The sequence below is a fragment of the Marmota monax genome, unplaced genomic scaffold, assembly GCF_021218885.2.
Source record: "Marmota monax isolate L192 unplaced genomic scaffold, Marmota_monax_Labrador192_F-V1.1 WCK01_AAM20220418_F8-fsc00008, whole genome shotgun sequence".
Lineage (NCBI taxonomy): Eukaryota > Metazoa > Chordata > Mammalia > Rodentia > Sciuridae > Marmota > Marmota monax.
Genome location: NW_026694432.1, coordinates 24,266,256 through 24,388,151, shown reverse-complemented (window position 1 = coordinate 24,388,151; position 121,896 = coordinate 24,266,256). Strand labels below are relative to the sequence as shown.

The window sequence follows — 121,896 nt, the reverse complement described above, 5'->3', positions numbered from 1 at the left end:
CAGGTGCCAAGAGCTGGGCTTCCAGGTGAGCTGCCACCTTCCTGGGCGTCCTGCAGCCTCCCCTAGTGTTTCTGGGGTACATGCAGGATTCCTCATTCCTCACCCCTCATTCTTCCAGTGCCCCCTAGAGGGCATTTTTCTCTAGCACCAAAGATGCCAGTCAAGTTCCCCTGAGGACCGATATAGTTAGATAACACCCCCTTCTCTCCTGTGTTCAGTCCCGTTCTGGTTTAGATATCAGGTGTCCCCTGAAGACTCGTGTTAGACAGTGGAGGAAAGTGCAGAGGTGAAGTAACTGAGCTTTGAGAGCCCTAACCCAATCAGTGTTTGAATCTACTTGAATGGATTAGCTGGCTGGCAACTGTAGGCAGGTAGGGTGTGGCTGAGGAGGTGGGGCCCTGGGGACCTGCTTTTGTCCCTGGTGAGTGAGAGCTCTAGCTACTCCCTGTCATGTCCTGAGCTGCTGTCCTCCACCACACTTTCCCACCATGACGTCTGCCGTGTCACCTCGGGCCAGAGCCATGGAGTTGGTCCTCTAGGGACTGAGACCTCGGGAACCGTGAGCGCCAAATAGACTTCTCCTCCTCTAAAGTCGCTCTTGTCAGGCCTTTTGGTCCCAGTGGCGAGAGAGCTGACTGGAACATCTCTGGGGTTGTGGCTCGGGATAGAGGCCCCGTCACCACAGGACAACACCCACCAATGATGATGGTTCCAGAGAGTGCGGACCCGGTGCCATTTCAGGGAGCTGGGATTGAGGGACCTGAGGGAACACTATTGACAAGAGGCCAGGAAAGAGTGGTCTGGGGCGGTGACATGTGAGCCGTGACACAATGACCTGCAGACACCAGCCATGGACACCAGTGGAGAAGAACACTTGGGGCAGAGGGGACCTGCTCCGTGTGGCAGGAGCGCAGCCCGTCAAGGAGCAGCCGCCTGGTCCCCTGCTGCTTCTGCACTTGCCGCTTCTCTGGACCCTCAGAGAGACTCCTGGGCATCTTCAGCCTCCCCCCAGCTGGGTCTGAAGGCCAAGGCCACAGCTCTCCTGGCCTGGGGCCCTCTCTAGAGGCCCGTGGCTGGGCCAGATCTGAGTTCCTGGTTCCTGTCTGGCACGGGTGAGCCAAGTCCTCCCAACCTCCTCTCCCAGGGCTCCATTCTGGCCCCAAATCTCCATGGCAACCCTCGACACAATCCCGTCCCACAGGAGATGGGTCTAGAAGGGGGAGCCCAGAGACCACAGTGCAGAAGCCACAGTCACTGGTGGACGTGCCTCCCTGTCCTTGTGTCCTGCCAGCTGCCCCACTAGTGGGCTAGGCCCGTCCCTGTGGCCCCAAGGATCTTCAGGTCGCCCGCTGCTGGGCCCACCATTGCTGGATGGCCGCCTGTGGGCTGCTCCTGCCCCGGAGGCTGCTCCTGCTGGGGATGGCCGCCCTGGCTGCCTCCGCTCCGGAGACAGGTGAGTGTGGGCCCAGCCAAAGCACCCAGGAGGCTCAGCCCCGTCACTCTGGAGACTGTGTCCCCCGAGTCCACACTCAGCCCGAGGGACTGGGCCCCCTGGAGTGGAGGGGGCTGGGAAGCCCTGTGCCCGGTCTTGCTTGGTATCCCCATGTCCACCCCAAACCCTTCCAGAGGCCAGAGCTCCAAGTCACCCAGAAGCAGGGGCCTGGGGGCAGGCAGGACAGTTGCTTGAAATGCAAAGTATTGGGCTGGGGATGTGGCTCAAGCGGTAGCACGCTCGCCTGGCATGCGTGCGGCCCGGGTTCGATCCTCAGCACCACATACAAAGATGTTGTGTCCGCCGATAACTAAAAAATAAATATTAAAAAAATTCTCTCTCCCCCTCTCTTTAAAAAAAAAAAAAAAAGAAATGCAAACTATCGTGGCTTGGGAATCAGGTGCCCGTGCACCCTGCCTGTGACACGTCTCTGCCCCTCCTCATCCTTCAACCCTCCAGGTCTCGGGTCCTGCAGCAAAGGGCTGGGTAGGCCTGGTGGTGAGGCAAGGCCTGGGGTGAGCCGTCCCTGGTTCCTACCCAGACCTAAAAAGGACAAGAGGACAAGCGTCAGGGACCACCACTGTGCCTACACGACAAGGTCCCCCACACCAGGCCCTCTGCCTGGCACAGGGAGTGGCCCAATCGACTCACTCTTTCCTTTTTCTTCCTCTATTTTTTCTTTTCCCTTCCTGATACTAAAGAAGGACCAGGGCCTCACCCAGCTAGGCGAGTACAGTTCCCCTGAGCTCTGCCCGCCCGACCTTTACAAGGTTATTCTACTTTTATTTATATAAAAAATTTATTTCTGGGGACTGAACCCAGGGGTGCCCTACCAGTGAGCTATATCTCCAGCCCTTTTTTGTTTTTTTCTTTTTTTTTTAAGAGAGAGTGAGAGAGAGAGAGAGAGAATTTTAATATTTATTTATTTATTTACTTTTTTGCGGACACAACATCTTTGTTTGTATGTGGTGCTGAGGATCGAACCCGGGACACATGCATGCCAGGCGAGTGCGCTACCACTTGAGCCACATCCCCAGCCCTTGTTTTTTATCTTGAGACAGGGTCTCACTGAGTTGCCTGGTTGGCCTGGCACTTGTGTCCCCTGCCTCAACCTCCCAAGTCGCTGGGTTTATGGGCTTGTCCGCCACCCCAGCTCCAATTTCCTCACGTTTTAAATTTGATTTTACTTATTTATATGCGGTGCTGAGAATCGAACTCAGTGCCTCCCCCACGCTAGGCAAGAGTCCTAGCACTAAGCCACGACCCCGACCCAATTTCTTCCCTTTCTGAACTCCCTCCTTCCAAGGCAGGCTCTGACAACAGCGGGTCTACACAGACACACCCTGAGCCAGGGAAAGACCTCCTCCGTGAAGCCCAACATCCAGGCTGGTCCTGGAGCTCCCGCCTTGCAGGGGCGACCCACCTCCTCTTCCATCCCTGCGCTTAGAAAAATCTTCGTAGTGTGGACACTTACACATTTTCTCATCTAATCCTCGCAATTAGAGGGGGATGTTTTGCTCTCTAAGTAACATACTAGATGGAGCTTAAACGTAAAGACACTGTTTCCCTTACGAGAGGCTGAAGCTAGACGCAGAGGCGCACACCTGTAATCTTGGTAATTAGGGAGGGCTCAGGCAGGAAGATCAAAAGTTCAAGACCAACCTCAGCCACTTAGTGAAACCCTGCTCAACACAAAACATAAAAAAGACTGGGGCTGTAACTTGGTGGTAAAGCAAGGCTGGGTTCAATCCCCAGTATTGGGGGAAAAAAAAAAGGTGGCTGTAGGTGATTCCAGAGCTAAGTCAGCAGCTCAACTGTGTCAGCATTTCCCTCTGATTCTCACCACCTCACCTTGTAAGATGACCTTTGCAGCTCCAGACATCACACCCTCAATCAACTGTTTCAGAAGCCTGAAGAAAAAGGGACTCCTCACCACACAGCACTCCCTCTTTTTTATGGGGAGGAAAACCTAGGAAACTTAGGGTCTCCCAGCAGATCTTCCTTCAGTCTCATTGTTCAGAACCAGGTTACGAGCCCGTTCCTAAGCCTGGCAAAGAAGATTAGGAGTATAAAACTTAGTCCCTTTAGCACCCAAATGTGTCCACTCCATCCTTGAATAAGGTAATAGTAGTAGCTGACACTTAAGTATCTCTTGTTAACTGCCAGGTGCTGCCCGACCCCTGACCAGTCCGCATCCACAATCCTTTGGTTGAGATTCCAACATTCACAGTGCAGCACTAGGCTGGGACTGGCCGGCGGCTGTGGACCGCCCCTGTCTGCCCCACTTGGGGTGACTGTCCGTGGGGGGCGCTGGAGATGGTATTTGCTCTCGGAGAGCTGCTGCGGATGTCATTTGACTGCAGCTTAATAGAACATACATAAATCGCGTTAATTTCATTTTTTCTGTGCTGTGGACAATTCTGAAACACACCCAGGGCTGTGGGATAAGGGGCTGTGGAGTTGAATTAAACTAAATCGCTCAGTCCTCACCAAAATTCTGGGATTGCTTAATCATCCTCATTTTCCCTGATGAAACTGAGGCTCGGAGAGGGTGAGACACTTGCTTGGGGTCACAGAGGGCTCAGGTTTGGAATTGACCCGGGGTTTGCCTTTCCCCGCAGCCGACCTGGTGGACCTGTGCGGGCAGGCGTGGCGCGGGGACGCGCTGCTGCTGCGCTCGCACTCCGCGTCCCGCAAGTTCTACTTCGTGGCTCCGCACACGGACTGCGGGTTTTGGATGCACGCAGCAGCCGCAGGCGACAGAATCCGCTTCCAATTCCACTTCTTCCTGGTCTACAGCCTGACCTCGGGGGCCGGGGGGCCCAACTCCTCCCTGGCGCCCGCAGACCCGTGCGCCCCCGGCTCCTACCTGCAGTTCTACGAGGGGCCGCCGGGGGCGCCCCGGCCCCTGGGGCCTCCCCTCTGCGGCCTGACCATCCCGGCCCCCGTGGCATCCTCGGGACGCTCCCTAGGGCTGCGCCTGGTCACTAGAGGCCGCCAGCCCCGCGTGGACTTTGTGGGCGAAGTCACCTCTTTCCGGCTGGGTGAGTTGGGGCTGAAGGGCAGGAGAGGGCCCAGCACACGGGCTGCAGAGAGCAGGGCAAGGTGGGGGCACAGAAGGTGGAGGGCCGTGGGTCCTGACAGAGGGTAGGAGGTGGTGACCAGGGGGCAGGGTGGGGTGTCCCAGCGAGGGACATTCCAGACCCAAAGAACCCCGTGAATCTGGCTTCCACCAGATGGCCGCCCTACAGCTGCGGGCACAGCCATGCACACTCACACAGCTCACCAAGTGCACACCCGACCCTCCACCACGCAACACACCACTCACGTCCTACACACCTATGCACAGGAAGTGCCACTTTACACACTTAAACGAGTCACACACTGGTCCTCTCTCCTGCTCAGCCCTTCAGAGGTTTGCAGCGGGCATGGTCAGGCCTCTGGTGATTGCAAGTAATGGACACACACTCAAGCAACAGGGGCCCCTGGGAGGGGAAGTTAAAGGTCCTGATTCATTAAGCACTGCATGGTCCCCTGGGCTCCGGCAGGCCCCACAGCAACTATACTGGCCAGTGATATTATTATTTTTTAAATTTTTGAGATGTTCTCACTACCTTGTGGAAGCTGGCCTCAAACTTGAGATCCTCGTGCCACAGCCTCCCCAGGCCCAGGGATCACAGGCACGTGCTACTGCACCTGGCTTCTGGCCAGAACTGTTACCCTCATATCATGGGTGGGAATTGGCCCAGAAGGTTGGGTGCCTGAGACCCCCCCACCCACAAGTCAAGCTGCTGGCCTTTCATGCTAGAGGATGTTCTTCAGTTTAAACTGAGTTTGAGGTTTTAGCCCTGGTGGGTTCTCCTAGGACGGCAGCCATGTGCTGATGTCCCCATCAACTGCAGTGATGGTGAGCAGATCAGCTCCCAAAGCCTGGAAGCTTTATGGCCATTCCCAGGAAATCCCCAGTTAGAGGACTAACAGGACGGTGAGCACTTTCGCGCCAGCACAGGGTCAGGAAGAACCAGGCTTTGACAGCGGGCCCTGGGCAGCCCTGTCACAGCGAGCTGGTGGGAACACGCCCACCCATGCCAGTCTCATTTGTCCCCTTAGTCAAATGTCTCCTTTCTTCCTCCCTGGAATTGCACATGCTCTGAATTTCGGATTTTAGACCCCCTTTGCTACCACAGTTGCTGGCTCTGGGATAAACTATATGAGAAACATATATTTGTACCATGGATTGAACCCAGGGGCGCTCAACCAATGAGCCGCATCCTCAGCCCTTTATATTTTTTATTTAGAGGCAGGTTCTCACTGAGTTGCTGAGGGCCTCGTTAAGTTGCTGAGGCTGTCCCTAAACTTGTGATCCTTCTGTCTCAGCTTCCAGAGCTGCTGGAATTACAGGCATGTACCCCCTCGCCCAGCAACTTCATGAAGTACCCTAGAGCCCTGGGGCCATGACTAATAGCATCTAGAGGGCCCCTCTCTGGGTCCTGTAGGCTCTAGATGCCAAAACTCCTGTTACAACTCTCCTGCAGTGGGGAGGACATCAGCTGCCCCCTCCTCTCTCACTTCTGTGGCCTCGAGCCACGAAAGTCACAGCTCTTTAGCGTTTTGGAGGGGCTCCAAAAAGTAGGATATTAAGGAATTGGTTCAGGTCTAGCTGGATCCAGGAGTTCAGGCGCTGTCTCTGCGTTCCCTTTCTCCATCCGTGGGTGCACAGTGTGAGTCTGTGTGGTTTCCATCTCAGGCAGCTCCTCTTTGACTTGGCAACAAAGTGACCCTGTAGCTTCAAGTCCACAGTCACCCTTACGGCTCCACCCTCGGGAAATAGAGAGCGAGTGTGTTTTCTTACAGTTCTAGCAAAAGTCCTGAGGCCAAATCTGATCATGGGGCATGTGTCCATTGATGCAGCCAGAAAAGGGAATGCTCTGATTGGCCAGGCCCAGGTCCCATGTGCACAGCTGAGTGTGGTGTTGGTCAGTCCCAGGTGAGCTAGCTTCGTCCACTGCACGGGTTGCCAGGTGTGCCAACCTGGCTGCCTGACCCTGCGCAGGGAGTCACACCATTCTCTCCCCTGTGCATGTTTGTTCATTAATGAGTATTAGCTGAGCACCTGCTATGTGCTGCGGGCTGCCCTCGGCTTTAGGGATAGAGCAGTGAACAAAACAGTAGCTTCCTGCCCCAGCAACTGACCTGGGTGGGGAGAGACCATAAGCAAATCAGCCAGTGAATCTCTCTGCAGATGCAGCGAGTGCTGCAGGGGACCCAAATCAGGAGGGAGGGAGGACTATGGGTGAGGGTGGTGGGCTTCCTCAGGATGGGGAAGGTCACACTTGAGTGATGGGAGGAGCATGGGTCAGGGGCTGCCAGGAGACAGAATTCCAGGAGGAGCTGAGGGCAAGTGCAAGGCAAGGTAAAACCCAAGGGTTTGCTGGGGGTGTGAGGCTCACTGAGAAACTCAACAGTGTGTGCACACGTGTGCAGACCCACCCGCACCACCATGTGCCGGTGTTAATTTATGAGCACAGGATTTAGAACCAGCTTGCCTCAGACTGACATACAAGCTGTGTGACCTTGGTCAGGGGACTTAACCTCTCTGTGCTTCAGTCTTCTTAAATGGGGCCAACAGCAGTATGTACTCCATGGGTTTGCTGGGAGGACTAAGTAAGCTGGGGTGAGACGCTTAGAACCCTGCCTGGCACAGAACAGAAACTCAGTGTTAGCTGCCACCACCAGCAGGCTCATCCTCATCCATCTGACCCCTCCTGCCCTTGAGACCGTCCTCATGCTCCTGTCTGGGTGCTCCTGACAGCCCTCTGCTCACACCCCCATCTCCCTACAGGGCCACACACCCTATGGATCCAGGATCCTCATCCAGCCATCCCCTCTCTCCCCAGGACCCTGTGGAGCCTATTTCCGCTGTCGGAATGGTAGGTGCATCCCACCGAGCCTGGTGTGTGACCCCTGGGGCATGGACAACTGTGGTGACGGCAGTGACCAGGGCTCCTGGCCACCAGCCAGCTGTAGAGGTCAGTGACGGGTGTGGCCTGGGCCCTGCAGAACGGCTGCCAGGGAGGCTCTGGGGCAGGAGGTGGGGAGGCAGGAGGTAGGAGGCAGGGGAGCCCCAGGGAGGGCTGAGGAGTCTGGCAGCAGCAGAGCTGGAGGCCGGAGCAGGCAGAGTGGGAGCAGCACCGAGAGGAGCCAGTTCAGTGCTTGTACGTGATGGCTAGTGGCAAACGTCTCAGATGGGCCCTGGCACCGGGTGACATCAAAAGGAGAGATGTTCTGCGTAATCGGAACCGGGGGGCCTCACCCGGCTGCCTGACGTCTGTCCAAGGGTCCTGGGTTCATCACCCTCAAGACACTTTCAAAACCTTCATCGTGGAGACACTGAGGTCTTGGAGAGAGTCCGCGTCTTGCTCAAGGTCACAAAGCAGAGACAACACTCGGGGCTCTTCTTCAGAGCTCTCAGGATCTCCCCTCGCCTCAGGCCAGGTCTCGGCTTAACTCTTCTGTTTTTGGCACCAGGGATTGAACCCGGAGGCTCTGAACCACTGAGCCGGGTCCCCAGCTCCCCTCCCCCTGCTTTTTAAATATTTTATTTAGAGACAAGGGCTCACTGAGATGCTTAGGGCCTCGCTAAGTTGCCGGGCTGGCTCTCAACTCCTGATCCTCCTGCCGCAGCCCAAGGACTTTCTGTCTGTCTGTCCTCGTCCCTCCCCTAAAACCTGGAGCAGCTGGGGCTGCCTGGAAACACTGTTCAGATGAGGGGAGAATGAAACGCTCCACGCCTCCGGGTCCTTCTCTGTGAGATGGGGGATACGCCCATTCAGAGTCGGCAGGAGCTGGGGGGAGGCACTGCAGGAACAGGGCCCTGCAGAGCGCGGTGCTTAGGGCACAGAAGGTGCTTGGTTCGCCTGTGCACTGTCCCCTCCTGAGAAGGAGCTCGGGAGCCAGGCTGGGGGCGTCAGGGTCACTGCAGGGGAACTGGGCTGCACGAAATGACCTCACAAGAGACAGAGGTACCTTTTTCTTTGGGTCCTGTGACTGCTCCTCTGACCTTAAGGGTCCGCAGAAAGAGAGAGTGTGCAGGCACGTGTGCGCTGACCCCTTTTATTGAGGAGAAACCATTCAAATGCAGCAAGGGGTCGGGTTTCAGAGGGCTGAGTCTAGCAGGTTGCCTGACATCTAGGAAGGCCATACCCAAGGGCACAGTAAGAGAAGGGGACACACAAAGGGCGTTTCAACATTCTATCCCAAACAGGTCAAAGGGGTAGGATTACAAAGGAACAGATGAGTGTAGCTCGACCCCACGGGTGACCCGCCCACACCTGAAGACACGCCCTCAACTTCCTGGACTGGGACAACGTCCAGGTCACTGCAAAATGTACTGATAGAAATGTAGTGACCAGGGCTAGGGCTGCAGCTCAGTGGAAGAGCGCTCGCCTGGTATGTGACGGTCAGAGCCTCTCCAGGATGGAAGATGTGAGTCACTCAGAGTGGCTCCCACATGGGGGCATCCAAGTCCCCTCCTCCCCTCCCACTGTGTGACCTTGGCAAGAGACTTCAGCCTGTAAAATGGAAGCACTCAGAGAGGCCAACTCAGAGGCTGCAGAAGGAGGTGCCCAGGAGGGGCGGTCCCTTGTATGCTAGCGGTCACTGCCCACTGCAGGTCCCTCTGCAGTACCCAGATGGACCAGGAGCACACATGACAACGCCTCTGAGCCCCTGGCTCTCAGCTCTGCAGACCCCCTCCAGATCACGGCCCAGACAAGCCCCCCAGGAAGCGGGAACCCTGCCCAGCAGGATGCAGCTTTGGAAGGTAGACAGACAGACGGCTGTTGGTGACGTGCATTCCTGCTCTTCCCACACTCGTCCCTGTTCAGGTGAGGGGAACGGGGCTGTGGGCCCAGGCTGTGGCTAACTGGACTCCCTTTTTCTTGGCAGGCCCTGGGTTACAGGGGATGGCGCTGGCCTCCTCTCTGCTGCTGGCCTCTGCTGGCCTCCTCATGGGCCTCCTGTGGTGCTGCTGCTCCCTGGGCTGCCTGGCCTGGGAACCTGGGGTCCATGGCCTCTGCCTCCGACGCAGTGCACCCTGCAACATCTGCCACATGTGTCCTGACCGGGTTGCCCCTGGGGGACTACGGCAGAGTGGGCTGGCCTTCCAGGATCGGGAGACCGTCCCTAGAGAGGCTGTGGGGGTCTGGGGACGAGAGTGGGCTCTGGGGCCAGACATGCCCTGAGCTCCAAGTCCTGGCTGGCTGGTGGGCCTTGGACAGGTCACTTGTCCCTCTGAGACTCTGTCTACCCCTCTGGAGAACTGTGCAAGTCCCGCTGCCCAGTCGTGAGGAGCTAAAGCACACACAGTAACTGGTCCCGTGGCGTGGGGAAGGGGGACAGCTGTGCCGTGGCTCCTATCTGTGGGATCACGGAAGGGTGCGACTCCATGAGCAGGGCAGGGAGGGGTTTGCTCACCGAGGTCACCCTGCTTCACTCCAGGGTCTCTGTGGCCCAGCTCGGCCCACCCTGGCCCACCCTCAGGTGCAGCCCGGCAGGACTGGTCAAAGACACAGGAGACCCCTGGCGGGGATAGCACCGTTTATTAAGAAAAATCAAGACAAAGACCACAGCAGGGTCCCTTGTAGGACCCTGAGGCCAGGGGTCCAATGCCACAGTCCAGGGCCCGCTGACCCCGCTGGGTCCTGAGGCTCTCAGGCGGGCAGCGCGGTCACTTCCCCTCCTCTCCCTCCAGTCAGGAGTCTCGCTTCCCCCGCCCAAGGCACTGCTCCTCCTGACCAAAGGCTCCCCCACATCCCTGGGCCTTCACCTCCAGATGAGTGGGGGTTGTGGCCTGGTGTGGCAGGAGGCCTCTCAGGGTGGCCTCTGCCTGTGGCAGCTGCCAGTGAGAGTTGGAAGGGGTTTCCCTTGCAGCCCCTGAGGGCAGGGCCCTGGGCTGGGTGTTGGGGTCGGGTGCAGGCCGGAGGGCTTGGGGGGAGGCTGCCGGGGCAGGTGGCCCTGCTATCTAGGAGGAGGCAGGTTCCACAGCGGGCACTGAAGAGCTCTGGAGAGAGGTGGGCAAGGCCACTGCGGCGCCTGCTCTTAGGCCCCAGGTGGTGAGCTAAGGTTTGCTCTCTGTGGAAGAAGGGGTGCCCAAGGGCGGCCCAGATGGCACCCCAACTCTATGATGGGAAGCCCCCTGTGGGCAGGAGAGCAGGGGCAGTTCCACCCAGCCCCCGTGCCGGCCCCGAGTCCTGGTGGCCTTCAGAGGCAACCTACTCCCCTCCTGCCTGCCCGCCCACCTGCCTGCGGCCCTGTCCACGTGTGGGCGGGTGGCGTGCCCACTCCAGTCCAGCCCAGGGCGTAGCAGCAAAGCGTGGCATTGCCTCGGTTTCTTACAAAAAATTCACCATAATAATATTAATAATAATATACTCGATGTGGTTGGCGGGGGCCCTGCCCGGAGTCCGTGTGGGGCAGCAGGTGCCTAGGAGGCGCATGGGCGTGTGTTGGCCCCCGCCTGGGCGCGGTGCTGCAGGTCCAGGGGCTGCGGGGGTGGCGCTCCAGGCCCGGCCGAGTGCAGGACCAGATTCTTGATACAGCCCGTGATGCCCGAGGAGAACCTGCCCCCGGTCAGCGCGGCCACGTTCGGGGCTCCGCCTGTGGGGAGTGGAGTAAGAGGACCTGTTGGCTGCAGAAGCCCAGGAGCCCAGCAGGCCAGGGGACTCCAGGGGACACCAGCATTGCAGGGGGCAGCTCCCTCCCCTGCCAGCAGAAGGCCCAGCACGGGACTTACCGACGTAGACGCTGCCTTTGGTGTTGACTGCCACATTAGGGCCTGGGGACCGCCCGCTGACCAGCTCCTCGCCATCGACCTGGATGGAGCCTCGCCGGCCCTCTCTGCGGTGGAACTGGGTTAGGCCCTCGCCCCGAATTCCCAACCACAGTAACCCCCCCCTCTGGCAGGCTCCAGACAAGCCCCCGCCTGCTCCCAGCGCCTCCCTCTGGAGAGCAGGCCGCGAACCCCACCCGAGCCTGCTCCAGGGTCTTCCCTCTCGCGGCCTCTGCCTCCAGGGCCTTCCCTGAGCCTGCCGGGAGCTGCCCCTGCTCCACACTCGGCCTCCCAAGCTCAGCGCTACCTCTCTGGGCATCATGGGCATCCTGTCCCCTTGAAGCACCGTGGGCCCTTATCTCTGGTGCCCACTGGGCACATCCTTACCGCAGTGCTGTCACACGATGCCACTCGCCGTCATTGATGGGGTCCTCAGAGACCAGGCGGGCCTCCCCGCTGCCTAGCTGGTAGCTGTGGGGACCCAGGCCGTGAAGACGTGAGCTGGGGCAGGACTGGAGGTGCGGCTAGCAAGGCTGGGCACAGTGTTGGGGGGGGCTCTGGGAGTGGCAGCTGCCTGTGGGAGGGGCCAGGACTCACCTGAAGACCAGGTGCCCATTCTGCAGTCCGAGGCTGATGAAGTCCTTGCCGTGGCCGGCCTCTCCCACCTCCTGCCAAGGAAGCACAGGGTGTCTAGGGTCCCCAGCCTAGAAAGCCGAGGTCCTCTAAGGCGGGGGCCTTCACCTTCCTCTCTCCCCTCTGCCCCAGCCTCCAGGAGGCCAGCCTCTGCCCAGGAGTCCCGAGACTCAGGGCCAGTGCCCACTCACCACGCCCTGCCAGAGCAGGAGGCCGCTGGCCGTGCTGGTCCGAACCTCCAGCTCCACAGTCTCGGGTGCTTCAGGCAGGCTGTGGTGGAGGAGAGGGGGAGAGGACAGAAACCTGAGACTCCTGTCCTCCCCCTGGGTCTGCAGGCTGTCCCAACCAACACCTTCTTACCTCCTGGAGAAGACGCGGCTGGGCAGGGAGAGGAAGCCGTTGTCGTGGAAGTAGGCTCCGTACTGCCCGGGGGCATCTGCGAGGTGGGGTGGGAGTGGGGACACACCTGCTCCCATCAGGTCCCCGGGGGTTCCCTGACCCCCCCCCACCCCACTGCCGGGGGCTCAGACCCTGCGGTCCCTGATACCCAGACACCTGGGCAGGCAGAGGGGCCATCAACACCGTTAGGGGTCTGTGAACTGGGAGGGGAAACTCTGCCTCTCTGTGCATCTTCCTGGTACTTCTTCAACCAGGGATGGAGGTAACCAACCAGAGCAGTAGTAGCGGGGCCTGTGACTGTCACTAATATTTGCTTATCACCTTAGAGTAGCCATTTTGTTTAGCTGCAAATGTTTTAAAATATTGTTTCTGTTCCTGCTGTTTTGAAAACAGCAGTAGCTCTTCAGACCACCACAAGACCCTGCTGTTGAATGTGCTAATAAAGAAGCACGTTGTTGCACATCTAAAAAGTGGTTTGATAACTTCATTTCAGTCTAGCCAGTTTCCTTTGAAATCCTGTGTTTCTTATGTCCTGCAGCTGACAGGGTCCATGGCGGGTGGGCCCGATCCCTGTTGACCAGGGTCTGTCTGACTTGAGCCCTCAAAGCCCCACAGCTTCTGAAACCCTTAGTCCTCAGCAAACAGGGACAGCTGGCTGCCCCAGTCCCTGGCCCCGGGCTGTTCCGAGCCCAGGTGATCCTTGGCTTACAGGTGGGAAGCCTGCAACCTGGGCCCGCCCACTCAGACCCACCGGCAAGCCAGCGGGCAGCACAGGCCTGGCAGGTGCAAGGGCAGGACACTCTGCTGCTCTCCACCAAGCACCCAGGAAAACTGCTCAACTTGTGATCCTCCTGCCTCGGCCTCCAGAGCCACTGGGATTACAGGCGCACAGCACTGCGCCTGGCAAGTCCCTCCAAGGCTTGTTTTGTTTAGAGGTGGAATTGAGGGTGTGGGTAACTGATGGGACAATGGCTGCTCTGGCTGGCCATAGCAAGTACATACCGTTACCCCCACTGCCTTCAAGATGCCACTCGGACTCTGCCACGTCATGTCCAGAGCCTGTGGGGAAGGGCAGGTTCTAACTGGTGGGTACAGACACCTGGGGTGTCCAGCCCCTGGGCCCCAGAGGGAGGTGGACAGAAGCCAGGCCTGGTACCTTGTTGGCAGCGTGGGCCAGAGAAGCCAGGGAGACAGAGGCAGCGGGTGCCCTGGCAGGTGCCCCCATGCAGACAGGGCTCCTGGAGCTGGCAGGGGTTCTCCTCGTGCTCACAGAGGTCTCCTGCAGGCCAGGGCAGAGGTGGGTAGGTGGGCAGGAGCTAGAGGTGCCGCTGACCACCTGTGTCCCCAACGCCCCGGGGCAGCTCTTGCACCTTTGAAGCCGTCTTGACACAGGCACTGGAACTCGTACTCGCCAGCGGGCATGCACGTGGCGCCGTGCTGGCAGGGCTGGCGCTCACAGGGGGAGCTGTCGTAGCACTGCCCGATGCCCCGGCTGCCCAGGAAGCTGTAGGTGAGGTCCAGCCGCTTGCCATTCACAGACACCTGCGGGCACAGAGACACGGAGGGACTAAAGGGATGCAGATGGATGAGGCAGCAGAGAGAAGGGCACAGTGGAGGGCAGCTGGGAACCAGGCGCCAAGAACACCTGTCCACCCTGCCGATGCCCAGCACGGTCCTTCCAAGTGAGGGTTAGCATTCCTATATATATCATTTTTTTGGGGGGGGTACCAGGGATTGAACTCAGAGGCACTCGACCACTGAGCCCCACGCCAGCCTTAATTTATATTTTAGAGACAGGGTCTCACTGAGTTGCTTAGCGCCTCCTCATTGCTAAGGTTGGCTTTGAACCTATGATCCTCGTGCCTCAGCCTCCAGAGCCGCTGGGGTCACAGGCTGTGCCACCGTGCTGTCTATTATCCCCATTTTATGGAGGGGAAAACCAAGGTGCAGGGGGGAGCGGGGGGGGGGAGAGTGGCCCCAGACCAGGGCTAGCTGCAGGTTGGCCCAGTCTGTCCCCTCCCCTCCTTCTCGTCCTCACAGGCGGTTCCTCACCTCGCCCACGCAGCCGCGGAAGTGGGCGCTCACGTTGGCAGCCGGGGAGAGCGGCACTGAGGGCTCCACGCCGCCCAGGTAGAGGAGGGTGTGCAGGTTGAGGCCCTGGCTCTTGCCGGGGGAGGAGCGCAGCACGGGGCGCCCGCCGTCCACCCGCAGGCCGCCGTCCTTGTTGAGACGCTCTGCGGACGCGCGGTGCCAGCGGCCCAGGGCCAGCGGCTCCGGGCTTCGCAGGACAGCCAGACCTGGGGAGAGCGCCAGGTGGAGCTGGGCACCAGGGTTCTGGTCCCCCCACATACAGGGGAGCTTCTGACCTCCTCAGGGGCTGCCCATGGAGGAACCAGGGGCTGCTGAGGGCCACACACGGGAAACGTGCAGGGATAGGGGCAGCGGGCACGTTGGTTCCTGAATATGCTCCTTAGCGCCTCCTTGGGGCACGAGAGCCAAAGAGGACACAGGGCTTGGCGCCCAGAGCCTCACCTGCATTTGGTACCAGGTACTTACCTGACCCCAACTCATAGCGAAACTCCAGGTGGCCGCCGACCATGGCCAGGGACACAAAGTCCTCCACAGGCCCGGCCTTCCCCCCACTGAACAGCAAGATGCCTTCAGGTGCCAGCGGCTTGAACTCGACATCCAGGCGCAGCTCGTGGTGTGTGTTGGTGAGGGCGGGCAGCGCCAGGTAGGAGCCAGCGCCCGACATGGACGGTGTGGTCACTGTCACACCTGCAGTAGTCACAGGTCAGCCAGGGGCAGTGGGGACAGTGGAGTCCCAGGTCACATCCAGGACAGCTACTCAGTCTTACCCTGGGACCCCAGTACCCCTAAGTCCTCAACCCAGAGGCTCAGGAACATGTGGCTGCAGTGCCCAGCAGCCCTGGCCCTAGGGCAGCAGATCAGACTGTAGGGACTGCCAATAAGTTAGCCATTCTGGGTAGGGGCGCAGGTAAGGGGTTCAGGCTGCAAGTATGAGACAGCATGGCCAAGGGATCTGAGATTTTTTTCTTTTGGGTACTGGGGAATTGAACCCTGGGGTGCTTAACCACTGAGCCACATCCCCAGTCCTTTTTTATATTATTTTTTAGAGACAAGGTCTCACTAAACTGCTGAGGCTGGCTTTACACTGCGATCCTCCTGCCTCGGCCTCCTGAGCTGCTGGGATCATAGGCGTGTGCCACCCTGGGCAGCCGATCTGAGGTCTTCCGGGGAATAACTATCCCCTGCAGGGCTCAGTCTGGCCTCTGAGTGCCTGGCCAGCTTCCACAGCCATCACTGAGACCCTGTGGGTGTCACACCTGATTCCACTCACCTTCCTCACACCTCACCCCCGAGCGACCCAGGTGGCAGCGGCAGGTGTAGCCTCGGCCATCGGGCCGGTTCACACAGGTGGCGTCGGGCCCACAGGCCTCTGGGGAGCACAGGGGCCGTGAGGACACTGAGGTCTGAGCCCTGTCCTTTGCACCCTGGGGCTTGGCTTCCTAGGGCCAGGCCAGCTGAGAGGGCCGCCCAGGGCGTGAGGGAGGAGGGATGGGGCCAGAAGAGGCTGCACGGCGGGGACAGCCAGGGCGTGAAGAAGTGACTGTGCTTGGGGCTCTCTGAGACTGTACTTGGCCACCGCCCCCGCAAAAAAAGACCACGTTTGGGTAACCGTGTAGGGTGACAGGCTCCTGGGTAATAAGATGGGGAGGTGGCAGGGACCCAGGAGCAGTGACCGGCCGGGGAGAGAACCTGGGGGGCTGCGAAGGGAAGAGTTCAGTTCCTGGGCAGGAATGGTGAGAGGTGGAAGCTCCCCAGAGGTTGGGGAGGGGGTGGGTACAAAGGGGCAGCAGGGGCGGAGGCCAGCACCCAGGGTGACGGGCAGGGCGGGGCACGCACCGGGGTGGCAGTGCAGGGCCTGGGAATGCTCGCAGCGGCTCCCTGTGAAGCCAGACAGACAGACGCACACGTAGCTGCTGCTCTCCGAGTCCTGGCACTGGCCCCCGTTCTGAAAATCAGCCCCCAGAGGTCAGGCCAAGGACGCCCCCGTTCTTCCCCCCTCCCTGCAGGACTCAGGGCAGCCGGGGGGGGGGTGGGCATGGCAGGACCTGGCAGGGCCGGTCCCGGCACGTGGGGCAGTGGGAGATGCCGTGCGCAGTGAGGTTGAGGTCCTGGAAGATGGTCTCCTCACCCTGGATGCGCAGCTCCCGGACACAGCCTGGGGGCAGAGGGCAGCATGAGCCAGGGGGCCACAGCCACCGTGCCCCGCAGGCTCCTGGGGGTCCTGCCTTACCTACGAAGCCGCTGCTCAGCCCTGCGTGGGGGATGGCACCGTAGTCGGGGTACCCGCCCAGGTACAGCTCCTCGTTCAGGTCCAGACCCTGGAACTTGCCCTGGGAAGGTGGGGGCGTCAGGGGCGGCCGACGGCCTGGGCAGGGGCGGGCAGGGGGCCAGGAGTGGGGGGCCTGAGTGGGGGGCTGTCGTCTCACCTGGGAGGTCCCATTAACTGGGGCCAAGTTGCCCACAATCAGTGAGCCCTGGGTGAGGCTGCGCAGCAGGGTCACCGTGTGGAACTGGCCCAGGGCCAGCGGGGTGGGGTGGCGGATGGTGGCCATGCCAGAGCCTGCATCAAACCTGCTCGGTGGGCAGCACCAGGGTGGGAGAGAGGAGGCACAGGGCTTGTAAGGAGGGCTGCTCCCGTTCGTGCCTTGTCCTCCTGGCACTGCCCCAGCCAGCCTGTCCCTGACCTTCCCCAGGTCTTCCTCCCTCCGCCCTTTCCCCAGAGCTGTACCCAGCAGCCCAGAGCTCAGGCTGTTTCCCGGCTCCAGGACCCACAGCCTGGCCTGGCTTCACTGCTCTGGGTCTTTCCGAGACGACCTTGCCTTTCTGCTCATGGCTGATGGGAATGGGTCTGCAGGACCAAGGTCCTGTATCTAGTCCCCGGGGAAGAGGGGGAGGGTCTCACCGGAACTCGGGTCTTCCGCCCACGAGGCCGAAGGAGATGAAGTCGGGCTGCCTGCTAGCCAGGCTGGTGGGGCTCCCTGGGGTCCGCTTCTGCCCGTTGTACAGCAACATCCCTGGGCAGGGACAGCGTGTCACCACAGGCTCCCGTCACACCCGCCTTCCAATGACCCAAGCTCCAGCGCCTTTCTAAGGGACTCCTGCCCCTCCTCTTGGCACACCTCATGTGGCCAGAGACCTCTCACGGGATGGGGGCCCTACACTGAAGGCCCTGCTGCGAGCCGCTAGACAGACAGAAACTGGCGTCATGCACCCGGGAGCTTCCACCTGCAGGAGGCGAGGGACCAGAGACTCACCCGAGTAGAGAAGGAGGCCTGGCCAGGGAGAGTCAGAGACCCGGGAGAGACGAGAGAGAGAGGAGGAATGGGTGAGACACGGCAGAGGGAGAGGAGCAGATGGGACAGGAGGGCTGGGCACTGAGGTGCCAATGGCAGAGAGGCTCTGGGAGGCGGGGATAGCGCAGAGGAGGAGCGGTGAGGAGAAGAGGCAGGAGAAGGTCCCCAGAGCAGGGGCCTGTGGCCTGGGGGCTCTGCAGGTGTCCCCTCCCAGAGGGCAGGACTGGGGGCTGCCACAGGTCCCCTCCCAGGCCAGCCCCAGACCCACTCTCTGCTGCTCACCATCAGCTGAGTCTGGCCGGAAGGTGACCTTGACCTCAAACTTCCTGTAGGCATCCTTGATGGTGGGCAGCGGCAGGAAGGAGTGGGGGGTCTGGGTGAAGTAGGGCACCACCCGCTCTGTGGGCACAGAGTACGTTAGGATGCCCTCCAGGGAGTGGGTGGGGCACTGCCCACTCTGGGGGCTTTGTCTCACCTGGGACCTGCAGATGGGCAAAGGCTTTGACCTTGCCCTGGCGGTTGGTGGCGGTGCAGACGTAGGTGCCTGCGTCCTGGGGCCGCACGGAGGGCAGCACGAGCATGTGGTTCTCCAGACGGCTGTCGGGGGGCAGGTGGCCGTCCACCTGCAAACGTGGCCCTGAGCACCTGGCCTTGGCCATGTCTGCCGTGGGTGCCTCCCGTCCTGCCCCAGGCCCACTTCACTCGCCAGGTATGTGCCAGGTCCTGGGGGTGCTGAGATGGCCAGTGAGGCAGGCCCCGCCCAGGTCCCTGCCCAGCATTTACCTTGCTCCAGGTGATGTCAGGAGTCGGGTAGCCGGAGGCCATGCAGGGGAAGACAGCCGAAGAGCCGGCGGGCACACGCACCTCTGGTGGTGTGGAGATCTGGGGCAAGGCTGGGGGGAAAGACACGGCCATTGGCATGATGACAGCCACTGTGTGTGTGCCCAGCCTGGGCCCTGCCCCATCTAATCCTCACACCATCCCTTGAGGGAGGAGCCATGTCTGTTTTACAGATGAGGGGACTGTTTAGGACTGTTTGTGTAGACGGGGCTCACTGAGTTGTTAGCACCTCGCCATTGCTGAGGCTGGCTTTGAACCCAGATCCTCCCTTCACAGCCTCCCGAGAAGCTGGGATTGCAGGCGTGTTCTACCATGCCCGGCTCCTCCTTTTTCCTCTTGATGCCCATGGCATAGCTCTCTCCAGGGGCCACTCCCTTTCACCCCCTCCTGCCACCATTTGTGATGAAATCTGCCCCTTAAATATGGCCACAGGAAAATTCGCAGGACAGCGGGAAGGAGGAGCAAAGCAGGCCGGGGGGTGGGGGGCGGGCGGGTGGACGGCAGCGTCAGGAGCTGGCTCCGCTCGAGCCCCACCAAGGACCCTGCTGGCCCTCACCTTGCACAAGCAGCAGCACATGGGACTGGGTGGTGCCGGCCGCGTTGGTGGCAGTGCAGCGGTACTGTCCTGCGTCGGCCAGCTCCACGTGGGCGATCCTGATGACATTTCCGCTCTGCACGATGCCAGGTCGCAGGTGTCCTCCAACTTTGCTCCACGTCACCTGAGGCTTGGGGTCACCCAGTGCCAGGCACTCAAACTCAACGGCATGGCCGACCACCACGGTCTGCACAGTGGTGCGGATGTTGATGAGCACCGAGGGCAGCGCTGGGGAGCAGGAGGTAGAGGTCAGCTGGCCGGGGAGGCCACAGACCGCCTGGAACAGGAGAGCTGGACCCTGGCCATTCCTCCCTCTCAGCATGTGCTTTCCCCCATTCCATGATGCTGCTCTTTGTGTGTGTGTGTTACTATCCTGTGGCCACTAGGCCCACCCCGCCCTCCTTCCTCCCTTGCAATCTGAACAAGGCCCCCTACGCCATGCTGGCCTCCAGCAAGCAGGTCCCATGATTTACTTCATCCTTTCACATGAAGGTCGGGACCTCCCTACCTTGGACAACCAGCTGGGCACTGGCCTGGGCCTGTCCCCAAGGCCCATGGGCCTGGCAAACATATGTCCCTTGGCAGCTCTGGTCTAGGTTGTGGATTCTGTAAGGAAAAAGGATTGAGGGAGTCACACCCATTGAGGATGCTCCGAGATCACAGAGAGTTCAGGGCTCACCCTGATAGGAAGCCAGGGCCATCTGCCAGCCCCCCTGTGAGCACTAGAGGTGAGCAGGTGGGGCACCACCCCACTGCAGACAAAGGCCTTCTGCCCTCGATCATGGGTCCATGTCTGGCCCCACAGCTATTCTCCTTCGTCCACTAATACCAGTGCAGCTGGGCACGGTGGCACACGCCTGTAATCCCAGTGGCTCGGGAGCTGAAGCAGGAGGATCACTGAGTTCAAGGCCAGCCTCAGCAAAAAAGAAGGCACTAAGCAACTCAGTGAGACCCTGTCTCTAAATAAAATACAATATAGGGCTGGGGATGAGGCTCAGGGGTCTTGAGTGCCCCTGAGATCAATCCTCGGTACCCACCCTCCTAAAAAAAAAAAAAACAAACCACCAGTGCAGACATGGGCCACCTTTTGGGAGACTGGGGGTCTCCCAAACGTCAAGCGAGGGCTAGGTGCTAGAGAGGACGTGTTTCCGTCTTCTACAACTCACTCTTGGGCTGAGAACACTGAGGCTCAGAAAGGTAAAGTGACTTGCGCAAGGACATTGCTTTGGGTTGAGGGCCCAGCTGAGTCGTGGGCTGGGGGGTCTGAGCCCTACCCTGACCCACCAGCACTCACCGGAGCACCCCATCCTGCACGCTGTGGCCAGGAGGCAGCTGGCCCCCTTCCTTGAACCAACGAAGCTGGGTGCCCGCGTCGCTGGGCACGGCACAGTGGAACTCAACACTGGCCCCAATGCTCTTGGTCTCCAGCTGAGGGGTGACCTGAACGGTGGGCGTGGATCCTGCCAGGACATGGGTGGCAAGCTGAGAGCCTGAGGGACCTGAAGAGACAGGTGCAAGGTTCTGTGGGTCTCGCTCTGTGTGGGAGGCAGGTGCTTGGCCCTAGGGTGCGGAGGGCAGCCCCAGGCAAGGGCGAAAGGAGTCTGACATCTTTTTTTTTTTGTACAAGGGATTGAACCCAGAGGCACTTAACCACTGAGCCACACCCCAGACCTTTTAACTTTTTATTATTTATTTTTTTGTGGTGTTGGGGATCAAACCCAAGGCCTTGGGCAGCGAGGCAAGCACTTTACCAACTGAGCTATATCCCCAGCCCTCATTTTTTATTTTGATAGAGTGTCTCACTGAGTTGCTTAGGGCCTTGCTAAATTGCTGAGGCAGGCCTTGAACTCCCAAACCTCCTGCCTCAGGATCCCAAGCCATAGCGCCCGGCTAGGAGTCAGACATCTTATGGAAGGATGACAAAGACTGTTCCGGCTGTAGCTCAAAATAAGTGATCAGGGACGTGCCATGGTGAAGACTCTGGTGTGTGCAATGGGCGGGTGTGGAAGCATCGCCTCCATTTCCTAAGGGCCCCATGAGCTGTGGGCAGCTGGTGCCTCTCTAACTGCCTACGTGGAGGCATTTCCTGTCCACCTTACCATCTGTCTCTTACCAACTGACCAAAGAGAGGGCCTGTCTGAGACCACAGTCCAGGCCCTTGGCTAGTGGGCTTCATGCCCTGCTGTTTCTAGAAGTCCCGGCCCAGAAGCCCTCGCCTGGCTTTGCAGGACTGGGCCTAACACTGTTGTCCCTCTCAAGCATGTTCCCAGTCTGCCTGGGCCCTGTGGTGGACAAACCCAGGGCAGCTGGGATGAGTGGGTCCAGGTCCTGCCCTGAGCGCCTGGCATCTGGCAGGTGATTGGCTGGGGTATTTGCGGCTGGGGTATTTGCGCACACGGTAGCTTCCCCTGCCAGGGCAAGTCAGTGCCAGGGGAGGGAGGTGGTGACGGAGGCGGGCGGGGCTGAGAACACAGGGCACTTTCTGGAGCAGGCAAGCCCAGGTGCGCCCCGGAGAACCGGGGAGAGCAGGGTGCTGTGGTGGGGGAAAGGAGGGAGGCCTTGGTACCCCATGGGCCCAGAGGCAAGCTGGCTCCTTTCCGTCCACCCGGAGCCCTGCTGCTTACCTTGGACAAGCACCTGGGCAAAGGCCTCTGCTGAGCCCACCCTGTTAGCGACCTGGCAGCGGTAGCGGCCAGAGTCCTCAGGGCCTGTGGCCTCAAACTGCAGCAGCTCGTTCCTGGCGGCTGCACTCTGGGGGAGGGTGCCGTCCGCGCGGCTCCACTGGAAGCTGAGTGGGGGCGTGCCGTGGGCCAGGCACTGGAGCCGCACGGTCTCCCCTGCCCGCACGGACGCGTGCTCCGGGACGACGGTGGCATACGGTGGGCCTGAAGTCAGGGGACACAGAGGTGGGGGGGGGACAGGTCAGGATGGCAGCAGGGAATTGGGCCTGGGTGACAAAAGACCAGGGAAGCCCAGAGGACAGGATGGAGAGTACCGGGGCCAGGTGGGGACATGGATGGCAGCAAGGGCAGTCTCTGAGGTCCTCCGGATGGGAGGGGGTCCTGGGGCTCTGTGGGGGACTTTGTCCCCACACCATGCACAGGGGAGCCCAAGGGGAGGGGATGAGCGTCTTACTCTCCACGTGCAGCATGATGGTGGCCTCGGCATGCCCTGCAGGGCTGGTGGCATTACAGATGTACTGGCCCGAGTCCTGCTGGGCCACCCTGGGGATGACCAGCGTGTCGCCTTCCAGCCGGTGCTGCCAGGGCAGGGGGGAGCGCAGCTTGGACCAGTGGATGGTGGGCGTGGGGCTGCCTGTGGGGTAGAGCAGAAGATGGCCTTGGTTGGACTGGTGGAGGGTGACCTGCCCTCCATGGGGCCACTAAATGGGTGCTTCCTGGCCACAACGTCATCTTCAGATCCCACGTGTCTACAACCCAGGCCCTAGGGCACCTCTGCTGTGCCAGCCCCGTGGGCCACCCCTGGCCGCACCTGTGGCTGAGCAGCGCAGTGTGGCCGTGTGCCCAGCTTCCAAGGTCAGCTCAGCTGCTTCAACTTGGACCTGGGGGGCCCCTGGGGCCGCAGTGCCCGAGTCCACGATCACCTCCACACGCTTCTGTGCTGTGCCCAGGGCGTTCTGGGCGAGGCACACGTAGGTGCCCGCGTCGGAGGGTTTTACCGATGCAATCTAGAGGAAAGCAAGGAGGTGGCACGGGGGCTTTGAGCTGCCCCCCCCCGCCCCGCTTTTAGCTCCTCCGCCTGGCTACTGAGGGCCACGAGTCCATCCGTCCACCCACGCGGCCATCATCCACCCCTTCATCAGCCTGCCACCCTCCATCCCTCTTTTCCTCTTTCCCCGCCCCTCTCCTCCCTCATCGCCTGTCTACCCACCACCCACCCATGGCCTCCCTGCTGGCCTCTCCACCTGCTCCACCCTCCTGCCTCTCCCCCAGGCAGCTGCTCTGGACCAGGTCCTGGACGGGGCTCAGGCCAAGACGGATCATCCCTGACCTCACCTTCAGCACCGTGTGGCTGTCCACCAGCCCATAGGTCCGAGGCTCCAACTTGGCAGGAGTGCCCACCCGGGTCCAGCGGGCAGAGGAGCGGGGCTCCCCGGTGCTGATGCACTCCAGGATGACGTCCTTCCCCACCTTCACCCGCACGGGTCCCTCGGGGAGCACGGACACCGTGGGCGGCCCTGCCCAGAGGAAAGACCGTCGCTGACCCACAGCAGGACTGGGCCAATGTGCAAGTCCCAGTCCCCGCTGGGAAACGCTGGGTGAGCACCCGTCTCCCCTCCACTCTGGTGCTCAGAGAGGGAGGAGGGCCAACAGGGAGCCAGAGCGCGGGGCCGCGCCCCCTCACCGTGCACGCTGAGGTTCACCACACTCTGGGCCACGCCGTAGGCGTTGGAGGCCACGCAGCGGTAGGCCCCGTGGTTGCTGGGCCGGCTGCCCACGATGGTGACGGTAGAGCCGTCGGCGCTGATGTGGACATTGTCTGTGGGTTGTGTTGACGGAGGAGGCCAGTGAGGTTCGACATGGTCCTCCTCCTGCCTTGGCATTGCCAGCTGCTGTCCCTCTGCCCCATGTCCCCAACCTCTCAGGCCTGGGTATGTGACACAGACTCCCAGATGGCAGAAGATAAAAGTCCTTGGAGACTCACCACAGGCCACACGTGGACATGGTGTGGGCGTGGTCTTCTGCCCCTGCCCTCTCACCCGGGCCCTCAAGCCTGCCCGCAGCCCCGCTGCCCCTTCACTCACCCTCCAGCGGCTGGTTCCGGGTCTTCCACTCCAGGCTGATGGGGGCCGCCCCCTCGTGGATGAGGCACTTAAAGCTGGCATCCTGGCCCTGCTGCACAGTGCTGCTGGGTGGGTCGATGGAGATGACGGGGCTCCGGAGACCTGAGCCCCGGGGGGCAAAGGGCCGGGCTCAGTGGGCAGGGCTGACGCGACAGGGAGGCCCCACCTCAGCTCCAGGGTCTTCCCCCCCTTGCCTGCAGCATCCCCCACACTCACGGTAGGAAGACCCCGCACTGGGGACGACTGTGACCATGAAGGAGGCTTCCTGCTCAGGACCTGCGCTGCCGGCCACTCGGCACACGTACTCACCCGAGTCAGCCGGGGAGACGTGGTGGATCCGCAGCTGGGAGCCATGGGTCTGTCAGCGGGAGGAGAGGGGACCCATCAGGCCAGGTGGCTTGAGACAGGGGTCATTGCCAGCACAGGTCTTCCTGAGGACCTCAGGAGCTCGGGTGCCAGCTGAGCTCAGGGCTGAGCAAAGCTTCACTCCCAGAACCCCAGGGGCCAAGGGGCTCACTCCACAGAGGGGACAACTGAGGCTCAAGGGACGAGCAGCTGCAGGGCTGGGAGAAAAGTCCAGGTCCCTCAGGAATTCGTCCCCCTGGTCCCCTAGCAGGGGGTTTGCATGAGGTCTAGGAGCAGAAGGAAAATACAGGGTGGATCTTCCTGCATTAGGGTCCCCCCCAGCCGGGCCCCATACCTGGTGCCGGGCGGGCAGGCTGCCCCCTCGCTTGTGCCACGTGACCTGGGCATGGGCCTGTCCGGGCACCACGCAGTTCAGATCCAGGGTCTGCCCCTCGGCCACGTGTGAGGAAGAGGCCTCGATGTACATGGGCTGGGCCAGTCCCGGGGCTGTGGGGACAGGGGCCGGTGAGAGGCAGGCTCCTGGGGTAAAGCCGGGACCTTTGGTGTTGACACAAGGCCACTGGTCTCCTGGAGGTGCTGAGGCTTGCGAGTGAGTGACAGAGCTGAGCCACGTTGACCTAAGAAGGTCCCCCTTCCCTGGGGACTTATGAGCCGGGCCAGGGCTCACTCCCGCTGGTTAAGGGGAGGGGCTGGAGGACGGCCAGGGCCCAGGGACACAGAAGCAGCTGTGGAACTTCACCAGTCACATCTGGGAACACCTGGCTAGGCTTGGTCTTCAGCCATAGAAAACCCCATGATCCAGGTGACAGTAAGAGCCCTGAGGGGACTGGGGTGTAGCTCCCTGGTAGAGCGCTCTCCTCATGGGTGAAGCCCTGGTTTGATCCCCAGTAACAATGACCAAAAAAGAGTCCTGAGGTGAGATCAGGAGCAAAACCAGGAGGGGCCCCGAGCCCGGGCCTCGCCATCACCCACTGCTCCTTGTCACTCACCAGGAATAGGGCCTGGGCTGGAAGCCTCAATCGTGACCAGGACAGAAGCCTCCAGGGTCCCCGAGCTGCCCGTCACTTGGCATGAGTACTCCCCAGAGTCGGCAGGAGACACGTGGTTCAGCCTCAGTAGGCGGCCGTGGACCTGGCCGACGTGGGGTGAAAGTGCACGGAAGAGCTGGGAATGGTGGCCCAGGCCTCCCACTGCCACACCCTCTGTCCCTGCGTCCCCTGGCTGCCATGCAGGCTGCCTCCGACTGAAGGTGACTCCCTTTGACTTTAGTGTGGCATTTAGGTTTCTGAGGACACTCTTTCTGGCAGGAGGAAGTAAGAATCAAGAGTAGGTAGTGTCTTTTTGTAATGTGCACCAAGGTGCAGGGTGGAGGTGGTGGTCGGGTCACTCCCAGCCTCTTCTCAACCCCCCGACTCCAGCCATCTGTTACCCCAGCCCTGAAACCCCCATGGCTGGGGCCACCTTTCCTTCAGGGTCGGGTTTGGGAAGGACCGCTGGGGAGGGTGGCGCGTCCTGTTTTTCCCAGATTTCATACCTGGTGCCGGGCGGGCAGGCTGCCCCCTCGCTTGTGCCATGTGACCTGGGCATGGGCCTGCCCGGGCACCACGCAGTTCAGATCCAGGGTCTGCCCCTCGGCCACTTGAGAGGAAGAGGTCTCTATGCGAATGGGTGGGGTGCCTCCTGGGAGAGGGGTATAGCAAGGGGTCAGTGAGCAGGGGCTCCCACACCTGTGTCCTTAACCCCTCTCCTGGGTCCCCTGATGTGTAGATCAGAGGCCACCTGCAGAGTGACTTTTCTACCTTCCCACTACATTTGGGTCTTGAGTAGGTGGCCTAGCCACCCTGGGGATGGGCGAGCCTGGAGATAAAGGTACCACTTTCTGGCCCCATTCCCATCTCCCAGGACCACTAGGGTCAGGGCTAAAGCCAGGAGCCCCCACATAGATCACTAACAGTTCCCAAACTCCAACAGTGTGTCCCTAAAAACATAGACTAGACCCCGGGGCCAGCCTGCCTGGGTCAAGCTCCTGTTCAGACACAAGGATCTTTAGAAAGCTGCTTCCCCTCGGTCTCAGCTTCCCATCTATATGTGGAGAAAGCACTCGTGCCCACCTCAGAGGGCTGCGGGGAGGATGGGATAGTTACTGTGTGTCAGTCCACCAGGGCCAGCAGACAGTGAGCCACCCACTCAGCCATGCACGCCCGGTCACGATTTCTGCTACTCTGTGGGCCCCTGGGCTATTAATTACTGTATACTTTCCTTTCAATGGACTCACTCTAAAAACCTTCATTACTTAGCCCCGTTATAGGCTCTGATTTCCATGAAGTCATGACAGGTTTGATGTGTCACATTTTTTCCTAATGTAGGGCTCCCGTAAGATGTCTATTGGATCACCCACAAAGTCACCCAGGGTTACCCCAGAGGCACAGGTCCAGGTGTTAGGGGACTCCCTGGATGATTAACAGTTAGACAGTAGAAGGCAAGAGCTCTACCACCCCCTTCACAATTGGGAACAGTGACATGTGAAAAGGCAAAGTCCCTTGGGTGACATCTCCAAGTAGGGACAGAGGAGCTGGGACTCAGGCCAACTGATGCCAGCTCCAAAGCCTGTGCTCTCAGGTCCTTGACATGGATGGGACCTCCCCCAGCCTCAGCCTGGCCCCTTGTCCTGGACTGCGGGAGTGGACAGGAGGCAGGAGTCTGGAAGCGGAGGGCCGCTGGTCTTCAGATGCCCCCCTTTGCTGTTCCCCTCTCCACCCGCCTCCCTCTTCCGGGCTCCCAGGCCCCTCAGGCACCCTCACCAGGGACATGGCCGGCACTAGATCCAGAGGCCTGGATGGTGACCAGGACTGAGGCCTCTTGGGTGCCAGAGCTGCCCAGCACACGGCACACATACTCGCCCGAGTCAGCAGGGGACACCTGGTGCAGCCGGAGCCTGGAGCCGTAGGCCTGGGCAGGGCAGGTCAGAGAGAAGGACCACCGGCGTAAGAGGCCAATCTGGAATCCTTGAAGGCCTCTAGCCCAGGTGGACGTGGCACCCCCCTGGGGCTCCCAGGCCTCTCTCTCGGGCAGAGTTAGCCAGGGCCCAGCCTGTGGTCAGCCAACAGTCCTCCCACCGTTTCCTGCCGACCCATACCTGATGGTGAGTGGGCAGGCTGCCCCCACGCTTATGCCACGTGACCTGGGCATGGGCCTGCCCAGGGACCACACAGTTCAGCTCCAGGGACTGCCCTTCGGCCACATGTGAAGAAGACGACTCAATCCTGATGGGCACAGCACTGCCAGAGACTGGGGACACAGGAGCAGCAAGTCAGGGCTTGGCCAAGGTCAGATTTGAGAAGAGGTTGTGGGATCTGTGGCCCCGGGATGGTCTCAGTTAACACTTACTAAGGACTCCCAGTGTGCCAGCCCTGTCCCCAGCCCTTATCCGTATTAACTCATTTAACCCTCACAAAGTCACATGCTAAGAGTGGCACTAGTCACATGTGGCTATTGAACACTTGAAAGGTTAGAAAAAAAAATTTTTTTTGTAATGCTGGGGATTAAACCTAGAGCCTTATGCCTGCTAGGCAAGCACTCTACCACTGCCCTATGTCCCCGGCCCCTTTTCAAGTTTTATTTAAGTTCTCGTTAAGTTGCCCAGACTGGCCTTGAATTTGCAATCCTCCTGCCTCAGCCTCCCAAGTAGCTCGGATCACAGGTGTGCATCAGTGAGGTTGGAATGATCCATGTCCCCAGTTACCTGGCCTGGAGACTGAGGCAGAGAGGGAAGAGTAACTCCCTCCATTCAGCAGTAATGCACCTGGTGATCTGATTCAGGCACCTTTGTGCAGAGCCCTACACTGACCACTACCCAGGTCTGAGGACTCTTATCACAGGGGACGCTGTCACTGGGTCCCACCATCTCTCTCCTGGGACGAGGGTTTTCATCAGACTCACCAGAAGGGATGCTGGGGCCAGGGGTGACCGAGACCATGATGGAGGCCTCCTGGGCTTCGATGTTGTTGTTGGCTCGGCACACGTACTCGCCTGAGTCGGCCACGGTCATTTGGTGCAACCGCAGGCGGGAGCCGTGGGCCTGGGGAGGAGAGAGGGGAGAGCTGAGGAGCCCGTGGTCACAGCTGGCTCGGGCTTCCCTCATGAGGCACGTGGAGGCTGCCTTCGGTCTACCCCAGGCCCAGGACGCGAGAGTGTTTAGGGCCTAGAAGAAGAAGCCCCTGAGAGGTCCCTGTGGTGCCCACCGCAGAGGACCAGGGCTCCACTTCCACCTCCGGGGCCTCGTCTACCTGGTGTCTGGAGGGCAGGCTGCCCCCACGCTTGTACCACGTGATGGTGGCCTGGGTCTGTCCAGCCACCACGCAGTTCAGATCCAAGGTGTCTCCTTCCACCACCGAGGGGGACGAGGACTCAATCCTGATTGGCGGGGAGACACTGGGCACTGGGGACAGAATGGGGAGGACGACACCAAGTCAGACAAGGCCGACGGGGCTGGGGACCTCTGCGCCACGTGCCAGGCCCCTGCCCTCCATGCTCTCACCGTGGGAGGAGCCGCTGCCCTGGATGGTGACGATGAGCGAGGTCTCCCGGGAACCAGCCCCGTTACTGACGTGGCACACGTACTCGCCAGAGTCGGCGGGAGTCACCTGAGGGATCCGCAGCCGGGAGCCCACGATCTGGAGGGAGCAGGTGACAGTGGGTGGGGATTCTAATCACGGGGGATGCTGTCACCTGGGTCCCAGGTGTCTCAGGCCCCTCGCCTGGCCTGCCTCTGGGCCTGGGGGGATGGCAGCTCTAGTGTCTGTACTGTTCTCCTCGTCACCTCTCCAGAAGGCCTCCGGAGGCCCTGGCAGGGGTGCCCGAGCTGTCATATGTGCCATCATTCAGCATGTCTGCCTCCCTTTATTTATTTTATTTTTAATTTTTTTTGTTGTTGTTGTTGGTACCAGAGATTGAACTCAGGGTCCCTAACCACTGAGCAACATCCCCACCATTTGTATTTATTTTTAAAAATTTTAAGACTGGCCTCTAACTTGTGGTCCTCCTGCCTCAGCCTCCTGAGTCACTGGAATTATAGGCATGTGGGCCTGGCCTGTTCCCTTTAGACAATGAGCAGAGAGTTGTTTTATTTTACTGGGATTTGTGGTGCCAGGTCAGGGCTTGGCCTGCAGTGGCCTCTCGGGGAGGCTCAGTGGGTGAGCAGACCCACTGAGTTGGCAGGATGCACTTCTGTGTCTCAGAGGACTACGCCATCACAGACGCTCCATGTTTGTTGAATGACTAGATGAGCACAGAGGGGTACCGAGAGCCTGCCTCCCTGGCCCTCCCACCAGGGCAGTGTCCTCCCTGCCGCTGGCTCCGAACCTGGTGCCGGCTGGGTAGGCTGCCTCCACGTTTGTACCAGGTGATGGTGTGGGGAGCTTGGCTGGCGACCAGGCAGTTGAGGTCCAGCATGTGACCATTGGCCAGCGAGGCCGAGGAGGACTCGATTCGCACGGGGTACACCACGCCCTGGGCTGGGAGGACAGGTGCAGGGCAGGGTGTGGGAGCTGCTGAGGAGGCGATGGGCCCCTAGCAAGCCCCCACCATTTGCCATGATCTCTAAGACACTTACGGTGGGAGGGGCTGGGGCGCTGCTGGATGGTGACAAGGACTGAGGCTTCCTGGGTGCCCGAGCCACTGACCACACGGCACACATACTCCCCAGAGTCGGCTGGGGTCATCTGGGGCAGCCGCAGCCTTGAGCCATGCACCTGGGAGGAGGGGCAGGTCAGAGGCGGCGGGCTCAGAGCCGGGTCCTGGGCTTGTGGCCAGGCTCCCGTTTCCTTCCCTCACTCCCTCATGGCCCAGCCAGGGAGACGCACTACTGAGGATGGGCACTGGGGACAGAGGGGCGAGGACGACACAATTCCTGCCCCAGAGGTGGCACAGGGTCTAACCACGTCAGCGACTGCAGACACTTGGCACCAGGGGGACGTGGGGAACAGCATTTGCTGACACGCTCAGGGTAGGTGAAGCACAGCATGAGCTCATTTGGCCGATGAGGACATTAAAGATCAGAGAAGTCAAGAGACTGGCCTGAGTCACTCGGCAGACAAGCAGCCGAGCAGTAATGAACCTGAACATGCCTGAATTCAAAAACCATGATCCAGGGCTGGGGCTGGGGCTCAGTGGTAGGGTGCTGGCCTAGCACGTGTGAGGCACTGGGTACGATCCTCAGCACCACATAAAAATAAAAAATAAGAATACTGTGTCCACTTAAAACAAACAAACAAACAAACAAACAAACAAACAAACAAACAAACAAACTAAGATCCTGTGTTTTTTGCTATAGTGCTGGGGGTGGAACCCAGGGCCTCACCCACGCTAGGCAAGTGCTCTGCCCTGAGCCGCAGCCCGGTCCTGAGCCTATGCTCTTTATTCTGCAGTTAGGAGCACCTTCCAGAACCCTCCTCCACCCCCCACTTCCTACCTGGTGTCGTGAGGGCAGGCTGCCCCCGCGCTTGTGCCACGTGACCTGGGCGTTGGCCTGCCCAGTAACCAGGCAGTTCAGATCCAGGGTCTGCCCTTCAGCCACGTGGGAAGACGATGACTCGATTCGTACCGGCGGGGTGACCCCGAGTGCTGGTGATAGAGGACAGAGGGTCAGCCCCCCGCAGGACGTGAGAAGAGACAGCGTGAGTGGGGACAGGGGCCACTAGTTTCTTGGGAGGTGTGGACTGAGGCTTTTGGCCTGATCTTGCACAGCTAGGACAGGGAGTCCCTGAGTGGGCCCCCAGCCCTGTCCCCTCTATTGCCACTCACCAGGCATGGAGCTCTCAGGCTCAATGGTGACCAGGACGGAGGTTTCCAGGGGCACGGAGCCGCCCACCACTCTGCACACGTACTCGCCGGAGTCAGCAGGTGACACCTGGTGCAGCCTCAGCAGTGAGCCGTGGGCCTGTTGGGAGTGTGGGGTGAGGTCAGGGGGCGCCCCGGCAGCACCCCCAGAGCCCTGGAGAACTGGGGGTAGGTGAGCACCCCGCCAAGCCCATGCCCAGGTGGAGCGGCTCTCAGGTTGAGATGCACCTGCAGCGGCCACGCCGAGAATCCTGAGCGGACACCTCCTTCCCCCTTAGAGGCCTCCTGTTCTCGGGGGACCCCAAATTCTAAAATACAGTGTGGTCACAGGCCATGGCACTGAGGTGGGAGCAGTCCCTCGGGGCACTTCTACGCACTGGGCCCTGAGAGCTCTGCGATTGAACTTGATCGTTGGGGTAAGTGTCACCGTCACCATGTTACAAATGCTAGAACTACGGCACCGAGAAACGAGCACCGGCCTAAGGTCACAAGTGGTGGACCGGGACTCACGCCTGGGCTGGCGGGGCCTCGACTCTGGGTTCTAACCCTGCACAAGGTTAGAGGGGGCCAGGGCCTCAGTCCTCCTCAGCACCCGGTGCTACCCTCTTCTCAGCCCCTCTAGCCTCCTGGCTCTTTACCTGGTGCCGAGCGGGCAGGCTGCCCCCGCGCCTGTGCCATGTGACCTGGGCGTGGGCCTGCCCCGGCACCACGCAGTTCAGATCCAGGGTCTGCCCCTCGGCCACTTGGGAGGAGGACGACTCAATGCGGATGGGCGGGGTGCTGCCGGGGGCTGGGGAAGAGATCCCTGGTCACTCTAGTCCTCTTTAACGCTGCCCGGGCCTCTCCTCTTTCTGCATCCCAGCCCGGCCTGGGGGCCCCACTCACGATAAGCAAAGTTGGCCCCCGGGGTCCCGGTTACTGTGACTGTGATAGAGGCCTCCACGCCATTGCTGGCCCGGCAGACATATTCTCCTGCATCCCCTGGAGAGGCGTGGAAGATGTAGAGGCGGGAGCCACGGACCTGGGCGGCCATGGGAGGGAGCATAAGATGGGGCTTCCAGAGCCCAGGAGATCCCCAGCCCTGGGCTAGGAACTGCTGGCCCCCCAGTCCAGGAGCCAGGACCCCACCCCCCACCACCCAAGGCCCCTTCCCATGTGCCAGGAGCTGAGTACCTGGTGGCGGGCCGGGAGGCTCCCCCCACGCTTGTACCACGTGACCTGGGCATGGGCCTGCCCTGCCACCACGCAGTTGAGGTCCAGGGTCTGCCCCTCGGCCACTGAGGGGGATGAGGACTCAATCCTGACGGGCGGGCTGGGTCCTGGGGCTGTGGGGACAGGGTGAGGGTAGCAGATGCTCCCCTGGAGGGAGGACCTGTGCCACCCAGAGCTGCCTCTGCCTTGGGCCTTGGGGGGTTTGTTGGCCTGGATTGGAAATGCTCGAGCAGGCCTTGGGCTGAGCCTGGCGGAGCAGAGAGGAGGCGCGATGAGGAGGGAGTCGAGCTAGGAAAGGAGGAGGCAGGAGCAGAGGCCGGCACAGAAAGCCGGTCAAGGAGACGGCAGGTCACTCAGGCCAGCGGCCTTCCTGGGCAGGCCCCGAGGCCAGCTCCAGGTGGGCTCCCTCCCCAGCTGGCAGCAGGAGTCACTTGGACCCCACACCCCTGGGTGGCCCTCAGCCCCGTCCAGCACTCACTGTCATCAGTCACTCACCAGGGATGGAGCCAGCGGGCTCGATGGAGACCAGGACCGAGGCCTCCGAGCGCTCCGAGCCGAGGGCCACGCGGCACACGTACTCTCCCGAGTCCACAGGGGACACTTGGTGCAGCCGTAAAAGCGAGCCGTGGCTCTGCGTGCAGAGGAGGGTGGGTTGGGGGGAGACCAGTGCAGCCCCGTCCACCCCCTCTTGCAGGCTGGACCTGGGGGCTGTCGTACCTGGTGCCGGGCAGGGAGGCTGCCCCCACGCTTGTGCCACGTCACCTGGGCCTGCCCCGGCACCACGCAGTTCAGATCCAGGGTCTGCCCCTCGGCCACTTGGGAGGAGGAGGACTCGATGCGGATGGGCAGGGTGCTTCCTGGGGCTGGACACGGGGTGGATCAGAGGCCTGGCGCCTGAGCCTCAGCCTGCAGCCCTGGGCAGAGGGCCCTGGCGGAAGACCAGGCCCCAGCTTGGGAGGGCTGACTCGGGGCTTCTCTGCAGACGGAACCACATCTTCTAGCTCCTTCCCTCCCTGTCTCCAGCTTGGGGCTCCAGGTCCATCTACCACTGTGACCTCTTATGACGAGGTGGTAGGAAGCCACCCAGAGATGTGGAGAAGTCACATGACTGTCTTCTCCAGAGCGTTCACCACGTGATCTAAGCGCTTTCCACTGACACCGTCTCATCTAAACCACACCACAAACTAGTAGGTAATCTAGGAATGGTACCGTCTCCATTTCACAGATGAGGAAACTGAGGTCCCCAAAAGGAAAAGAACTGGTTCAAGGCTGATAAAGAGAGGAGTCAGGACTAGAAGCCAGGTCAGCCCAACTCCCAGCTCAGAGTTCTGCCCTGAGGCGCTGCTGGCTGCCAACCTTCTGCAATGGTACCGTCACTTGTGGTCCAGCCAAGCTGGATCAGCCCTCTGGCCCTGGCCCCTGCTCCCTGAGCAGGCAGCAGAGGGTCAGAGCCTGCCTGAGATGTCCCCTGTCCCAATGCCACTGAAGATCACATCTTCCCCGGAGTATCAGGGAGCCCAGGGCTCAGCCGTCCTGGCTGGCGGTCCCCAGCTTCTCACCTAGGGTGTGGTTGGGGCCCGAGTGGGTGCTGTGGGGGACGGAGACCATGATGGAGGCCTCCTTGGGGCCCGACTCCATCTCCACTCTGCAGACATATTCTCCAGAGTCCGCTGGTGAAACCTGGGGGATCCTCAGCCGGGAGCCGTGCACCTGGGTCAGGTGGGGACAGAAGGGAAGATGGACAAGCATATGGCCGCTGCTCCCTGTGGCCTTGGTGGTTCCGCCATCAAACTCTCGTGGGCTCTGCTCTGAGACACCCACCCAGGAGCGAGGAGGGAGGAGGGTAGCATCCACCCGTGCACAGGCCGGCCCCTGCACCCTGGGAACCCCGCCAGAGCGTGGGGCCTCCTACCTGGGCGTGGGGAGGCAGGCTGCCCCCTCGCTTGTACCACGTGACCTGTGTGTGGGCCACCCCCGCCACCACACAGGTGAGGTCCAGTGGCTGCCCTTCCGTCACAGTGGGCGATGAGGACTCGATCCTGACGGGCAGGGAGCTGGCGCCCGAGGCTGGAACCAGAGGCGGGTAAGCGGACCTCAGGGAGCCACCCGCCCTCCCCTCCCTCGGCCCCCAGGCCCCGCACCTGAGAGGACGACCACCTGAATGCGGGCCTGGGCGCTGCCCGCGGGGCTGGTGGCCACACAGAGGTAGAAGCCAGCGTCGGCAGCCGTGATGGCCGGGATGAGCAGCGTGGCGATGTCCGTGCGCTCGGACCTGGCCTGCCACACAGCCAGGGGCTCAGCCACCCGAGGGCCTGCCTGGCCCGGGCAAGCAGGGAGGACAGGCGGAGGGGCGCCCAGGCTGTGGCAGACCCGGGGCCAGTATCAAGGCCCAGCCGGGCACCAAGGGCAACGGAACCAGGCCGGGGTGACGGCCCGGGCCCAGGGTCCCAGGAGGGAGTGCAGGGAGCCAGAGGGGAAGAGGTGGGCATGGGGGCTCTCGTGGAGGTGGCGGCCTGGGAGATCTCACCTGCGGGGGGAGGCTGCCGCCTTCCTTCCTCCAGGTGATGGTGGCACTGGGCACACCCGCGGCCCTGCAGTACAGCCTGACCGTCCGGCCTTCGTGCACCTGGGTCCTCTCCGGGCTCACCTGGACCCTGGGCCCACTGCCCCCTGCAGACAGTGCCCTGTGAGAACAGTGCTCGGGCCGCCCACAGCTCCCGGCCGCCCTCAGCCCGGCCCGCTCACCGTGCACCTGAAGCATGGCCCTGGCCACGTGCTGCCCGGCGCTGCTGAGGCCCCGGCACAGGTACTGGGCCTGATCCGAGGCCTCGACCGCTGGCAGGCGCAGGATGCCACCGTGAATTTGTGCCTTCTGAGGGAGCTGGCCACCAGGGCCCCCTAGCGTGGAGGTGTGGAGTCAGTGCTGACTGGCACTGGCCTTGCTCAGGCTCCCAGGGGCCAGTCCTGGCCCTGCCCTCCCACCTGCAGGACGGTCAGGCCCCGAATGTCGCTGCGGCCCAGCCTCACCTATCCACTCGAGGGTGGGTGTGGGGCTGCCCGTGGCGCTGCAGCGGAACTCGGCCGTCTGCCCGGGCTGCACCGTGAGCTGTGGCGGGTGGATGGAGACCACGGGAGCAGACGAGGAGCCCGGGGCTGGGGGAGAAAGACGACGTGGCAGGTTGGGGAACAGAGCTGACCGCAGTCAGAGCCCTGCCACTCTCTGCTGCGGCCCTAGCCCCGCGGGGCCGATGGTTCACCCAGTGGCCAGAGGGAGGAAAACACCAATGGGAGCCAGGCACAGTGGTGGCACACGCCTGTGACCCCAGTGACTCAGGAAGTTGAGGCAGAAGGGTCACCAGTGCAAGGCCAGGCTGGGCATGTTAGTGGGACTCTGTCTTAAAATAAAAAAAGGACTGGGGATGTAGCTCTGTGGTAGAGAGCCCTTGGGTTCAATCCCCAGAACAAAACTGAAACAAAACAACACACACAGACATCTGTATGTACACATCTGTCTCAATGGGACCTTGTTACCTCGCTTTGTGAGATCTGCTCATGGGTTCCCTATTGCTTTATAATAAAACCCAATCTTCCTCTGCTCCTCCACATACGGCACACTTTCACCTGCTTGGACCTGAGGGTTACCCACTCTCCCTCCTGCAGCCCCAGCCAGGTGGGTCTTGCTATTCCTTGGCCACAAGCTCCTGCCTCAGGGCCTTTGCACATGCTCCTCCCTCTGCTCTCTAATTGGCTCTGCGCCTTTCCCTTCAGGCCTGGGCTTAGGCATCACCTGTACAGCAGCCCAGCTGCAGCAGCCCCCTCCCCGTCCCCTGAGCTCCTTCCCAGTAACCACATGCGATTTGTCTGTCCATTTATTCCCTGGCTATGTGTGAGCTCTCAGCGTGGATCTGCATCTCAGGAGCATTGAAATCCTGTTTGTCCTTCTGGTCCCTGCTTCTTTGGAGGCCCAAGACCAGAACCGGCATACTCTAGGCACTCAGAAATGAGAAATGCAGTGCAGTCCCGGGGCTGGAGGGGTGCGGGGGCGGTGGCTCGGGCGTGGTGACATGGGGCTACCTTGCACGTGCAGCGTGGCCGTGCCCTTGTCCATGGCGAACATGTTGGAGCCCGTGCAGACGTAGGTGCCCGCGTCGCTCAGGTGCACGTCGCGGATGGTGAGGATGCCGTTGAAGTCCATGGCGCGGGAGGGCAGCTTCCCGTTGTGCAGCCGCGTCCACACCAGGGTGTAGGCGGGAGACTTGAGGGTGAGGCCGAGTGAGGATCACGTGGAAGGTTCAGAGACCCCATGACAGACCCCGCCCTCTCCTGCCAGCCCACCTTGCTCTTGGCTGTGCAGATGAAGGTGACGTCCGCCCCGGGGCGCACGCTCTGGCTCCGCTGCTCCTCCACTGTCACCGTGATGGGCTTGCTGGGCGCCTCTGTGGGGACAGGGAGCCCTCAGTGAGCTGGGGTCTGTCCTGTGACCACATTTTCTTTCTCTGTCCCCTTCTCTGGGGGTCACTTCTTTCCTGGTCCAGCTTAGATGCCACTCACGGCCCTGGTGCCTGCCGCCCCCGCCCAGGCTGAAGCCAGGCAGCTGCACCACCCCCTTGGTACCCAGAGCCTCGCCCAGGAAGGAGCCCCTGGCTCCAGCTCAGGATTCCAGGCCACAAAGGAGCTCTTAACACTTGACACCTCACTAGAGCGAGTTTCCCCATCTGGTTCCAGTTTCCATCCTCCCCAACAGCATTCCACACCCTCGGGCTCCCTCTGCCTCCCAGCCACCCTCTGTGCTCACAGCTCAGGGCTGCTCACACACACTTGTTGACAAAACAGAAACTGCCGTCAGGAATGTTCCCATCTTCCCAAATCCCCAAATCTACCCGCTCCCTCCTCCCTGGTCCCTGAGGGATGGACCCTCCTCCTGCCCACCCCCACCCCACCCCGCACCTTCTAAGACCTGTCCCAAACACGTCCCGCCTCTTGTGCCACACCATCCTCTCCTCTCCGTCCCTGCAGGGTTGGTCTACTCTACAGGTCAGTGTGTTCTGGAATTTTCCAGTTCTGGACCCCATGTTTCTCCGTAGAGCTGCTACCCCACTTCCCAGCCTCCCTTCAGAGCCGAGCCCCTTGAAGAGCCTTCCAGACCTGCCACTTTCCCACCCACCTCCGCCTCGCTCCGCCCGGTCTCCGCCTTTCTCCCCACTGACAACCCCTCTTGTCTGACCCCCGAGGTTATCTGGGTCTTTATCTCACATCCCGGGGCAGCTGGCCAGCGCCTGCCCCCTGCCTCCCCGCTTCCCGATGCCACCCTCCTCAGCTGCCTCCCACCCCACTGGCTGCCCCCTGTAGCTTTTCCTGTCCTTCCTCTTTGACTTGACATGTGCCACCTGGAGCTCCCTGCAGCTCTGTCCTGGGCCCTGTCTTGCAGTCACTGTCCCTGGGCGATCACATTCTGCATTGACTGTTGACACCATTCTGGGGCCAAAAGCCCCCAAACTCACCTCTCTGGCAAGGACCCCTTTCCTCAGTTCAGACTCACACATAAAAACACCTGGTTGACAAACCCACTTAGGTGTCTCCCCAGCACCTCAAGCTTGGGGTTCCCTCCGGCCTGCTGCTGGCCAGGCTGCTGTGCCCCAGCCCTGACTCCAGTGCCCTCCTGCCTCCCTTACACCAGAGGCTGCCTTCCTTGGTACAGGGCTTTCCTGGGGCCACTGGAGCCCACGGCACATGCTCTGTGGTAGGACAGAGGCGCAGGGGAACTGAAGCTCTGGGAATAGGCGCAGACCCCAGCTCCTGGGGGCAGGGGCAGGGAGATGCTGAGATGCGTGCTGTACCCTGGCTCCGGTGTACTCGGCCACACGGAGCCCAGACTGTGTGCAGGGGGAGGAGCTGCTGGTGACAACACACCTCCTCCCCCTGCACACATTCCTGTTTCGGCTCTGTTTGCAGGAGCCCAGATGAAGACACCTTCCAGCGGGGGCCTTCTCCGCTCAGTAATGGCACCATGTTTATGCAATTCTGGGATCTAGACCCCGGGGAGCAGCCTCCTCTCCTGCCCTCCTGATCACAGTCAAGTGCTGCTGATTCTGTGTCTTAAACAGACCCTGAATCCACCGCCCCTTCCTGCCTCCACAGTCATGGCCTTGTTTGGGTGGCCACCGTCCCTTCCTGGTACATGGAAGCCCTGCAGCCCCGCCCAGGACAGGCCACCGTGAGTCAGGGAAGAAGGGACTCACCAGTGACCAGCAGCTCTGCCCGGCTGGTATTGGCGTGGTGGAGGTTCCGACAGGTGCAAACGTAGACCCCGGCATCAGAGGGCTGCACGCTGGGGAAGTGCAGTTCGGAGCCTGGATGGGGGGTGGGGGGAGGAGCTTGTGAGCGCAGATGTCCCTCCCGGCCCCCCCTGCATGCAGGGATAGGACCTGAGCAGGGCAGGGACAGGCCCACATCTCCCCTCTCCCTGGGGTGACTCCGGGGTGAAGATCCCAGCCAAGGCTACCTTGATGTCGCTGCTGGGTGCTGCTGGGCACAGGCCGCCCATCCTCACGGGTCCAGTAGAAGTAATGGGGTGGGCTCCCGCTGACCTGGCACCGCAGGGAGTGAGCGCCACCCTGGGGCACGATGCTCCGAACAGGGTGGACCTGGACCACCAGCGGGGCTCGATCTGCTGGGTTGGGGCACAGCAAGGAGAGGCCGTTCCAGCAGGACACCCCCTCATCTCTCCCGAAAGCCCGTGTCCCCCAGGCCCCCAGGTTTCCTGCCTTGCCCATTACCCCCACCTGGGCTGTGGTCCCACTTACCCTGTGGCAGGCACCGGCCCCCTGGCACGTTGGGGTTACCTGTGTAACCCGGGGCACACCTGTCAGGAGGAACAAGCACTGGCTTTGTCAGGCCGTAAGGGACCCCGTGGCTCATGGTGGACTCGGGGAGCCAGAAACTCAGCCAGCTGCCTAGTGTGGGGTGAGGTGGCTCAGGGCTTTGGAAGGAATTTGGGGACCAAACAGTCCCCAGCACAGGGCCTGAGCTGAGAAAGGGGAGTGTAAGGGAGCATAATGAGGAAGGAGGGAACAGCCATTCCACAACCGTTTATTAGGCAACTACTATGTGCCAGGCTCTAGGTGCGTAGTGAATGTGATGGAGTCCTTGGCTTTGCAGAACCAACTAACTGGGACCCCGACCTGGAAACACCATGTACAGAGTTGGGCTAAGGGCCAAGCAGGTGTTAGCTCAGGAGGCTTCCCGAGGATGGGACTCTGAGCTGTATCCCCCTAGAGCGGGCTGTACTCTTCCTTCAGAGGACCGACCACAGTTTGTAAATCGTACACTCGTGTGATTATTTTTTCCCTCCCTTCCTATTCCAGGTGGCAGACTCTGAAAGGGCCGAGATGGACTCCCCTTGGCTTACTACTTTATCTCCAACAGCTCTGTGTATACATGGCCCACAGGAGATGCTCAATAAAAACGTGTTGAATGAGGGAATGAAGCTAAGAGGAAGTTAACCAGGAAGGGGAGGGTTTAGGGGCAACAACCATTCCGTGCAGAAGGAACAGCGTATGCAAGAGCCGAACAGCAAGAATTCAGAAAAACTCTGTCCAGCTAGCGTGGGAAGTTGGGTGTCAGAAAAAAAGCATGTGGGTCCTAAGAGGTGTGGGCCTGTCCCAAGGGCAATGTAAGTCCTAGAAGGGTTTGGGGCAGGGAAGGCACAGGACTCTGTCTAGGGCTCTCACCCAGGAATCTACCATTTGCTCCTTCCCTGTATCTCTCGTTGCAAACTTACTGCTCGCAGTACTGTCCGGTGTAGCCGGGCTCACAGGCTGTGCAGCGGTAGCCACCGGCTCCCAGGCTCTCACAGGTGCGGGAGAACCTGGGGATGAGAAGCAGAGGTCAGGCCGTTGGAAGGAAGTCCAGTCCCCATGCTGCTCCCTCCACTCCTGTCCCGAAAGCCAAGGCAGCGCCCTCCGCTCCACAGAGGGACTGGTCCTGGGCCTCGAGTAGGGGCACCCACATGTTCTCCGGGTTGGTCAGCGGGCAGGCACAGGGATGGCAGTCCTCGGGCGTTCCGGCCGTGGCGTCTCCGTAGTAGCCAGGTGCACACAGCTCGCAGAACTCCCCGGCAGCGTTGTGTTGGCATTGCTGCAGGGACAAGGGTGTCAGACACCAGCCGCCAGGTGGCATTTACCCTGAGCCTCGCACTTCTGCAATCCCTCTGTCCAGAAAGTCCAAGTTTGTGAACTTATCTTACGAAAATCACGGAAGGGCACAGTTTCATTACAGGGACAGTCATTCAACTCCGAGGTGTTACAACACCCTAAACATCCCAAAGCGGGGAACTGGATCCATTAAACACTAAATCCTCACAGACAGCTATCAAAAAGGACGGTGTAGATTTTATTTCATATATTCTTCTCCCTAAAGACCTACGATCTCAAAAGAAAGCAAAGGTGTACACCTGGGTATCTGGGGGATAGAACTTTGAAAACACATGCTTCAACGTGACAACGTGCGGGCTACGTATGCTCCTCCAAAGAGACGCATGTGTGTTGGATTAACATAGTATGTTCTTTGATCTGTGTTTTTAGCTCATGGCTCTATCAACCAGCTGGCCCCTGGTCAGGTACCCAGGAGAGCCATACACACACACTGCCCTGAAAAGCCAAGTATTACAAAAAGTTACATTATGGAAAGATATTCAGGAATTACTACAAGAAAACATTCAATTATTAAACACGATCCCATGTGTATTTGCAGAATGAAGAATATTAAAAAGCATGAATATTGCTGGGTGTGGTGGTGCACACCTATAATCCCAGCTGATTGGGAGGCTGAGGTGGGAGGAAGGCAAGTTCAAGGCCAGCCTCAGCACCTTAGCAAGGCCCTAAGCAACTTAGGGAGACCCTGCCTCGAAATAAAAACTGGGATATAAAGGGCTGGGGTGTGGCTCAGCGACCCTGGGTTCAATCCCTGGTACCAAAAAAAAAAAAAGAAAAAAGTGTGAATATTCAGGGCCGGGGAAGCAGCTTGGTGGTAGAGCACTTACCTAGTATGTGTGAGGCTCTGGCTTCAATCCCAGAACCACACACACACATACACAAACGCACACACACGCACACACGCACACACACATGCACACATGCACACACACGCACACACACACACAAATGTTAATATTTGCCCAGGAAAGGAGCAAGACAGCATCTCACTCCAGTGCTGACAGCGATTCCCCCAGGTGGTGGGTGGAGGGGCTCTTAACTATCCTTTTGCTTTCTCTCTATGGGCTGGGCTGGGGGGGTGGCTCCGTGGTGGGCGCTTGCCCAGCAGACCAGAGGCCCTGAGTCCATCCCCAGCACTGCCAAAAACAAAACAAAAAAACCTGCATTTAAGGAAAAAAAAAAAAAAGCCTTTGTAGTCTGACTTCTACGGAGAACACGTCACTCGGTGATAAGGAATAAGATAAAATAAGAGCCCAAGATCTCTTTATAAAGGAGCATGTTACCCCATAGCTCTATCCTGCCCGCCACATCCACAGCCCCTCGGTGACCTTGCCGGCTGACCCACGTGCTTGGCCACAGGCCATACCCTGTGACCGTGTCCCTGGATCCAGGCCTACCTTTCCAAATTCCCCCTCCCACCCACACGCACCCTAGGACGGCCCCAGGCCCAGCCAGCGGCCCCCGCCACCCCTGGCCTTGCTAGCATCTCACCGAGCAGGCCCCGGTCTCTGGGTGGCACAGGTCTGAGTGGCCGTTGCATTCACACAGCTCACAGTGGCCGAGGTAGAGGCCGCTCCCTGTGCGCGTGTAGCCAGGGGCGCAGTCCTGGGGACAGAGCAAGTTGGGTCTCTGTTACCAACAGGATCCCACCTGGAGCCAACAGACCCACACCTCCCTCCCATCTGCCCCCTCCAGGGTCGAGACCCTGCTGGCTCTTGGAGCCCAGCCTCCTCCCACGTCCCCTCTCAGCAGCCCTCTGCCCCCATCTCCTCTTGACTCTCCTGCCGCTCCAAAGCAGGGACAGTGTCTGCCCACCCTGCCTGGTACCCCTGCCCATCTGAGCACTGTGGGACCGTGTTTGTCCCTAATGGGACGCCTTCTCCACCCCAGGACTCTGTTCCTGGATTTTCTTCTGGTGGGAAAGGTTTTTACTGAAGAACTTCACCCCAAAGTGGGAAAAGCAGGTTGGAGAGCCCTAGATGGGAACAGACCCTTGAAGGTCCACACGATGACGTTACACTCATTAAACAATGTGAGGGACGCCACGCACAGCGCTGGGGACGTTGGTATACAGCGGAAACTGGTCGGCACAGGTGTGGAAAGACCCTCTTCCCTGTCCCTCCCACAAAGCCCCCAGGCCCGCCCTCCCTGTACTCCAGAGGGATTCGCGGGGCAGCTCCCCCCACTGGGGTGCAGAAGCCGCCCCCAGGACATTCATTCCCAGGCTCCTCCTGCAAAGCGCCTTAGACTTGAAAACTGAGAAACAGGAAGCACAGCTGCTGGCTGGGGGGGGCCTGCTCCTTCCCCTCTTGTCCACCGGCCTCCGCGCCAGTGTTAGGACAGACTGGTCTCTGGAGTCCCTAGACCTGGGCTCAGACTGGCTTCTGCCACATGCTGGCTCCGTGTCCCAGGGTGGACCACGGACGTCACCGTCCTCTCTTACCTGTGAAGGGGGTGACCGCCTGGACCTCGGCACCGAGAGGATGCGGTGCAGGGGACCCCTAGCTACGGCAGCAGTCACGGCTACGGCAAGGCCACGGACAGCTTGCTGATGCCGTCAGGTGCAGGGCGGCTGGTCATCCACACACTCACCTGGCAGGACAGGCCCACGTAGCCTGGGGGACAGCGGCACTCCTCCACCTCCAGGGCCCGGGGTCCGGCGGAGGGCCCCGGCTGGGTGACCTCCATGCTGACGGCACTGATGCTGGCCGCCAGCGGCACCGAGGAGAACGTGGCCCGGACCAGGAGCTCGTCCAGGTCGGCCAGCGCCATCAGCAGGTGCTCACGGGTGGCCGGCTGCCCGTCGGGCCGGCGCCAGAATTCCTAGGTGGGGGCAGCAAGAGTGGGTGAGGACACCGGGCTCTGCCCGTCCCCCCTTCTAGGCACTGACCCAGGGCTGTGAGGGAGGGCGGGGGTGAGGGGCAGGGGCAGCGATGTCAATGCCAGTCTCCAAATCAGAGCGGAGGGTGGGGTAGGGTCAGGTCCAGTGCCAAGGCCAAGGGCCCCTCACCTCTCGGAAGACGATCTCATAGCTCTTCCCCTCTGGTCCCTGCAGAGCCGGCTGGGTGGCCACCAGCATGATGTTGTTGCCCTGGAGAGACGCGGGGGGGTCAGGAGGGGAGTTGAGTGGCTCTCAAGGGACCGCCACCCGTCTCACACCCTCCACGCCACTCGGCCTCTTGTGCTCTGCTCTCTGAAGCTCCAGCGCCCACCCCCGTCTGCTGTCCCCCATGCCCAGCGGGTGCTGTCCACCCAGGCAGTGGGGGCCCTGAGCCTAACCCCCAGGGCTGAAGAACGGACACCTGGAAGGTGGGTGGCTTCCACCTGCCCACCGAGGAGTCCAGCGCTCACCGTGATCTGGACGTCGGGGTCAGAGAGCGGGCTGCCCTGTGGGCCTGCCCTGTAGGAGAGGGTGTACCGCAGCCGCCCGCCGTAGGCCGCCACCTGCAGAGAGGCAAGTTCCCGTCACAGGCTGCCCTGCCCTCCCGGGAGTGGGCTTTGACCACACAGGGAAGGTCGGGCCCCAGGAGGCCTGCCCACCGTGCTGCACCTCCCCTCCCTAGGAGGCCAGTGCGTGGCCTGCAGCTGCTTGGGGAACAGGCCATCTCTCTGTCCCTCCCAGCCTCACACACGGAAGGACGCAGAGTGGCTTCCCTCCAAGTTCCCCGCTGCCTGAAGGTCCCGTCAACGAGCTTCACGCCCCTTTTCATTTACAGGAATTTCCCCCAAAGGGGACAAGGTAACGGCAGTGACCACCACGGGAAGTCTCAAAGCTTCAAAAGTTCTCAGTCGAGGGTGGGCAGAGGCTAAGGGTGCCCTCAGAGGCCTCGCCTCCTGCGTCGGTGAAGTTTCCTCTGCCCAGAATCCACCCTCCTCTGGCTGCAAGCCACATGGGGCTCTTTAAGGAACGATGCTTCCTCTACACGCAAGAGCCCTCCTCTATTCCAGGGGCCTGGCCCTACTCCTCCAGTCCTGGCCAATCTGCACAGCCCACCACTCCCCACTCCCACCCTGGATGGACAAGGGAACCTGGCACTGCTCCTTCTTCTGGACAGACAGAGACTCCCTTCTCTAGTCAGACAAGAAGCTGGAAAATGGCACCAACTGAGCCAAAGCTCTGCTGAGCCCCTGGATCCAGCCACGCCTGATGCTAGATGCCCTGGGATTCTGCAGTTTAATGAGCCAATAGATGGTTTGTTGCAGACAAGCCTGATGGACTTGGGTTTTCTACTGGCAGGAGGGGAAGAGTTTTGGGTTTGCATGAGAGTAGCCGAGGCTCCAGCTCGCCCCACTAGACTTTCCTCTCTCTCTTCAGCCACCGAGTATTGAGCTGACAGCTCAATACCACCCCGTGATGCCCACCCCACCGGCTGACCTGCGTGTTCATTCAGTGGTGAGCACTACCCAATCACCTGCTGACTACCTGCCAGGCCCTGGGCTCCACAGGCCCTGGGGCTGCTCTCTGCAAGCCCGGGGTGTGGTTAGGGAGGCAGGGACAGACCCAAACAACAACAGAAGCCCCTAGTCTCCTATTGACTTTGGATGCCAGCAAGATCACAGCCACACCTAGGACCAACTTTCTAGCAAGTAGTGGGTGCACATGGCGGCACAGTGACTGAGGGGGAGGCCTCTGCAGCCTGCAAGACCTAGGCTCTAACTGCAGCTCTGCTGGCTGTACGTTCTTGGGCAAGTCACTTAACTTCTCTGAGCCCCACTTTCCTCAAATGGAAACAGGAGTAAAACTAATACTGAGAGGCATCATGGGGACTAAGCAATTCTGGACACGTAAAATGACGTGCTTGGCACGGTGCGGAGGACGCACACCACGCTCAACCACTTGCCCTCACCTCCACCCTGGCTCCAGGAGATGCCCCTACACCTGCACCCCTTGCCCTGGTGGTCTTGGGGTGTCTCTGAATGTTAACTCATCCCATCTTATGTAGACGCTGAAGAGGCCCCTACATAGCTTTGGGAACCAGGCAGAAGCAATAGCAACGCCAGCACTCAAGTGAAACCCAGGCTGATGATGACAATAACAACAGGGACAATGACAGGAATGACCATCAGACCAGGGGCGAGCTTTGGGAGGACAGGCCCCTTCTGCTGGTACATGACACAGCACGCAGTAAGCACTTTTTGTGTCTGTGTACCAGGGATTTAACCCAGGGGCACTTAGCCACGGGGCCACATCCCCAGCCCTTTTCACTTTTGTTTAGAGACATCGGGTCTGAGTTGCTTTGGGCCTCTCTAAGTTGCTGAGGCTGGCTTTGAACTCATGATCTCCTGCCTCAGTCTCTGGAGAGTGGCTGGGACACAGGGGTGCGTGCCTGGCGGCAGTAAGTACTTAATGCTTTTGGAATGAAGGAATGCCCTATCAAGAGGCACTACCAAGAACAGCAGCTGGACACAGGGTCAAGGGAGCTCAGCAGGGCTTGAGAAGCCCTTGCAGGTGAGACAGCCGGAGGGGCCAGGGCCAAGCCCCAGGGAAGTCCCCTTCCCGCTGAAGGCCTCAGTCCCCCGATCCGAGCCACAGAGGGCTCTAACAAAGGACCCTCTGACATTTTAGGATTCTCTGCCCCCCTGTGACCCTCCCGATTCCTCGTTACCTTGTCCCCCAGGAAGGCTCGGGGCAGCTGCCAATACCAGAGACTTCCAGGAAACAGAGAGAAGCCTTCGTGGGAGAGAGAGAACTAGGACAGAAGGGCGGGCGGTGAGGGCGCGGGCAGGGGCCGGGGCCTGCGGGCCACAGCGGGGCAGGGGGCAGGACCAGCCCGCCCCAAGCTCGGGTGCTGACCCCTTTCTCCGAGGAACTTGCCTCCCGCTCTGGACCCGGGCACCCCAGCTGCTCTAAGTGTGGCCGGGGTCAGCATCTCCCCAAGCCTGACCCCAAGATTTAAGCAGCCTGTAGGGAAACACTGAAGAATGAAGTGCCCTTTCACGCACATTTAAAGATGTACCACAGCATCACTAAGGGGCGTGTGATCAACCTAAAGGGAAACTGGACAGAAATGTCGGCCCAGGCAGCGGAGAGATTATGAAGCTGGTTCAAAGCAGCCGGAGTCAGGGTGGGGTCCCCTGGGGGTCGCCTTGCACATACCTGAGAGCTCACTGGGGAAGACAGGGCAGTAAAGGAGGAGGAGGAGGAGGAGGAGGGCGAGGAGGAGGAGGGCGAGGAGGAGTGGGACCCGGGAGCTGCTCGCAGGGCAGGCTGGGGGCGAGGGGGCAGCCCCCGGTGAGGGGAGTGGTCAAGGGCGGCAAAGTTGGCAAGGAGCTGCCAGATCTCAGCGTCCATCCGCCTCTGGGCCTCGTCCACCTGGGGCACCGGGAGAGGAGGGACGGAGGAAAGGAGCAGAGACAGAGACGATGCCCGTGAGGGAGGCTCTGCCAGCCCCCCCCCACTTCCGTGCACAAAGGCCAATGCCCGCTGCTCCGACAGAACCCTCTGGTCCTCAGGAGCCAGGTGGGCACATCCTGGGATGGGCCAACTGACTACAGGCTGCCCCTGTTGGGGATAAGCCCTCCAGAGGGTGCCCATCAAGAGGCGGGCAGACAGCTCTCTGCCACCAAGACCAGAAGTGCTGGAGGCCACCCGGGCATCTGGGCAGGGGATGCTGCCCCTCAGGCCTGACCCTCCACGGGGGCTCACGGCACCAACCCACACCATGTTGTGGCTCTGGAATGTTTCTAGAACTCAGGAATGGACTGGGCACCAGGAGGGGCCCAGATGGGTATGGGGAAAAATGACCCGGGAAGACCAGGGTCTCAGTCAAAGGCTATTCCCTGGGGCCCGACAAGCCTGGCCCAGCCAGGCCTGGGTTACCTGTGGTGCCCGCTGGACCTGGCCCCTGCCCTCTGGGGGTCCCGGGATCCTCCCAGATGTCATGGCTGCCCGCCACTGCTCCTCTGAGAGGGACGTGCGGTTCTGACGGGGTGGAGGTCACAGGCCAGCTCAGTCCCTCAGGCTCCCAGAGCTGGAGCCCTGGGAAGGATGTGCTCCCAGGACCCGGTGGCCAGAGGGGCCACAATGACTGGGAAGAAAGGTGCATGCTCCCCTGTTTGGGTTGGCACACGGGTTACCCCAGGTGCTAGATGGGCATGTGCACCTGGGGGTGTTAGTGGTTGCCTGGGGGCAATGCCAGGGAAAGCTGGGGGACCAGGTATGGTCACAAGGATTAGCGTCAAGTTAGTTTCCCTGCCACCTCGATCACTGTCCTGACCTCAGGTGGTTGGCACCAGGATCAGATGACACAGCCAGGGAGGCAGCCAGAGGCACATGCCCCTGGGCAGCAGCGAGGGGCCGGACACAGCAGTGCCCTGACCCCGGGGCCGTGGGAACGGCCTGAGCTCATGCAGACCCACACTGTCTTGGGCACGGGGCATCTCCACACGCAGGGCGAGGGCACCCAGGAACACGCCATGCCTGTCACACCGGCCTCACACCTCCCACAGCGAGGGCCTACCTGGTGAGCCCAGCGCATCCGCGCCAAGTATGCCTCCCTCTGTGGGGCATGAGAACCGCAGGAAGGAGACAGAGAGCGGTCAGAGCAGCAGGACAGGGCACAGGGAGGCCAGGAGAGAAGGGACCGAGGAAGGAGAGGGACTGAAGGTAGCCAGCTGTGCATGGGCAGGGGACTTGGCTCTGCTCATGGAACAGGACAGAGCTTCCCCTCCTAAGTGACCCTGGGGGCAGCTGCTGGAGCACAGGTCAGCAGGGGACTCCTGTGTCAAGCCCCACTTCCTTTGGGTCCCCAGGATGGCAGACAGCTCCAGGAACACCAGGGAAGGCTGCCCCGGTGTCCACCCTAGACCCCTGTCCCCATCACCATCCCACACCACCGTCCCTGGACCCCCTTCAGAGCGATAAAGACAGTCATCCCAGCCTAGCTAGTTTGGGTTTTGTTTTGGGTTTTTTTTTTGGTACCAGGGACTGAACTCAGGGGCACTCGACCACTCAGCCACATCCCCAGCCATTTTTTCTTGTATTTTAGTTAGAGACAGGGTCTCCCTGAGTTGCTTAGTGCCTTGCTTTTGCTGAGGCTGGCTTTGAACTGAGATCCTCCTGTTTCAACCTCTCGAGTTGCTGGGATAAAAGGCATGTGCCACCGCACCTGGCCATATATATATACTTCGAGACAGCTCCTATATATACACACACATATTTGAGATCAAGTTGCTTAGGGCCTTGTTATGTTGCCAAGGCTGGCCTTGATATTTCAGCAGTGCCCTGACCCCAAGGATTTCAATCCTTGCACCCCAGCCTCCTGAACTGCCAAGGTTACAGGTGTATACCACCACACCCGGCTAGTGTAGCACTTTAAGGGCAATCTGAGTTTGAATCCTGCCACTGCCACCTAGGAGCTGTGGGACTTTAGAGAAGTTCCCCAGTCTCTCTTGAGTTTGTTTCCTCATGTAGGAAATGGGGCAGTGGGACTACCTGGCTCATACAGTTGTGACTTATGAAACGCGAAACTGCTTGGGACGATGCCTAACATACAGGAAGCACTGGATAAATATGCCCCATAATAAAATTACTGCACCCAACACCCAGCACGGAGCCTGCGGGGTAGACAAGTGAATTTAGAGGGAGTAAGTGAATGAAACGGAAATTGTGTCCCATTTGTCCCTGTGTCTCAAGGGCCTGGCCTGGAGCCTGTTTGCTGGAAACTGCACAAAAGCTCATCACTGTTAACAGCTGAACACACAGTGTGCCAGGCACGGTCTCCAATCCTCCAGCCACCCGGAGTTGAGGGCTATGAGGAGGTGTCCTGCCAGTAGATGGCAGAGCTGAGGTTCACCCCCAAGGTCACACACTGAACCACGATGTGGTGGCCGCCCACCAAGACTCCCCCGGGGTAAAGTGTGTCTGAGTCCCCGTGGACCCAGGTGCTCGGGGAGGGTCTGCAGCCCCCCACGGGGCCCACCTTGTCGCCCTGGTAGGCCTCTGGCAGCTGCCAGTAGAAGGACTCATGGCCAAGTTGGGCGAAGTTGGCGAAGGAGAGCTGGGCGCCCTCGGGCACGGGCTCCACGGTGAAGCCTCCCGTCAGGCGGCTGTTCCGCTGAGGGTTCACCAGGGCAAAGCCTTGGAAGTCCCCAGGGGCAAAGCGGGTGTCGATCTGGCGGCAGAGAGAGGATCAGGTGTCAGTCTAGTACAGGGCAGGCATATGGGGACAGGGGACAGGGACAAAGGTTATCAGGACAGGAAATGGGGCCTGCTGAGATCAGGGGAGACGTAGGGGTGGGGGCACATCAGGGTGGAGCATGGGGAGATGCAGGGCTCAGGCTGGAATAGGCAATAATGGGGGCACAGGGAGGGTCTTAGGACGGGGGTCAGTGTCACTGGGCGTGGGCCTGGGATGGGCAGTACTGGGGGCTCAGGGATGGCTGTCCTCACAGGACGCCGGGACTTGGCTGCGCCAGGCTCCTGGCTGGCCTCAGGGAGCAGCAGGGAGTGGCGGGCTGTGTGGCTCTTACCAGGTGGCGGGTGTAGGAAGAACTGGCACACTGCTGGGTGACTCCCATGCAGAAGCAGGGCAGGCAGCCGTCCGGGTGGCCGGCGCTCAGGTGGAAGTGGTGGGGCCGGCAGCGGCTGCAGGTGAGGCCCTCCACCTTTGCCTGGGTGGGTGCGTGGAGCATGTGTGCGGGAACTCGGGGGTCTCCTCATTCCCAGCAGCAGCCCCCGCCCCCCCAGTCCCCACCCCCAGGGGCCGTGGAGTCCCTCCCACTGTGAGGTGCAGGCCCGGCACTGACCTTGCACTGGCACTGACCAGCAGCATCACACTGGCTGCTGATGCTGCCCTGAGGGTCACAGCCACAGCCTATCCCCTCTGGTGGCTGGCCATCTCCTAAGATGGAGGAAAGCCACAGCTGGAGCCCCCAAGCCCACCCAGCACCCCCAGCCCCACTGCTGAGCATGCAACCGCACCAGGCACCCAGTTCATCTCTGAGGTCAGAGTGGTAAAGCCACCGGACCCAGGTCACAGGGGAACAAAGGATCTGCCCTGGCTCCACCCGGGAGAATGGGTAGCCCGACCCTACAACCCTACTCACTCCGGCAAGGCTGGCCCTGGCTCGGGTTGCCATAGTAACCTGGGGCACACCTGCAGAGAGAGCAGAATGCTGGGGAGCCTGAGAGGGCCAGGCCTGGGGTGGGCGCCTGTGTTTGGACTCCATGTCCCCCAGGTGCTGGAAGAAACCATTTAGCCCAACTCATCCATTTTACAGACGGGGAAACAGACGGGAAAAGGGCAGGAATGTGCTCTAGGCAGTGGGTCAGCCAGATGGGACCTTGGCCCCAGGACCTGCGGCAATAGGGGTCTCCTGGGAAGAGAGGTCAGGTGGGGCAGGGGTGCTGGGGCTTGAAGGTGAGCTGCAGGCCAGCACATCCGAGACCTTCGAGGCTCGGAACACCTGGCTGGAGGTGGAGGCTCCAGCGAAGGGAGCTGACTGCCTCCGGGGGGCCCGTGCAAGGAAGAGCGGGAGGCCCCTGGTTCCTCCTGGACAGGACGGTGGGCCCACCTGAGGACTCCGGAGGAGACCCCTCCTACACAGCTTCACCTTCCCGTCCCTGCCTCACCTCTCACAGTGGCGCCCGCTGTGGCCTGGCGAGCACGAGTCACAGGTCGGGTGGCCGTCGGTGTCCAGAAAGCAGGTATGGGCAGCCCTGAGAGCATGGGGCAAGTTTCCCGTGAGGAAGGCAGCAGGGCCTCCTCTCCCCAGGGACCCTCCCTCGGACCCAGGGAGGAGAGGGAGGAAGGGCGCATGCTCAGAGTTCCACGAGCACCATTCTGCTCAGCTGTCACACAGGGGCTAATGTGGGGTGCTGTCCCCGTTCGACAGATACGGTGGAGGCTCTGAAGGTGAAGCGCATCTTCCACCAAGTGACAGGTCGGGGAGCCTAAGACGGGTTTAACCTCTGCCCCTCAAGAGGACCCAGAGGGAGGGAGTGTGGCAGGGGTGGTACACAGGAAGGGCAGGGGCCGGACGCACTGGCCAGCAGCAGGGGCTCCATAGCATGGGCACGGCTGGCAGTCCTGTGGTGTGCCCCGCTGGGCATCCCCGTAGTATCCTGGCTGGCACTGCTCACACCGGGGGCCCACTGTGTGGTGCTGGCAGCCCTGGAGGGACAGAGCACTTGTTGAGGCCAGGTCCCTGAAGGCCACAGATTCCTGGGGTGGAGAGGAAGGGGCGGAGCTCACCTGGCAGGCACCAGTCTCAGGCTCACAGACTTCCGAGTGGCCGTGGCAGCTGCAGCGTTCACAGGTGCCCAGGTAGAGGCCGCTGGGCATGCGTGTGTAGCCTGTGTCACAGTCCTGGGGACAGGAAGATGGAAGGGGTATGAGGCTGGGGGGGCCTGGGGGGGTAGGGGGAGCACATTGGATGGGGCTGCTGGACAGGTGCTGGCCTGGAGCTCACCTGGCAGGACGGGCCCCGGTACCCAGGTGGGCAGGTACAGTGCTCCACCTCCAGCGCAGGGTCCTGGCCAGTGTCCTCAGGCACGGCCACATCCATGCTGATGCCAGAGATCCTGAGCACGACAAGGCCACTGAGTGAGCCACTTGCTCTGGGCCAGGCAAGCCTGGGGTCCTACACTTGATGGCCTCGTTTGTGCTCCAATGTCACAGTGCTGTGCGGCCCTGTCCAGATGCCCGGCTCCTTCCCCAGCAGCTGCCTGGGCCCAGGCGAGTGGCTCACACCTGCAACTTTCTCCAGAGAAGTACCCGTCCTTGCCCAGCCAGGTTACACCCCAGCTCCCCAGGTGACCAGTGCCAGGACTCAAAGTCCGAGGCCTCTGTGGGGCAACTGACCTGCCAGAGCTCCCTTCAGGGAGGCAGGGACAGACTCGACCAGAGCCACATCCCTGCTTGGTCCCTCCCTCCCTGTGGGCTCACCGTGGGAATCACATGCACCCGACTCCAGTCCCTGACTAGAGCCAAGACCCGCGAGGGAGGCGGTCAGTATGAGCTCCGTTTGACAGACGGAGAGAACAAGGCACGGAAAGGCCACGTGGCCTGTAAGTGGCAGAGCTGGCTGGCGGGCTGCGCCACGATATACCAACTGGAGGACAGCCCCCTCCTGAGCCCCCGTCCTCCTGCCTGGGCCCTAGGCACCTGCTCTCAGCGGGCTGCTGGGTGTAGGATGCTCGGACCAGGAGGGCATCGATGCCTGCCAGCGCCATCAGCAGGTGCTCCCGTGTGGCCGGCTGTCCGTCAGGCCGCTGCCAGGCTTGCTGTCAAGGAAAGGACAAGTTGTTTAACGGCAGACTTCCCAGGGGCCTGTCCCCACCCGCCCCAGCAGGGCCGCGCGCAGGCGGCTCACCTCCCAGAAGGGCACAGTGAAGGCGCTGGGCTGGCCGGGGCCGGGCTCCCGGGCACTGTGATGCTCCAGGACGATGCCGTTGCCCTGCAGCACCACCAGCGGCTGCCCGTGCAGGGGCGCAGAGCCCGGCTGGGGCCGCTGGGTCACTGTGAAGCGCAGCTCTCCTCCGTAGGAGGTCACCTGTGACACGGGCAGATGGGTGCTCAGCGGAACCCCCGCCACCACCCCAGCCACCTCTCCCAGGCAGGGGAATCTCCTCCTCCTCCCAAGACACCACGACCTTCTAGCTCCCAATCCTGGATCGTGCTGTTTCTGATGCTCGCTTCCTTTTCCCTTCCCACCCCTGCCCACCTTGTCCCCCCGGAAGCTCGAAGGGAGGCTCCAGAAGTAGGGTCCAGACAGGAGGCTGTGGAAGGAGGAGAAGGCCAGCTCCCCGGGCATGGGGGACGAGATGCCCTCGCTGGTGGTGTGGGTGCCTGCGGCGTCGGTCAGGCTGAAGTCACTGGGCTCCGAGGAGGCCCCCAACACCTGCGAGAGGAGAAAGGGCCGCAGTGGGGCTGTGGCCTGAGACCCGTCCTCGGTTCACCGCCCTGGGCCTGTCATCCTGCCCGCTGGCCGCCCACCCGCGGCTGGCTACCTGGGCGCGTCTCCAGGAGGAGCTGGTGCACTGGCGGCTGACACCCATGCAGAAGCACTTGAGGCAGCCGTCGGGGTTCCGGGCACTCAGGTGGAAGGAGCCGTCGGCACACTCGTTGCACAGACGCCCTACCACGTTGTTCTGCAGGCACAGAGCTGGGAGCTGTAGGACAGCCCACGGAAGGGGCTGCCTGGAGCTTCCAGTTGAATCATCCCAGTCTAGATGGGACCCGAAGCCCAGCAGAGTCATCGAAAGACAGACTGTGTCACCGCTATCTGAACAATACCTCTCCGGTTAACAGAAGCTTATGCAACCCTCTCCCCCTTTTCTCTCTGCCTTCTAGGGGGCTCCCAGAAAAGTTTAGATGTGAAACAGACAATTTGATTAAAATCACTGCTGTTACAATTTATGGAGTGTTGCAGGCACTGGGCTAATTTCTCCCCAGTCATCACCTTACTTACACCTGAGTGCCTCCACAGGTAGGTACACTATCTCCAGCTTTGGAGGGAACTGAGGGGACAGGAAATGACTGCTCAAGGTATTAAAGACCTGGAGTGCCTGACTCCAGAGTCTCTTCTCCACTGACACTTGACTCTCCCACCCTTATCGCAAGTGACTTCTTTTCTCAGAGCCTCCGTCTCCTGGTAACTTAGGGATGATGGCACCTGCACCACCGTCTCAGCGTGAAGACTGACCGTGCGGTGGGGACAAGGGCTTAGTGCAGACACGACAGCACAGGCCTGCTCCAAGGACAGCTGGAGCCTGACTCCCTAGCCAGTGCTGCGGCCGGAGGCCAGGCCACCTCTCAAGGTGTGGAAGACCAGACTGCCAGTCCCATCAGCCTCCACAGGCCAAGGTAGGGGAGGACGGAGCTTCCTCCTCCCTTGCCCGGCGGAGGTGCCAGGCCCCGGCCTGGGTGGGGTGGCGTGCGTACCTTGCAGCGGCAGGCTTCTCCAGCGGTCCCCACGCTGCCCCGCTCATCACAGTGCACAATCTCCTGGTCTGGGGACACGAGGTGGGTGTTAGCAGGGCAGGCTGGGGTGGGACACGGTTAGGACAGGCAGACCCCGAGGATGCTGGGGTTTGGGCTGGGCTGCAGGGGGAGGTGTCGGGGACATGGCCGCCATACTCACTGGTGGGCCTGCACTTCCCGCCAGGCTGGATGGGGTTGCCCTGGTAGCCAGGGGCACACCTGGGGGAGAGCGGGAGGTGAGCAGCTCTTCTGCGCCCCACCTGTACAGCCCACCTCCCGCCGCCGGCTCCCCTCACCTCTCACAGCGGCGGCCTGTGTAGCCGGGGGCACAGGCGTCACAGGTGGCTTGGCCATCAGTATCCAGAAAGCACGTGTCAGAGAATCTGTGGGTGTCAAGGGGGCAGCGCATGGGGCAGGCTGGGGGCCAGGCCCTGTACTCCCCTGGGGAAAAGATTACCGTCCCCATGGACATGGTACGCTGTGGGGCACGATGTTGCCCCCGGCCCACCTGTTCCTGATCTGCAGTGACGGCAGGAAGCCAGAAAGGGAGAGTGAGAGCCAGAGACCCAAGGGAACGAGCACAGCACAACTCAGGGACCAGTCTCCCCCTCCGTGCCTAGAGCGCGGCCCCAGCCCATGCACGAGCCAAGTCTGACCTGCGGGAGGCATCGATGTACGGGCAAGGGCAGGGCCGGCAGGCGGTGGCCGTGGCCTTGGTGGCATCCCCAAAGAAGCCAGCTTTGCACTTGTTGCACTGGGGTCCCTCCGTGTTGTGCTGGCAATTCTAGGAGGTCAGGGAGAAGGAGGGGCTCAGGGTCTGCGGCAGAACTGGCCAGGGGGCTGGGTGGGCCTCGGAGGCCGCCCGGCTCAGCCTCCCCCTTCGGGATGGAAGTAGTTAGTCCACAGCTTTGCGGAGTGTCTAGCGACATCCTCTCACCGATGACAGGCTCGCCCCCCACGGCAGCCAGTCTCATAGGTGGTTCCAAACGCCTACTTTATAAGGACCCAACCGCCACCCACTTCCACTCTGCACCCACAGGCCAGATCTGCCCCTGGGGGCACGCAGTCCTTTGCCCCTGGAGGGTGCTCAGGGATTTGAAGAGAGCAGTTCCGCCCGCCTCGAACCTTCTCTTCTGTCAGCACCAACCATCGAAGTTCCTCTCTATTCTTTTTCTTAAATATTTTTTAGTTGTCAATGGATCTTTAATTAATTAATTTATTTATATGTGGTGCTGAGGATCGAACCCAGGGCCTCACACATGCCAGGCAAACGCTCTACCTCTAAGCCACCACCCAGCCCCTCCTCCACTATTCTTAAGAAATAAAGTTGGCATCTACCCCTTTTCCTTGGGGATGCCCCTGGAAGACCCACACCCCACACAACTCTCTCTGGGATCAGTCTGATCAGGGGGGAAGGGAATGAGAGCTTCATGTCCCTTGTCTGGACACTGTACCTCTGTCCATGCATCTAAAGGCCATGGTAGTTTGTCTAGCAGTGATGCAGGCACAAGGGAGCCTCACACCTGCCCTTGCCCCTGCCCCTTTCCCCCTCCAGCGCCAAGTGCCAGCAGGCCCTACTCACCAGGCAGTGGCCATATACAGGATCACAGGAGCTGGCATGGCCATTGCAATTGCAGCCAGAGCAGGTGCCCAGGTAGGGCCCACCAGGCACCCGGGTGAAGTGGGCATCACAGCTCTCGCAAGACAAGCCAGAATAGCCGACGGGGCACCTGTGGGGGCAGGATTGAGAGGGGGCTGTGGAAATGTCCAGGCCCGGCTGTCTCTCCTCCGCCCTTGTCAGGGTCCTAGGGGTCCCCGCCAGGCCAGGTCAGGCACCTGCACTCCTCCACGCTGTGGGCACGGCCGTGGCTGGTGGGATGGGTGACGGTGGTGTCCATGGTGACGTCGCTGAGCCCCGCGCTGGCCATCTTGGCGTTGTAAACCGTCTGCAGAAGCACGGCCTCCAGGCTCCGCAGCACCTGCAGCATCTCTGCCCGCTGCACCGGCCGCCCGGACTCGTGCACCCAGTGCTCCTGGTGGCAGCAGAGTGGAAGAGTGACAAGCCAGTACCTCCCAGCGCACCCCACCTGCCCTTGGCTCAGGTGCCCCTCACCTCAGAGAGCTGGACTTGGCGCTGGTTCACGGCCCCGGGCTGGGTGGGCTTGTGGCCTCGGGAGAGCAGGCGATGCCCGGCACCCACCAGGACCACGTCTGGCCGCTGCACTGGCTCCAAGAGGCCACGTGCCAGCTCATAGCGCACCTTGTAGCGCAGGGAGCCACCATAGGAGTCCACCTGGTGGACACAGGGCAGATCAGTGCAGGGCAGCTGTGGGCATGTGATGCCCGGTGCCCCGCCATGAGCAGCCGGCCCGGCCTCTGGCTCCTCCCCACTTCTGCTTCCCTGTTGCTCCCAGAGGGCTTGGTGCTGAGCAAGGAGGCAAGAGTCCAGCTCTGCCTCTGGGGTGCTCAGTCCGTGGCAGCAGCTCCGTAAGGCTGTGCCCAAGGAGGCCGAGGCGGGACGCTCACGCAGCCTGGGTTTGACTGTGGTCAGGGGAGGCTCCCTGGATGAGAGGATGCCAGCCCTTTCCCGAGGCTGAGGAGAGTGGTGGGCAGAGATCCTGCCCTGCATGAGGAGCTGCCGCCCAGGGCTGTGCCAGGGCCCGAGCCACCTTCCCCTGGCAGCAGACGCTACGCCAGCAGAGCACAAGTGGGTTCGGAGGACGGGAGGAGCGCTCGGCCTCTCCTGCGCGGGGCAGCCCGGCCGCACCTTGTTGCCCAGGAACTGCTGCGGCAGAGACCAGAAGGAGTCGTGGATGAGGAAGCGGCGTGACAGGTCCACCAGCTGGAACTCCTGCAGGGCGGTGTCGATCTGCAGCTGCGTGGAGGACAGCGGCGGCATGCCGGGCTGGGAGGGCATCGTCACGTTCACACCTGCAGGAGCGAGGGCGGGCTGAGGGCCGCAGCATGTGCCTGAGAACATTCACCTCGAGGGGCAGGAGTCTAGAAGGGTGGGCAGGTTCTAGGGGAAACCCGACTTAGAGAAAACTGTGGTCTCTCTCCCAAGTTAAAAAAAAGCATGACAGTTTGCCCTTCTAGTCTTGACTTCCTCCCGAAGATTCCGGCAGTGCTCCCCAGGCATACTCCGGGAAGGCAGAGCCATTTTGGGAACTGCAAGATCAGTGAAAGGTCAGCAGCGGGACTTCTCAGAGCCTTTTGCTTGGTAAGAGATTCATGGACTGTCAGGCTTGGGACAGCCCAGCGGGGGCAGTAGAGAGCCACGAAGGACCAAAGACCAGGAGCCCAAGCCCTGGCTGCACCGCGCTCCAAATATATGAGTCTGAGCAGAGGCCTCAGTTTCCCTGCCTGTAATATGGGGCTAACAGTGGCCCATCTCTTAGAATTATTATGAAGATAAAATGAGCAAATTTAAATTGATTTCAAATGCCTAAAAATAGGTGCACCAAAGGGGTGATTAAAAATTGGCGTGCCCTAGTCATGCATGGTGTCACACCATGCATGTGGTGTCATCCCAGCCACTCGGGAGGCTGAGGCTAGAGGATAGCAAATTTGAGTTCAGCCTCAGTGACTCAGCAAGATCTTATCTCCAAATAAAAAGGGCTGGGGTTGTAGCTCAGTGGCAGAGCGCTCACCTAGCACGTGTGAGGCACTGGGTTCGATCCTCAGCACCACATAAAAATAAATAAAATAAAGGCATTATGTCCATACACAAATACAAAAAATAAAAAAATAAATAAAAATAAAGGGCTGGAGAAGTACCACGCTGGTTGGTGGACCTCTAGCAGATGGGGAGCCCGTTGCTCCCCAAGGCCGTCCCCGCTGGCTCTGGACAGAGTTGTTTTTTTTTTTTTTTTGGTACCAGGGATTGAACTCAGGGGCACTCGACCACTGAGCCACACCCCCAGCCCTATTTTGTATTTTATTTAGAGACAGGGTCTCACTGAGTTGCTTAGCACCTCGCTTTTGCTGAGGCTGGCTTTGAACTCGTGATCCTCCTGCCTCAGCCTCCCGAGCCGCTGGGATTATAGGTATGCACCACCATGCCCCACTATCTGGACAGTTTTGACTCTTAGAAAGTTCTTCCTTACACTGAATCCACATCTGTCTGTCAAAAGCATCAACACTTGATCCTGAACATGGAGAAATCCAGCCCCTTGCGCAGAATGACCACACAGCCCGATCCAGGCTCCACCACACTGGCCCTTCTTCTCCTCCCCTGGGGATGCTTTCAGGGCCCCTCCTCCTTCTCAACCTCCACACACAGGCCACCTGCTTGGTTTGGAATCCTCGCTGCCCTGACCATCCACATTCCAATCAGATAGCCCTGGTTTCCTGCTCTGCCTGTAAATAGTGTGTGACCCCGTTAAGCCCGACAGCCTCCCGCCTCCTCTGGCCTCCAGCTTTTCATTTGAAATCCCCAAACAGCCCTGAGCAGCAAACACTATTGGTGTTCTCTGATTGGCCACGTCAAGCCAAGGTGCCAAGTGCGTGCTCAGCAAGTGGGGCCGTTAGTGGTCTAGACACACTGGAGGGCAGCTGTGGGAGGCTCCATGCAACCCTCTATGGGTCCCCAACTGAAGAGTAGCACATCAGGCAAGATTCATTGGGGGCTCAGTGCACAAGGAGCGACCCCTAGACCTGTGCGCAATTCTCCACACTGCAGGAAGGGAACAAGGCTCGGCGAGGACGGGCTGCCTGACGTCGGGTGGCAGATGGCACCACTGAGACCTGAACCCAGGTCAGCTTGATGTCCGGTGTCCTCTTAGCCGCCCAGCCAACCGCTGTCAGAGTGACAGAGGGTTAAGTTCCACTGCTGGCCTTTATATTTGGGGAAAAAGTCCCAGAGGAGGAAAATGACTGGCGCACTGTCACCCAGGCAGCAGAGCAGGGCAGCCGTGGGCTGGGAAGAGGCCAAAGCCTGGGCTGTCATATTCCAGTGACCCCCGGTCCCTCTCAGTCTCAGAACAAGGTTGTTGAGAACGAAGATGACAAAATTACCAAGTATCGACTACCTACCTGCCTGGGACCAAGTACTGTCCTAAGTGACCTACATGACCGACCGTCAGGCCTTAGAAAAACCTAGGAGTGACTGGTGCTCCCCTATTTATAACCTAATGATGTGTCTACTTATTATTTTGACATGGGGTCTCAACAAATTGCCCAGGTTGGTCTCAAACTTGCAATCCTCCTGCCTCCGTCTCCGGAGTAGCTGGGATACAGGCGTGGTGGTGCAGGCTCACACGCCCATTTTGTAGATGGACAGACTGAGACACAAGCTGGTATGGAGACCAAGGGCGCGTGGGCAGCAGGACGCGCAGCAGGAGACTGGCCCCCCCGTCTTCTCCATGGCCGGGAGCGTCCCGGGCCAGGTGTGGTGTGGCTTTTCCTGAGTGTTTGCTTTTCCTGAGACGCTTCCCTTGCGGGGCTCAGTATTTCTTCCTCAACCCCGTGTCCCTCCATGCCCGCTGGCCCTGGTCTGTCTGACACATACTGGCCCCCACGTGCCCTCTCTGTGTCCACCGGGGTCTGGAGCCACGCCCCACAGCACCCGCCCCCACACGCACCCTTGAAGTCGTGGGGCTGGTCAAACCGCAGCTGGATCTGGTCCCGGAAGCGGCTGCTGCTCTGGCACACACTGGTGACCCCAAAGCAGAAGCAGGGCAGGCAGGAGGCGCTGGGCTCCAGGAAGAAGTGTCCGTCGGGGCAAGGGCCTGTGGGGCGGCAGGGCAGGATGGCAGTGAGCCACGGGCAGGGGGCAGGTGCCCCTTCCCGCCCCACCCCCACCCCCGCCCCGGCAGCGGCACCTCGCTGGGGAATGAGCTCCAGGACTCCGTCGGGGATGCCGAACACCATGCCTCGCGCGTTCATGGCCTCACAGGTGTAGGCGCCCTGGTCTGCTTCCTTCACATCGTGGATGGTCAGTGTGCCACGGCCACCCTCGGTGGTCATTGTCACCCTGGTGGGCCCAAGACAGCAGTGGGTCAGGCCTGGGCCACTGCTGGCACTGCTTCTATACTCTTGGCACCCCCTACTTGGGCCCAGAGTCACACCTGGGATGAGAGGGGATGTGGCCCCAGTTGAGTCTCCAGTTGATGATGGGGGTGGGGACACCAATGGCCACACAGGTGAAGGTCACTGTCTGGCCCCGGGAAGCCTGGATCAATTCCTGGGGAGGGGTCACCACCTGGGGAGGCACTGGAGAGACGGGAGCAGGAGTGAGGGGTCGGAGGGGTGACATGGAGAGGAAGGGTCCCCGCGGAGCCCAGGGGGGAGGGGCAGTGGCTGGGCCTGGAGAGGGGCCAGCGGAACCCTGCCCGGGGCCAGGCCCGCATCTCGCCCCCAGGTCCCTGCTCACTGCAGCCAAACTCGTCGCTGCGGTCGGGACAGTCGCTCTCCTCGTCACAGTGGAAGCTGGCAGGGATGCAGGCGTTGGTGGAGACACAGAGGAACTCCGTGGGCTTGCACACATCCTCAGAGTGACCGGCAGCTGGGGGACAGAGTGGGTGGTGTGGGCACCAGGGCACTGCCCACAGGCAGCTCCCCGTCCCCTACCCACCTCAACACCCTCCTTGCCACCTTCCTCAGAGGTCCCCAAGGTCACTATGTCATCTCACCCTGGTGAGCTGCCCGCACCAGGCCCGGCCACTGCTGCCACATCATGGCCAACAGTGTCATGTCCAGCAGGACACAGTCACAAGCCTGCCACCAAACAGCTCCTTACACACTCGCCTCCACCACTTATTCCACTGCATTCCCCAAAACGGACCCTACCCTGCACATCAGTCAGAGCCCAACGTGTCACCCAGGCTGCTGAGGTGAGGATGTTTGTCCTGCAAAGGCTCATGGGTTGGGAGTCTGGTCCCAGTGTGGTGATGTGGACCTTGAGCTGGGGCCTAGGGGCTGGGGCTGGGGCTCAGCGGTAGAGCACTCGCCTAGCAAGTGGAGGGCCTGGGTTCATCCTCAGCACCACATAAGAAATATACATATATAAGAAAGGTACTGTGTCCAACTACAACTAAAAAATAAATATTAAAAAAAGAGGTGGGGCCTACTGGGGGTCCTTGGGCCCTCGTGGGGGTACCCTGGGAGGGACTGCGGGAGCCCAGTCTCTCTCTCTCTCCTGTTTCAAGATGTGAGCTCTTCCTCCCACACATGCTCCTACATCTGCTAGGAGATGATGCAGCCAAGGGGGGTCCTCTTCCAGAGCCCACATGATGCTGGTTGGACTTTCAGCCTCCCAAACTGTGAGCTAAATAAACCTCTTTTCTTTATAGCTAGCCTGCCTCATGTGCTTCATTATAGTAATGAAATACAGACCAACACCCAGACCTCATATATTCAGTCATCCTCCGTTACAGAAGTGCCACCTTGAATAGACAAGACCCTCAAAGAGGCTGGCACCTGCAAATATAGGTAACCCATACTGCTCTCTCTATGAGCCTCCCCACCTGGGTAACTGTCAGATATCAGCAGTGTCCAAAGCATTGGCAAGAGGAATAGGTGGTGGATAGATGGCTGATGGGAGACAAATGGATGGAGGGCTGGAAGATGCAGAGAGGACGGGGGGTGGACGGTGGCTTGCGTGGGAGGGAGGACGCTGGGTAGTGGTAAATAACTGGCTGCGGCTCTGGGTGGCAGATGACAGGCAGGAGGCTGGGTGAATCGGGGGGGTAGATGGTTGAACGAATGACCAGATGGGCCAAGAGCCGGATGATGGGGGAGCAAATAACAGAACCAGCCTTAGCTGAGAAACCTCTAGGCCTGTACCATGGTCCAACTGTGTCCGACATTCACGTGTTAGAAACCGAATCCCAACCCACAGCCCCGAGAGGTGAGACCCTGAAGAGGTGACTAGGTCCCGGGAGCTCTGCACTCGAGCATGGGCTACTGCTACCATCCCAGGCGTGGGCTGCTATTAAAAAGGATGGCTGGTCCCCTCTCATTCTCACTGTGATGCCTTCCTCCACGTTAGGCTGCAGCGAGGAGGCCCTCACGGGCTGTGGTCCCTCAGTCCTGGATTTCCCAGCTTCCAGTGCTGAGTTCTCTAAACTGTTTTTGCTTATAAAGCACCGAGTCTCAGGTGATCTATTACAGCAGCGGAGAATGGGCAAAGCCAGCTCACAGGGGAAGACTCTGATGCACACACACATCAAGGTCCCCATCATCAAGGGGACCAGGCATATCAGCCCTCAGTCATTCATCTGACTCCCGTGCAAGCCAGGAACACAGAAGAGACTAAAGACCACAAAGACTAAAGGTAGGTGCCCAGAGCAGGAGTCCTCACTGCTTGATGCATACACTGGGGCCTGCAGCATCAGGGAAGGTGGCACCCTGTGAGGCAGAGGTGCGGCGGGACTGGGCTGGGGTGGAGCAGGGGTGCCCCCCAGATCCTGGGACACTCACGGCAGTCGGCTTCGTCCGTGTGATCCTCGCAGTCAAAGTCGCCATCGCAGCGCCACAGCTTGAGGGCACAGTGCCCATTTCCACAGGCGAACTCGTTGGGCTCACAGGGCGGCGGGGGCTCTGTGGGCAGCAGGTGGGGTTCAGCAATGGCTCCCCCAGCGCCCCACGCCAGACCCCCGCACCCCTCGCTCACCGCAGCCCAGCTCGTCACTGCCGTCCTTGCAGTCCTCCTGCCCGTCACAGAGGTAGTCCTTGGGGATGCAGTGCCCACTGTGGCACATGGCCTCTTGAGGCCTACAGGGCACGGGGCTGCCTGGACTGGGCAGCAGAGGATGGGGAGCAAGGGTCTCTGGTGGCCTCCGTGTGGGGGCCGCCTCTGGCCAGTGCAGTTGAGGTGTCACCTCCACCACTGATGGCCCGGGGCCCAGCTCTGGGACAGGCTCCTCTGTGGACAGAGCCCTTGGTGTTGAGCTCCACGTCCCTCAGACCCTCACTCACCCCTCAACCCACTCCCTGCCACACCTGGCACCCCAGCCCCGACTACCGTCACCCTTCCCTGTCTCCCTGGGCCAGCACCAAACTCTCACAGCCCCAGATCGACTCTGGGACCCGGTCATAGGCACCTGACCCTCCACAGGCCACCTGTGTCCCCAGATAGTCGCTCACCACAATCGAGCTCATCGGACATGTCCCTGCAGTCAGGTCGCCGGTCACAACGATACTCCAGGGCCACACACTCATTGTAGCTGTGGCAGGCAAACTCGGCCTCAGTGCAGACCCTGGGGAGCTGGGGCACTGTGGGGGTGCAGGGAGTCAGGGCGGCAGGCGGGAGGCTGCGGGGCGTGCGGCAGACGGCACGGGCACCGCGTGGCTGTGAGTGGGCTTGGGCGCCCAGCATCAGGCCACTGTGGCAGACACGACGGGGACAGGAGCACTCGGTGGACACACCCACAGCACGCACAGGCACGGGACAGTGGCAGTGGCCTCGCCCACCCCCACGTAGATCTACACTGACATGCCACACACATGCAGGCACTGCACGCACACGGCGGGCCACAGCCTGGCCAGCAGGGACAGGGAGGGCGAAGGCAGCCGCAGGCTCTGCCCGGCCACTGGGCCTTCGCCCTTCTCTCCCTCTGCCCGTGACATTCTCTAGGTGTCCCGCTGGACCCCAGCCGGGCTCACACTCTCACCTGGTGTCACTGCAACCCCCACAGCGGCCAGCGGGGGTGGGGGGGTCTGTGCTGGAAAGGAAGGTGTGGTCAGCAGCCATCCCACCCGGGGCCTGGCGCTGAGGGCCCGGCCATCCCACCCTCTGCCTCTAGCCAGGACTGGTTGAAGCTGGGTGAGGAGGGCGGCCCAGCCATCTTCAGGCCCGGGTCAGGGGATGCCAACCAAGCAAGCTTGGTCCTGGGGGCAGTGCAGAGGGTCATAGTTCACTGTTCTTCTCCTGATTGGGCTAAGCCATGGCAGGAACGGAGTTTGTCCTGTTCTGGGTTCCACTGAGTCAGAGGGAGGTGACATGTTGGAGCCTCTCCAGAGAGGAGATGGCTGGGAGTCAGAGCTGAGAGGAAGGAACTAGAACTCGCATACGGAAGACTAGACTGCGGTCAAAATGGGAGTCCGAGTCGTGACCCTGAGCAGGAGGGCCAGGCTTCCGACACCTGTACCACTTTGGCCAGTTTCCTGTTCTCTCCAAGCCTATTCTCATCTGGTCACAGGCTATGGCCACAGGGTTTGGTTTCCATTCTCGCCTCTCCACTGTCTGCCTGCACAGTGTGAACGAGCCCCCTCCTTCCTGCGCCTCAGCCTCCTCATCTCCAAAACATGAGGACGCTGTTTCCTAGGGACTGCTAAGCAGCCTGGATGCAAGGGCCCGGCATAGCCTCGGTGCTCGGGAAACAACCGTGGCTGGATGCAAGTTTGTGGTGGTGTGGTCAGTGGACAAATGTCTGCACGGGGTGGGCAGGAATGGGGTCTGGGTGCAAGTTGAGCACGTAGTGTTCCACCCCAGCCGACACCCCACAGGGCTCATGGGGCAGCTCAGGAGGTAGTGAGCTCTCTGTCCCTAGTGGAGGACAAGCCGAAACCAGGAAAGCTCACAGTGGAGACACCAAGAGGGGACTCACTCAAGTCTAAGAAACCAGAGCAGGTGACCCCAAGTCCCAGAATAGGCTCACCTGTGCCCAGGCGTCGGAACTGGAATCCTTGGGGGGAGGTGACATAGGAGTCGATGGAGCCCCTAGAGATGACCGTGTGCAGCACTTCCTGAATCTGAGCCCCGTCCGCATTCCCTTCTGAGCCCACGTCCAGCTCCACGAAGACCCAGCCGTCCAGCTCCCTGGGGTGGGAAGGGGCAGGGGGAGAGAGAGGCCTGTGTTCTCGGCTTCTCCATTCAGCCCCGCCAGGCCCAGGCTTCATCCAGCACAGCCTGGGCCCAAAGCAGGGCCAGTCAGTGTCCAAATTCCCCGCCTCCAATTCCTGACTTTTCACCCCAGTGATTCTCCCATCAGGCCTTTCGTGCCCAGGCTCCTGTGCCACGTCCTTGGCCCTTACAGGCGCCCCAGGGACCCTTCTCACTTGATGAATACCACGCTGACGACCTGGTCTCCCGGGATCTTCAAGTACTCCGACTCCAGCTGCGGAGGGACACGGCGCCGTCAGCCCCCCGGGCGCCTTCCCCTGCCCACCCGCCATCCGCAGGGGGCTCCCCGACCCTCCACTTGCCTTGTCCACCACAGCCTCAGACACCTCCCGGAACTCCCTGGAGCCTGCGTCCTCCAGCCGAGGGCTGTACTCGATGGAGTGGGTGAAGTTTACCAGGGCCCGGAAATAAACTGGAAAAGAGGGGAGGCCTGCCAACGTGAGGGCCTGGCCTGGCACGTGGGGGCCTCTGGCTGCTGGATGGATGGCGGAAGGGGGAGCCCGGGGGGAGGCCCCCCACAGGCTGACAGAAGCCCATGTGCACGGCCCAGCTCGCCCATGGAACACAGGCCATGGCGGCCTGTGGCCTACCCAGGACTCACCGCAGAGGCCCCAGCCCGACAGAGGGGCTTCAACTAAGAGGGCAAATGGGCTGACCCAGAACCCAAGTGACAGTGCAGAGACCCCAGGGGCTCAGAGGAAGGCTGAACAAGGCACATGGCTTGCACAGAAGGCTGGCCCGACACGGATTCCCTGTGTGTGACAGGGATGTGCCTCTCCAGCCTGGCTGGTCCCCTCATCTGTCCAATGTGGCTCAGCCATTGCCTCCTCCAGGAAGACTGCCTGAGCTGCCCTGGTTGGCCGGGGACCCCTCCTCGGGGTTCCCACAGCACCCTTCCCCTGCGCTGCTCAGGCCCTGCTGGGTTACACATGGACAGTAACAATCATGGTTCTTTTGTTTTGTTTTTTTGAGACAAAGTCTCTTGCTCTGTTGGCCAGGCTGGCCTTGAACTCCAGGTGCTCCTGCCGAGGCTTCCTGAGCAGCTGGGATTACAGGCACGACCCGCTGTGCCCAGCGGAAATCACTGTTTGGAGTCAGCCACATGTCGGCACCGACCCCATCTCTGGGCTTCTGTTCCGGTAAAGTGGGGGTTTCAGCCGCATGTACCACTGGGTGCCACAAGAAGCTAATTGGTGCTGCGCTCACCACACCTCTTCCTGGGCTCACGCACAGTCTCTGGCACAGAGCGATCTCTTGGGCATCAGAAACCCAGGCCACTTTCTCTCCCTACCACCTGACGGCTCCATGGGGGGACCCTCGGCTCTCTCCCAACCCCAAGCCCCGGCACGTGCACAGTGTGAGCACATGGCAGGGGCTTCTAAGTGACTGCTGAGAAAACTCACGTCATCCTGGTGTGAACACACACAACCGTTCTTCTTTCAGCACTTACTACACCTAAGAAACTTTGTAGCCACTGCCTTTTATAATGCTCTTGAGTTTCGATGTGTTACAAAGACAAATGAAATTCAGTGGCAAATGAGTCACACACACAGACTAGTCCACAATCAATGCTGGATAAATACCAGCTGACTCAATTCATACCCTAGGGCTGCAGTACACACAGAAGGGGGTATGCATACGCACACATGCATGTGTACGCGCGCGCGCGCGCGCGTGCGCACACACACACACACAATCATTTCTTGAGCACCTACTATGTACAAAATATTTTTATGCATTAAATCTAATACTGCTTGTGAATGAAGGTATAAATTATAAATACCAAGTAGCTGTGAGTCACCAAGGACTCTTCAGTGGGTATGGAGGGCTCAGAACACAGCCTGGCACCGACTGGGTGTGCTGCACGGAAGGCCGTGCGGCTCAGGAAGCCTCTGGAGCTCAGCTGCCCCTGACAGCCCTGTAACCCTAGGCAAGCACTCCGCCCCTCCATGCTCTCAGCCCCCACCTGGAACCTTAGGTAAGAGCAGTGCCCACATGAGGGCACTGTGAGGATTACCGGGTGATGAACACGCTGGTGCCAACAGCATGGGGGCGTGGCTGTAATTATAACCCTGACTTCAGGACAAACCTGACGTAGATCTGGCTTTATTTCTTCCCATCCAAGAAAGATATTCATCCCCTTAACAAGTCCACATGGAGGGCCCACTGTGCAGAGACCCCAGGGGCTCAGAGGAAGGCTGAACAAGGCACGTGGCAGGAGATGTCAGGGCAGGAGAGGCAGCCTTCTGTTCCCGTGGAGACAGAAGCAGCAGTGGACTCTCCAGCAGGGACAGAAAGGAAACCCAGGAGAAGAGTAGGGACAGGCGCTACAGGAGCCGACGAGGAGGGCGGGGGAGGGGGCTGGGGAGGCGGAGGGAGAGCAAGCCCAAGTGCAAAAGGCCAAGCGGGCAGTGGGCTCAGAGAGGCCGCAGACACGGGCAGAGCGGGCAGACGCGTGCGGGCGGGCGGCACAGGGAGCAGCAGGGCCTTCCACCTGCCTCTGGTCCCCAGGCCCAGAGGTGCGCAGCCCGGAGCCAGGACTCTCTCCCTGTGCTGCTCAGGTGAGCGCCCTGGGCTGGTTTGCTGACCAGGTCAGGGGCGGACTTCCACCCTGAGCCAGGATGCTCTCGAAGGTCCCCGCTCGGAACCACAGCCACCGGCCAGCAGGGCTGGGCTCTTGGGTGCTGGGTGGGTGGGGCTCTGTGGGCCAGAGCGTGGGGGCCGCGAGCCCAGCCACAGAGGCCTCTTGTGAGCCGGCACAGAGGCCCATTGAGAGTCCCCCACCCCGGCCCCTGGCCTCAGCCCACAGCCCAGCGCAGGCGAGGAGGCCGGGCCTCTGCCCAGGAATGCACCCACTACCAGGGGAGGGGGCCAGAGCTCCACAAAGCCCCTTTCTACTGGGGCCTGGGAAGGGCCCCGACTCTCCAGCCTGACCCCTTCCCTCCCTTCTCCCAGGCCCGGGGCAGGTCAGGGCAAGCCCTGGGTCTCCAGCCTGAGCTGCTGTCCTGCCACTGGTGCCTGAGCATCAGGGCAGAGGTGAGGCCTGCGGGGCTCAGGAAGCAGCCCCGGAGCTGAAGGTGTCGGGGCAGCTAGAGACGGAGGCCTGGGGGTGAGCAGGCTCGGCCAGCCCTCTCCCTCCTGGCCTCCTTCCCACCCTACCCGAAACAGAGGCAGGAGGGGGGGCCGGAGCAGCCCTGTGCTGAGGTGGAGTAGGACACGCACTGTCCACCTCAGGCCTGAGCAGGCCACCCCACCAATTCCCAGTGCCCCCCATGCCCAGCAGAGCTCCCCGGGCACCCTGGGTCCCCTAGTGAGCCTGGGATCGGCCTGTCCTGAGGTAGACACATGCCTCCTGTGCAGTTGGGAAAAGCGAACAGGAGAGCAAGGGCAGGGGTCGGAGGGAGGACGAGGAGGGGGCCCAGGGCCTGGGGTGATGGAGACGAGACCCCTTATCAGACTCCACGACCATCATGCCAGCACAGAGAGGGAGAGGTGAGAAGCGGGGACAGACATGGGAGACGGAAGCAGGGGTGGGGAGCAAAGGCAGAGGGGAGCCGGAAATGCAGAGTGGCGGAAGCCGGGCAGGCAAACACTGCAGCGCAGAAAAGAGCCCAGGGCAGGAGGAGAGCAGGGAGACAGGTGTTTCTGAACAGCAGGGAGCACCAGACGCGGCCCCAGCTGGCCGGCTGGCTTGGCAGAGGCCGGGGGCCTCAGTACCCACCACCCTGGGATGTGGCATGTCCCTGGGGCTCGCCTGACACTCCGATTCCCAGGCCACACCTGGCCCCCAGGTCCTGTCATCCTATACGGAGCTGTACTTGAGGCGGAGGCAAGTCCAGGTGAGGGAGGTCACAGTCAGGACCAGGCCAAGCTGGGCCCAACCCTCCCACCTGCACTGGTCCTCCTGGATGACCCTGCCTACCAGCTGGGCAAGTGCCCCCACTCTTGGGAGGCCCAGGCTGCTTCAGAGGCCTGTGGCTGGTTGGTTCTCAGTCCCCATCAAAACTAGGTTTTGGTGCCCACTGCCCTGAGCGGCTCTTTCCTGTGCCTGTCACACAGCCTGCTATCCCCAACCTCGCAGGGACTGGCCAACCAGCGCCCGGACTGTCTACAGGTCAGAGTGCACCTGCCTCTCCTTTCCCAGGGCAGGCCCAGGGAGCCCTCCAGGCCATCAGCCCAGAAGGGGGGTCATCCTCTGCTTAGGAGGCCTGCCCTGGAGCTTCCGAGGGGGCAGATTGGGGACCTACAGCCACTTACCCATCTGGAAGTCCCCGCTGCCCAGATCTCCACTGCCCAGGTCATCTGCAAACAAAAGAGAAACACACTCAGCAACGTTCACACGTTCCCAGAGCACCTCCCAGCTGTCGGGTAGGGTTGTGGGCCCTGGCGTGTGCAGGGAAGGGTCACGGCTGCCCTCCTCCACGTGCCCAAGGAAAGCTAGCCTGTGAAGTCAGCTTAGAGGACTCCATCAGAGAGGGTGTGAACCCAGTCCCAAACTCCAGGGACTCCGTGATTTGTCTGATGGCTGGGGCAGACTGGCCTCCAAGGAGGACAAGGAGGATGCAGGGCAGAGGCTGGGTGATGACCCCGCACTGTGCACTGCCAGTACTTTCCCCAGTGGTCCTGATGCTCCCAGGCCACAAGGAGGAGTGGTGACCAGCCCAGGTCACAGAGATTGTAAGTGGAGGATGCTGAGGTCCTCAGGGCCAGGACTCAGGATGCACGTGGCCCACCTCCCGAGGCCCTGCCTGGGGTGGGCTTCACGTGGACTCCTGAAGGGCCAGTGGGAAGAACCAGACCCCACCCCGCAGCCCACTCTCCCAGCTGAGGCCCCTGGCACCTCCAGACGCATCGTCAGCCAGCAGGTCCTCATCGTCAGAAAGGTATGCGTAGCTCCAGCCAGCCCGGCCCACGGTGACAGTCTCTGTGTCCTCAGGCAGAGACAAGCCATCATATGCCCTGAGCCCGCGGGTCACCTGTGAGAGATGACAGAGCCAACTGAGTCATATTTTCTAGCTACTGCCAAGCCCTGGGGCCTTCCCCTCACCTCAGGGAGGACCCAGAGTCTACCCCATAGCTGTCCAGCGGTAAAATTAGACATAGCTTGGCTAAGAGAGCCAGGCTGGGCTGACCACTGGTTTTGTTTTGTTGGTACTGGGGATTGAACTCAGGGGCACTCAACCACGGAGCCACATCCCCAGCCCTATTTTATATTTTATTTAGAGACAGGGTCTCACTGAGTTGCTTAGCATCTCGCTTTTGCTGAGGCTGGCTTTGAACTCGTGATCCTCCTGCCTCAGCCTCCCAAGCCTCTGGGATTGCAGGCGTGAGCCACAGCGCCCGGCTGAAACACTGTTTTTGACTCAGTTTCCCCAGATATTGGCCTCTGGAGGCCTCAGTGCCCAACCCTGCAAATTCTGAAAGAATTTTCAAACAAAGCAGCCAATAAAATGAATATCACTTAGTAAACGATGTCTCCTTTTTCTTTGGAGAAGGCAAGGGACAACCGGGACATGAGTGAATGGACGGGTGGGGGTGGGGGATACCAGCAGTTAAAGGGTGACTTGGACCAGCAAGGATAGGGGACATGGGCAAGTGGAAGGGTAGCCAGGTCAGCACAGAGGGGAGAGGCGGATCCAGGCTGCTCCTCCAACAGCAGCTCCCCACACCCACGCTGGCCACCCCCCTCTGCTTCAACTGGGTCCAGGCCCCCAGGATGCAGGACGCTCGCCGTTGCCCTGAGCCCGGGCACTTTCCGCCACACTGATAGGCTCCTCCATGCCCGGGGTGAGGCCCGGCTGTTGGGGGCAGCACAAGCGCGGTGTCAGCTCCGTGTGACCTCGGGCTAAGCTGAGCCCAGCACAAGCTCCCCTGAGGCTCCGGTTCTGCAGAGGGCGCGAGGCCCTGCACCCGGGCTCTGGGGTGTGGTGTGGGCAATGGACGCTGCTTTCCCCTTGGATGTCTCCACAGTTTTCCAGGTAACTTCGAGGAAGACAAACCCAGGGGAGCCCCAGGTCACACGAGCCCACAAGCAAAAACTCGCACAGTCACTCTGGCCCCTTAAGCCATGTCCAAACGTCCTGGTTCGAGGGCCCCTGGCATGGTGAAAGCCAAATCCACTGCTAAACAAGGGGGTGAAGCCCAAGGAAGAGAAAAAACTCAAGAGCCAGTGACACCCGGCTCCGTCCCCAGGTCCACATCCCCCCAACCCTTTTTAGCGGCTGGACCGTCCTTCCTCCCCTTGTTTATGGGGCCACTCTCTCTCCTGCTCCCACTCAGCTTGGACAGCCCCTCTTGAGGGCCCAGCAACACTGAGGCACAGGTGACAGGCTCGGCCGCAGGGATGATGCACGCGCCACCAGTCCATGCGCAGGAGACTCTGGGGCGTCTCAGGCAGCGATAGGAAGGGCAGCCGTTGCCTGGGCCCAGGGCTAGGCTGGGGGTGGCGGGGATGGCACACGAGGGAAGTTTTGGGTGCTCTTTAGAACCTCTGTGTCCACCTTATTCTCATTGCTGACCTGCACCAGTAAAGCAGGTGTACCTGCGTGGGTCACTGCCGTCGCAACAAGGAGGAGGCCGAGAAAAAAACCCCAGGGGCAGGGACGGTCCCAGCTGGGCTCCCACTGCTCCTGTGCCCATCCCACTGGGATGGACGCACCTGGAGGGCAGGGGCTGCGGGGGACGGTCTCCACCTTCTCGCACCGAGCTCAATCAAGACTTGAATGAAAAAAATAAAATAAAAAGACTTGAATGAAGCCGGGCGCGGTGGCACAAACCTGTAATCCCAGCTACTCGGGAGGCCAAAGCAGGAGGGTAGCAAGTCCCAGGCCAGCCTGGGCAACTCAGTGAGACCCCGTTTCTAAATAAAAACTAAAAAGGCTGGAGATGGAGCTCAGTGGGAGAGCACCCTGGCTCCAGGGCCCAGCACCTCAAAGAAGAAAAGGAGACTCGAATGAATGGACGTCAGCACCTACTAATTCCAGCTGCCTCCCCAAGACTTGCTTTGGAGGAGCATCCACCCCCACGCAGTCTATCTGCAGCCCCTTCCTAGGCTCGGAGCTCCCTGGGGGAAGGGCTGGGCGCCACTGGTCGCATGGTGTTTAGAGGCCTTGGGTAAGACAGGCTCTGCCACACCTTACCATTTCACAGCCTGCGGCCCCTTCCCCATGGTCCTTGGGCACCGCCACCTCCTGCTCTGCTCTTTCCACCGCAAGAGTGCCTGTCTCTGTTCTGAGTGGTGCCCCAAGGCCCTCTGGGCCACGTCCATGGCTCTTTAGAATCTCCAGAGCTGGTGGCAACGACTGATTCCTGGGCCCCAGCTCAGAGCCCCTGCACAGGGTTCTCATCCCAGGTTGAACGCACAGCTGTCAAGTCCAGGGGACTCTGACTGCCACGGGGTAAGACAAGGCCTAGGCTCAGCTTCCTTCCCTGGCTAGGGGTTGAGGGCAAGGTTTCCGCTGGCTGGAAGCGGGTCCCAAGCAGGCCCAGGTTGACTAGAGGGGAGCATGAGGCTAAGGCTAGTGCAGGAGCACTGCCTTTGGGCACAGGAGGTTTGAGCAGACAGGCTCAGGGTCTTCCCACCCGAAGATTCTTTATGCTGCCCTTTTCCTTCCCACGCAACAAGGCTGCAGAAACCAAGCACAGGGCACAGAGGTTCATGGCACCCCTAGACAATGCTCTCTGGAAAGGGAAACTTCGGTGGTGAGCAAGGTCCAGTGTTTTTTCCCAGGGAAAGAGCAGCTAGCGTGTGTGTGTGTGTGTGTGCGGGGGGGGGGGGTGTGTGCTTGGGACCAGACAGGAAATAGCAAAGTGAGATTCAACATGGAAAAAATGCCAGGAACACACATCTGCAGCGAGAGGGGAAAGAGGACTCAGAGCATGCCAGGGCCTGGACAGGAGTCTCCCTGAGTCCCAGGGGTCCCAGGTTGTGGACCCTTCTAGACGCCACCCTGACCTTGCTCCAGTCCCCTCCCCAGGTCAGAGGTCCCAGGTCAGCTCAGGGCCCCCATCAAGGGCCAAGTCAGCCTGAGCAGAGACTTCTCTGGTTAAAGGCTGAAGATCAAAAGGCCCCAGCAGCTGCTTTTCACATCTGGGAGGAGAGATGGGGCCAGACGGAAAGGAGCACAGAGCAGCTGAGACTGGGCCTCGGATCAGGACCTGGAAGTTGGGATCTGCTTGGGGAGTAATGAGAGCTGCATTCACTGAGCGCCCTCCGTACACTGGGTGTGCGATGCTGGGCTGCAGGAGGCGGGGCGGAGACAGCCAGGTCACAGGCTGGAGCCCACCTGTGCAGGAGCTGGGTGTGGACCCAGAGGTCTGGCTCTGGTAAACCCGGCGCTGGGCTCACTGGGGGCCCCTCTCCAGAGCCCCTCGGCTCATCACTGCGGTTCACAAAGCACCTCCTCAGCCTCCGAGTCATCTGAGATGACAAGAACCCCCTGAGGTGGCCCAGCAGCCACGAATGATCCCCATTCACTGAGGGAACTGAGGCCCAGGGAGAGGCACCTCGTGCAGATCACGCTGAGCCCAGCTCCCCACCCCCAAGCCCTCTGCTACCTGGAAAGGAGGGGGGCTGGGGCTGTCCCCAAGGCCTGAGCCAAAGGCACAACTAGGAAGCCAGATTTGGCCAGGACCTGCCCCAACCTGACCAACTCACAGGGAGGCCCCAGGGATGCCCGAGCTGGCAGCAGCCTGGGCTGTGCAGCGTGAGCCTCGGTCCCCAGAAAGGCCATGAGTGGCTCCAAGGTCAGAGGCAGAAATAGAACCCAGGCTTCCTGCCCTCCAGCCCCCTCCGGCCATGAGGGAGCCCGGCTTCCTCCCAGAGGAACCCAGTACTTCAGTCGGGCGGATGGCGGCTGACAGGAGGGGTCTGGAGGGAGACCTGGGCCAGAGGGGAAGGAACCAAGCTGAGAGGGGATTTTCCAGCCCTACAGTTCCTGGGGGGAGGAGGCGGCTGACTCACAGGTCAAGGCCAGAAGTTTGTTCTTCCACCCTGGGAACAACTGCTTGGGGCAGGGATACGGGTAGGGTAGCCCCCAGGGGCAGGCACCCTCTGACCAGGGACTTCTGGGAGCACCTGCTCCCTTGGGCTGGGTGTCCAGGCCCTCCCAGTCAGGATGAGGGTGCACGCGGGGGGAGCTCCAGGTTCAAGTCCTGCCGAGGCTCAAGAGCACCAGGACAGAGGCTGGACCCTCTGCTGGGCAGGACAGCTCCTGGCACCGCAGTCAGGCCACACCCTCAGAGGCCCTGGGCAGCAGGCAGAGAAGGTGTGGGCAGGGAGGCCCAGGCAGAGATAGGACACAGGGTTTGAGGCTCCCAAGAGTGTTCTGAAGTGTGCACTTTTCAAAGATGAGAGTTTTCAGGTTCTGCTAAAATCAAAGTTGGTGGCAGATGGCAGCACAGGGACAGGACAGCAAGAAGGCTTCCTCCAAGCCAGGTCCCTGCGGAAAGTCTCGATGCACCCTCACTGCACCCCAGGGCAGGGCTGGTGCTACGGGGACACTGTCCCCAGTCTGCAAGGAGAGAAATCCAAAGAGCCCTGGGAACCAGAAGTGTTGGTTCTGGTTTTTGACTTGCGGGGCTGGGGATGGAGCCCGGGGCCTCGGGCAGCTGGGCAGGGGCCACAGCCCCACTGAGGCCGTGGCACGCAGCCGGCGCATGCTCTCAGCACCTTTCTCCAAAACCTACTGGATTCCAGAACACGCTGGACCCCGGGTTTCGGGCAGGAGACTACGTTGCTTACTTCCACTTTATGGATGAGGAAACAGGGGCTCAGGGAGGGCAGTCCACATATAGTAAGTGCTCAGTTAGTGCTCAAACGAACACCGTGCAGGGTGCAGGGGGGAGAGGAGGGGTGGGTGGATGAGGGGTGATGCGCGGGTGTGCAGGGTGTGGGCTCCGGCCTGGGTCACGCCAGGTGCGAGGTGAAGTGGGGGCCTGGGCCGCAGAGCTGGGTTCCAGGGCTGCAGTTGTCTGCCTGCTCTGAGGCTGGATCTGGGACACCCCAGGGGTGAGGGTTTGGGCTTCTCCAAAACATTCTTCACATGCCTCGGGCTCGCAGCCTCCCTCCTCCTGCCTCCTGGCTCAGCCTCCGTCTGAGCCCCCCACCGCCCCCGCAGCTGGGCAGGAAGGTCTGAGCCCGCACAGTCCCCCAGGGCGGCTGCAGCTGCCCAGGGCAAGGCTCCAGGCATCTGGGGCTGGAGTGAGCTCACCTCATGGAAATCCAGAGGCAGTGTGGGGGTGGGGACAAACCCAAGGCCCCCAAATCTCTAGGGAGGGACACAGTCCCAACCTCCCCACACCAAGATGCAGGTTCCCAGGCAGCACAAGTGCTTCCTCCTCCTGCCCAACCCAGACACAAGGTCAAGGTGCTCTGCCCCACCCCCAGGCTGCAGGGTCCTGTCCACTGCAGGCCGCGGCGGCAGGCGAGGAATCTGTCAGGGCAGCAATTTGCTGTGCGAACTGCCAGGGGCGGGGGCGCCCGACACAAAGGCCCCAAGGCCTTTAATCCCCAGGCAGTCTGAGGGGGCGCCTGGCCGGAAAGGAGGTGGCTGCGGCCTCCTCAGGCTTGCCTGCGCACCCGTGCCTCTCGTGCCTCTCGCCAGCTTCTCACACTCGGGCCCCCAGGGCAGCAGGACCTCTGCCAGCCAGTCAGCCAGGAAGAACACTGATTCCCAGAGGGAGGGCGTCACCCCAGGTGCCGAGCTAAGTCTTCAAAAGGCTGGTGTCACTCAGATCCACAAACCTCATGAGCAGACAGTGGTGGCAGCCCGGTCTCACGCGTAGGGAAGCTAGGCTCAGAGAGGGAACATCACCAGCCCTCGGCCACACAGCTAAAGCAGTGAGAACCGTGTTTGACTGGGGCTCACACTCCGTTCTCTACCCCAGGCCCTTGCTTCTGCCCTCTGCTCTTACCGAGGCCGGGGACCTGGAAAGGCTGTGTTCCACCCAGGGCCCTAAGCCAGCACCGAGGTGGCTGAGGAGGGTCAGGGCCTTCAACGGAGACCCAGGGAGCAGGAACGAGGGCTTGAAGTTTCTAGCTCTGCCCTGAACTCACCTGTGGCTCGGGACAGGTCCCTGGTTTCTCCCTTTTAGCAGAAATTACATCCAGCCCCTGCGCGGGGGACTCTCTGTGGGAGGCGTCCACACCAGCCCCCTCAGTGGAAGTGCCCAGAACCACCAGCAGGGTTGGTCTGCGGCTCTCGGCATCCCACCACAGAGGCACACAGTAGGCCTCCGTATTTGTGACTCACTGTCAGATTGCTGAATGAACTTGTCCAACAACCCTGAGGCAGGAATTAGCCACTGGACAGAAGAAACCGAGTGCAGAAACAGGAAGCAGGATGGTCCCAGAGGCAGGGGGGCCACTCCAGGGCTGGGTTCTCCATTGACAAAGCCCATGCTGTACGGAGACCCGCGTCTGAGCCAGGGATCACGGGGCACAGGAGGGAGGAGGCTGGCACAGGGTCCTTGAAATCCACCTGAGGTGCCCCCTGCCCTCAGGGCCTCACTGCGGCCTTGAACTCCCTGACGGCCATGGCTCTTCCCAGAGGCAAGCAGAATGAGGGCGACTTCTTAGAGAAGCTTGGCCAGCGAACCCTGAAAGTGCCCGGCCTGTCCCCAGGTGGCCTTGAGGTGGTCTCTGCCTTGGGGGCTCCTCAGCATAGGTGGGGTGGGCAGCCCAACTGGCCAGCTACTGACCAAGCCTAGGCCCAGCAAGAACCCTGGGTCTCTGGGTCTCAGGGGAGTGGGGCAGTGAGACAGGGAGGGCCAGCCCCATGCTCAGTGGGACGCCCGGATTCCAGGCCACAACGGCCACCTTCTAGCTGGGCAGCCTCAGCTTCCCCACCCACTAAGAAAGACCGTCACTCAGACCCGCCCTTGATCATAAGGTTCCATTCAAGTCATTTTGACCTCGATTTACTGAGCACCTACTATGTGCTGGGTCCTGGGGATAAAATGATGAAGTGGACAGAAAGGGAGTTCTGTGTTCCTGCGGAGGAAGGGAGGGGGAGTCACGTGCCACTAAACCACATGGTGACAACACTGTGAGGAGGGATCTGAAGAGGTAGGCGGGGGCTGGGAGAGGACATGGATGCCCCCCACTTAGTGAGAGGCTGGAGAAGGCCTCCCTCCCAGAGGAAATGATGACCCTGAGGCCGAAAGACGGCTTCGCTTGAGTGCGGTGCAGGGGGGAAGTTGGAGGGGTGCAGGGGGCAATCGGGGGGGTGCAGGGGGCAGTTGGGGGGGTGCAGGGGGCAACTGGATGGGTGCAGGGGGCAGTCAGAGGGATGCAGGGGGCAGGCGGGGGGGTGCAGGGTCAGTGGGGGGTGCAGAGGGCAGTCAGAGGGGATGGAGAGGGCAGTCGGAGGGGGTGCAGGGGGCAGTTGGGGGGTGCAGGGGGCAATTGGATGGGTGCAGGGGGCAGTCGGGGGGTGCAGGGGGCAGGTGGAGGGGGTGCAGGGGGCAGTCGGAGGGGTAAGCCAGGCCAAAGGGAGGGCACACTCTGGGGCCTGTGGGAGGGACGGGAAGGAGCTTTCAGTGGGACACGGTGAGGTGACAGGAATCCAGGCAGTGGCCTGCCCGGGCTTTTCCACCGAGGAGCACCCGGCTGTGCAGCTGACCCCGTGCCAGGTGCGGTGGCCAACTGTCCCCAGCCCTGAGTCCCTGCACTCTCCTGGGCCCAGGACACTCCAAGAACAGCCCTCGCCCCCCCCCCCCTGCCCCCGCAGCTGAATGAGCTGCCCAGCTTCCAGCGAAGGTGCAGAAAGCCACCAGGAGATGCCCTGCCTCCCCCGTGGGCCGCGGTGGCCGAGGCAGCAGGGATAGGAGCTGCCCAGCGAGGAGGTCCCTGGGGTCAGAGTCAGCCGCCAGGGACGGCGGGTGCCAACAGCGCAGCAGCACCCACTTGTCACCTCCCCGCTGAGTCCTTTGGTTCTGGGGTCCTCTGGCTCCAGTGCCCTGCTGCCCTGGGCACCAGCACGTCTGTGAGCTTCAAGGCCACTCCAGCCTGGCTGGGCCTCCCCCGTGCCTGGCCCTCATGAATGAAGCCTCCGTGGGGGGCTGGGGTTTGATTTATGAATCAAAAAATGATCCACAAACTTTTGTTGAAATGAGACCCCACGAAAACAAGGCCACTTCCTGAACCTGCAGCTTGGGCCTTGCTGATGCGCTCACTCTCCAACGAGAAGACCAGGCAGGCTCTACATGATCCCCCCCCCCACACACACACACACACACACAACCTCTTTTGCTCATTCTCCCTGCTCCTTCCCTTCTGGCCACATTTGTCTCAACAGTGCTCAAGCCCAGCAGGCTCCTTCCCACCTCAGGGCCTTTGCACTCGCTGTGCGCCTGCCTGGGACATTGCCTCCAGGTATTCCATCGGCTGCTCCTTCTCTTCTTCCAATTTCTGCTCAGATGTCACCTTTCGGAGACCACATGGAGGACTGGAGCCTCCTGTGGTTCTCTCCCCTCCCCCTATGGCCTGCACTGCTTTCCCTGCCCTCCCACGCGGAAGGTTTTTCTGTGTTCATGGATTTCCCTGGTCTCCCCCAGGAGGAAGGGAGTGGCAGTAAGGCAGGGGCTGGGCCCACTCTGCTTACTGCTATTTCCCCATCCACATAGAGATGCTCAGCGATATTTACTAATTAATGAATGAACGGGGTTTATAAATGAGGACACAGGCTCAGAGGCTGACTTGTCAGTAGTCACAGAGTAGCAAGCCCCAGTCCTCATCTGGACTCCCAGGTGCCTCCTCCTGCCATCTCTGTGGCCACTGATGCCTGGGTCTTCCTGTTGGGAGTCCATCCTGGGAGGACAGGAGGCCATGTGGTCACTGAAGGGTATCCCGGGGAGCGGGTGGGGGCCTCAGAGGCGAGCAGGGCTGAGCTCCAGATCCAGGGCCTTGCGTAAGATCGCCAGGCAGCAGGCCCTGGTGACCGGCTCTGCGCTTGCTCCCGTGGGCTCCAGCAACAGGAAAAAAACAGGTTGCAACAGCTGTGGCCAGGAGACCAGCACCCCCTGCCCCAGCAGAGGGCTTCCCTCCTCTGCTTCCTGGAGGAAGAGGTGGGGTGGGCACGCGGGGGCAATATAGGACACGAGGGACTGGGCTCCCAGCTCAGCCATTCTCTTGGGCTAGTCCCTTCCCTTCCCTGAGCCTCAGACTCCGTCCCTGGCAGGTGATATAGCAGACCCAGATCACAGGTGTCCAACCTGTCCTAGCAGCCTTGTGGTCCCTCTGGAGAGGAGGTGAGGGGAACGAGGGGACACAGGTAGGGTTGGGGTCCCCTCCCCCAAACACTCATTTCCATCAAAACCAACCCACCTTTTCCCACTTTGTTTTCTGAACTTCTACATGATACGTCTGGCTCAGCCCCTGGTGAGCTGTGAGGCCGTGAGCAAGCATCTCACCTCCGGGCCTCTGTTTCCTCACCTGTAAAATGGGCACCACCACTCAGAACAGTGGACCCTCCACATCTGTGGCTTCAACCAACCAGACCGAAAATAACTCGGAAGAAACCGCCCCTGCGCTGGACAGGCCCACCTCTCTCCTCGATGTCCCTCCCTGATCCACACACGGCCGAGTCGCCGTCCACAGGGCGTTCACGCTGGCTGGGGTGTTGAAGCACCTAGAGATGATTTAACGTTTCCAGGAGGTGCACGTAGGATAGATGCCACTTCTCATAAGGGGCTTGCGTGTGCTCGGGGCTTGGGATCTATGGGGGTTCCCAGGATCAATGCTCCATGATCACGGAGGGACAACTGTCAACAATCTCCCCTCCCAGGGTTGTTGTGAAGGTGGAACTGAAATGTGAAACGATACCAACAGCACAAGTGCATGGCTCTGTGTTTTTTTAGGTGGTGCAGGGGATGGGGGCCTGGGGGTGCTAGGCAAGCGCCCTGCCACCGAGTCACCCAGCCCCGTGCTCATCACTATCCTCTTCTTTGGAATAAAGCTTTCCTCTTAGTAAATCGGAACGCTCTGGAGCTTTAAAAGTTCCTCTGGCTTTGGCATTTCATCATCCCAAACCCTGCAACGTAAAGATTCTAAAATTCTAGGCTGGGGGGCCAGGGCTGTGGCTCAGTGGCAGAGCGCTTGCCTAGCATGCCTGAGGCACTGGGTTCGATTCCTCGCACCACATGAAAACAAACTAATGTATCCACCTAAAACTAAAGATACATAAATAAGTAAATATAAAAAAAAATCTACGCTGGGACTCCCACCAGTCAAAGGAGCCTGGCTAAGGCTGGGATGTGGCCGGGTGTCAGAGTGTGCTTGCCTAGAGTGCACGAGGCCCTGAACTTGATCCCCAGCACTGCAAAGGGGAGGGGGGAGAGAGGCTAAGAGGCTGGGAGGCGGGGAGGCTGGGAGGCTGGCTAAAGGAGGGAATGACAAAGTCAGAATAACACAGAGCCAGGAGCCAGGCTTCAGGACAGAGCCAGCCAGGGTTCTTATCATCACCATCATTATCAGCGTCACCTCCTCCCTCCCTGCTCCAGACGTCAGGCAGGTTACAAGATGCAGGCCGGGGAGCGGGAGAACGTGAGCTAAGCACACGCGGACGTGCTCGGGTAGACACGGCCTCCCTGCAGCCGGTGAGCTGACTGCACAGGGAGCACGTGGGAGGCCTGGGGACCTGGGAAAGGCACAGCTTGTCAGGTGCGGAGCTTTCCAGTGGCCGGTGGGAAGAAGGCAACCTGCTTGTCGCCTTGCTTAGAAGCTGCACAGCTGTCCCTGATGGAGGAGCAGGGCACGCCCAGGTGGCTCAGCCCTCCTCTGCCTTGCCAGGGAGGCCGAGGCCAGGGGCAGAGACAGCGATGATCAACACGTGATCCAATCCTGGAGGCTGGAACCATCCGGGGAGAGCCTCCCCGCCACACCCCAGCATCCTGGGTCTGGGCGGGATTACCCACGGCTGCCCAAGCCTAAACGCAGCCAGTGCCCAAAATAGCCAGGGCAGGGGACGATGCCAGGAGGCCCCAGGCAGGGCCTGGCCAGGCCTGTCCACAGGAGGGCCCCGTGGGCCAACGCACGCACACTCGACGCACAAAGGGGTGCCACCGCCCGGCACACAGCCCTCCAGGGGAGTCCCCCACCCACCCGCTCCCCGCAGCGCACGTTGCTCACGCAGGGCAGAGCCCAGGCTGCCGCCCACAGGCCCCACCAGGCGGCCTCCTGCCGGAGCCAGAAAGAAAAGCCTTCCCAGAAGGCCACCCACGCCATATAGGGAAGAGCCCAGACCTGGCTCCCCACTCCAGGCCCTGTGTGGCTCCTGCAGCCCCGGCCAAGACAATAGGGGCTATTCTGGGCTGATGGGGTATTTAAAGCTCCGACTGGCCTGGTCCCTGGGGAACGAGAGGCCTTGCCCTCTGCAAGACCTTCCTGAAATTGTTGCTCCCCAGACTCGGGCGGCTGCGCCCCTGGCTGTTCCCAGCCTCTCCTGGCAGGCCCTCCCCCAAGAAGCCCAGGGCTGCCTCCTCCTCCAGGAAGCCCACAGGCCACCTCCAGATCCAGCAGCACCCTGCAGACCCTCCGGAGAGCTGGCTCCTGTTCCCCGAGCGGGCACCAGGGTCCCCTGGGTCCCAGCGTTCTCATCTGCAGTGCGTGTGTAAGGATCCCAGGGTGCGTGAAGCGCTTCTGAGGCTTCCGTGGCGGAGAGGCGGTTGCCCCAGCCACCGCCTGCGACGCTGGTGAGCGGGACAGGCGTTTTGTCTCACCACTGCTCTTTTTCCAGCACCTGGCACACAGTAGGTGCCAAATAAATATTTACTGATTGATCTAAGCATTTGTGGAATGTGTCCCGAACCCCCATGGAACCGCCCCGAGCTCGGGCACACGGCGGGTCCCCCTCTCCCTCTGATGATGGCGAGTTGATCACTTCACTTCATGGGCCCAACATTCCCAAGAGGCAGGTAGCGTTATTATTTTATAAGCAAGAAAACGGAAGTTCCATTCCCCACGATTCAGGAGCTTGCCCGAGGTCCTAAACTACTCAAGGGTCAAGCTAGGAATCAGACTCAGGGACCCAGAAGCTTCTCTCGTCCTGTATGAAACCTTGAAAAAGAACAGGGATAACTCTGGGCTGGGAGCCAGGAGCCTGAGTTTAGCTGTGTGACTTTAAGCAAGTCCCTTGGCCTCTCTGAATCTGTTTTCTCTCCTATAAAAACACAGTGTTCAGTCCTAGTCCTTCAGATCTTTCATAGGATCAAAGGAGCCAAAGGATGTGACCACGTCCTCCCTATAAGCGCCAACTCCTCCCCAGAGACAGCAGCTGGGAACGATGGTGGGAAGAGGCCCGGGGAGGAGGACGGGACCCAGAGCCACTCTGGAACAAAGCTCCACAGCTGCCGACAAAGCTGGTGACAGTTCTGGGCCTGGCCCAAGGAGGGGGAGAAGGGGTGGCTGGAAGTCACCTCTGGCCCTCCTCAGGCACCCTGCCCTGCTGACAGCTGCTGGGGCCTCAGGGCCAAGGGCCCCGGGCAGGCAGGGGCAGGGGCTCGCTGGGTCATCTCAGTCCCCCGGCTACAGCCACCACTCAAGCCCAGGAAGCAGCCTGGGCGCCCCCACAGCCCTTCACCCAGTTCCCTGGGAGCCTGGGCGGGGTGGAGGCTGGAGCAAAGGTCTGTGGACCAAACGTGCCCGACTCAAGCTGGATCTCGGGATCGCAGCAGGAGGGGGACGGCAGGACTGAGGTCCCAGGGGAGCCCTGTGGCTGACTCGGGGGCCTTGCTGGAGGCTGTGAACTTGGCCTGCCCGGCCACTCTCGGGTCCCAGCCGCTTCAGCCCACAGGCTCTCTCTCCCCTGAACTCTTGCACACCCGTAATCACGGCTGACCATATTTTCCAAAGCAAAACTCAAGAAATCTGTTGAACCAGAGGTTTCTGGGCTACTTCCTGTGTCAGAGGCAGCCTGGGAGATGTAGTTTGGATGTAGAGGCTTTCAAATTTCTGGGGCATGTTAATTCTTTCCGAGGGAACACTACTATTTACTGTTTTACTAATAAATCATCGTCATTGTAGGAAATACGTGCCATTCCACTCTGCGTGTACCTGGGCAACTTCTGGCTGTGTGATCCTGGGCAAATCACCTGACCTCTCTGAGCCTCTCTTTCCCTCAACCGTAAAATGGGAATAAAAATGACAGGGCTTATTGTCCCATACTTACTAGGGACGGGCGTCACCTCTTCCCCTCTTTCCCATCCCCAGCTCATCACCAGGACAGTGAGCTCACTAGAACCCCCCAGAGAAAACAATTCCTGCTCTGCCCCCTCCCTGGCTTGATAAGGCACAAGACTCACGCCCACGGAAGGTTCCGTCACATTCCTAGATCCTGAGCTCCCAGTTGGAAGGGACAACCTGCACCAGTACCCTCACTCATCAGAAGGGGAAACGGAGGCCCAGAGAGGGGAAGTGAGGACTCCAGGGGAGACCAACGGGAGGTGGAGGGCCGAGGTTCCAATCCCGTCTCTGGGGCTGGGGATGTGGCTCTGTGGTGAAGCACTCGGCTGGTCTGCAGGAGGCCCCAGGCTCCAAAAAACCAACCACCAACAACACCAGCCTCTGACACCCCCATCTGCTGGGCCACCTTACACCTGAGCCCAGCCCCCACGGTGACAGGGATGAGCGGCATCCTGTAAGCTTAGGACACAGCAAGGACATGGCAGCCACCCCCAGAGGACAGGAAGAGGAGCCCTCGGCCACTCAACGGAGGAGGCAGGCCCAGCCTCCTGACAGGTCCTTTCACCCTCCAGGGTCACCTCCTTCCCTAGGCCAGGGCAGGGCACCACAGACGAGGGTTCTGGGAGGGCGGCAGGCGTCTAGGTCTTTGTGGGGGCGACTGAGGGCCTGAGACCCCATCTCAAGCTCTGGGACGGACAGGTGGCCCCTCCAGCCTGTCCTCCAACCCTAGACAGGCAGGTGGCCTAGGAGTGGGCGGCAAGGGCTGGCAAGTGGCGGGTGCCTGCTCTTGGCAGGGAGAATGCCACGTCCCGGGGACTCGGGTTACCGGAAACAGTAAATCTCCCTGCTGCCTGTCACCTCGGACCAGGAATGCCTGCTGCCCAGGGGAACATCCTGTTCACCTGCCCGACAGCCGGGGACAGCCAGGGACCTGGGACAGCCCTCTGCTCCCTGCCCTGCCCCTGGGGGCTGCTGGGGGCCCTGGGTCCCCCAGGTAGGGGGCACCTGTGATTCTGGGGCAGGAAGCGCTGCAGTAAGGGACCAACCACAGAAGGGGAGAAGGCTGGGGGAGGGGCAGAGAGATGGGGGACCACCTTGAAACCTGACCCCCTGGGCCCTGTCACCTGTGCACCACATGAAGGCTCTGACCTCGTGAACCCAACGCTGGAGGAGGCACAGGGTGAGCTCCGGAGCAGGACCAGCTGGGGGGCAGCCTGGCCCCACCGTGGCCAAGGTGCGGGGTGCTGGGTAACCCTCCAGCCCTCATCTCTGACCCAGGTGACAACAGGCCCTGCTGAGGACCCTGCGTCACCAAGCACGGCCTGGCAAGCTCCAGCAAGGGGAAGGGGAGAGAGCCAGGGGTCCCCACAGGCCACACAACGCTCTCCCCCTCGTGGGGCTGCCATTCACGAAGGAGCCAGGTGGACCCTAAGTCACATGTCACCGGAGAGAGTGGGAAAAGCAAAAGCCCAGCAGGCGAGGGGACGGGAGCCGTGGGCAGGGGCGCTGCCTGGGAGGGCAAAGGACGGCGACGCTTAGAGGCACAAGGGATGGAGGCAGGTCAGGAGAGTGTGGAGGCCACTCAGCACTCAGGCCAGCAGCTGCCAGGGGTCCTCGGTGCTGGGGAACCAGGCAGGAGCCGCTACCCAAGCATCGCGACAGCCCCGGGGCCGGGCAACTGGACCACAGTCCCTGGTGAGACAGGCTTGTCCGAGGCCACAACAGGGAGGCCAGGACCCAATGCTCCCCCTGGCCGAGTGTCCAGGGACCACAGTCCTCAGAGCTCCCTCAGGGAGGGCCGAAGGGGAGAGAAGCACAGCGGGGTTCAAGTCCAGATTCTCCTTCCTCCCAAACTGGCCACGAGACCATCCTCGCTGGGCCTCCAGGTCCTCCCCCCATGGACCACAGGCCCATCCCATCTGCCTGTCGGGGAGGAGGCCGAAGGAAAGGGACGGAAGGCCTGGGTAGCACGGCCTGGGGCCTCTGGGCAGCTTAGACCAGCAGCTCCTCCTGCCTGGCCTCCGGGAGTCCGCATCCTGCCTGTGTCCTCTGGGCCTTGCCCACTCAGCACCCACGGCTCAGCCCGAGCCAGGGCACCCGGGTCATACTCGGGCTCCAGGCGGCAGATGTGCCTTTCAGCCCCGGGACTGGGCCCAGGCAGACCCCTGCGCTCCTGAGCAGGCAGAGGCCCATGAGCAGCCTGTTACCAGGGTGCCAGAGCGGGCCAGCCCTCGTGGGCAGCCGGCCAGACCCCGAGGCCCAGCCAAGTGCAAACAGCACGCTTGGCGCCCAGATACAGGCGCGTTGGAGCGGGCAGGCTGCCCGCTGCCCCGTCACAACAAACCATCATCTGTGCCCTGCCCAGGGGCCCAGGCGGCCGGCACCCCTGCTGGAGCCGGGGGCTGGGGACGCCAGGGAGGCCTCTCTCCCTCCCGACGAGGAATGCGCAGTGGGACTCTCTCAGAGGCTGGACAGGGACAGTGCAGGCACCAGCAGTGGAGCAGGGACGCACATGGACCAGGCTGAGGGAAGTGGGTGGGAAAATAAGGGGGACTGGCAGGGGCCAGGTATGGATATTTTAACATCTGTGGTGACCTCAGGCAGGGGGAGACTGAGAGAAGAGCCAGGTGCTGCGCAGGAAGCAGGGCGGCCACCGTGGGGGGTCCCGGAGACTGGACAGCGGCCAGTAAGAAGCCTCAGCAGGTCCCGTGGGGGCACACCGCACCTGACACACAGCAGCGCACTTGACACACGGAACCCTGGGCAGAGACAGAAACGTCCGCCGTGGAATAAGGAAGCCACTGGCCACAGGTGACACTCAGGACTCACAAAGCGAGGAGTGAATTTCTAAAATGTTTTATGTGATCTTATTTCATTACGTTTCAGTTTAAACAGTCACAGGGGACTAGCGGCGGGTCCTGGACCATGTCGGTTACGCCATCACGGACCCCCAGGCCCAGCCTGCAGGTGCCACTGCCTCCGGCTACAGAGGAGGGGACAGGCCCGCCTGAGGCCACATGGCTGCCCAGCCAAAGAGGACACTGGCATCAGGCCTGGCCCCTGCACTGCGCTCCCCACCCGGGTCATTGTCAACGCTGTTAAAGACTCGCGGAAGCCATACGTGTGTGTGTGTGTGTGTGTGTGTGTGTGTGTGTGTGTGTGTGTGTGGTGATAAGGCCGCCCATCAATCAAGACCTCAAGCCTCTCTGCTTTTGGCCGAAGTCTGTCAGCTGCCTCGGTTATCACGCCGGCCAGAAGGTGACGGGCCATTTATAAAGGCCTTTGATTTTTTTTTTTTTTTGTCATGAACAGGCAGAACGATGACGGAATAATCCCAGTTGGTTGGGAAGCCAAGTCGCTGGCAACACCCAGAATCTTCAGTGGCAAGGACGCTGGGCTGGGCCCTCCCCACCTTGTCACCCCCACACCACGCGGGCCTGAGAACCAGAGGACACCTGCACAGGGGACGCAGGTTCACCGGCAGCCTCTGGGCCTTCACGCATGCTGTTCCTGCCTCTGGACGCTGTTCCTCCACTCCCGCTGGGTCTACTCCCCGCCCCCAAGGCCGCCTCCCTGAGACCCTTCACCAAGACACCTTCTTCCACAGCTAAAGACCTTCACTCTCACTTTAAAGCACTAGAGATTCAGTCCCAATTATAGTCATTCGAGTTGATGTCTCTCCCCTCCCACAGGGACCATCGGGGACAGTCCCCAGGTGGTTTTTATTTACCTTATTAATGTACACATCTAACCTTCAGATACTGCCCAATGCCCAGCAGCCTGTGGATCATAAACAAGGATTTACTAAATTAAACTGAATTGTAATCCTGGCTTACAAGTTGGGGAATCAATTTCTTATGGCTCCGCTCCAATCCCCCGGGATCCCAGTAGGCAAGTCCTTCCCTGCTGTGGATCTGGAATTGCACCTCCGTAGAAGGTAGCCCCTGCCCTCTTGGGACATCATTGGTACTTACTATACTTATTTAACAGACACTTGTCAAATCCTAAGTCACCTTCCTAACAGCCCCAGGAGACAGGCTGCACTATTATAGCAACTTTCCCCGTTTGCAGAGGATGTTACAATTAAGTGGATCAAAGAGAAGACGTAAGTCAAGAGCTTAGCGCTGTGTGTGTGGATCACTTGAGGTACTAAGTAAACTGTGGTCGGTTCTGTTTTTTCCTGTATAATCAAAGGTCTGCAGAACTGGGGCAAAGTTAGGAGCTCCCCCAGAGCCGGACACAGAGTAGCTATTTCTCATCGACTCAGTTCCAGGTCCCCCAGCCATGGAAGGGGACAGGGGAGGCACCTGCGCCAGGCCAGGGCAACTGCTCCTCTCCCCCACTGGGACCTGGGGGGCAGGGCAGTGTCTACACCGCAGGCCACGCCAGAGGAGGGCCCCTCTCCTCGCCATCACCTGGATGGAAGACCTGGGCGCGGGAATGGAGGGGCCTGAAGAAGCCGCTAGGGCGGCTGTTACCTGCCAGGGCCTGCAACACCCCGTCCCGTGAGCCCCGGCCCAGGTGGGAAGAGGGGGTGGAGGCGTGTGAACACCTGCGCTTCCGACACCCCTCACAGGGTCAGGCGAGGATGACAGCAATCCTGCATCCCAGAGGTGGTTTTCAGGATGAACTCTGACTGTGGAGGCCAGCGCTTCCCTCTCCCCTCTCCAACTGGACCCGGCCCTCAATCGCCTGGGGATCTCTTTAGCCCACAGATTTGGCTTCTGTGGGTCTGGGTGGGGCCTGGGACTGCATTTCTGAGCTCCCAGGTGAGCCTCAAGCTGCTGGGACAGGGCCTCCGTAAAAGCTGAGTGCGCTTTGTCTTCTCATGGTTTCACTGTAAGGAAGCCTTCAAGGGGACTGGAACCGCCTCTCACTGCTGTTGACGGTGAGGTCCAGTGGCCTGCCCGAGCGCAGAAGGCTAGAAAGAGGCAGAAGAAGCAGGACTCAAGGCCAAGGCTGCCCATCCACGCTTCCCATGCATCACACCACCCCAAGCCCCACCCACCTGGAGCAGCAGCCACCATGGAGCTGGGGACACAGTCCCAGCCCTGCCCTCCACCAGGCCCCTCACCAAGACAGCCAAAAGGAGGTCTGGGGGGCTGGGGCTGGGGCTCAGGGGCAGAGCGCTTGCCTTGCATGCGTGAGGCCCTGGGTTCAATCCTCAGCACCACATAAAAATAAATAAATAAAATAAAGGTATTGTGTCCACCTACAACTAAAAAAATAAAAATAAAGAGGTTTGGGGCCACCATGCCCACTCCCAAGCACCGGCTTCCAGCGCCTTCTCTCCATCACCTTATAAAGTGGCCCACAGCGGCTCTTCTGCAAGCTGCAGTTTCATTTCATGGGGACTGAAGTGCCCGCCTCTCCCGCAGCCTCCCAGCGGCTTCACACATTCCTTGTGGAGCAACATTACCTAATTTAACCATCGCCCTGCTCTCCAGGGCTCTCAAAATAGCAGTTGCCAGTGGGGGAAATGCCCTAATGCTATCAAAATAAATAGTCCTCCTCCTCCCCCCCTCTGGGCCTGCACCAGCCTCAGGACCCAGCCCAGGAGGAACCTAGGCCCAAAGGACAGAGGTGGGCCAGCTGCAAGAACCCTGGGACTCACTGGGCTGTCCAACATCACAGTAGCTCCGCGTCCTCTCCACACACATCCCTGGGCTCTGCCCCCAAATCCTCCAGCTGGGCCCCTGGCCCCCTGGGCCATTGTTACCCAAGACTGGATTCAACTTTCACTTTCTCCTAATAGCTAAAACTGTAACAGTAACATGATAATAATCGCCGCCATTCTCTGGGTATTAATTATGGGCTAAACACTTCCTACACCTCGGCTCCTGGAGCCGCCAGGTGGAGATTAGATTCCAGGCTTGCTGATAAGGAAGCAGGTGCTCAAAAAGGCCCAGTGACTTGCCCAAGGTCACACAGCCCAGAACAGGCAGAATTGGGGTGGAAAGCCAAGCCCTGCAGCCCCAAAGCCCTGACCACGACATGCCTTCCACTGGGGCTCATCCAAGGAGTGAGGCTGGAGAGGAGAGCGGGGCATTGGTGCTGCCAGGGGCCTGCTGCCTGGTGTGTGGGTCTAGAGTCTGTTCACAGGCTGATGCCGAACCACAGGGGCCTGGTGGATCCCAGTTCTTATCTCACCTTGACCCAGTGGGCCCTACCATCAGCTCCCCAGGGCCCCAGAGCACAAGCTGCCTGTCACCTAGGATCCAAGTCCTGCTGCCCCAGCCCATGTGCGCAGAGCAGGCTGCCACATTAAAGCAGGGAACACCCAGGCTGCTGACATACCTGGGGTGCAACCAGTGGTTAAGGAGCTGGGAGGGCAGGCTCTCCCACTGCCCAGGGTAATCATTAGCCAGGGCGGAGCCAGGGTGGAGAGCAGGGCCCAGCAGGGCCCAGGCAGCAGCACCCCCAGGGCCAGCTCCTCCCCACCCAATGCATCCTGGGGCCATTCTGCAGCCACACAGCTGGGCTGGTGAGCTAGAGGGGAAGGCTGTGCCACCAGGGCAGCTGGCCCAGCAGGGACCTAGAGGGCATTACAAAGTGTGTGGCCATCCCTCACATGCTTCCTGCCTTGCTCCTACTGCTGTTATGAAGGTCTCATGGTGAAAGGCTGCATGGCGGCCTGGACCAGGGCTTGAGGCCTTCCCAAAGCAGGGGGAAGGCAAACAAAACTGAGGCCCCTGAGCTGCCTAGGGACAGAAGAAAGAAAGGGAAAATCACAAAGTAAGAGTTCCGGTTATTTGTAGATGCCTGCTCTGGCTGGCTACAGGTTATTTATGTGATCTCTACTCTTTACCAAAAGCCATTTCCACCTTACAGATGAGGCTGAGAGAAGTTAACTCACCAGCCTAAGGTCACACAGCACTAAGTGATAGAGCTACAGGAGGACTCAGCCCTGTGCTTTCCATGACATTGGCCCAAAGTACAACCTGCAGAATTAAATGGAGCAGAATAAACCGGAGGCAAAGTCACATAAAGGAGCCTCTAGGCTGTATGAAGCCCTTCAGTTCCCTAGCCAGAGTCCTGGTCTTTCTAAAACCCAAAAGTGTCCTGGGCTCCGAAAATCTAGTGGAGAGAGAACTGGGGAGGGCCCGGGAGAGGGGTGTGTTAGAAAAGGTGTCTCCCATAATCTTGGGTGTCATTAAAAGGTGGTTCCTGGGGCTCCTAGCACCTGTCAGGGCAAGAAGTGGGCCTTCTGGGAGACTGCAGGGGGAGAGGGTAGGAGGGGCTGGTGGAAGGCTGGGAGCCCCTGGGAGAGGGGCAGGAGGCCTGCATCCCCGGGTTCTCCACCCAGAGAATTCCCCTCAGCTGCTCAGGTGAAACTCAGGTGAGGCCCAGGCAGGCTGAGAGCTTTGATCGTATCACACATTCCTGCCCCAGCAGCTGTCCCTGTCCCCTCTCCCCCACCCCCACCAGCCAGGTGGGAACCAGGCCCACTTCACCCTTTCCTCCCCGTCCTCAAGTCAAATCCAGGCTGCAGGCAAATCTGCCCTCAGAGCTCTCCCTGAGTCCAGGAGCTCACCTGAGACTGCCCTCCCTCCTGCTCCGGCCCGTGGGTCTTCCCACCAGCTCACTGCCAGGGAGAGAGGGAAACGGGCCGTTCAGGACCTTCAATAACTAACTGGAGCTGAGGCGGCACAGAGAATTCCTGGGCTTGCCCTGGGTCACCTGTCTGAGGATGCTGTGGCTCCTGGTGCAGAGGTCACTGGCTAAAAGGACACTGGTGATGCCCCTGAATGTTCGCTCCTCTGGTACCCAAGGGGCCCAGAGGAGGGCCCCATGTGGGCAGATCACTGTAGGACACATGCACGAGTCAGACAGGCTTCAAAGAGGTCTACGGGCACAGGGAACGGCCCCCCTCATCTGTTTCAGGTCTTGGCACTGGTGGGACAATGGTATCAGCAGAGGATGTGGCAGGGGATATAGCATGGACCCTTCAAGGTGGCTATGCCAGGCCCCACAGAGTAGACCACCACCAAGTTCTCCCGGGGAACTTCACGTGGCCAGAAGAGCAAGACCTGGCCCATTTTTTTTTTAAGAGAGAGAGAGAAGAGAGAGAGAGAATTTCTTTAATATTTATTTTTCAGTTTTCGGTGGACACAACATCTTTATTTTATTTTATGTGGTGCTGAGGATGGAACCCAGCGCCCCGCGCATGGCAGGCGAGCGCATTATCGCTTGAGCCACATCCCCAGCCCCTGGCCCATTTTTTTAAGTAGGAAAAGGCCCAGGAAAGAGGGCCTAGGAAGGCCCAGGCCTTGACCTCTTGCCTACTGGGCTGGCCAGGTACAGGGTGGGGGAGCTGGATGGATGTCACCTCTGCTATCTTGGGGACTTCCTCTCATTCTTTCCCCAGTTTTAACGACCCCAGCAGGAGGCCCCGCCTGCACAGCCAACAATGCAGACAACAGGACAACAGGAGCCCAGGGACCAGGGAGAGATTCCTGGACCCCTGCCCATGACTTCCTCCTGGCCCTTAGGCCCACTTCCTCCAGAAAGTCTTTCCAGATCACTCAGCCTTCCCCGATGATCTGCGCCCTGTGGGCTGAGTCATGCTGGGTTCCCAAGTCTGGCCTCTCCAGCAAGACCCACAGCTTCGGGCTGCAGGGAGACCCCGGGCCTGCCTCAGGCTCCTTCCAGCCCACCTTCCTCTGCAGGTGGCTCTGGGGGCTGGGCTATCACTGCCCTCTGAGCCACTTCTCTCCTGGAACTGGAAGTATAAGCTCAGCCCCCAAGGGTTGTTGTCAATGCAGAGAAAACACTTGGCCCACCATCAGCACACAGTAGGTCCTCAGGCAGCGCCAGCAAAGGAGCCAAAGAATGAATGGGCAGGTGGAGAGATGGACGCATTCTTCTGCCTCTCGATGCTCGGGTTGTTCAGGTGACAGTTTGGGACTTGTCCATAGATTCTACAGACTCCCAGCTGGTCCTCTGGTCCTTGTATGTCACCAAGGCCCCAGTACTGAGTCGGGGGAAGTGGAGACTAGAGATGATTTGCTCGAGGGAAGAGCCCCAGGCCGGGCTGGCCCAGAGCGGGTCGCAGTTTCGATGAAGAGGAGGCGCAAGTGCTCACTCGATGGCCCAGGTGACCAAGGTCACTAAGGAGGAGACCCTGCATGTCCCTGGGCAGAGAAGGGACTGGCCTGTGCTCAGGAAATTCCCAGGTCCCTGTTCCACCAGCCCAAGGGTCACAGGAAGGCAAAAGGCAAGGCAGGGAGACGCGCTGTTGAAGTGACAGAGGCCACTGGGGCTGGGATTTATGAGGCCAGAATTTCGACCCATCCAGCCCCGGAGCGATCCAAGAAGAGGCATGAGCCCAGTTCCCAGCTATGTGAACACTGGGAACACCAAACAAGGAGAGCATGAGTCAGCGGGAGGAGGGGCTGGACCCGCGGGGAGGTGGGGGTGGGGGCAGGGGCCGAGGTGGGCTGGGAAGGGGCCAGAGGCAGCTGGGAATCCCAGCCCCACCCCAGGAGGAGCATCTGTGGGGTCACCCAAGGCCACCCTGAAGTCCCGGCTGCCTCCCCTTCCCACCACCTGGGACTGGAGAAAGATAGAGACCGTTTTCAAGCGTTAAAACTGGAGGCACCTGGACGTGACCCACCAAGATGGCCAGAGAGGCGGCTCCCCGACAGCCAGAGCCCAAAGCTCAGGGTGGGTGGGGAAGGCTGCCTGGTCCTGGCGCGTCCCTCCTTGTCCCTAGTCCTCCTGCTTCTCTGAGAGCCGCGAAGCCCACCGACCCCGGCAAAAGAAGGCCACCTCTGGCTTGCCTAGAGATCCCTGGGCGAGGTCCCACAGCCTCCAGCCTGGGCCTGAGGGAAGACAGGGCTGGGACGGGGTCCTAGGACGCCCCTGGGCCACTCCCCTCAAGTTGCATGAACATCCTTTCTGCACCCAGGGGAGCACTTGGCCACACCTCCTGCCGCTCGCAGCCCACCAACTGCACACATCTGGGCAGGGGACAGTGCGCCTGCAGACTCCAGCCTTTCCCAGACCACACCCTGGGGTGTGCCCCCCTCCTTCCCCCTCCAGGAAGGAGCCATCAGGGTGGAGGGGTGGACTCTGTCCTGCAGCTGTGGCCTCAGTGGGGGAAGGGGGCAGTGACGGACCAGAGGCAGTTGCATCCGGGACTCTGAGCTATGAAAGTACGGCAGCAGGAGGGGACAGTCCCTCTACACGGCCATTCATTCAGCAAGCCTGGGGCAGGGCACGGCCAGCAAGAAGGAAGGTGTGCCCTGCGGGCTCTGGAAACCCTAAATCAAATACCAGGCTGGCCCTGCCCTCGGCAGGAACAAGACAAATACAGCCACCAGCCTACCGCATTCCAGGCGTATCCACCTGGCCACCTCAAAGCCACCAAGAGATAGGTACTGTGACACCTATTTCACAACTGATCTGAGGCTCAGAAAGGTAAAGCAACTTGATCAAAGTCACACAGCCAGCCAGGGCGGAGCCAAGGATTGAAGGCGAGGTCCTCTAGTCCCCGCCCCCTTCACTGAGTCACTCAAGGGAAATACCTGGGAGTCCAACAAGGACACAGGAGAAGAAAGCTGGCACCGTGGGCATCCCAGCTCGCCCGCATCCCCTGGGACCCAGCAGAGAGCGTGGCTGGGACGGTCGCTCCCCTGAGTCCAGGGCCACAGGAAGCCCCTCCCCACCCTTGGCCAGGAGCCGTCAAATTTCTTGAGGACACTGACTTCCTCACTGGACAATCAGTCACCTGCTTAGCGCTGGGAAAGTGACAGGCACAGAATTTGTGGCGCTTCCCATTAAATGCACAAATATATAAGTCAGGGGCTTCGGCCGCGGGCTCCGCAAAGGCCACTCGGCAGGCACCCCTTCCTCTCCTACCCCCAGGTCCATGCAGAGGCCCAGATGGAGAAGGCCAGGGGCCCACAGCCCCGACAGCCCCACCCGCACAGTCCTCCACCACCCGCCCTCCTCCTGCTCCCCAGAGCTGTCCCTTCTCAGTCTGTGATGGCAGTGTCCCTGGTGGTCACGCCTGGGAGGAAATGCAAGGGAGGGCGATGTGGGGTCCTCTCCTCCCATCCCACCCTTCACCCACCGGCACCCACTCCTGTCAGCCCTGCCTTCAAGATAGGGTTCAACACCTCCGCGCATCTCCACTGCCGGGTACAAGCCCCAGCGGTCTCTTTCCTGGCTTAGGGCCGCCTTGCCTTTGCCCTTGACCCCTCCACACAGCAACCAGAGCGATCCTGTTAAACACCAGAGTTCTCACAAGTTCTCATCTCACTGGGAAGCAAATCCTAGGCCTGGCTGTGCCAATCTCCCCGCACCCGGACCCTGCACCGACACCATATGCTCCCCGTCTCTCATACAGCCCGTGACAATAGGCCTCCCTGCTTTTCCACAAATATGCAAGCCCGGTCCCACCCCGGGGCCTTTGCACTGGCTGTCCACTCTGCCTGGAATGCCCTTTCCTAGATACCCTCAGGCTCCCACCCTCACTTCCCGCAGATCTCTATGGGGGCTTTTCCTGACCCTGCCACCCCACCCCACCTCCTTACCCTCCTCTTCCCTGCTTTATTTTTCCTTCCAAGCACTTATGGCACCTGACAGATTTACTGTCAGTCTTCTTGCCCTAGCCACAATGCAAGTCACACAGGAGAAGGGAATCTGACTCTTTTGTTCCCCGCTATAAACCCAACATCCAGAACAGGGTCAGATGCAGAGAAGATTCTCCACCAATGCTTATTAAGTGAATTTAAAGGCTAATGCGCACCCACAGGGGACTTTGGTTTACAGAATATTTAGTTACGTACGTCACTGGTTCATTCATTCATTCAACGCACATCGCAAGTGGGGTGCCAGACACCTCCCCAAAACCACAGCAACAGGGTGCCCTCCTCTGCGCCCCAGGGAAGTGCTCTGGTAGGAAGCTGAGAGCTGGTCCCAAGGACATGTCAGGATGCCCCAGGGATGCCGTGAGGTCCCTGCAGCGCTGTCCATGCACAGGGAGCAGCATGGGCGGGGGGAGTGTGGTGGCGGAGACTTGAAGGCCCCACATTCCCAAGCCTCAAAGAGCCACCTTGTTCTCAAGGCTTTCATGATGGTGCCCCCAGCACAGCCACCTCCGGCAGCCACGAGCCACTCCCCTCTCAAGGCGGCTATTGACATGGCCCCGACGCCACCAGGCTGGGCAGCGGGGCTGGCGGCTCCCCGCGAAGCGAGTTCCACACATACTTCTGGGTTTCCGTCAGCCTGCTCTGGGCACTGGGGCAATTGGCCCCAGCCAGGCCCTGGGAGCAGGAGGGGGTGGAGGGCCCAAAAGGCCAAGGCCTGGGCTGGGGCAACATTCCAGCAAGAACAGGACCCTCAGCCCAGCCTCCCCCTTCCTGGCAGAAGCAGGAGCAGAAGGGAGAAGGCCGGTGGGCGCCTCGGACCCTTGGGGATCTGCTGGGGAGCCGGACACTCCCCACTCCTCTTCTAGCAGGACCTCTCAGGGCTGCACTGAACTGGGGAGGGGGCAACAGGTCAGGGCTGGAAGGCTCCCTTACACCCCGGTGGTCCGGTGGTCCGGTGGTCCGGGGCCACAACCCACAGGTCTAGCCCCCAGGCACCTCTCATTCATTACTCCAGATCTCGCCACATCTGGGCAGCCCCTCCTGCCCTCTGCCCTGAGACTCACCCCAAAGTCAAGCAGTCCTGAAGCCTCTAAAGATCCGCCTCAACCCCCAGGAAACAGCCCAGGCAACCAGGGAGGGCTCCATGCAGAGCGTCCTGAGGTCGTTCTGCTCCCGCCAACTCGGGCATCCCCAGGCACAGCCCTCCTGAGCCCCTGCTCCTACCATTCCTTTTCTGAACTGGGCTTTGTGCCACCCGGGGCCAGAGTTCTCGGTTACATCAACATCAGTGACAAGTTTTATCCCCATCTCCTGACTGTGGCTACCGGCAGATGGGGCAGCAGATAGGGTCCAGAGAACTTCATCTGCCTTCCAAACTTGGCTCCTGCCAGCTACAGTGGCACACGCATGTGATTCCAGCTACTCGGGGATGTTGAGGCAGGAGAACTGCAAGTGGAAGTCCAGCCTTGGCGACTTAGCAAGACCCTGTCTCAAAATACAAAGGAGCTCCGTGGTAGAGCACCCCTGGGTTGAATTCCCAATACTGCAAAAAGAAAAAAAATACTTCCCTGAGTGTGTGGTACACAGTCACCCGGCAAGTTCTCTAATCTCTCTGAGCCTCCATTTCCTCTGCTGAGAGGTTGGGGACCACACGAGGAGCTGTGGTTTCAGACACTGCACAAGTACCTCCACTGAGCGCTGACTACCTGTCAGGCGCTAAAGATGCGATGGTGAATAAAAACAGGTGAGGTCCTTCCCTGCCTAAAGTGGACAGAGGAGACGGGTAATGAAGTGGGCAAATAAATGCATGTCAGATGAAAAGAGAATAAAACAGTAGGGCGGGGACACAGCTCAGCGGAGAGAACACGACTGGCATGTGGGTTTGCTCCCTGGGACCAAAGAAGAAAGAGAAATCAGAACGATGAACAGAGCAGCCAGGTCCTGAAGGAACCAGGCAGGTCCTGAGGCTTCAGGGACAACTGTTCCAGGCAGAGGAACAGCAGACGCAAAGGCACTGATGTTAGCATGCTCAGAAACAAAGAGTGGGGCCGATGGCCAGGGCGAGAGGGGAACGCTGGCAGCAGGCGAAGCCGAGACAGAGTCCGGAGGCCACATCTCCCTCCCAGGCCTCGTGGGCTGGATGAAGTCAGGGGCTTGGATCTGATTCCCAGCAACAAGAGACGGTGGGAAGCAGGGAGCGACGGAGCGACAGAGGTAATGTGAGGATTCGCAGACAAACTGAGCGTCCAACAGACAGTGTGCCCTGGATAAGTGGGAACCATCCACAGCTCTTGTCGTCATCTGGGGCCCACGACCTCCGTGCTCACAGTCTTCCAAGTCTGAATCCAGTCACCTTCTGCCACCCTCCTTCACCATCTCCAGGCAGGGCCCCAGGCCCGCGGATCCCAACTTGCCTGCACTCAGCCTGGGAACAGGCCCGGGCCAAGCCAGGCGGGGCCGGGACTCCTCAGACACAGGGTGCTCAGCCTGAGAGCTGAGAGTGGGGGGCATCTCTGCGAATGGACCTGCAGCTTCCCTCCGGAATCCCCCAGGCACTTTACTGTCCAGCCCTTGCAAGTCTGGGGCAGGGGGTCGGTGTGGAGGGACAGGCCAGCCAGCTTGTGGAGGGGAGGGCTGAGGTTCTGCCAGGAAGGGGAGGTTCCCCCACCCCCACCCCACTCTAGCCAGCAGCCTCCCCTGTGAGGAAATCCAGCGGAGGCAGGAAGCAGGTATCTCAGCTAACTTCCCTCCTCAGCCCTGGAAAACACCCTGATCACCATGCCCCCCCCCCAAGTCTCCTGGCTCCTGCAGCACCGGCCCCAAGAAAGGAAGGGCCAAGGCCCCCCAAAAGAAGAAAAGGGTCGGGAGGCCAGGACAGGCCCTGAGCCGCCCAGGCCCCGCCCCCATTCCCAGCACCCTCTCCACCCCTCAGAACTGAAATTACTCCCACACTTAATCACAGCCCACTGTTCCCGTGGTCCTGCCCCCTGCCCCAGTGAGGCCGGAGCGCCCTGCAGCCCAACTTACCCTGCTCTGTGTCCTACCTCCCCACTTGCTCCTGCCTTGTGACTCTGAACCCAAGGGCAGAAGAGATCAAGAGCAGCAGGCAAGGAGGAGCCCAAGGCTTGTGAGGAACCTGCTCTTTTAAGACTCACAGCAAACTTCTCCCACACATTTAACAGATGTGAAAACTAAGGGTCAGATCGCGCAGCTAGTCAACAGCAAGGGTGGTATGCGAACCTGGTCCTGGAAGACTCTTGAGGCCGAGCTCCTTCCAGCCCCCACCATCAGCCTGGGAGGGACGGTACAGACCTCCACGTGGCTGTATGCAAGTCCCAATTATAAATGGCCCACTGTCTCTGAGTTCCAGGAAGGCACAGACAGGGACCAATCTGGCTCCCTCTGGCTACCACAGCCCCCTACCATGTGCCTGGGTATTGGGACACAGTAGGTGCTTGGCAAATATCTGCCCTGTGAATGAACCCCTGGACTCCCAGTGACTGTCATGGCACGGTGCTCAATGAAGATCTGTTGAATGAACAAGTGAATGAGATGATGGGCGGGAGGCCGGGAACTTCTGTGGAATTCCTCAGGCGCACAGCAAACAGCTCCACCCACCATTCCTGCCATTGTACACCCCAAGCGTGCAGGAGCCCCTCGCAGGGGCAGAGCTGGGAGAAGGTCGGGAGAGGCTGTTGGCTGGGAAGACACTCCAGGTCTCGATGGGTGCCTTGGGAAGGTAAAGGCAGTGTAGGGAGCTAGCTGCGAGTTCAGGTCAACCGGGAGCACCTATAGGACGCCACTGGATGGGCTCGGTGACAAGCCAAGACAGAAGACAGAGGCTGCAGGGCTGGGGAAAGCAGGAGGAGAGGTGCTGGGTGGGTGGGCAGAAGTGGTGAGGGGTCAGGTCTGGAAAGGCAGAGGTGAGGGAGCCAGCAAGGCAAGGACAGGGAATCAGTCACTGGGCAAACGTTGGCCCGGTTGGAAAAGTCACTCTCTTGGCTCTGAGAACAGGAGGCAGGGATAGGGACTGTCTAGGAGCACCTCAGAGGGGTGGGGGTGGCTCTGTGGCTCACCACAGCAGGCCCAGATGTGCCCCCACCCACTTCTACCACCAGCTCCCGGCCACAGACCCGGCCAGGTCCTCTGGGCCTCTCCTGGCCCAGTGCCTCCTAGGCCTCAGGATTCCTGACTGGACCTGAGGATTCTCTTCCTCCACATGGATCCATCCATCTAAGCTCGGAGCAGGGACTGGGCTGTCAGAGCAATCGGGCCCTGGACCTGGCCTATCGGGAAGGGGCAAGCTGAGGAAACTCGGATGCCATGGGGGCCCACCCCTAACAGGCCCTGCACCACCACGCACACCCACGTTTGTTCCACCGCTGCGGACAGCCACCCTGCCATCACACATTTTGAGGCCAGCCAGTTGCTTTACCCAGGCAGGGCTGGCCTCAGAGAGGTTAACAGCTCACTTGAGGTCACACAGTTACTCAGTGAAGGGCAGGGATTGATCCAGCTCCTCATGGAGTCAGCCTCATGACTCCAGAGTCCTGGGTGTTCCTCACAAGCCTTAGATTTGTTCCAAAAGTTCTTTACTTGTGCCTGCCTGGTTACATGCTACCCACGGGGACAGGCAGCATGGTAAAGTTTCAGCGAGGACTGACAGGGTCCCATCACCGCGCGTCCCTCTGCCAAGCTGGCGCAAAAAGGGGCACCCTCATCCTGCCAAGTTCCCACCCCGCTGGAAGTTTCTCCTCCTGGTCCCCAGGAATGGCAGGCTGGGCCATGCCCAGCGTGACTCTGAAGCTCGGCAAAGTGGCCGCGAAAGCCAGGAATTCCACGCGGGCCGACCCCGCCCCCAGACCCACGCTGGGTCCCCGGGTGTCCCCTGGGGTGGCCCCACGCCGCGGGGTGGCGCCGATCTGTGCCGGCCCGGGGTCCTCGGCGGGCGCCGCGGTCCCGGGCCAGAGTCCCGGCCGCGCAGCCTCCAGGGCCCCCGCCAAGTTGGCGGGCGCTCCCGGGTCCCCGCCCCGCACACTCACCGCGAGCAGCCGCCCGTGCAGCAGCAGCGCCAGAAGCAGCGCGCCCGCCGCCCGCCGCCCCATGGCCCGGCCTCGCTCGCTGGCTCGCTCGGCGCCGCCCGCAGCAGCCGCTCGCTGTCCTGCGAGTCCTCGGGACAGCGCGCCCGCTCCCGCCGCCCCCGCCCCGCCCCCGGCCGTCCGCCACGCCCCCGCGCCTCCAGGCCCCGCCCCGGCCCGGCGCCAGGCCACGCCCCCGGTCCGCCCCCGGCCGCGGGCTGGGCTCGCCCGAGTGGGCCGCGCAGCAGGCCGCGCCTTTGTCTGGCCCCCAGCCGCCCGCGGCCCCGCCGGCTCCCGGCCCAACGCGGCCTGGAGTGTGGTATGGGACGGCGCTGGGGCCTCCGCCGGCCGCCCAGCTCCCGAGGCCGCTCCCCGCAGGCAGGGCACATCCCGCACGTCGCGGCCGCACGCGGGCGGCGCTCCAGGACCCCGGGATCTGCGTCCCATGCTCACACGCACGCCGCTTTCACACCCGCGTCGCACGTTCGCGCCCACTTGGACCCACACGGACACCGCCTCGCTCGGCATTTGTGCACTAACACGCTCACGCGTTCCCCGCGAGCCGTCGAAGCTGCTGCGACCCGCGCTCATCTACCCACAGCCGAGCTGCAAACTGGCGCGCACCCCCGCAGGGGCTGCTGCGGACGCGCCCTGCACACGACCGCTGGCACTCACGTTCACGTTCACCCAACAAGCCACGAAGCACATGGATGTATCTCACACACAGATTCCTCTCACACTCACATTTCACACGCAGGCCCCTGTCACTTGTCGCACCCTTACCACCAGCCTGTATGTGTGTTTTTTTGTTTTTTGGTGTTTTTTTTTTTCCACTTTCTCACACTAAATACTGCGGTGACTCGCAGTGGGCGCTTAATACTGAATTGAATCACCCTCCTTTCCTCGCACCATTTTTTCCACCGGAATCACTCACAGACCAAGTTTGATTCACATAAATCACAGCCCAGTGCCAAAGACACCAGCTCACACCCCAGGGCCCAGACACCGAGTGGCTCACACCACAGCCCCCATCGCAAATGCTCGGGCTGTAAATCACCGCGGGTGATCCACCTCTGCGCAGCCCCACAGACAGCCCACCACCAGCCAGGGGGCCTGTCCACGGCCTAGCCCGGGCCCCCTCTGCCTGAAACTTTCCAGACAGCGCCAGAGTGATGCCTAAAGAGAACTCGGTGTGTGGGGGCAGGGGTGGGGTAGGTGTGGCTTTCAGGAAAACCTTTTGAGTAATGATAGAGGGAGGAGAATAAAAACTGAAGTTTCCATTGTTTCCTATGAGTTGCTAGGTTCCAGAGACTCCTGGCAGGGTTTGCAGCCAGGACTGAGGTGCACTGTGGACAGGAGGAAATGCCCTGTTAAGTGGGTGGCACCAGGCGGGCTCCGGAAGGCGTGTTCCCTGTGATAGGGACCTGCAGGCTCCCAGGCATTCTGGGGACTCCCGTCTAGACACTTAGGGGTGTTCTGACGCCCATCCCAAATAGATGCCCCATCTCCAAAAAAGGGGGGGCTCTTCTCTGCCTTGTGGGCACATTTCTGGGAGATCAGCTTAGAACTGTGAAGAGCAAAAACCACATCCAGAGTGTTTGGTCAACCCTGGCCCCGGCCCAGACTCGGAGCAGAGCACCGAATAAGGTCTGCCTCTGCTCCAGACCAGAAGATGAGACAGGCAGGGAAGGAATGCCTGATCCTGGCCCTCAGCGGACCCTAATTTGATGGAGAGGTTGAGCCGGACACAGCCCCTCCTCATGTTGTTCTCAGCCTGATGGAGCCCCCTGCCTCCACCGTCCACCTGTCCAATCCTGAGCTCATGGTTCTGCCCCCAAGTCCGTTTCCTCATGTAGAAAGTGAGAATAAGGTTGACTTCTTGGGCTGGGGCTGTAGCTCAGTGGAAGAGCGCTTGCCTAGCATGCGTGAGGCACTGGGTTAGATCCCTAGCACCGCATAAAAAAAATGAAATTACCCAGCGGCTCTAGAGGCTGAGACAGGAGGATTGTGAGTTCAAAGCCAGCCTCAGCAGTAGCAAGATGCTAAAGCAACTCAGTGAGACTCTGTCTCTAAATAAAATATAGAGAGTGCTTGGGATGTGGCTCAGTGGTCAAGTACCCCTGAGTTCAATCATCCCCGGTACCAAAAAAATAAAAAATAAAAAAAAAATAAAGGTATTATGAACATCTACAACTAAAAATATTTTTTAAAAAAGTTTGACTTCTTAATGGTCCATTTTAGAATATATGTGTTATGAGGCTTAAGATGAATTAATTTTTAATTTTGAAAAAGTTTCAGGCGCCTAATAGGCAGTATCCATACTTATTATTTCTAGGTGTCTGCCCAACCTGATGAGAGACCGGCAAGGCTGCCCTCGGCAGCTCCAGGCTGGTGGCAGTGGAGCAGCCTCTGCACCCAGTGTGCTGCCCCCAGTCTGGTGGTGAGATGTGGCCCCCACCCCAGGGATCTCCGGTCTGATGGGCAGTACAGCCTTGTTCGTCTCAGGAACTCCCTGATGGATGAGGAAGGCTTCAAAACTCCACTGACTTCAGCGTTGGCAGGTGGCCAACCTGGTGGCAGGATTTTTCCAGGGCTTTGCCTGTGTGGGAAGGGTCAGCATCCGTAACAAATCCCATTTCATGAGCTGCCTCCGTGTCTGTTCCCTACCTCAGGCCCTTTAGGTCCCAGAGAGTTGGCTTCTTGCATGATTCGCTCATGAGCGAAGAGGAAGGGGGAACAAGCAACCCTTTGTAGATGTTTGGTGAAGACCAGCCCAGCGCTGAAAGTCTTACTTCCTAAGAGTGTGGGGAAGAGATGGGAAAGCTGACCAGGGCCTGGAAGGAGCTGGGCTGACCCAGGGAGAAGGAAGATATGGGCTGTCCAGAGTCTTCCAGAGACCCCACCCCGAGGATCCCTTATCCCCCTGTTTATCCTGCATCCTGTGTTTCCCACTGAGGGATTTGGCTGGCTCTGTTTTATTTTGCAATCTCCCGCATCTTTGGTAAATGCTCTCGGTTGCTGTCTAGGGCCTGTCTCCTCTCAGGACTTAGAAGAGCAGCAGGGACTGAGCCTCTAGGCTCTGCTGAGCCTCCAGGGCGCACACATGACCACTACTAGATGTGCTTAAAGCTCAGGGTATTTGTCGCACTCTTGGGGACTGAAACAAAAAAGTCTCACACACGGTTCCTTAGTAAGGAGGGACCACAGGAGTTCAGATAGATAAACAACCTGCCTTCAGAGAATTAGGAACTGGGGCCTTTTGGAATCAGCAGCCAGAGTTTGTGGCTCACCTGTGTGTCTGCCACTCCAAAACTCACAGGATCCAGCTTCTCCTCGCTTTCATTCCTACTCCAAATCTTTTTGTTGCCTCAGGGCTTCTCACTCATCTTACTCACATTCCTTTGTTCATTCATTCAAGGCTTCAGGGGACAGTTGGGCAGGTTGTTCACTAGACAAAGGTATGCATCCTAATGTGTAAATAGGAGCCGTGTCACGCCTGCTGGGAGGCTATATCTTCCCACAAAGGGTACCTTTTGATAATGTGAGCAAAGGCACTGTATGGGCTACCTGTGGCCCTACACTCTCTAGATAATGGAAGTAAACAGCTCCGTCAGGCGCTGTGGTGCACATCTGTAATCCCAGCAACCCCAGCCAGCCTGAGCACTTAGGAGGGCCCTAAACAATTTAGCGAATTCCTGTCTCAAAAATAAAAAGGACCGGAGATGTAGCTCAGTGGTAAAGCACCCCTGGATTTAATCCCCAGTACAAAAAAAAAAAAGTAAACAGCTACCAGCAAAAGGGGTACCATGCCTGTGGGGGAAAAGCAGATGTTGGCAAAGTATGTCCTTGGGTTTGTTAGGGAACCAGAAATTGACGTGAAAAAAGAGATTTGGAATCGGGGAGAGGAAACAAGGAGATGGGGCTGGAGGAGAGGAGGAAGAGGTGAGGACTCGGTGAGTGTTGGGAGAGGGGGGAAGGAAGGGACCCCCATCTCTCCAGCTCCTCCCTTCCCCAGCTCGGGCTTCCCACTGCAGTTCCTTCTCCTATAGAGCTTTTCCCCAACACCCGCCTCCCTTCTCTACTCTCCTGTAGGATTCAGTTCAGACAGGGTTTCTGCATTGCAGAGGGTCTTGCCAAATTGCTAAGGCTGGCCTCGAATTGGAATCCTCCTGCCTCAGCCTCCCTAGTTGCTGGGATTACAGGAGTGTGCCACCATGCTTGACCTCTTTCTCAACACTGACAATCTTAGAGAAAACATTAGGCATTTGTTTTTTTGGGATTGGCTAACTTCACTTAGCATTATATTCTCCAACTTCATCCATTTACCTGCAAATGCCGTGATTTCATTCTCTTTCATTGCTGAGTAATATTCTATTGTCTATATATATCACATTTTCTTTGTCCATTCATCTACTGAGGGGCATCTAGTTTGGTCCCATAGTTTAGCTATTGTGTATTGTGCTGCAATACACATTGATGTGGCTGTGTCCCTGGAGTATGCTGTTTTTAAGTCCTTTGCGAATAGACAGAGGAATCAGATGGCTGAGTCAAATGGTGGTTCCATTCCCAGTTTTCCAAGGAATCTCCATACTGCTTTCCATATTGGCTGCACCAATTTGCAGTCCCACCAGCAGTGTATGAGTGTGCCTTTCCCCCCACATCTTCACCAACACTTAATGTGTTTGTCTTCATAATAGCTGCCATTCTGATGAAATCTTAGAGTGGTTTTGATCTGCATTTCTCTAGTTGCTAGAGATGATGAGGCATTTTTTCATATATTTGATGATTGATTGCATATCACCTTCTGAGAAGTGTCTGTTCCATTACAAGGAGGCTGATGCACAGTGGGGTTGGGAGGGGAAGCGTGGGAAGATTAGACAAACTGTGGATAGGGCAAAGGGGAAGGAGCAGGAGGGAGGGGGCAAGGGGTAAAAAAGACGGAGGAATGAGATGGCCATCCCTACCCTAAGTACATGTACGAAGAAGACAGGATGGGGTGGATATACTTTGTACACAAGCAGCGAGATGAACACTTGTGCTCTACATGCGTAATGTGAATTGTAATGCATTCTGCTGTCACAGGTAACAAATTAGAATAAAATATCAAAAAAAAAAAAACACAAAACATTGACAGTCTTGACCACCCGGAAGGCGCTCACCAGACAAGGCCTGCTGAAGGCAGAGGACATGCATGTCTCAGTCCCAGTCACATCCCTGGGGAAAAGCACCACGCCTGGCACAGAGTTGGCACTCGGGTCATTTTCACTTGGCTGAAAGAACAAGTTGGTTCAAGTCTGGCTCCCCGCGTTCCTCTTCTGGGTTGCACTTGAGGCCAAGATGAGCCCCCTTTACTGATCCGTTGACGTTGACTCTCATTTGATCCCACCACAGTCCTGGTGGTAAGCAAGTGTGTATGTTTACTGTCCCCTTTCCCAGGTGACCACACTGAGGACCAAGGGTGAGCGGCCTCTGGGGGGGGGTCATGCAGTCAGTAAGAGGTAGAACCAGGGATCACCCCCTGATTGTAGAATCCACATTCTCAGACTCAGTCCACGTGTTGACCTTGGTGTCCCCCTTGCTTGGACAGCAGTGTGGGACTTCTGAATGTGGCCCTAGAACTGGCCCCTTCCTGATGTTGTCCCAGCGCCAATGGCTTTCCTACCGAGCTCCTACCTTGAGACCCAGGGTTCCCACACTGCACCTCGCCCTCCCCCTGAGGGGCTCCTTGGAACGGGGGTTCTCTGGTCAAAGGAGTTTGGGAACCCTGCTCTTCTTCCCACACTTTGCCCATCTCAGGGGTCTCTTCTACACTAACGTGTCTGACCAGGCCTCCAGCGGAATCACCCATCCACCGCTCCCTCCATGTCTGGAGGCCAGGCCCCCAGTGTTGAGGGGAAGCCCTTGAACTTCTCGCAGACCTGGCGTTTCTCCTAACACACTTGGCAGATGCTGCCCCAGAGACTGGATCCTGAGCTGACCATAAATGGTCCTTATAATTTGAACTTGTCACTAGTGCCACCCCACCCCCACCCCTCTCCAGCCAGGCTGGAATTCTGTGGCTCCACATAGGCCCCCGCGTTCCTGCCCAGAAGTCCCTGCTCCAGCCCAGAGGAGCTCTGAGCAGGGCTGCAGTTGGAGCTCCAGAACGTTCCTTTCTCTCCCTTCCTCCAGGGGGACATGTGCATTCTACCCCATCAGGGAACACGGTGATTTCGCCTCCTGCTTGCCTCACTTAACCTGGTTTCCCTAAACCCAGCTCTGGGTCAAGACCAGGGCTAATTAAACAGGGATTCCTGGGCCAGTGCCCGTCCCTGAACTGTTTATCGCCAGTCTGAGATAAGGAGCTGGCCCGACCCCCGAGTGGGTGTCAATCAGCTGTGTCCCCCAGCGAGCGAGCAGTTTGACCCATTTGACATTCTTCTTTCTCAGGGACCCCTGCCCCACGTGGGGAGCCGTGTGTGGGTTGCGGTTCTGGTGCGAGCTCTGCGTTGCAGAGGGTGACCGCTCGTGACCGGCCACGTTGATTCACGTTCACACTGCCCTTGCACGTCATATTTCTGATAATTATTTGGTATTATGTCCTTGACACACCATACTTCATTAACCATCTCCTGCTGGTGGCTATTTGGGCTGTTTCCAGGTCTTTGTTATCAACCAGCGGTTGCTCGGCTGGGAACAGCACGGCATGTGTTTATTTTTGTAGCTCCCTCAGTTTTTGAGGCGGCGGAGGTGGAGAGGCCTCTGCAGGGACACGAGTGGCCGAGAGAGGCCTCCCCCTGGGCCTCTTGACCCCGGGGCCCCTGTTCCTTCCTCCAGCTGCTCTGCCCTTCCTCCTGGGCAGACTTTCCGTCTTTCTCGTGATTTTCTTTACCAGCCCGTGAGCCTTCTACCCTGTTCCCGCCTGTTGACTTTTGGAGCTGAGAGAAATCCTTTTGGAATGTCCTGTGCCTTCTCCCTCCAAGTTCCCGGCTTTGTTCAATTGTTCACCAGAAATTCCTGCCCCATTGGGAGGGGCCTAGGAGCCAGTGGAGGAGATTGCCAAAAATGGTGGGACCCACTCAGCCCAGCACACACTGAGGCTTTTCTGCTTCTGTGCAGATTTCAACTAAAGAAGGCAGTGTGCACGCAGCTTGGGGGGCTGCCCACTCCTAGGTCTCTGCTTCCTCTGTAGAATAAGCAGGACCAGCGACGTGCAGACCATCAGGGATGAGATGGGTGAGGGATGGGGTGGGCTGAGGCTCAGAGGGAAGGTTGGGGATGAACCTGAACCTGGGGTGGTTCAAAAAGCTGGATGGGTGTGGTGATGATGCTCACCTGTAATCCCAGCTACTCAGGAGGCTGAGGCAGGAGGATCATAACTTTGAGGCTTAGCCTCAGCAATCCATTGAGACCCAGTCTCAAAATAAAAATAAATAAATAAATAAAAGAATCTGGGGATGTAGCGTTGGTGGCCCTGGGTTCTGTCTCCACTGCCACAAAAAAAGCTACCTTTGTTTTTCTAGAATTGTAAAACAGTGATATCAAGTTATCCTTTAGAAAGGGCCACATGTGGGTGTGATGTTTTCTTTCTTTTTAATACAAAAGAAAGTTCAGTATCATGGCACCGTGCCAAGTGATACGAAATGATTGGGCAGTTGGGCAGTTGGGCCAATGGATCAGGCAATAGAGACCCCGGTGACCTTTAAGTGCTGTTTGGGGTTTACCTGCCTGCTGAGAGCACTGGTACTGAGGAAGGATCCAAACCCCAGAGTGAAACACCACCCTTGCTTTGTCTAATTTACTGATTATTTTGGAGGCCAAGATTTACCCCTTTCTCTTGAAATTCATTCAATAAATATTAAGAAACCTCACTTCAGATGGAAAGGGCGTTGACTGAGGGTCAGGCCTTGGCTTGGATCCCAGCTCTGCCACTTGCCGATGGCAGGGGTTTGGGCCAGATACCCTCTCCCCAGAGCAAAATGGGCTAGGAAGACAGCCTGAGAGGGTGGAGGGGTTGGGAGCCTGTGTTTAAGCAGGGCACAGGGTGAGTGCCACGGTGTGCCTCTGCAGACGCCAAAGGACTTTCCTGCCACCTCTGCTCACAGGACACCTAGGCCACCTCTATACACAAGGGACCCCGCAGAGCAGGCTGCCCCATTGTTCCTAGCCAGCGTGCCCCTGTGTGGTGAGTGAGGACCTGGGGGCCTCTGCCTGGCCACGGAGCAGCAGCACCTCTTTAGCTCCCAGGCTTATCTTCTCTGGACAGTAAGGATTTGAGAATGAACGGTGAGTACCCATCCCCCATAGCAGCTTGGGGCAAGGGCAGAGACTGTGTGGTCCCTACTGGGCATGATCCAATGCCCAATCAATGGGTGAATCCCATGGGAGCATCTACTGAGCAGCAGGTCCTAGACTGACCTCGGCTATCGGTTGAGCTCTCACCTGTGCCCCTGTGGAGCACCCACGAGTTTCCAGATGTCATGATCGGGGAGGGAGGAGGGACAGGAAAGGGCAGAACTGCGGACTGAAATGGAGAAAATCACGCTATGTGCGAATATGAATATGCCCCAGTATATCCCGCCTTTATGTATTATACCTACAAAGCACCCACTTAAAAAAATAAAGGAATGAATAGAAAGAAGACCAGTAGAGAAGAGAAAGGGGAACAGTCAGAGGGAAGAGGGGAGGGAAAAAGGAAATCCTTAGACTGAAATGAAACAAGGTATTCCACGCATGATGTCTGATGATGTCCAAATGAACCCCGCTATTATGTGTAACTGTAATGCACCAATAAAAGCATTAAAAAAAGAAATAGTTTCTTGTGATCTTATGATCGATCATTGTTGAGTACCCAGTCTGCATGCAGTCCTCTATAATGACAATGCCGACCATATTTATCATTTTTTAAAATGAATTATTTTGTCCCCAGAATTGAACCTAGGGTGCTTAACTATGGAACCACATCCCTACCCCCTTTTTATATTTCATTTAGAAGCAAGGTCTCACGGAGTTGCTTAGGGCCTCACTAAGTTGCTGAGGCTGGTCTCGAACTTGCTATCCTCCTATCTCAGCCTCCCAAGCCGCTGGGATGGGGGGGACCACACCCGATCCAACCATATTGCTTAAAGCCACCATGTTCTGTGGACTTTCTCATAATCAGGTATACCTGACCTCTCTGTGCCCGCTCCCTCATCTGTAAAATAAGGACAATAGTTAGGAGGATTAAATGAGTGAATAGACACAAAGCACTTAAAACAATGCCTGGCGCACAGTTAAGAGCTTCGTAAGTGGGGCATCGTTGACATTATCAGCTATGGAGCATTCATTGACCTATAGTCATCCTCAGGATAACAGCAGTTAGCATTACTGGGCACCTATTGGACACAAGGCCCTGAGCCAATGTTGATATAAAAAGTGACCTCTATCGAAAGCCAGAAGGGAACTAGATACTGGTCACCTCAAGAGCAGTGTCCAATTGGGGAGTCCTACACTCTAAAACTAGGGGAAATAGGACCAATTTTGGAAATAAGTGTCTTGGTGGAAGAGTCACCGAGAGTTGGCCTCATGCCTGGAAGCCAAACAAACAGACCTGGAGCAGGAAGGGGATGTTTCAAGCAGCCAAAAGGTTTGAGAATCAGGACGCTTTAGTGTCCTGAACTATCTCAAAGTTAGACCATACGGATTTTTTTTGGGGGGGATGGGGGGATGCAGAGGGTGTATTGGTTATTGAGCCCAAGAGCCCTCTGCCACTGGGCTCATCTCCAGTTCTTCTTATGGCTGAGGCAGGATCTCATGAAGCTGCCCAAGCCAGCCTTGAGCTCGAGATCCTCCTGCCTCATTCTCCCAAGTTGCTGGGCTCACAGGTGTGTGCCACCATGGTCAGTTCAAAGTGGATTCTAGGGCTGGGATTGTGGCTCAGCGGTAGAGCGCTCGCCTAGCATGTGTGAAGCCCTGGGTTCGATCCTCAGCACCACGTAAAAATAAAAGATATTGTGTCCGACTACAACTAAAAACAATAAATATTTAAAAAAAAAAAAAAAGTGGATTCTAACAATCCATATGACTGTTCGCCTTGGGAGTTGAGACTACTGGGGTTCCATCAGACTAAGCCGCAGCCTTTTCCTGGGGAGAAAAGGTAAAGCAGGAGACAGAGGAGGGGTTTGCTCAGTGCTGAGCCTTGGCCCACGGAAGGATCTCCCTTGCCCTCCAGAGATGCCATAGAAGTGGAGGGGATTCAGTGGACCGGGGTTCGCTGCCCTCTTCCTTCCTCCTGCCCCAGGGAGATACTCAGGTCTGTCCCCTTCTCTGCTTGGCCATAGGGGCTGGGCCATGGCAGGCCACTGCCTTCAAGCACCAAAGAACCTTGTGGGCCTCCAGGTTCTGCATTATCTCAGGGCCCTTCCACACTGAGCTGCCGTTGGCCTTCCTGTTGCCAAGGAGACAGAAGGGCCCCTGCAGCAGGGCCTGGGTCTGAAGCTAGACCACTCAGAAACGGACTCCAAGGCCTGAAACAGACAGGGGCACACTGGAAGGCGGCTTGGGAGCCCGGGTTCTTGTGTGGACACTCTCCATCTCAGCTTGGGAGTCTCCAGGCCTGGCCTCAGAAACATCAGAGTCCAGAGGGCGCTCTGGGAGCCTCAAAGCTACTCCATCCAGGCTCAGAGGGGAAAGGGCGTGGAGAGGGAGCCAGGTGGTCAGGGTCTCGGGGCAGACCAGCAGAGAGCTGGGCTGGAATCCTTGTCTCCTGAGTCCCTCAGTTAGCAGGACTGGGCAGCTGGGGACCTTGTGGGCCTGGTTTCCCAACTCCTGAATTACTCAGGTCTCTGAATTCTCAGTGGCCCAGGGAAGAGAGCAAGAAACCAGCAAAAGTGAGAAAAGGGGACCACCTTCTCCTGACCCTCCAGCCTCAGACAGAACCGCTCTCTCCAGAGAGTTCCCAGCAAGGCCTATCCTCCCACCCATGGCCACCCCAGGCTCCTCTTCAGCGCCTCTCACACGAACGATCAGAAAGTTCTTCTCTGGGTCTACCCTTGGTCCCAGTCACCAAAATCACATCTTGAAGAGACTAAATGTGCATAAAGTGCTTAGAACAGTTCCTGCCACATAACAAGGGCTCTATGAGTGTTTATCGTTCTTTTTGTAATCACTGTCTACATTTCTGCTCACGTGGGACAGTGCTAAAAAGCAGCCAGCCTGAAAAGAGAAGAGAATGAATAGGAATTGGTAATGAACAGCTAGCTGGCCCGTTTCCTCTCATGGGGAAACTGAGGCTAAGGGAGGCTTCAGAATTTCCCTTACATACAAAGCCCTTAAAACAATGCCTGGTACACATAAAGAGCATAATAAATAGGGTGTCATTAAATTATTAGCTATGAAGCATTCATTGAGTGAAGTACTGTCATCATCCTCAGGATAACAGCAGTTGGCATTCCTGGGCTCCTATTGGACTCAAGGCCCTCAGCCAACATTAAGAAATGACCCCAATTGAAAGCCAGAAAGGAGCTAGGTGCTGGCAACCTCCCGAGCAGTGCCCCAAGTGAGGGTCTTACCCTCTAACTGGGGGAAATTGGACCATTTTGGATGTGAGCATCTCCAAGAGAGTCAGGGACCCATTCAAGATATAAGGGCTGAGACTCCTGAGACCTGTGAGCTTCTCACTCTGCCTGCGAACATGTTTGTTGAGCCCACAGAGTATCCTACCATTTTAAAATTTGTGGCTAACATAAAATCAGATCCCAGAGCCAGGTGTGGGGTGCACACCTGTGATCGCAGCTACTTGGGAGGCCAAGAAAGGATAATCCCTTCAGCCCTGGAGTTGGAGGTCAGTCTAAGCAACCCAGCAAGACTCTGTGTCAAAAAATAAATAAGGATGAAAATCACATTCCAGCTTCTTTTGTGAAGGCAACGGCCCACTTCAGAGCCAGGTATAGACCAAGCGGTCCTTGCCCACTCAGCCATAGTCTCTGCCACTCCCTGCCACTGCCGGCCCAATTCACTCATTTTTACTTGACTGTGCCAAGAGACCCACCCTTGAATTCATAGCCCCAGTCTAAATGGTCATTTCCCCCAACAGAGCCTTGGAAGGAGCATTTTGCCACAGACAATTTATTTTCCACAACTGCAGCGTGACGGAAGTGTGCCCGTCGCTGGCTGATGTCAACCTTACCACCAGTTGGAGGGTTTGGAGACGGGCTCAGGGGCACTCCAGCCAGAGCGGATGGCTTCCCAGAACTTGGGCAGACGATCTAAGGAGAAAAGCCCATTGCCAAACAAGGGGAGCTCAGGCAGTTTGATGCCTGGCCTCTGCCGCATGGAAGTCAAGTTGTGGCCATGATGCTGGTGGGGACAGCTCTGGTTGGTGGAGCCGGCCAGACACTGCAGCTCGTTGGCGCCCCTAGTGGATGACACCGTGCAGGTGCTGTGTTTGGAGCCGTCCCTGGCGTGCAGGCTGCCGCGGGGGGCGGAGTAACTTCGGGATGAAGTGCGTTCCATGTGGTCCAGGTAGAGGGAGTTGGCAGCTCGTTCCAGGTAGTTGGCAGCAAGCCGCGGCAGGCTCAGCGTTTTGGGGCAGTTGCTGTAGAAGGCGTTGGTAGATCGGTCCAGGTAGTTGATGCCTTTGATGAGCTGGTCCAAGAGGCTGGAGCCGGTGGGGCCCAAAGGCCGTTCTGAGCAGAGCAAGCAGTTGGGGCTGCCCTCAGAGGGCTGATAAGAGGTCTTCCTGGGCACCTTGGAGCCTTTTTCCAATTGACTTGACTCCACGCACTTGGAGTTGTAGGGCCGGCCCAGGCACACTCTGCCCTTGAGGAGTTTGGGGGAGTTGACACCCAACGAAGGCTCTGAGTGGCTGCTGCAGGAGCTGAAGTCTGAGCCACTAGGGTTGCGGACGCGGGAGCCCTTGACGTCGTTGGCGTCGTTGGAGCCAGAGCCTTGGGTCCAGCCTGGAGTTCGAGCCGGCAAGGACGGGTTGTTGGGATTATTTGAACGGCTACTGCAAGAGTTGGATCTGCTCTCTGGGCGGCCAGACATCACTTTGGCTGGGGGGGGGGGATCAAATTTGTGACTGAGCTGTGGCCGCACCTGGAGGTTGCTTACCTGGACCTGGAGAGGAGAGAGTTGGGTCGGCTCACCTGGATTCCCTCCCACCTCCCTCCAGACTCTCTCTCTAGGGGTTCTCTCTGTCCCCAGACGTCCAGCACTGCCCTGATCCCTCTCGCTCTCCTCCCCACAGGCTCAGGGATTTCTTCAAACTGGAAGACCAATACCCCTTTCCTCAGAAAGTACAAGAGAAGGGCGAGAGAGAGAGGGAGGAAGGCAAGATCCTCAGAAAGACTGAGACCAGAGGGCCCCCTAGGAAAAGCAGAGGCAGCTCTTGATCCCGTTCTGAAATTTCCATCCACCTTTGAAGCAGGAACTCTAGGATACCACAAAGGCCAAGGACAGAATCTCTAAGGAGTGAAATTGCAAGCAGAGACAGGCCTTAGGTGTTATCAAATAGCTTACCATCAACCATGCAATGCCTCCTAATACTGAAAAAAAACTGTCTCAGCCTTGATGCGGTTCTACACTCACAGAGATTCTCTGTGTACCCGGCCCTTCACCCTGTGCCCTACTCGGATCAGCTCATTTAATTCCCACTACATATCAGTGTTCTAGTTCCAGTTGACAGATGGGAGAAACTGAAGCTCAGAGAGGTAATGTGACTAGCCTGCGATCACACAGCTTGTAAAGGCCAGGGTAGCATCGAGGGGATGTCTGATGGCCTCCCGACAGACAATGGTATGTTGCCAGGGTGACCTTGGTCTCCCTGACGATCTGTTAAGCATGAGTTTTCTTCACACCAACTCTGCGGGCCTGCGCAGGAGCCCTGGCAGGGAGACCCTGGGGGAGGGGGAGAGAAGGGTACTAGCTAATCCTGGAACCAAGTTTGTCCTGACTACAGGAAACTCAAGTGGGGTTGAGGGTCCAGTGGAGCAGGTTTGCTCATGGGGCTGGGCTTGCGAGATCAGAACCTGCCAATTTGTTTGGTCTTGCCGCTCTCTGACCATATAGGATTTCCTCACTTGACCTACCAGAGGAAGGGGCTTTGGGGTTCCTACTCCTCTTGGCCCCAAAATAGGCCATTCATGGAGGGTAAGACCTGGCCAGGCCAAAGAGATGCCCAGTCCACTTCACCTTCCTCCTGTCCCTGGGCTCGGCCTGCGCCTAACAAGGGCAGTGTAGTACGTGTTGTCCCCATTGTCCCTTGGCTCCTCAATACTAACCGCCACCCACACCCCAGCCAGAAGGAGAGCTCCAGCCCCTCTTGCCCACGACTGCCCGCTCATTCTGAGCGTCCATGCGCCTAGCGCCAGCACAGCTGTCTCGGAGCCCACCCCATTCAGAAAGCAGCTGCCTGCCCGGGTCCCGGCCTCAGCTGCTCTTGTCCTTCGAGTCTGTACTGAGTGGAATGTCCAGACTCAGGCCTCCTCCCTGCCCGGCCCAGCCCCACCCCATCTGCTCCTTAAAAAAAAAAAAAAATGGAGAGGATTGAGGGTTGACTCCCACAGGACTGGCCCTTCCCCCTGCTGGCCAGGGTCCATCTGTGACAAGGGACCGCTCCCCTCTCACTCTGTCTCTTAGGAGGTAGATGACATAGACCTCCTCTGGCTCTCCACTGGGGATACCCTCATGCTGCCACTCCAGACTGCTGGCCATGTCATAGAATCATGGAATCCTAGAGCTGGGAGGGGCCTCCAGGGGTCATCCTGGCCAGGCCCCTGCCTAAGGGCCAGGAGCCACTTTAAGCCTGCCAGGACAGATGGGTCCTATTTTTGAAACGAGGCTGGGGTGGCTGTTTTCCAGGGTTCCTTGTTGTTTTTCTCGTCTTAATTGTGCTGAGAGGTAGGAGGTTTTCTGCTGGTTCAAATATAACTCGGGCTTGCTACGGTCAGCACCGACTTCTTTTCTCATTGGGTCGGCCAACATTTACCCAGGGTCCCTCAAATGCTGTCCCTCTAGGTGACCCATTTAAGGGCATGAATGCAACTTCCTTTCTCCCTTCTCACCTCTCCCCACGTGGCCAACAGTCCCATGCTGAACACCTACTTTGTGACAGGTTCCAGTGAAAGCCCGAGGACCCTGGGGGTTTTGGGGTTTGGAGGTTTTTTTGGGGGGATACTATGTATTGAACCAGGGGCACTTAACCACTGAGCTACATCCTCAGCCTTTTTATTTTTTTATTTTGAGACAGGGTCTCACTAGGTTGCTTGGGGGCCTCATTAATGGCTGAGGCTGGATTTGAACTCATGATCCTCCTGCCTCTGCCTCCTGAGCCACTGGGATTATAGAGGTGCACCATCACACCCAGCCTGAAGACTCCTCAGAGAGCAAATCCTTTCAGAAACCAGCATCCCTTGTTCACTCCGGACATTTGTGTTGAATGAAGGAACTAGATTCTCCGTTGATGTCTCAGTGTGTTTGCCAGAAAAAGCTTCTCTCATATTCTTCCCCTGAATTTTGAAAATACAGTTTTGGGATCATAGCTCAGTGGTAGGGTAGTTGCTTCGTGTGCATCAGATCCTGGGTTTGATCCCCAGCACTGCAGGAAAGAGAGAGAGAGAGAAAGAGGGAGGAGGGGGGGAGAAAGAAAGGAAGGAGGGCAGGAAGGGAAAGAAAGAAAAAATAGAAATACAGTTGTTGTTTTGTTTTGTGTGTGTGTGTGTATGTATTTTATTTAGAGACAGGTTCTCACTGAGTTGCTTAGCGCCTCGCGAAATTGCTGAGGCTGGCTTTGAACTCGCCATCCTCCTGCCTCTGCCTCCTGAGCCACTGGGATTACAGGTGTGTGCCACCGCACGCAGCCTATCTCATATTTCTTTCTTTTTTAATTGTAGTTGGACACAATACCTTTATTTTCTTTATTTTTATGTGGTGCTGAGGATCGAACCCAGGGCCTCACACGTGCTAGGCGAGCGCTCTACCGCTGAGCCCCAGCCCCAGCCCATGATCTTTCTTAATGACCAGATTCAGGATTACAAAGCACTTAGTATAGGATCTCCCCGCTCCGGGCAGGATGGCATCAGCGCAGAGTCACTAAAGGGAAAGGCCTTTAGCCCTGGGCTGGCTGAGTTATGGTGGCCAAAGAGAGAACAGCGGGAGGGATCTGAAGGGCTTCCCCAATCGGAGGAAGAGCAACTTGGGGGAAGAACAGGGAGACGGTGTCCACAGTCCACAGACGGGGCCTGAGCCGGGCCTGGTTCAGCTCAGGGCTGGGGACTGGTCGGGCAGGCGGGCAGCCAGCGAGAGGGCTGGGCTTCTGGGCTGTTTGTCCTGACAGTACCCAGGCATCGAGATCACCAGCCATTTCTGGCCTGGGCACTAAAGAGCTGCTGGAAATAGCTTGAGGACGATTATTTCTGGAGGAATGTACTATTTCTCTGTCTTCCCAGAAAGCCAAACTGAGTCCCTGTGAGACAGAGGAAAGTCCCTCTCTATCTCCTGCTCCAAGGGGCCTGCAGGCCTGTTGGGGGCAGAGCCTTTCAGAGCTAAAAGGGGCTGGGAGCCAAGAGTAAGGACGGAGACTAAAAGCTCCCTTCCCTGGTGGGGAGAGGGTTGGCTCCTTCTGGATCCCAACTCCACGTTGGTCCTGTTGAGGTCCAGCTGACTCTCAGTCTGGGGACACGCGATGGGGGAAAATGGAGGGAGCCATCTGCCCAGGCCCACCCCAAGAAGCCGACACCGATGGAGCAACTGTCATGTGCCTAGAAGCTGACATTGTTGCCTCTGGGTCCTTCTTATCTACTCCCTCGTTTTTAACCCTCCTAGCACCCCCAAGGGGTAGGTGTTGTTTTCCTGAGAAGGTCAGAGGAGGCTCAGAAAGGGCAAGAGGCTTGCTGCGCTCACCCAGCAACCCAGAATTAGCCCCACCTTCTGGGCTCAAGCACTTGAGCTAGGGAGAGGGTGGCTCACCCTTCCCATTCAGCAAGGGATTAGTGAATGACCCTGTGAATGGAGCCACATGGGAGCCGCATGGGAGGGGGGACCTAGGACAAGTGGGCAGCTGTCACCTCCCAGCCCACTTCCTCCCACTGAGCCCCCTACCTCCCCGCCCTGGCCAGACTCAGCTGCCTCTCCCTCCCTAGAACTGCAGGATGGGGGCCAGGCTCTCAGGATGTCCTGGGTGGGTGTGGTACCCCGCCCTGCACCATCTCCAGCCACAGCCCCCACCCCCTGCCCCACTTGGACCATCTACAACTTTGGTTTCTTAGCTCCATTGCCAAACCAGCTTTGGGGAGGTTGTCTCTCATCCTGCCTCAACCCCCTTTCTCACCTGACCCTCCCTCTCCCTGTGCTACCAACATCCTCCTCCCCACCAAGACCAGCAGGGGTTCCTTCCCAGTTTCCTCGCACAAAGCCTTCAAGGGCATGTCATTTCTCCGGTTTCCCCAGAGTGCGGAGTGGAGAGCAGCCCCCTCCCCCAGAGACATCAGGATCCTGTCTTATTAGCACATATGGGAGTCAGCAATTCCTTACCTGCCACTCAGAAGTCTCTCCCCTCCCCCTGAGATGAGGGGAGAACCCGCTCCTAGTCCCTTCAGCCACGGGGTTCTTTGGAAGCATGCAGAAGCAACCCCAGCTCAGCCGCCACCGCCACCGGCGAGTGACCCCCAGCTCAGTCCAGGGACAACTGGAACCAAAAACCATAGTGTTGGCCCCTGCTCTGTTTGAAAGGGCATCTGTGCCCAGCCCCAGGTGATGGCAGTTTGACTCACCTGGACCCCTCCCTGGCACTGAGCCAGCCTGCCTGCAGGTACTAATACATAGCAGCTTGGGCCAAGTTTCTGACCCTCCCCCACGTGCAACTTCTGCCTGTGTCCCCCAAAACCCTCAAGGATAAAGACCCTCCACTCACATGCTGCCGAGAACAGTGCTTCCCCAAGCCCTTGGATGGCAAGAACAAGCTGAGGCAGATCTGAGCTCAGGAGCACTGGGCAGGTGTGGCTTGGCAGGAGGCCCAGCCAGCAAGAGCTGCCCTCCTGTCAAGCCACCCTGGCCTTCTGAGGTAGAGCGCCAACCTGGGAGGGCACAGGGCTCCCCTACTCGTGGGGCCTGGGAAGTTCCCTCCAAGGGCGCATGGGAGGATGGTGTCTGTGTGGCCTTGTCAAGAGCAGACAGGGCCCACAGGAGGTAGGACAGCAAGTGACCGGCCTGTGCTGTACCCCCGGGGGGGGGTAGGCAGCCAGGTTTCTCCAAACCTTGATCCCCTGTTGGGTAAGATGGGGGCCAGGAGGGTGCTCAGGGGACATTGCTGACTTGATGACTGTCCACGAGAACAAAGGTTTGCAAAATGCTCCATGTTCCACGTTTGGCTCTAAACGCTCCACCAACGCCCACACTGCCACTGAGCTTGGCTGGAGTCCTCTGCACTCAATTGTTCAATATTCTGGAATTGAGTGAGCTGGCGATTTAACCGTTGCTAGTTTGAAACCAGCCACAGCAGGAGCATTTACAGCCAGGAATCTGCATACAGGACAAATCAGGAGCCCTTGGTTTGAGACCTGGTTCACCAGCTCACTGCTGAAGCCACGGGCCCCTGGCCCAAAGTTCACCTCTTTGAACTCCGTTTCGTCATCCATAAAACCACAGATGCTAGCTGTGACCAGGTGCTACTCTCAGTCTTCACTTTACATGCATTGACTCATTTATTCCCCATTGCAAACTTACGTGCTAAATGGTCATAGCATCTCCCATTTTTGCTGGTGAGAGACGGGAAGGGCAGAGGTGCAGTAACTTGCCTAAAGGAAGAACAGAACCCAAGTTCTGAGCCAAACACTTTGGCCCAGGTCTGCCCTTAACCTCTGTGCTCTACTGCCTCCCTGACACAATCGCGGTTGCCATTTATTAAGCAGTTGCGCTTTTGGCATCTAACAGATGCTCCCCAGGCCCTCCCGCCTCTGAGGGCAATCTTTCCTTTATTTATTTATTTCATTCTATTTTTTGTGGTACTGGAGATTGAACTCAGGGGCACTTTATCATGGAGCCACATCCTTTTTATTTTTTTATTTTTCTTGCTGAGTTGCTGAAGCTGACCTTGAACTTGTGATCCTCCTGCCTCAGCCACCACTGCACCCAGTAAACCTTTTCTTTAATAGTCAAATACAACAGCTCAAATCTCCATCCTGGGGGCCATGGGGAATTCTGAGCCTTCCCCAGCATTTCAGAGGAAGCCGGCCGGGGGACTCTCACGGCCTCTTGTCAACGTCACTCAGAATCTCTGCTTCTGGACCTGTCCTCAGCCCCCTGTTGCTGCCCCACTGTGCCATGTTACACCCCTGCCCCAAGTGTGCCCACTGTGTCCCCCTGTGCGGGCACCTGAGCAGCACAGACAGGCGGCTATTTGACAGAGTTCACTTAGAGGAGGAAACAGCACAGAGTGGAAAACAGCTGACCCCAAATATGTGACAATCACTCCGCTCTTCATGTCTCCTGGCCTCCTTTCTCCTCAGACCCAGGCCTCCACCGTCAAGGGCACTGGGGACCCTTCTCCCTGTTAGTTCTTCCCACCCCCACAGGCCTCCCCCCGCTCAGGCCACTGATGCTGAAAACTTGGCCATTTCCCGCATGTTGATAAGAACTCACATTTCCAGGTATCTGTTGGACCCAGAAAAGTGGTTCCCAACTCCCTGATTCTGACCAGGGCGGGAAGGCTTTCCTTCCCACCTAGAAAGGAAGCTGTTGGGCTTACTAAGGAGCCAGCTTCCTGCGGCCACCCCCACCGAGATGCCTCAGCTGATGTCCTTCCTGTAAATGTGCTTTGGGTGACTGGATCCTTCCAGTGACTTCCTGAGGTAAAAGCTTTTGTTTTTCCCAGGAAGGAATTGAGCACTGAGTTCTGCTTCACCCCAGGTGGGGCAGCCGCAGGATCTCCGGCAAGTTATACCCTGAGCCTCAAATCCCTCCTCTGTAAACCGAGGATAATAAGAATAACCGCCCACAGGCTGACCCCAGACACGGAACAGGCTCTCAATTAAGTACCTACACACTGGCTCTTGACACCTTGTTCTCAGAGAGACCGAGGTCTAGGCCCAACTCTGGTATTAGGAGCCGAGTGAGCTGGGCCTCAGTTTACCCAACGGAAAAAGGAGAGGGAGGCACAGAATGGTCTCTAAGGCCCATGCCAGGTCATGCTCTAGAGTGGCCCCCAGGAATCTCTACATTGTGCCCTGGGGACCCTTCTAGACCTTGTCCTAAGTATGTCAAGTAGTTATTTTTTATTTTTATTTTTTGGTACTGGGGATTGAACCCAGGGGTGCTCTACCACTGAGCCACATCCCCAGGCCTTTTTATTGTTTATTGTGAGTCAGGGTCTCCCTAGGTTGTTCAGGGCCTGGCTAAACTGCTGGCTTTGAACACACGCTCCTCCTGCCTCGGCCTCCAGAGCCACTGGGATCACAGGTGTGTGCCACCTGTGCCTGGCTGGTTGATCATTTGTACCTTTTATAATGAGCTGGTAAACAGAAGAATTTTCCTGAGTTCTAGCAGCTCCTCCTCTGAGGAGGAGGTTATAAGAACCTCCAATCCCTAGCTGGTGGTACGGGACAGGACTTGTGACCAAGTGTCTGAAGTGGGGCCAGTCTTGTGGGACTGAGCCTGAGTCCTTTGTCTTGTGAGACGTAGGCTAACATCAGGTGGATTGTGGCAGAAACAAATCCAACTGGTGGACAGCGAGTTGGTGTTAAAGAATCACAGAATTGTTTGGTGTCAAAACGCACCTCGAAGCTTCCTTTGAAACCTGCTCCTGCCCACAAAGAAACTTGTCCCAGAGATAAGGACAGCAGCTGGCTCAGGCTGGGAAGGAGGCCCCAGCGACCACTGCGAGGATTTGATGGGGGTTCCCAAGAGCCATGGTACTGCTCTACCAACTTTTCTGGACACTTGAAGTCTTTCCCAGTGGTCAACTTGAAAGAGGAAGAAAGGAAGGAAAGAAGGGAGGGAGGGAAGGAGGGTTGGGTGCTGTAGAAAAAGCCTGGTTGACATGACAATTCTCAATTCTATTTTTAGTCATGCCCTTGACCCACCCTATGACCTTGAGCAAGTCACAGCCCTTCCCTGGGCCACAGGGGCCAGTCTCTAGCAGCCTTTCCAGTGCTAACCTTGTGTTGGCTAGCGTCTGAGTCCCTTTTCTGCCACTATAATAAAGGTAATTTTAAAAGAACAGAGATGCATTCCTTAGGGTTCTGGAGACTGGCAAGTCCGAGATCAAGGTGCTGGCATCTGGGGGGCGCCTGCCTGCTGCATGGTGGGAAGCGTCACTGGGTACAAGGGCCAGGGTGTGAGCTTGGGACTCTCTTCCTCTTCTTATAAAGCCACTATTGCCATCATGGGGACATCTAATCCTAATTACTTCCCCAAAGGCCCCATCTCCTAATACCATCAACATAGAAATTTGGGGATGAAGCTTCCAACACTTGAACTTTTTAGGGACACGTTGAACTACAGCAGAGAGTTTTCATTTTCCTCAACTCACACAGGTAGTGAGCATTTGTTCGGCGCCTGCTTATTTACGTGCCTAATTCCCACTCCAGCCACAGAGCCCCTGGAGAGTAGGGGCTGTCTCCTCACCCTGGTCTCCCCCGTGCATAACACAGGACCTGACACTTAGCAAGATAAATGAAGGAAGGAAAAGAAGAAGGATATAATACCCAGCA

General features: G+C 59.2%; 3 protein-coding genes across 14 annotated transcripts; 1 reads left to right on the top strand and 2 right to left on the bottom strand.

Annotated features, from left to right (window-relative positions):
- The first annotated feature begins 1,371 nt into the window (after positions 1 to 1,371).
- Ldlrad2 (low density lipoprotein receptor class A domain containing 2) lies at positions 1,372 to 9,925 on the top strand. The gene is made up of 4 exons (XM_046468404.2): positions 1,372 to 1,453; positions 4,114 to 4,536; positions 7,390 to 7,521; positions 9,440 to 9,925. Exons 1-4 carry the CDS (start codon positions 1,372 to 1,374, stop codon positions 9,733 to 9,735), a joined length of 933 nt encoding a protein of 310 aa, XP_046324360.1. The 3' UTR covers positions 9,736 to 9,925.
- Positions 9,926 to 10,073: 148 nt separating this feature from the next.
- On the bottom strand, positions 10,074 to 100,321 carry Hspg2 (heparan sulfate proteoglycan 2). Of its 12 annotated transcripts, none has more exons than XM_046468635.2 (103): positions 100,196 to 100,321; positions 70,216 to 70,351; positions 69,633 to 69,677; positions 65,678 to 65,787; positions 65,531 to 65,589; positions 65,131 to 65,291; positions 64,144 to 64,194; positions 63,617 to 63,745; positions 63,144 to 63,395; positions 62,951 to 63,070; positions 60,903 to 61,034; positions 60,598 to 60,742; positions 60,352 to 60,503; positions 60,112 to 60,258; positions 57,297 to 57,460; positions 56,643 to 56,822; positions 56,366 to 56,562; positions 56,112 to 56,259; positions 55,186 to 55,313; positions 54,826 to 54,912; positions 54,690 to 54,748; positions 54,491 to 54,558; positions 53,557 to 53,718; positions 53,271 to 53,447; positions 52,920 to 53,099; positions 52,712 to 52,830; positions 52,017 to 52,128; positions 51,800 to 51,913; positions 51,591 to 51,718; positions 51,178 to 51,264; positions 50,652 to 50,701; positions 50,352 to 50,446; positions 50,076 to 50,216; positions 49,526 to 49,717; positions 48,065 to 48,103; positions 47,425 to 47,526; positions 46,702 to 46,917; positions 46,211 to 46,294; positions 43,956 to 44,048; positions 43,615 to 43,695; positions 43,197 to 43,427; positions 42,096 to 42,209; positions 40,400 to 40,527; positions 40,172 to 40,258; positions 39,195 to 39,253; positions 38,894 to 39,061; positions 38,631 to 38,741; positions 36,727 to 36,827; positions 36,466 to 36,646; positions 35,419 to 35,544; positions 35,137 to 35,289; positions 34,919 to 35,061; positions 34,533 to 34,668; positions 34,304 to 34,458; positions 33,951 to 34,101; positions 33,109 to 33,254; positions 32,887 to 33,022; positions 32,353 to 32,504; positions 32,065 to 32,200; positions 31,818 to 31,969; positions 31,144 to 31,279; positions 30,812 to 30,963; positions 29,954 to 30,092; positions 29,704 to 29,855; positions 28,880 to 29,015; positions 28,629 to 28,780; positions 28,282 to 28,420; positions 27,479 to 27,630; positions 27,144 to 27,291; positions 25,877 to 26,022; positions 25,332 to 25,473; positions 24,677 to 24,828; positions 24,193 to 24,334; positions 23,938 to 24,078; positions 23,538 to 23,672; positions 23,189 to 23,370; positions 22,665 to 22,860; positions 22,308 to 22,487; positions 21,797 to 22,057; positions 20,467 to 20,671; positions 19,681 to 19,778; positions 19,134 to 19,400; positions 18,521 to 18,630; positions 18,213 to 18,360; positions 18,020 to 18,136; positions 17,699 to 17,716; positions 17,347 to 17,458; positions 16,871 to 17,015; positions 16,675 to 16,774; positions 16,490 to 16,599; positions 16,281 to 16,389; positions 15,715 to 15,813; positions 14,910 to 15,131; positions 14,406 to 14,650; positions 13,724 to 13,895; positions 13,510 to 13,632; positions 13,356 to 13,412; positions 12,315 to 12,390; positions 12,146 to 12,224; positions 11,919 to 11,989; positions 11,709 to 11,792; positions 11,286 to 11,389; positions 10,074 to 11,149 (listed from the first exon to the last, which is right to left on the bottom strand). In XM_046468635.2, exons 1-103 carry the CDS (start codon positions 100,256 to 100,258, stop codon positions 10,977 to 10,979), a joined length of 13,698 nt encoding a protein of 4,565 aa, XP_046324591.1. In that variant the 5' UTR covers positions 100,259 to 100,321; the 3' UTR covers positions 10,074 to 10,976. The 12 variants fall into 12 exon arrangements, with proteins under 12 accessions (XP_046324591.1, XP_046324592.1, XP_046324595.1 ...); XM_046468636.2 differs by having other exon boundaries at positions 38,894 to 39,058; XM_046468639.2 differs by having other exon boundaries at positions 53,557 to 53,697.
- Positions 100,322 to 112,372: 12,051 nt separating this feature from the next.
- LOC124109830 (uncharacterized) lies at positions 112,373 to 113,296 on the bottom strand. The gene has a single exon (XM_046468658.2). The coding sequence runs from the start codon at positions 113,234 to 113,236 to the stop codon at positions 112,373 to 112,375; it is 864 nt and encodes a 287-aa protein (XP_046324614.1). The 5' UTR covers positions 113,237 to 113,296.
- Between the last annotated feature and the right edge of the window lie 8,600 nt (positions 113,297 to 121,896).

What these genes read in the sequence shown, in the direction of transcription:
- Hspg2 (XM_046468635.2), bottom strand. Translation starts at nt 100,258, where the DNA reads ATGGGGCGGCGGGCGGCGGGCGCGCTGCTTCTGGCGCTGCTGCTGCAC. An exon ending in GGCCATGCTTCAGGTGCACG is followed by an intron (nt 35,062 to 35,136) that starts GTGAGCGGGCCG and finishes CACTGTCTGCAG; the next exon opens with GGGGCAGTGGGCCCAGGGTC. An exon ending in TGCCCAGGTGCTTGTCCAAG is followed by an intron (nt 20,672 to 21,796) that starts GTAAGCAGCAGG and finishes CTGTCTCTTCAG; the next exon opens with GTCCCTCAGGCTCTCAGCTT.
- LOC124109830 (XM_046468658.2), bottom strand. Translation starts at nt 113,236, where the DNA reads ATGTCTGGCCGCCCAGAGAGCAGATCCAACTCTTGCAGTAGCCGTTCA.
- Ldlrad2 (XM_046468404.2), top strand. Translation starts at nt 1,372, where the DNA reads ATGGCCGCCTGTGGGCTGCTCCTGCCCCGGAGGCTGCTCCTGCTGGGG. An exon ending in TGCCTCCGCTCCGGAGACAG is followed by an intron (nt 1,454 to 4,113) that starts GTGAGTGTGGGC and finishes CTTTCCCCGCAG; the next exon opens with CCGACCTGGTGGACCTGTGC. An exon ending in GCCACCAGCCAGCTGTAGAG is followed by an intron (nt 7,522 to 9,439) that starts GTCAGTGACGGG and finishes TTTTCTTGGCAG; the next exon opens with GCCCTGGGTTACAGGGGATG.